The sequence below is a fragment of the Erpetoichthys calabaricus genome, chromosome 5, assembly GCF_900747795.2.
Source record: "Erpetoichthys calabaricus chromosome 5, fErpCal1.3, whole genome shotgun sequence".
In the NCBI taxonomy this organism is placed as follows: Eukaryota; Metazoa; Chordata; class Cladistia; order Polypteriformes; family Polypteridae; genus Erpetoichthys; species Erpetoichthys calabaricus.
The window spans coordinates 23,282,297-23,412,296 of NC_041398.2; the positions used below are offsets into that span (position 1 = coordinate 23,282,297).

Here is a 130,000-nt window from a genome sequence, read left to right on the forward strand (position 1 = left end):
CGGGGCGATCACGCCTGAAATTACCAAGCGTTACTGTTTATGGCTGTGTATTGGAACATCCAAATCCTGCTTCCTCCTCCTGCTGCTGTGCTTTCTGCTGCTTGCTATCGCCGCTCACCTACGCTACCACACGCGCCTGTCCTACCTGCTGCGTTGTGCTGTGCTGCTTTTACACTGCTATCAGCTAAGTATCACTCACTATTTTAGCACTTTGAGTACTGAGAAAAGCGCTATATAAATGAAATGAATTATTATTATTTATTATTATACACTAAAGTACAAAAACGAAGTAAAAAGTAACACTAAACCGCAACACCGCCGGCACACCGCGTCTACTAAACTCTAAAGCAGGGGTAGGCAACGTCGGTCCTGGAGTGCCACAGTATGTGCAGGTTTTTGTTCCAACCCAGTTCCTTAACGAGAACTCAATTATTGCTGATGAAGCACATATTGCTTAAGTGACATTTTAATGCTTCATTTTAGTGGTCTCGCTTGTTAAGGTTCTCCAACCTTAATTGCTTATTTCAATCTTAAACTGCTGCATTCAGTGTTTTAATTGCTCCTTATTAGCAATAAGATGTAAAACAGGGGTAGGCAATGTCGGTCCTGGTGAGCCGCAGTGGCTACAGGTTTTCATTCAACCCAATTGCTTAATTAGAAACCAATCATTGCCAATCTCAGACCTTATTTAATTTTATGGCTTGTTAGTCTGTGAAATGTAAGGCTTTTATATCGTAGATTTTTTTCCTTTCCAAGGATATCATCCAAATGATTTGAAGCCTAAAACAGATCATTTTCAGTCTGTCACATTTTTCTATTAAGTGTTTTATTAAATCAAACCATGCATGATGAACACACACAGATGTAATTGGAAAAAAGCTAGCTGGAGAACTGCTGGCTGCTTTGTCTTTTACATCTTATTGCTAATAAGGAGCAATTAAAACACTGAATGCAGCAGTTTAAGATTGAAATAAGCAATTAAGGTTGGAGAACTTTAACAAGCAAGACCACTAAAATGAATCATTAAAATGTCACTTAAGCAATATGTGCTTCATCAGCAATAATTGAGTTCTCGTTAAGGAACTGGGTTGGAACAAAAACCTGCACATACTGTGGCACTCCAGGACCGACGTTGCCTACCTCTGCTCTAAAGGAACAAATACTAATCAGTAAGTACCGCGTCTACTAAACAGTAAATCAGTAAAGGAGAAAGAACTAACCGCGTCAACTGCGAAGCTCAGCTCGGAGCGAAATGAAGTGAATGAAATCAGGTGAATGGGAGGGGAGATGATCACGTGACTCCCCCACCTACCTTAACTCTCCGTCCCTCCACAAACATAGTCTCTCGGATCCCAACTCTCCTTTCGCACACCGCGTCTACGAAACACTAAAGGAAAAAATACTATTCGGTAAGCACCGTGTCTACTAAACAGTAAATCAGAAAAGGAGAAAGGACGGCAAGACGGCGTCAGCTGCGGAGCTCAGCTCGAAGCAAAATGAAGTGAATGAAATGAGGTGAATGGGAGGGGAGATGATCACGTGACTCTAACACCCACCTTAACTCTCCACAAACACAGCCACACAGATCCCAACTCTCCTTTATATGTATAGATAAATAATGAAGGAATATTTTAAAGAATACTTAAAACTTTATATATGATCTATGTAAGGTTCATTTCAATTGTTCGTTCATGTTCTAGCATATTAGTAGGTAAAAATAATACCAGACATCATATCATTCTTGTTATAAATCATTCTCAATTTAAAGCTTGCTCTATGTTGTTGTTTTCATTAAAAGGAGAATGTTTGAGTTATATTAGAACATAATGTGAAAGATATTTAATTTTTTTTTTCCATTAGTGAAAAATGCCATCTCCATGTTTAGAGTTCTGCCATCCATGTTTCCTTCACTTTCTCTACCCCCAAAAAAGCTGGGAAACAAAACATGAGGCATTAGTTCATGGCCTTAAGGTAAAACTTTGCATTTTTACATTGCTTAAAGGAAAAATAAAGACAGTTACTGCAATTCTATCCATCTGTGACTGGCAATTTTCAGGGTTGTTTTTAATGTTAGCTACAGGAACGACATTATACATTAAACGGTTTGATTAAAAGGGCTCAACAGAATATAACAATCTTCAATTTTTAGTGATTTTTTTTGCTATTTCAATTACAAGCTGTGTATAACTGCTTCTGTTAAAATTAGCACATTAATTCAGTATTATAAATAAGTAAATGTATAATAAATCTGTATAGGACTACAGAGGATAAAATAAATTCAGTCTATTTTCTTTGTTGGTTTTTGTTTGTCTTGAAGACCTCTGAGAATCCTAATACCTTTCTACAGCAAAGACTGACCACTGACTAGCGATGCCCTTATTGTGGACCAAGATAACTGCATGCTAGCTAGCTATTGGAAGTGAGTCTGTGACAACTTTACCTCAGGAAATGTTGCAGGAAAGTATCATGTACCTTATGGCATACTATTATGCACTACTGTACATCTAACATATCCTAAGTGCATTGCTGCTGTCCTCCCTGCAATTCAAACTGAAATATTACTGGACACAATTTGAAGGGAAAATACAAATATGCTAGAAGAAAAATTGTGTGAGCCAAATGTAGAACAGGAAATGCATGTCTATGATGTACCGTATGTAAATTACCATAATATTTGAAAATTAATTAGATAAATTGTAAATAATTTGATATTTTGTGGATTTTAACGTTAGGTTGTATTTTCTTTGTCCTGTTTTTTGGCCACTGTTTTTACCACTGTTAAAATTTTGTTTATGTAATTATGTTTGTTATGCATTTCTGACTGTGACAAGATGAGACAGTCCTGAACTACAATGTACAATAATGATATGGATATGACATTTGTGTTATATACAAGGTAATCTTCCTGTGTCAAATAATTTTCATGTGCTTAAGTTTTTCTGTTTCTGCATTGTAAACACAGCAGTAGTGTGTAATGTATGTAATACTTAAATAAAGAGCAATGCTAATGATTGTCTTTATTGTAAGTTATTTTATCTATTCAGGAAGCCAATATATATCTGGAAATTATATATTAATTATGTGTCTTGAATGTAGGTATGAATTCCAAATTCAAACCTCTGCTAAAATATTTGGTTTCAATTTGAAATGAAGACCATCCTAAAATGAGAGCACTGTGCTACTTTTACCTTATTCTTTTGTAGGTGGACTGAAATTTGTTGTATATATCATGCAAATATAGCTTAGTATGTGTTGAAAATTAACTACTTTCAGGATTTTTTAAAAATCCAAGTCAATATATCTCACCCCATTTGCATATAATTTTGCTTATTTCAAGCATTTATTTCTTAATAATCGTATATTTTTTTCTTATTCTGTGATTTTTGTAAAATAATTTTCCTGTTTTAAGATATATGCTCTGAGATTAAATAAAAATTGGACTACCTATTTCAAGATGAGCTACCTTGTTTCAAGTAACAAGACTTTCTTTCTCCAATGGTATTAAGAATTTTCCACTTATACTAGTGATTTATTCTCTTGTTCCTTGGCCTTCATTTTTCAGTGTGCTAAAATTAGGAATGCAAAACAGCTGAATTAAAAATTATTTTCTAATATTCAGTGTATTTCCACCATAGAAAGTCTAATCTCAAGTAATTTGTTCTAAAAAACAGCATTTTCTACTTATTTCAAACCTTTGAACACCTATCAGAGCTTTCTTATTTCTAGACTGGAACTAACTTATTTTAAGATTTCTTGGCAAGTAAAATTATCTTGCTGCATGGACAGATAATTTCATTAATATTAAGTCATTTTCTCCTGAAATTCAGTGTTTTTATCTTATTTCTAGGCTAAGTTTTTTTGCAGTGTGAGTGGTCTGTTTTCTAAAGTGAAGCGTTTTTTATTGCTACGGATCTGATTACCGTGAACCAGTAACTCTTAAGGACGAGCTTCATGAGACGTCACAAAATTCTGAACTAGATTGTTTAGTGTTTTGAGGTTTACAATTTTACTGGTTTCGTGTTTCATGGTAATGCCTTTTACTTTCATACATGTTTTGCCTTGTGCTGTTTTATACCTGTACGTCTTTGGACCATCTGATGCAAATTCTGTAATATAAACACCAGGATTTAACTCACTGGTGAGCTCTCCTTAATAGTCACCCAGAGGTGGATTGTACTGACCAGGTTGAGAAGTAATAATAACCAAGTCAGTGTTGTGGTACAACATCCTTACTCCCGGACTGTCCAGTAAATTGTACAACTCTAACCGGGCATAGGCAGTTGTGAAAGCAGCAATAACGACATTAACGCTACCAGGTAGGGTGTACTTTACATCGGTGTACTTCCACTGTATTTGAGCAATTTCATCGCCGAAAAATTCAAAATAAGAAACATGATACTGTTTGGAGAAAATATATTGCAAGAATTCATCGACGTCCTTGACTAAGCTAGTAGTGAGATGGAGAGGCTTCTGCCCAAATTTTCCCCAAAGAGAATTTAAAAACAACTTTGAAATCTGTCTTTTAGCCGGATTTTTGGTGATGTTATTGCGATCCATTTGTACATCTTCCTTCTAAAACAGGGGTGGGCAGATTCAGTCCTGGAGGGCCGCAGTGGCTGCAGGTTTTTGCTCCAACCCAATTGCTTAATAAGAAGCCCCTATTGCTCAAGTAACACTTCAGCTTCACTTTAGTTGTCTCGCTTGTTAAGATTTTGAACCCTTATTGCTTATTTTAGTCTTAAACAGCTGTAGTCTTGGTTTTTAATTGCTCCTAATTAGCAATACCATGCAAATGACAAAAGAGATCAGCATTTCTCCATTTAGCTTGTTTTCATTTACACCTGTGTGTATTTATCATGCACTATTTGGTTTAATTAAATATTTGGAAGGAAAGTGAAGAGAAAAAAGTGAAGCACTGAGAATTACTCATCTGTTTTAGACTTCAAATCATTTGGATGATATCCTTAGAAAGGAAAATAAATGTAGGATATGAGAATGACCTGACATGGCAGAGTTAAAGCACTAGCAAACCATGCAATTAAATAATTGACAAGGATTGGTTTTTAATTAAGCAACTGGGTTGGAACAAAAACCTGCAACCACTGCAGCCCTCCAGGACTGAAACTGCCCACCCCTGTTCTAAAATATACTGGTCTCGAGAAGCCTCATCCGTACACCAGGTATGTTAAACCGATGTCCCCCTGCTTGCCTCTTAGATGAAGCTTGATATAGTCCGAGAATAGTTCAGAAGTACGTTCAGGGTAATGGCGGTCAGAATACCTTTAACTCTGGCATTGCCGTCAAGAAAAAAGGAACCCTTCTTTACTTCCAAGGTTTAGAGCATGCCGAATGTTCACATTTTTTGTTTCACAGAGATACAATAACCATTGAATAGATGCAATCGAATTGTTTTTCTGACTACTAATGTAATGGTCAGAAGGAATTATACCGATAGATTTTGGAGGCATACAGTTTTGCCTGTACATGGCCATACATAGAGAGGGTCATGTATTGAAATGGGTCAATATTGCCAATTTTGATGACCTTGTCCCTAAATTTGATGCATGCGGTTCTAAGAATTTCAATGTCATTTTTAGTACTAGGGTGTTGTACCGTGTTAGCTTTTCTCTACATTCATAAAGGCTAAGCAAAATGACACCTTTCATTGGCTAACTAAAAAGATTACAATATGCAAGCTTTCGAGGCAACTCAGGCCCCTTCTTCAGGCAAGATGTAATGATTACATCTTACCTGAAGAAGGGGCCTGAGTTGCCTCGAAAGCTTGCATATTGTAATCTTTTTAGTTAGCCAATAAAAGGTGTCATTTTGCTAGGCTTTTCTGTAATGTCATTTTTACAATAAAAAGCCATCTCCTCTTTAAAATTAAAAATGCCATGTTTGACACTCTCATACCAGGTAAAAAATTCTTCATTTTCTTTTGTCACCATGCTCTGGACGCTGTAGCATTCAGGCTCAGGATATGGTCCGATATAATCCTGGTTTTCAGCCTTATTGAACAAATGGGGGAAATACCCTTTTTCGTCTTCAAACCCCATGGCTGTAGGCATGACACTCAATTTCATTGTTACATTTTATAGTTTCTTTAAATTTTTAATTCATAACCCTCATCTGTGAAACACATCAACTTATTTCCTTGAGTAGTAACCCGAGGGTTCACTCCGTTTTCAATTAAATACTTCATTAAAAAGTACCCGTCGTAACCTTTTGAATTGTGAGCTATGAAGGTATAGCCTTGATACTTGGGACGACGGTATCTAGCAAAGAACTGGTATACACTATCTTTACCCGCCCAGAACCAGGATTTTCCCCGCAAGGATCTACAGTATACATAATTCGGAATGTGCACACCCGTTTCTTGCCAACTTTCAAAATCATAAAACACATTTCTCACACAGCTCCCCAGAATTCAAGGCTTCTATAAAGCATTGATGGTTTTCTGCATCATTTTCAATTTTTGATTTACAAGCATGGAATTCCTTGGGGCGACATTTATGGGTTTTTGAGGCAGCATTGACTGTGTAAGTTTTGTAACACAGGGAACACATTTTTGCAGTGTCGCAGGCTGCTTCAATGTCATTGGTCTTGTCATTAAATTTACACTCTAAAAAGAGAAAAAGGGCTCTTTTTGATTTAAGGTAATTTTAGTAGTTGTAATGAACTATATTAATATGTTTGTTCACCTACTGTAATTTTTTGCCTTACTTCAAATTGAAAAACCTTGCTGTCACTTAATGTAACTTCTTCTATTTAGTCTAAAGCAAAAAATCACTTTGGAGACCTTGCTGGCTCCGACCCCAGTGATGTCACGTCCGGGCTTGCACCAATGGCAGAAGACCTACATGAGCCCGACCCCTTTCACTTCACTTCCTGTCTCCCCCTTTAAAAGCCTCCATCTTTTCCCTATTCCCTCAGTTCTGTTTAGACTCGGTTTTGTGCACATCAGTGCTGTATTATTTTGAAAAGCAACTTTGCAGCCAGGAAACCAAATTATACGGGTGGCAGTCCCAAACCTTTATATGACTCTGTCTCGAGTTTGTGACTATATATATACATTTTATGTATACTATATAATGTTATGTAATGTTCAAAATATAAGGTGTATTTAATATATGTTTATATAATTATTTCAGGGCGGCACGGTGGCGCAGTGGGTAGCGCTGCTGCCTCGCAGTTGGGAGATCTGGGGACCTGGGTTCGATTCCCGGGTCCTCCCTGCGTGGAGTTTGCATGTTCTCCCCGTGTCTGTGTGGGTTTCCTCCGGGCGCTCCGGTTTCCTCCCACAGTCCAAAGACATGCAGGTTAGGTGGATTGGCGATTCTAAATTGGCCCTAGTGTGTGCTTGGTGTGTTGGTGTGTTTGTGTGTGTCCTGTGGTGGGTTGGCACCCTGCCCGGGATTGTTTCCTGCCCTGTGTTGGCTGGGATTGGCTCCAGCAGACCCCCGTGACCCTGTGTTCGGATTCAGCGGGTTGGAAAATGGATGGATGGATAATTATTTCAAATAGATATTTTATGTATAATTTATAAACATTTTTTGTGAAAAGCTTATAAATTATTGTGTATTTAATATGTATATATATGTATTGGGCGGCACGGTGGCACAGTGGGTAGCGCTGCTGCCTCGCAGTTGGGAGACCTGGGGATCTGGGTTCACTTCCCGGGTCCTCACTGCGTGGAGTTTGCATGTTCTCCCCGTGTCTGCATGGGTTTCCTCCGGGCACTCCGGTTTCCTCCCACAGTCCAAAGACATGCAGGTTAAGTGGATTGGCGATTCTGAATTGGCCCTAGTGTGTGCTTGGTGTGTGGGTGTGTTTGTGTGTGTCCTGCGGTGGGTTGGCGCCCTGCCCAGGATTGTTTCCTGCCTTGTGCCCTGTGTTGGCTGGGATTGGCTCCAGCAGACCCCCCGTGACCCTGTGTTTGGAGTCAGCGGGTTGGATAATGGATGGATATATATGTATTTTTTGTGAAATGTTTGCTCTGAATATTTACAGAAAAAACATGTTCAAGGAATGACCAAAAAATTGATTTTTGTGTTGCAAATATTCAGTAATAAATCTAAAAGAGTTTTGCTATAGCTGGTTCAGTAACATTCACCACCATTAGATCAGTTTAAAAACATGTTTCATGTTTGAAGGCACTGTACAAAATGTAGCACTAATTTTAAAATAAATTTGCTTCCATTGTTTAAAGCAAAGCATTGTTGTGGTTTGTTTTATTAAAAACAATTTCACCCTAACAAACAGTGAATTCAACACCATATAAAGAAAATATTTAGTTGAGTCCAATTAAGAATTTAAGTTGGCATTACAGTGAATACAATAATGGACAGAATTTTAATTTGAGTTCATCCATCCATTATCCAACCCGCTATATCCTAACTACAGGGTGACGGGGTCTGCTGGAGCCAATCCCAGCCAACACAGGGCACAAGGCAGGAAACAAACCCCAGGCAGGGCGCCAGCCCACTACAGTTGATTTGAGTTTTTAAAGAAATTTGGTTTGAGCTAAATACATTTTTTTGCTTTTATTCAAGTTTTTGAAAAGGTTAAAACAAACTCAAACGAATTAAGTTTACTTAAATACTTTTTAAAATTTGAAAGAAATCAATTAAATTGCTTGTTACCTTGTGAAGTAATTTATTTAGGTCGATCCAACAAAACATTTTTTACAGTGTAGGAATCGTATGCTGAATTAAACAAAATTGGGACTGGCAGTAATGATTGCAATCAACACACTTGATAAGTTCTTCATTGATCGGCCTGCAATCGGGGGATAAACAGACGTTGCAGGGGCCTTCACAGCAATGGCTAAGGATTGAGTGGTAGCTTGTGTAACAGTAGTTACACAAGTATTTCACACCCAGAAAACCCTTTAAATTCCAAATGCCATAGTAATGGTTGTCATGCAAATATATAAAATATGTTTTAGGGTTTCTACCGTGGGACCTTTCAAATTTAAAAAAATTTTAATTTCTTGGGCATCTGTACCAGACAAGAATTTTAATATCCAGCAAGTTTTCAAATTTATGAACGTCTGCAAAGGACACTTTTTCATGCTCAGATAGTCCAGCCCTGCTCTGAAGGTTTTATACTTCACGAATACATAACTGCAGATTTTTGTCTGTACTAGTCTTCCATTAGGGTAAGCAGACAAAAGGCAAAACAGAGCTGATTCCCATAATTATAAGAAATAATTAAATGCCTCACTTTCTTTCTGACTGTTTCATGATTGAGTAAAGCGGACCCCTTGCGAGCGCCGTTAGCACCCCCGCTAGGTGACCGAACAATCTGTATGACTACCATCAGAGACTCATCTGCTAATACACTCGCGTGACTCTGAAGAAGATTCTTTATCTGCTGAGGAAAATTGTCTACATTAACATTAGTTCCAGTCATCTGTATAAAAACACTAATAGGTAAGGAATCAGCACGCAATTCTAACTGTACAACATCTTGTGGATTTAAAGTACCCGAAAAACTATCCAGAATCCTTTGCAGCATCTCTTAAACACATCCTCGTTAGACTCTAGTTTATAGGCATCAGTGAAATTTCAGGGGTGTCTTAGTTCTGTATTATTAAATGCAAGTCTGTCGATCTGATGAAAAATGCTCTGATTGTCAGCACTAAAGACAGCAGAGGGACCGGCCATAACTGTTATGCCTGAAGTAGAAGTGGATGAGGGTTTAGACACAACAGAACCACATAACAGGCAAAACTGAGGAGTTTGAAGGGATAGCTACAAGTGGCGGTAGAACAGGGGCTGAGGAAACAGTGACTGAAACAGAGGGCTTAGCTACAGCAGAGAGGCCCATTGGGCATACTGAAACAGGGGGTAAGACTGAAACAGAGGGGTTAGCTACAAATGGACATACTGGATCAGAGGTGTTAGCTACAGGGACTGAAGCATTAGATACAACATAAGGAATAGAGGGGTTAGCTACAGATGGGGACACTGAAACAGATGTGTTAGCTACAGGGACTGAAGCAGAGGGGGCTGAGGAGACAGTGACTGAAGATACAGTGAATGGAGCAGTGGGGCTAGCTGCAAATGGCGTGACCAGAGCAGAGGATGTAGTGACTGAGACAGAAGTAGAGGATACAAAAGGTTTAACTGAAACGGATGTAACCAAGGGGACAGCGGAGACTGGTGTAACCATACTCTGAGAGACAACAGCGTTCCGGGTGGTTGGAACAAAAAGCTGAGCATTTGCAGAACCCATGGTGTTTGTTAAACCATGACCCGTTTGAGCATTCATGTTTTCGGTCAAAGACCTCTGAACCCTTTCTAACAAATTATTTAATGTCAGCATTTTATCATGGGTGGCTACTGGACGCAAGGTTTCTACAAGGCAGTCAAGCTGGTCAAATGGGAATGGTAACAGGTGAAGGAACTCTCATGGTAGCTATTATATTATTCATTTGGGTCATGTTTTGATTTTGCCAATTAATATATTCCAATTCATTAAAATATCAGGGAGGAGGAGGAGTAGGCATTTTTGGGGGTCAAATAGAGTAACTAAGTTCATACACCATATTATGCAATAACCCAACATTTTGAGAACCGCTCCAAGCGTCGACGTCCTCACTTGCACGCCTCTTCCTGCTTTTACCTTCGCAACTCATATTGCTTGTCATTATTTGGGGAACAAGTTTTCTAAAATAGAGTACAATAAAATAGCCTTATCACGCAAATCTGGAGAAAGGGGTATAAGGTCCGGTAAGGCACTTTGAAAATCCAACAGAACTCGGTCGATTTCAGCCTTCAGCTCGGCAGCCTTAGCCCTGGCATCAATTCTTTCGGATTCGTGGACTATTTGGGTGAGAAATCTGGGTGATGATACAAACTGCGGTGAATACCTAAGTATCTGATTCAGTAATCCTGGCGACAAAAATAAAAAACAAACATTTGCAGCACGCTCGGACGCGGCGTGAAAGAGATGTTCAATAATAGACTGTCCAAGGGCCTTTGCGCCAACTTCAGAGGATGACTGGAACCTTCGGAAGAATAACCACTCTTCGGAAGAGTTGAGGGTTCTGTTAAAAATTATATATTCAACTTCCAATGCCTTATTTTTCATACACCGGAATCCTCAGGTGAAAGTAGTACTTACGAGGTTCTGGGGACGCTTTATCTTTCTTATCCGAGACAGAATTTTTTGTCTCAAAATAACAATCTGTGGTAGATATTAACTCTTCCAATTGCGTGCTTGTTAGATGTAAAGAAGAATACAGGTCGGCCTCCGATTCTTCTACAAATAAAATATAAAGTATTAAGTTTGTACGCACTTAAAGACATTTCCATTAAAAAGTAATCAGTCTGAAAGTGCTTATAAAGTAATGTTGGTACATTTCCATTAAAAGTAATCAGTCTGAACGTACTTTTAAATTAAAAAGTTTGTGCATTTCCATTAAAAAGTAATAAGTCTGTATGTACTTTTAAAATATTAAATCTGTATGGTCTTACAAACAACATTTCAATTTAAAAGTATACTTTTAGAGCAGCCAACGGGGCAGAAACTGCAGCCTTCTTAAATAAGAAAGATACCTCATTTGTAAAATCTGAACATTACAAATACTTAGTTTTTTTTATTTAAAAATCAGAAAACCTACCTCCTGGTGAGAAGTTCTTGGAGATTGCTCTTCGTCACTGGAACTGTCTGATTTATAAAAGACAATCACTTCATCAGTTTGAAGAGAGACGAGCATTAACAGCACATATTTCGATAATCTACACTTACCAACAATCACAAAAGTATTTTTTCAATTGTCTGCCATTGTGGAAGAAAAAGCGAAATTGCCTACCTTTTGGAAAGTTCACCGAAGCACTTGTATGCTGAAAAAAGTTAGCGTGTCGATAGACAGCGAAGCAGAGCTCATTATGTTGCCCGTCATGCTTTGTCCCGCCTTGGAAGGGCGGAGCGACACGCCCTGTACATTTGGGAGAAAGCTACTAGGTGAAAAGCTGCTGCTGTAACGCTTCCTCAAGGTGGAGGAACTTTTGGCAGCAAAAAAACCTCATTAAAGCGCTCATGTATGTAAATGTAACATCTACACAATAGGAAAAAGCTCCCCGTTATTTTTTATTTTGATTCTCTCTGCTTGAAAATTAGTTTAACTTGTTTTACCGAGAGATCGTTGTGCTAAACGCAGACGTTTTAATAACTTTTCTTACAATCTTTTAAAGTTGATTGTGTATTTTGGTATATAGGAGAGATTCGTTAGTAGGAAATAGTTAATCTAATAACTTTGTTTTCAAACCATCTGAATGTGAATCAAAGTCTATTTTGACATTTACCCGATTAACGAGGCTAAAATTCAGCATCGGTAAGTAGGGGGTTTGTATTCCGAATATAAACAGCTTTTTATCACGTACCATAAAGAACTGGGGGTTCGTTCGGAATGTAAACAGAGACAGCGAGCATCCGTTGATCGTTGTGCTGAACGCTGAAGTTTTTAAAGTTGATATAAACGGGGGATACGTTCAAAGGAATGTAAAAAAGTCTTTTAACATTTAATTGATTATCGCTTTTAAAAAACAGTCTTGTGATTAAGTTCGCAGAGAGCCAGGGAACTAATTCGAACGGGTGCTGAAAAATGTGTTATGGATTTTTTTTAGTAAAAAACAGATTTAAGACTTGTCTTCAGAAGGAGTGAATATTTTCTTAATTGCTTTGAATTGCGGTGCGAATAACATTTACGTTAAAACTTTATGATATAAAAAATAGAACACATTGAAATTAGATTAAGTACGCCGGGGGCTCATTAAGACTTTTCTTAATTGTTTAGGTTAATGACATGAAAACAAGCGTTTATTATCATGAAAACAGAAAGGCGCTGACTTCTACGCTCCGTCTTGTTACGGCAAGGTAATTAAATTAAAGTGTAACGAGACATGGTCTGAACGATCATATAGTTAAAACAATTGGACACATTCGCCATGGCGAATTCCTGTTGGGGATGTAATTAAAATTGCTGCAATGTCTGTGAATCTTATTGCTAAGGCTTAAAACAGCAAGTATGCATTTTTAGAGTATTTTCTTAATTGTTTTGAATCTGTAAAATATAAAAAGATGCACACAGGCATGAGAAGTGATTATTTTATATCGTTTTTTAGAAAGATACACACATGCCTGGATTTGTAAGATAAGGGTATATTTCACCTGCGTGGAGTTTGCATGTTCTCCCCGTGTCTGCGTGGGTTTCCTCCGGGCACTCCGGTTTCCTCCCACATTCCAAAGACATGCAGGTTAGGTGGATTGGCGATTCTAAATTGGCCCTAGTGTGTGCTTGGTATGTGGGTGTGTTTGTGTGTGTCCTGCGGTGGGTTGGCACCCTGCCCGGGATCGGTCCCTGCCTTGTGCCCTGTGTTGGCTGGGATTGGCTCCAGCAGACCCCCGTGACCCTGTGTTCGGATTCAGCGGGTTGGAAAATGGATGGCTGGATGGATGGTATATTTCACTTAATTTTAATTTCTTAATCTAGTGTTTATTAAATGAAGCCATGTCTCATAAATTTCATAATTTAGAGCAGGGAAGTGAATATTTTATATCGTTTTTAGAAAGACATACATGCAAGATAAGGGTATATTTCACTTAATCTGGTGTTTATAAAATGAAGCCATGTGTCATAAGTTTCTTCATTTATAAATCATATTTTCATAAATTATATTAATATTTTCATAAATCATATTTTGGGGCGGGGCTTAAGGTCATCAATCGTTAATATCATCCCCTGTGACAGTTCCTTGCTGATAGTACTATTCTGTTTTACAGAGTGAAATGGAAAGTTGGCAAGTGAGTGTCTGATGTAAGGCGCCGTGGCTTAGCTGGTTCAAGCGCCTGTCTAGTAAACAGGAGATCCTGAGTTCGAGTCTCAGCGGTGCCTGCTCTTTGTTAAACTCCTTTGATTGGGTTTTCATGTTGGCTCTCGGATGTGTCTGAGAACGTTGCGAGGAACAAGTTAGCTTTGTCCGTTTCAGTGCCAAAGACGGTGATGGAGCAGAGATCTCAGCTTTAATTCTCAATGCTTTGGCCAGTGAACGAAAGAGAGGAAAGCGAAAGCCTGCCTACTTGCCTGACGTGTAACAGATTGTCTGTAGCAAGGCAGCAATGAGAGAGAACAATTGATCACGACATAAGTGCAGATGAAGTGTGCGTGTTTAAACATAGATCTTAGCATTAAGCCTTACCAGATCTGTTAATTTGAATATAGCAGGAATGGACAGAAGGAAAGATGCATTTTTCATGTGACAAAGTGGCCGAGTGGTTAAGAGGATGGACTGCTAATCCATTGTGCCCTGCACGCGTGAGTTTGAGTCCCACCCTTGTCGAAACCTTAAGAGTCTATTATCGTTTCTGCAGCTATCAGTGCCAGCAGTTCAGTTTCAAGAAGAAAATATTTCGACGCTGCTTTCTGCAAATGATCCCACCTGCCTCTGAACACAAAGAGTGCCTCTTATGGGAGTTTCTCAATCCGAGCAACACCTGATGCTCACCTGCAGTTTCTTTGTCCATAGCTCACAATCGAAGTATTCTACCCTAAGCATTCTGTTTAACAGTGTGAAATGGAAATTTGGCAAGTAAGGTTCCCCAGTGGGGCGCCGTGGCTTAGCTGGTTAAAGCGCCTGTCTTGTAAACCGGAGATCCTGAGTTCAAATCTCAGAGGTACCTTCCTCACTATACTTCCTTCAATTTCTTTTCTACAGTACACGCACAGCTGAATCCTTGGCAAAATGAACTTGAAATCAGACTGCGTTCAAACCTTGCCGCATACTTTCCCGGAAAAACTAATAGGTTTTTACGTTTTTTATTGTATTTTTTATTGTATTTTTTATTGTATTTTTTTTAAGTTGACAAAAGAGAATGGAAAACCTAGATGAAGAAATGACATTAAGGTGCCTTTGAAGATGAAGACTGCTTTTCTCAGTTACGTGAGTCTGTTGTGTTTTTCAGATGACCTCTTGACCGTCCTCATCACGGATTATGCGAACGTTTTCTCTTAATCGAGCGCTTCCTTTGAACATTGGATTCAAACAACATAAGGCAAATTTTCCTCTTTCCAAAAGCGACTGATTATGGAACTGCTCTTGCTGAAAGTGCGTTCTCCTTTCAAATGCTTTTATTACAAAGAGGTGGACATTTGCTGCATGTTAACTGACTATTAGAGCTACGAGGTCACAATGCTAGGATCTCATTGAGACATCAGGCGCCGTGGCTTAGTTGGTTAAAGCGCCTGTCTAGTAAACAGGAGATCCTGAGTTCGAGTCTCAGCGGTGCCTGCTCTTTGTCATATTCCTTGGAGCGGATTTTCTTCTTGCCGCTCGGATGTGCCTGGAAACTTTGCAAGGAATATGTGAGTTTTGTCCGTTTTAGTGCAGAAGTCGGAGGTGGAGCGGAGTTCTCAGCTTTAATTCTCTTTGCTTTGGCCAGTGAACAACAGAGAGAAAAGCGAAAGCCTGTCTGCTTGCCTGCCGTTGTGATGTGTAACAGATTGCTCTGTAGCAAGGCAGCAATGAAAGAAAACAATTGATCACTATTTGAGTGTAGATGAAATGTCCGTGCTTAAACGTAGAGCGTGGCATGATCCTTTATCAGATCAGTGAATTTGAATTTAGGAGGAATGGCCAGAAGGAAAGGTGATTCGCTCACGTGACAAGTTGGCCGAGTGGTTAAGGTGATGGACTGCTAATCCATTGTGCTCTGCACGCGTGGGTTCGAATCCCACACTTGTCGTGACTTTAAATCTTATAGTCTATTGTCCTTTATTCAGCTATCTGTGCCAGCAACTCCAATTCAAAAAGAAAATATCCCCACGCTGCTTTCCGCAAATGAAAGAGAACAATTGATCACGATATGAGTGTAGATGAAGTGTCCGCGCTTAAACATAGAGTGTGGCATGATGCTTTACCAGTTCAGTGAATTTGAATTTAGCAGGAAAGGCCAGAATGTCCTACACGTGACAAAGTGGCCGAGTGGTTAAAGTGATGAACCACTAATCCATTGGGTTATCCCTATGCAAATTTGAATCCTGCCGACTACCTTTTTTTTTTTTTTGATAGTGTCTTCAAAATCAACTTAAGTAGTCTGATTTGCTATTGTCAGTAGGCTATAAGGTAGGGAGTGAATCCCTTTATTTGTCTCAGAATACTGGACTCATCATGACACACGGTTGTTTTCCTTGATTTTCTTCACTGTGGATTATGTCGCAAGAACATGTCTCCTGTTATTTGCAACGACAGGACTTTTGTGTGATTAGAAAAAAATAAATATTCAATCATTTTACAAAATAAGACCAAAATTTCAACAGTACTTTTTTTTTTCATGTCCAACGTCTGCCAGAACGGGTTAAAAAAGTTAGTATTTATGCTTCCTATACATGTCAGGCCAAGTAAAGGAAAATCCCTTCGTGATGGCTTTGTTAACTTTAAAAATATTTTGTTTTCTTTTCTTCTTCATTTTCCTCTAAAGTTAGGCTTTAATTCACTTAAGCAAAAATTTGTTGAGACCTATGGAAGAATCTAAAGGTTGCTGAACGGCTGCCTTGTACTGAGTAACTGCAGAATAAGAAAACACTCGATCACTGGCTAATCGCCTGAGAACCAAAATGTGAGCCGATCTTCGTGGTGGTGGGAACAAAAGCCTGCATTCGCAGGACTGACTTTGGAAACCGCTGGTCTGAACACACAGTTTACTAATACAGTTATTCCTCCGAGTAGGGAGGTGGCAGTAGGGTGCCTACTGAAGTGCCCAGTTGCCCGCCTTCACCGTCAACAGGAAGATGCCGCTGTGAGTTGTAACATGTCCTCTACTTCCGTGTTTATGAAGCTGTCAGAGTGAGCTACCGAAGCAACAGAGGTACGTCATCATAAGAAAAAGAAATGGGATATGAAGATTAAGTATCTAGAAGGTTTAGCGCGAGTGTCGGGGAGTGGAGCGGAGCGGCGCGGCCTGCAAGCCCAGGGACGCAGAAGAAGGCAGCGCGGACGGGTGAAAGAGCTCGTTGGAGGCCCGATAAAGGAGAGGTGGGCAGTGCGGACGGGGGAATTAGATGCATAGAATTAGCGAAAGACAGCAAAAGGAAAGCGTGACAGAGGGTCGCCGCGAGCAGCAGTGCCCCCCATCCTCCCCGAAACAGTTTCCCTTTCAGTCGTAAAAGCAAGTCGGTGTCCTAAACCAAAGTTCTTGAAAATCAATGTAGCACTCATGGTCGTGTACTCCTAACCTCTAAAGACTGCTGTTCGGTCGGTCAGTTTCTTATCCAAGCCGTTTTACCCCGTGTGTTATCCAGCTGTGGTTAACTTTGAATTCGAGGAGGCTGTCTTTGTCATTTTGTCGAAAACCTTCCGTTTCTGATCGAATTGGTTTGTTATTACGGGTTACACGGAGTGAGTATCCGACACAAACTGCATTGGTTCTTGTGTTTACTTTAAATAAGTGATTGGCATGGTGTTCACGAATAATGTCTGGTGGGTCCTTCGGCTGGCTGTTGTCCGTGTTGAGTCTGCGTGGTCTCTTCGTGTTTACACTCCGTTTTCTTTTAAATGAGGGCTGCAGTGACCTCATGTATTCATTCCAGTCACGTTCTTCATTAGAAACCAATTACAATTACATCCTGTTTTTAATTGACTTGCTTTTTAAAGAAATACTACATCACAAAATTGATATTTTTTAATCTGCCCTTTACTCTATGTTGCTTGTAGTTATGGCTGGGGGGGAAATGTTAATGTCATGTTTTATGGAGATAACTAAACTCGTGATCAAAAAATGTTAATGAAAATTGATGGTGAACAACAGCAAACAATATGAAGACATCAAGAAAAAAAAATCGGTGATTATTTATGTCACATAATCCATATATGATGCATGACAATAAATGGCTTCTGATAATGCCACCTCCACTGGGCATCCATTTTCAATCGAGACTCTTTATGTGCAGCCAATCACTGGCGGAACGAGTTGCTTCCACATTCATTAGAACTGCTGACTCCCTCAATATGTTTCAGGGCATTATCTTACTCCTTGTGTGTTTTGGTTTGTTTTGAATCAGGAGATGATTATTTACTTTGTTTCAGTCACCAGTTAGTTTGTGTTTCACACAGCAAACAGTCAAGTGAGCCAGAAGTAACAATAATCATGCTGCAGGCATGTTGTGGGCATCTTTCATTGGGTAGAAACAAATTTTTTCTGGGAAAATTTACTATGAAGAGCTAGCAAGCCGCCACATTTGCAGTAACTATGTTTTGTTTATTATGTGTTTACTATGCATTACTTTGCATGCCACAGAAAGAATACAGTACGTTTTATGCCGGTTGAGGGCAAACAGTGTTGTGGTTCACTTTTCTTCAGACAGTGAGCTTGTGAGGTGCTTGGAATTTCAATGTATGGTGTTGCATATTTACTCTCCACCCACTATATGAATGTCACCTCGTTTTAGTTTATCTTGGGTCACATGTCTTCTGCTTTTAGGCCTGTAAATTTTAAATATTCAGTTTGGGATGTTTTTAACATTTACTACATAGTAGCAAAGTCAGTGCGACTCTGGTGCCCACATCATGTCCGAAGTGCAATCATATTGGAAAAAAACCACCCATGCACACCACTCATTTTAGTGCCGGTTAGTTGGGGGGGGTGGGTTTAACCATTAAGGTGCCTCTGTTTCTCTCACCAGCTCGGTATGTGACTTGATCACAAGTGTATATATATATATATTTTTTTTACATGGTCAACTGCTGTACAATTGTGAGAAAGATAATGAGGCTAAATCAGGTGTTTATACTGATCAGTTACCAGCTAAAATGTATCCTATAATGGCCAGTATTTCCCGAGATAAGATTTGTCCGGTGTCACACCACATTCATACCTCTTTTGAACTGCTCCAGGGTTCACTCTGTACTGCACCGAGATCACGGTTTCTAAAGGGTCTAGATTCAGTTGCTTTGGTCCACACTAGAGTATGATTGTCATGTCAGCATCTAACTAAGCAAACTGGACTATGAGTTTGAAAAAATACTTCAAACAAACAAATTGTAAATTCATCCTTAGAAAGCATCTGAAGACTTTCATCTTCTATGAATACCTTCCAAATTGCCCCATGTGTTTTATTACAGATGGATCATAAGGGATGATCCTATTCTCCTAATTGCTTAAACAGTGTGAAACCAAAGCATTACTTTTTCATACAGTATTTATACTCCCTTGCCTAGATACCAGTTTGAAGCCATCTGCATGTATCAGCTTACTCACACTCTAACCACCTCAGGGTTGACTACACTGATGTTATTTATTTATTTAACCCTCTAGTAAAGCAGGGAGCAGGTCTAAATTTTTATTTCACGCATTATTGGTACTAATGACAGGAAATTTTCACTGGATATCGATAACAACCCAATTAGTCCACACATTCAAAGAAATCATAACAAATAAGTCCATAAGTTATGTGTAATAAAGTGGAATGACACAGAGAGTAAGTATGGAACACGCTTACTAAAATTTATTTAATACTTAGTAGAAAAGCCTTTGTTGGTAATGACAGCTTCAAGATGCCTCCTGCATGGAGAAACCAGTCACGTGCATTGCTCAGGTGTGATTTGGGCCCATTATTCCACACAAATTGTTTTCAAATCTCGAAGGTTCTGGGGGCCTCTTCTATAAACTCTAATCTTCAGTTCTTTCTATAGATTTTCAATTACATTCAAGTGAGGCGAGTGACTGAGCCATTCTAGCAGCTTTATTTTCTTTCTCTGAAACCAATTGAGAGTTTCCTTGGCTGTGTGTTTAGGATAATAATAATAATTCATTACATTTATCTAGCGCTTGTCTGGCTGCAATGTCCACCCTCATTTCATCTTCAGCATCCTGGTGGATGGCAGCAGATTCTTATCAAGAATGTCCCGGTACATTTCTCCATTCATCCGTCCTTCAATTACTCACTGTTGGTATGGTGTTTTTGCGGTGTTGTGCAGTGCCATTTCTCCTCCAAACATGTTGAGATAGATAGATAGGTAGGTAGATAGATAGATACAGTAGATAGGTAGATACTTTATTAATCATAATGGGAAATTCACATACTCCAGCAGCAGCATACTGATAAAAAAAAACCCAATATTAAATTAAAGAGTGATAAAAATGCAGGTGTAACAGACAGTAACTTTGTTTAATGTTAAAATTTACCCCCCCCCCCAGACCCCGGTGGAATTGAAGAGTTGCATAGTGTGAGGGAGGAACGATCTCCTCAGTCTGTCAGTGGAGCAGGACAGTGACAGCAGTCTGTCGCTGAAGCCGCTCTTCTGTCTGGAGATGACAAAGATGGCTGTGACAGCAGCACAACCTGGATGGATAGCCGTTTCTGGACACTGAAGGTGCCCCAGGTATCAGACTTCCATTTCACTTCTGAGCTGATGGAAGGTCAGAGATTGGCAACTGCTGTCATGCTTCCATATTTAAGCCAGCTTTGCTTTTCCATATTATACTCCTTGGACGAATGGGGCATTGTAGTTTAGGGTTTAACACCATTCTTGTGCTCTCTTCATGTGCCTCAGATACAGTCCTGGCCAGGCACAACCTATAGCCTTAAACCTTCTACCAGTCAGCGTTTCACACATTTCTGTATTTTAGGGTAAAACGTGTGTCTACTTCGCAGCCCCAAAACTGTTTAATGTGTTATTTTAGATGACTCCAAGTTCCTCTTTCCACTGGTTTTGACTTGCTATGCATTGAACAAAAAGATAGATATGTAACCATTACTTGCCTGCTCAATTATATATAAAAAAAAAAAGATTTTTTCAAGTCCTGTGAGTCGAGACTTTGGCCATGAGATTTTTTCAATTCCCGCCCTCCTCTCAACCATAGAAAACAACTCACACAGTACTCTCCCCTCTCATTCGTGTAAATGCTTTTGTCAGACACACTTCCTGCGCACTCCGCTGTTTATAAATTTTAATGTTTTCCTCACTTTAAGTTCCCAATTAAGGAAAACATATAATTTCCAAATCCTATTGAAGAATTTCATCACAAAGGGTTATCAACAGTAAAAATGAGTACACGGGCAATCCTAGCACTGAGAAATGATGAAGTCAAACAAATTAATGCCAAAAATCGTGATCGGTTAAATGGCAAATTGGTTAATTGTGTATCAATAGACTCTGCTGAAACAGTTGGCGGTGATGATGCGGAAGATGAAAACATCAACTTACAATATCCCAAAGAATATCTACAACCGTTAACACAATCTGGTCTTCCTCTGCACGAATTACTGTAGAAAGAAGGATGTATCCAAGAAAGGTAAAGTAGTACATCTTCAGGGGATAATATTAGACAACAAAGGAGATCTTGATATGCCATTCATATTAAAACATTAACAGTTTCCCAATAGAATAGCTTTTGGAAAGACAATTTGCAAATCTCAGAGCCAAATATCTGAAAAAGTCATTTTATTTAATAGAGAGAAAGAAACGAAATTCAGTCACGGGCAGTTATACGTTGCATTGTCACGATGAAAGTCCAAACACAGAATCACAATTCAGTGTGATATTGATGAAAATTTAATTCAAAAAATTGTTTTAACTGAAGTTTTACAGTAAAAGTATAAGTTTAAAAAGTTTTTGCATGTTAATTTCAAAGCCAAACAGAACAAAATCATATTGCGCCACGAATAACTAATGCGACACGAAGCATAATTTCCTTTCAAATTAGATAGATAGATAGATACTTTATTAATCCCAATGGGAAATTCACATTCTTCAGCAGCAGCATACACGGAGCTGCTGAAAAGGCTGCCACAATTATTACGTTTTACTATTTTTTAATATGTTTAATTACTCGCTGTAATGTAAAATAGTTAGTAAATTGTACATTTGCATCCCCATACGCGAGCGGCAGAACCGCAAAGAGCCTAGCATGTAGAGCAAGCACGGGGATTGTTGAGCAAAGTGAGTAGTTAACTAATAAGTTACAGTGCAAAGTCTTCTTTTTATAATGTACAGTTTTTCTAACTTATGCCTAATCGCTTATATAATATTACAGTAAAATAGCGTATTATCAAAGATAAATGTAAATATATCAATCATATGGTCCATCTCCATATCATTATGGTTTCAATGAAAGATTCTTTATGTAGTTAAGTTTAATTTGTCTTGAGCTTTAATCGATATGATGGTTTATCATCTTTTTTGGTCAATGTTTGCAGCCTAGCATTGTAACACTTGTTTCAAAACTGACCCTTAACTGACATTGTCTTGACTATGTTGACTTCATTTGTAAGTCACTTTGGATGAAAGAATCTACTAATTAAACAAAACATAGAAAAGTTTTCATTATTGTGTTAAGATTAAAGTATGTGACACACTGTATATATTTGAATCCAAAAGGTGACTCATTATGTTTTCTGTTTATTTTATGCATTCTTCTTTTGCTCAGTTTTTTGAAGGCAGTCAGTAATTTGTGAGCTGACTGTATTCTTATCCTAGCCTCACATCCACTCATTCTGAACTAACCAAGTCTGTTGTATTTTCTTTCTCCACAGAGGATTAAAGGGACACTGAGTTTCTTCCATAAGGTTTACCACCATGATACACCTGTCAGCCTCAGGACTAGTGTTACAGTAGTGCAGAGGGCTCTCGGGACCTCTTATTGCAGTGGTAAAGCTTAAGCATGTACTTCCATGAAGCAGATGTGATGGTGCAAAAGATGGGACACATCAAAGAAGAGGACTCTGAGTGGGACACCATTAGACACACACCTTCCCTTTTGCTTGTGAAGCAAGAAGACCATGACTTGGAGAGTGTTGTGATTAAACAGGAGCCATTTGAGCAGGGCATCAAAATTAATGTGACAAATTTAAATCACAAGTCCATCAGTCTTAAAATGCAAAATGATAAACCTATTGATATTTGTGAGGAAGGTGGATCAACAGAGAATGAATCCAATTTTAACATATGTCCAGCAGTAAAGCAAGAGGTGTCTTGTCCACCTTTGAAAAATTCTCTTCCTGTGAAGTATAACTTGCTGGATTCGGAGGACAACGTGATCGAGGAGATGTACTACAAGAAAGATGAGCAGGAAGAACCATCCATCAAAAAGCATGAAAAGTGTAAGTGATATAGTTTTTGCCAAATAATATTTTTAGCACAGGCCTGGATTTGGTTGTGTGACATTAAGATCTTATTTAATTTGTTGCAACGTGAGAAGAACTTTAGTTAATAATTCATATAGTCAAGTCATGATAATTGTCATATGTACTCAAATGCAAAGTACACATAGCATGCAATATGTATAATCAAGTTCTATTCTTATAATTGACTGCTCAGGAACATACCAGTCTTGTGGGCGAAAACTGTCACTGAATCTACCAGTATGAGGGCCAATGGAGAGGAGTGAGAAAAGGACCATGCAAGATGGCTGAGCTCTTTAATCATTCCGTTTGTCTTATTACTACAGCAGGTGTGGTATATGTCCTAAACAGCTTGGTGCTAGTCTTATTCTGTGCCACCCTCACACCCCTTTACCCTCTGGATGTGATAAGACCAGTGAGGGTGGTCTCCACTGTCCACCTGTAGAAGCTTGTAAGAACAGATGGAGAAATGTGAGATGATCTCAGATATATAGAAAAGTAGTGGCGCTGGTGAGCCGTCTTGACCAGACACAAAATGTATTGTGCCCATTGTAGTTTATAAGCAGTAGTCACTCCAAGTAATTTAAAGTTACTCCCTTTCTCCGTGGTCTCTGCTCCGGAGTAGATGTTAATTTGATCTACCTTTTGAAGTTTATGACCAGATTATTTGTTTTACTGGCATTAAGAGTGAGACTGTTGTTCCACTGAGTCAGTATTTGTTAGTGGTCAGATCTGTGATGCTGGTGTTATCTGCAAAATTATTGCAGTGAGAGTTCTGCCTGGAGAAGGGAGAGGTACAGAATTGGGCTCGGCACTCTACCTTTTTACGCTTTAATGTTATGTTACAGTCTTGTGCTAAAATCACTTAAGTAAATTTTCCCTTGCATCAAACAAAAAATTCAATACACCAGAGTAAAAACACAATAAAAATGTGCATGTGCAATCAATTGAATTGCCAACAGATGGACTGTGAACGTGAAGCATCTGAGCAAGATATCAAGTGTCACAGCAAAGTGGCTGGATATTTTTGTCAACGGAATATTTCAGGTTTTATTTTATTTATTTTTTAAAGAAACTGAATTCCTTTAATGTGTGTGATGACATCCTTTACATGTTCTAGAACTGCCAGTAACATCACTTAACACTAGAATTACCAGAGCTTACGAAAAAACTCGTATATCCGGCCCACCTTAAATCGCTTCTTAAATCCGTTCACACCTCTCCGCCAGCATCCTTTGTCCTCTAAATGTGCTGATAAAAGACAAGCTGCCAGCAGCCGGCTATTCCATCCCCCCACCGACTTAGAACGTGAGCGAACTTTTCCCAGCTCACAACTTGATTGTTTACCTGGGAGTGAAGTGGAGTTTTACAGTGGAAATGATAGATCGTTATTTGGAAGACACGCATGAAATGTGTGTTCCGTTTCTAAAGTAATCTGTGTAAACACATTGTTAAAACAGAAACTTTTTCATATTTTAGTAATAAATGTTACAAAATGTAGTAGGCATAAACTATAGAATATGTAAAGCCCGAGTTCCAAAGATCAAATAAACACTTTCACAAAAGCTTCATGAATGATTTAACAGCTTCTGTGGTGTAGCGCGCTAAGATTTGTCTCTTAGCGCAGAGCAGCTTTTCCTTGCCTCACAGACCTGAGTTCGATTCCCCGCTGGGGATGAAGTGTTGCTTTTTTTCTTTTCTTTTACACCTCAAACGGACATAAAATTTATACATTGGTATGCACTGTCAGTTACTGAGATCGTTATATTTTCATGTGGGATGCTCCTTTTAAAATATCTGACTCTCTAAGTAAGATCGGGGGAGGGGTGATGTTACAGCGCCTGCGCTTATTCAGTACAGCAGGGACAACGCACATGTTGTTCTTTTTTTCTTTCAGTACACGTGGCTTCCCTGTTTATTTATATATCTAGTGACTTCTCTGCCTGTCTGTCTCTCTATTACGCAGTGCTCTGTCTGTCTGTGTGTGTGTGTTATGGATCTTAAAAATAAGTTATAAGGACAGTTGTTCCTGTTAATTGCAGTCTCAATTGTTAAAAAAATATTTTAAAAGGAGCATCCCACATGAAAATATAACGATCTCAGTAACTAACAGTGCATACCAATGTATAAATTTTATGTCCGTTTGAGGTGTAAAAGAAAAGAAAAAAAAGCAACACTTCATCCCCAGCGGGGAATCGCACTCAGGTCTGTGATGCAAGGAAAAGCTGCTCTGCGCTAAGAGGCAAACCTTAGCGCACTACACCACAGAAGCTGTTGATTCATTCTTGAAGCTTTTGTGAAAGTGTTTATTTGATCTTTGGAACTCGGGCTTTATATATTCTATAGTTTATGCCTACTACATTTTGTAACATTTATTACTAAAATATGAAAAAGTTTCTGTTTTAACAATGTGTTTACACAGATTACTTTAGAAACGGAAGTCTTCCAAATAACGATCTATCATTTCCACTGTAAAAACTGCACTTCACTCCCAGGTAAACAATCAAGGCGTGAGCTGGGAAAAGTTCGCTCACGTTCTAACTCGGTGGGGGGATGGAATAGCCGGCTGCTGGCAGCTTGTCTTTTATCAGCACATTTAGAGGACAAAGGATGCTGGCGGAGAGGTGTGAACGGATTTAAGAAGTGATTTAAGGTGGGCCGGATATACAAGTTTTTCCGTAGGCTCTGGTAATTCTAGTGTTAAACACAGGATCAACAAGCTGTTTAAGAAGGCAGGCTTGGTTCTTTGACATACTCTGCACCTGCTAGAATTAATAATGGAGGTGATATTGAAGACAAAAGTGATGGCAATTATGAGCAACGCTGTACATCCTGTCACTGACACACTAAGGACTTTTAGACAAAAAATTATTCAACAGAAATGTGTGAAGAAATTCTACTGGGGCACCTTTATACCAATGGCAGTCTTCTTCTTCTTTTCTTCCTTCGGCTGTCCCCATTATGTGTTGTCACAGCGGATCATCTTTTCATCTCTTCCTGTCCTCTGCATCTTGGTCTGTCTCACCCATCACCTGCATGTCCTCTTTCACCACATCCATAAACCTTCTCTTAGGCCTTCCTCTGTTCCTCTTGCCAGGCAGCTCTATCCTTAGCATCCTTTTTCCAATAGACCCAACATGTCTCCTCTGCACATGTCCAAATGGCAAAAGAGCTTTATAATGCCTCACTGGGACTAACGTCTTATCAAGTCACATGTTTTCCTTCGTTTTTTGGTAATCCCTGTATGTGCTTGAGGAAGAGAAGGTGCACCAACAAAAGGGTGTGGTGACAAATGTGTGGAGCTAGTAAATGGTCACAGTACTAATTACAGGAACAAAACTTGCAAAATGAAATATGTAATGTGAGAAGAAACAGAATACACAAGTGGATCTGCAACACAAAACCGTTTAAATTAAAGAGTAACCATACTGTGCGATTTATAGCACCTGTTTATGTAATCTTCCCTCGCAGAAGGTATAAAAAGGCAAATGATGTTGCAGTGTTGTTTCGATTTTTTGCCCACACAAACAAAAATGAACTTAATCTTGCAAGGACAGTTAACAAATTGTATAACCTTAAAACAAATAGTTTGCTCAAATGGACAGAATGAGTTTAACACTTTAACATCAAAGCATATTCTCTTCCCAAATTGTACCTCACTTTTCAAACAGTTGTTCAAACAAAAAATAGAAGACCAGGATGATATCTCAGGCTGTCCTGATTACTTTATAACCTGCAAACAGATGGGCACCTGCAACTAAAATTGCCAAATTGGTTTACAGCTTGGGAAAGGAAGGGAAATTGATATACTTGAACCGATTTGAAGAGTGTGAACAAGGACATCCATCATATTCACAGCCAGCCAATGAAAAGTGTGTAGCTTCAAGCATATTTTCTATCATTTCTTTTTCTGTTTGGTATTATTATTCATTTAATAAATACCACATTTCTTTTAAATGTCTATACTTTGTATCTAGAGTGATTGAAGTAATAGATTGAAGATTAAGACAATGTATGGGAGGCAGCCACATTACCTGCCCATAGGGTTTGTGAAGGCTTAGATGTCGCTCCTTGAAAGAAGAAACTTCTGCAGTAAAAGCAGGGCATATTGTTTGGTTGATAAGTGGCATAAACAAAAGAATTGTGCTTTCAATTGTGTCGTGATGACACCCGTATGTTTGTCAGTGCTGGTGATAAGTAAGTTCTTACGTAGAGACTGTTACAGAATATTATGAGATATATTATGGCTCCATTGTGTAATTAAGGAAATTTGTCCAAGACTGCTGTAGAATATTGTGGGACATGTTTTCCATTGTCTATTTAAGGATATTTATGTGTGAATGTGAGAGACTCCTATAGAATATTATGGGATATTTTATGGCTCCATTGTCTCATTAAAGATATATATGGGTAATTCCAAGTAAGATCATCACACCTTTGGACCTCATTGTCACAGATTTTAGTGAAATATGGCATGCTGATTTGGTCATATGAGTAACCCATGGAACTGAAATTGCACGTATCTTGGATTAATATTAATGATGATTTAAGCTAACAAAGTTTTAACTTATGGGAAGGGTAATTATGACTTTGACTGGCTATATCTCCCTTAATACAAGTTGCAGAGTACTGATTCTTTTATCGTTTTAAAGATCTTTTCCAGCTGTATATTTTGCCTACATATTATTCCATGCCCAAAATAAAAAATTACCATGTTATGGGTGATTATAATATTAAAAATTGAACAGAAAAAAAAACTATTTTAAAATTGGTATTTTTTTTTTTTTTTTAACTCTCCGGAAAATTTGGTCTTTGGTTTTTGAGTCATTGCTGAGATATCATTACTTATCTGAAGCGTGCATCAAAACCAAAATTCCTTACAATGCTCTTAAATAACAGTTAGTGATCAGTAAATGGTACAAGGTTATGGAAATAAAGACTCCCGTAGAATATTGTGAGAAATATTCTCCATTTTCTATTTAAGGGTATCTGTGTGTGAATATAGATAGATAGATAGATACTTTATTAATCCCAAGGGGAAATTCACATACATAAAATTTGTGAGAGAGTCCTATAGAATATTGTGATTTATATTACAGCTCCATTGCCTAATTAAGGATATTTATGTAATTAAAGACTCCTGCAGAATATTGTAGGGGGTTCTAAGTGGAATTTTGCAGGGTGACCGACAATTAGGCTTTCACCTGAGACGTGTGTGTGTATCTGTATGTGTGATAATCTTATGGTGCAAGAGTAGACCAACCTAGTAATGGACTTGGCAAGTCCTATAAAACCCACAATAATACATTCAGTTGATTTTATCTCTTGCATGGTGGAAGTCGAAAGGTGTCTTTACTTATCTATAGACTTGACTTGTCTTTACTCTTGGATTGTATCCCTGAAATTTTGTGTTGGCTTTGAGAATTTTTTACTTTTCTATTGCTTGTGTTGCTACACACAGGCTGTGATTTTTTTTTTCCACCAAGATTACTAATTTTAGACTGAACTGGGAATTGTCCATTAGATATGCTGCTTTCAGTATTTTTGGTGCTGTCCCACCAAGGCTCTGGTAATTTTTGACATAAACAGTCTCACTTGCATATTCAGACACACACACCAGATGTAAATACTTGAGAATGAAGAAGGAAGAAATGAAGACTCTATAGTGGGAATCAGTAACGCTAATGTGATTCAATCCAGTCCATTCTGGTTTTTCAGTGGAATCAATTCTCGGATCTCAATCTCTTATTAACACAGAAAGGCCTCATTCTGTAATCTTACGTAGCACACCGATAACTTTCTTAAAGTAGTTTGAGAGATTGGATATGGTTAAAGTGATTTTAATGTATGCTGTGGTTTACTGGGAGTCTAAACCAATGTTGGGATTACAGAACTGCTGTGCTGTGTCATCTTTAGTCCATGCACAGGCTGCAGTGCAAAAATATTTTTAGTCATAATGTCCATGTGTCTGATTAAAATAGTAGTGATTGTATAAAAGTGATATGTTAGGAGGTGAAAATAGTCAATTAAATTTGCTGTCAAGTTCTTCATTATTTAAATTGCTGATTATATTTTCTATCTTAACGCAGGTCTGTCGGAGAAAAGCTGCATTCCCCCATCTTCATCTTCATGTGATGAGATTTCAACTCACAATGGAAGTCAAGGGGAGCAGAATGATGGAAATATGGAGAAATCGGTATTGGGATTAGAAACTTTGAAACAGGATTCTTTTCAATGCTGTTTTCTTCCAGTTGTGAGAATGTCAAGGGACAACTCCACTGATCCTGAACAACCGACTCAAAAAACAGATTGTCAACCTTTGTATGCATGCCAAAACTGTGGGAAAATATTTCAGCCTAAGTTTGATTCTAAGCAACAGAGAGAAGAGGAACCACATGATAACATGGAATGTGGTAAAGAGTTTTCATTCAAATGCAGTCTTCAAAAATATACAGAAATTAAGCCACTTTTGTGTAGTAAGTGTGGCAAGCAGATCTTGGCCAACATTCTTCTGGACAGGGAATCAAAAACAGACATTGTGGAGGATGCATACTGCTGTACAGAATGTGGCAAACAAAATGCAGACAACCAGCTTGAGAGACGCACAAAAACCCGTGCTGGAGATAAGCCACATTGTTGTACTGAATGCGGCAAGCGATTCTCAAGGATTGCCCATCTTAATACACATGCAAGAATTCACACAGGAGAGAAGCCTCATTGTTGTCCTGAGTGTGGCAAACGATTCTCCCAAAGCAGTGTTCTTAATAGACATGTAAGAATTCATACTGGAGAGAAGCCACACTGCTGTTCCGAATGTGGCAAGCAGTTTTCACAAGTATGCCATCTTCAAGCACACATTCGAATTCATACTGGGGAGAAGCCTTACAGCTGTTCTGCATGTGGCAAACAATTTGCAGACAGAGGACATTTTCAGAGACACACTCAGATTCATACTGGGGAGAAGCCATATAGTTGCACTGTTTGTGGGAAACGATTCTTAAGAATTTCTCATCTTAATGCACATGCAAGAATTCACACTGGAGTGAAGCCATATGTCTGCATTGAATGTGGCAAACGATTCTCAACCAAAGGTCATCTCCAGACACACACACGGATTCACACTGGGGAGAAACCATATGGTTGTTCAGAATGTGGTAAACTATTCTCACAAGTCAGTGATCTTAAAAGGCATGCAAGAGTTCATACTCGAGTTAAGCCGTACTCTTGTTCTGAATGTGGAGAACTGTTCTCAGCCAAAGGCCACCTACAAGAACACTCAAAATGTCATACAGACAGCCCTGCAAATCTGTACGCATTTTGTGTCGAACGCATGCATTTAGAAGGTAAATTGTGTGGGTATGACTGACTAGTTAAGAATGTGCAAAATCAAAAACGTGAAAGTACTTACTCACTACAGGAGATTTCTCAAACATTTTATTTTGGACATGGATGTATACTTCACACTTCCTCTTCATGACATGACAAATTTTTATGTTATTTATTTTTTCTTTTTTTTTTTTGATATGCAGCAAAATGTAATCTTTCTCTCGCCTTGCTGTAAGTCTGTCTTTATTATTTCCACCCAACAGGAAAGATTGTGCCTTTCACCTGAGCAAAGCAGAAACGGTTCCAAGTATTGAGGTATTTCCAGATATTAATATATTATAAAGGCAAAATCTTGAAAAAGAACCAGCAATAAGCATCATAAGATACCCTTCATTAAAAAAATAGTTGTTTATTAATTAAGGATATATTCATCTTTTTTTTTGTGAGTACACTTTCCAAGTACAGGTCTACTGTATATGACAGAAATCAGTCCTGGACACCCTTAGTCACACCGAGCCATTAGGAAAGGAGGAGTAAACTGTTAAATCATGGGGAGAACATGGACATTTCATGCAGAATCAATGTGGGTCTCGGGGATCAGGAGGCACCAGTGCTATTCAGAATAAAACCCTGTGAAATACAGAGATTCTTTGAAAAAGTATTGTTGACAACATTACATAAAGAAATCTTCTCTGTTAACATTGCTACTTTCAGCATAATCGGAGATAGAATTTTAAAATATGTTCAAGGTTTGTAGATAGACCTATATGAGCTTAATGGATATGTCATGGGCATTAATATGAGGTTTCCAACTCCCAAAACACTGTAGGGCTCTAATAACAGCGTCCACTCTTTTTACCACAAGATTTTGGAGTGTGTCTGTGAGAATATTTGCCAACACAGCCCAAAGAACATTTGTGAGATCAGGTAGTGATCCTGGACAAGAAGACCTGGCTTACAATTGGCGTTAAATTTCATTTCAAAGGTGTTCAGCAGGGCTTTGTGTAAGCCACTTTATGTCACATTAAGCCACATAACTTTGTCATTATGGACCTGGCTTTGTGCACAAGGGAACACAAAAGGGCTTTCAGCAACCTGTTGCCACAAAGTTTCAATCACATAATTGTCTAATGTGTCTTTGTATGATGTAGCATTAACCATAGTCTACACTGGAACCAAGGAACGTAGCCCAAACCCTCACATTATCCCTCCACCAAACATTACAGTAAGGCACAATGTAGTCCAGAAGGTACAGTTCTCCTGGCATGCAGCAAAATCCAAATTTGTCCATCAGACTTCCAGATCGTAAAGCCTCCTCCATCACTCCAGAGAACATGTTTCTACTGTTCCAAATTCCAAATGCAGCGTGCTTTACATCACCTCAGCTGACACTTGGCATTGTGTATAGTGACTTAGACTTGGCCATAAATTTACTGATGTACAGTTTGGGTGGTGATGTTGCTTCCAAAGGCAGTTTGGAACTCTGTCCTGAGTGATGTATCAGATGATAGACCATTTATATACACTTTGTGCTTCAGCACTTGGTGGTCCTACGCTGTTAGTTTGCATGGTCTATGACTTAATGGCTGAGCTGTTGTTCTTTGATGCCTCTCCTTCAGACTAATAGCACAGCTAGAAATGTACATACTGACTTGTAGCAAAGGTGAAATCCTATGGCAGTGCTGCATTTAAAGTCACTGAGCAATTCAGTTAAATTCCAGTTCTACTGCTAATGGAAATTGCATGGATATGTGCTTCATTTCAGTAATGAAACACTCCAATTCAGTCATTTGGAAGGTTGTCCACATAATGTTGGCCATATACTGTACAGATCATGTTCTGTAGATTGTTTCCTGTGTTGCACATATGTTATATACAGTGGTGTGAAAAACTATTTGCCCCCTTCCTGATTTCTTATTCTTTTGCATGTTTGTCACACAAAATGTTTCTGATCATCAAACACATTTAACCATTAGTCAAATATAACACAAGTAAACACAAAATGCAGTTTGTAAATGGTGGTTTTTATTATTTAGGGAGAAAAAAAAATCCAAACCTACATGGCACTGTGTGAAAAAGTAATTGCCCCCTGAACCTAATAACTGGTTGGGCCACCCTTAGCAGCAATAACTGCAATCAAGCGTTTGCGATAACTTGCAATGAGTCTTTTACAGCGCTCTGGAGGAATTTTGGCCCACTCATCTTTGCAAAATTGTTGTAATTCAGCTTTATTTGAGGGTTTTCTAGCATGAACCGCCTTTTTAAGGTCATGCCATAGCATCTCAATTGGATTCAGGTCAGGACTTTGACTAGGCCACTCCAAAGTCTTCATTTTGTTTTTCTTCAGCCATTCAGAGGTGGATTTGCTGGTGTGTTTTGGGTCATTGTCCTGTTGCAGCACCCAAGATCGCTTCAGCTTGAGTTGACGAACAGATGGCCGGACATTCTCCTTCAGGATTTTTTGGTAGACAGTAGAATTCATGGTTCCATCTATCACAGCAAGCCTTCCAGGTCCTGAAGCAGCAAAACAACCCCAGACCATCACACTACCACCACCATATTTTACTGTTGGTATGATGTTCTTTTTCTGAAATGCTGTGTTCCTTTTACGCCAGATGTAACGGGACATTTGCCTTCCAAAAAGTTCAACTTTTGACTCATCAGTCCACAAGGTGTTTTCCCAAAAGTCTTGGCAATCATTGAGATGTTTCTTAGCAAAATTGAGACGAGCCCTAATGTTCTTTTTGCTTAACAGTGGTTTGCGTCTTGGAAATCTGCCATGCAGGCCGTTTTTGCCCAGTCTCTTTCTTATGGTGGAGTCGTGAACACTGACCTTAATTGAGGCAAGTGAGGCCTGCAGTTCTTTAGACGTTGTCCTGGGGTCTTTTGTGACCACTCGGATGAGTCGTCTCTGCGCTCTTGGGGTAATTTTGGTCGGCCCGCCACTCCTGGGAAGGTTCACCACTGTTCCATGTTTTTGCCATTTGTGGATAATGGCTCTCACTGTGGTTCGCTGGAGTCCCAAAGCTTTAGAAATGGCTTTATAACCTTTACCAGACTGATAGATCTCAGTTACTTCTGTTCTCATTTGTTCCTGAATTTCTTTGGATCTTGGCATGATGTCTAGCTTTTGAGGTGCTTTTGGTCTACTTCTCTGTGTCAGGCAGCTCCTATTTAAGTGATTTCTTGATTGAAACAGGTGTGGCAGTAATCAGGCCTGGGGGTGGCTATGGAAATTGAACTCAGGTGTGATACACCACAGTTAGGTTATTTTTTAACAAGGGGGCAATTACTTTTTCACACAGGGCCATGTAGGTTTGGATTTTTTTTCTCCCTAAATAATAAACACCATCATTTAAAAACTGCATTTTGTGTTTACTTGTGTTATATTTGACTAATGGTTAAATGTGTTTGATGATCAGAAACATTTTGTGTGACAAACATGCAAAAGAATAAGAAATCAGGAAGGGGGCAAATAGTTTTTCACACCACTGTAGGTAACCCTATTCAGCAGTTTTCTTGGGTTTTACTAAAATTAAGTGCAGGAAACATGCTAAATGAAACAAAACTGCAGATTTGACAGGATCGCATTAGTACAGGTATGAGACTCCTGCCCTTAAAAGGGAACTGTTACATTTTTCTGTCATCTAATGAAAAGTACTTTGTTTTTCCCATAACACGATGTGCCCGTTCATATGAGCTCTCTGACTTAGAAATTGCCAGAGAAAAGCGGAACGGTGACGTCACTGATTTAGTATTGCGCTCGTGGAAGAACTCAAAATGCTAAAAGTCAATGTGGATTTTCCCAACTAGTTTAGTGACGTCATCGTCATTCCGAATAGAATCATTGCCTTTGTTAAATCACGTGAGCCCATCACCCTGTTGCAGTGCGGCGCAAGTATCCTTGTGTTTGATTTTTTGAAAGCAAGACAAGGCCACATTTACACGGCAGATCAGTTACATTTCTTCACCCCCATTTGACACGCATGGTATTTTTAGAGAAGTGTGATCAAAAGTGTCCTGGAAGCACAGATTTTTATTAGGATTTGTGCTACTTTTGTAGCCCCGGTTTTGAATGTAAACGTTTCCTCTCTCGCCGCCGCTCTGCAGGTTTCTACGCAGTAAGAACTTCGCTCACAACGAAAGTCGTGCTTTTTCATTTTCATCCATCCCTTGCGGTAGCCAGAACCTGTTTATTATGTCACTTCTTTCTGACAAAATCATTTTTATTCAATGTGCATATCCGGATAAAACTCGGGTTAGACATCTGTATACACGCTAATCAGCTGTGGAGTATTCATAAAATGAATGAGAAGAATAAAAAAAACTAACAAAAAAAACACGGAATAGTCACTTTTAGCTGCAGTACGAACGTATTCTTAAAATCTCGCGCTCGTTTAATATTGGAAACTGAGAGGTCCACTGCATGATTTCAAATTAAGTTGCTGCAACAGTAAGTTTGCTAGTTAACAATGTTTTGCGTTTAAATGAATCCTAAAACTGACCTCATATTTTTAAATCATACGATTTTCTGAAGTGTTTGAATGTAGAACATGAGGACATATAAACTTCTCACTCTCTCTCTGTATATATATTTATATTTTTTCTTTCCTTTTACTCATTCTAATGTGTACTGTATGTCACGCACTCATTAGTCCAGAAAAACAATAATAACAGAAACCCTGACACATTGCTCATATATGTGTACAGTATATATAATATATTCTGTATATATATCAATAGAATAGATAAAAAGATTCCTGATATGTTTCTGTAGAATGACCATTTTGGAAATTTTCTTCCTTTCTAGTCATTCCAGTGTGTGTGTGTGTATTAACTAAGTTACTTAGTTACTTATTTCCTTATTTATTTGCCTATTTATGTATTATCTATTTAGAGAGCTTCTCTAAAAATACAAATGTCACCCCTGTGGACAAATAGATAGATAGATAGATAGATAGATCTTTATTTATCTATCTATCTATCTATCTATCTATCTATCTATCTATCTATCTATCTATCTATCTATCTATCTATCTATCTTTACAGGATTGAGTGGTACGCAAAAAACAATTGTGAATGGGAAACCTGTCTTTCACAGATTATACAAACACAACTATCATGGCCTGGAAAAATGGCACCTGGCCCTGGTTGTTTTTAGCCTGATATTAGTGATGATATGGCACAATGTTTCCTCACAGTAGACCAGGGTCAGTTTTCTGGTTCTCCCAGTGTGAAGTTTGTATGTTCTCCCTGTATCACTGTGGGTTTCCTCTGGGTGCTCTGGTTCCCTCCCAAAGACATGCAGGTTAGGTGAACTGGCAACACCCTCGTGTGTGTTTGGTGTGTGTCTTCACCCTGCAATGGACTAGCACCCTTCCTTGTTCCTGTCTTGTGCCCTATTCTAGCTGGGATACGCTCCAACACTGACCGCTGCCCTGGTCTGGATTAAGCAGGTTAGAAAAACCTTCATTTGTCCAGATCATAAATCCTGATTCATCACTCCAGAGAATGTTTTCACTGCTCCAGACTCCAAACGCAATGTGCTTTACACCACCCCAGCTGACGTGGTATGACCTTTTTTTGAAGAATCAAAATGAGAAATCTAAAAGTGGTGTAAAGCACTGATAAACTCTTAAGAAACAAGCCTTTGTAAACTCAATCCATTTCATCAAACTGAAAGAGAAACGTAGCTCTTTAGTGTCACATGCAGCATTCCTCCACACCCGGTAGGTTAAAGAGACAAAATAAATTACATGAAATGTTAGTGGGCAGTTCCAGATTTGAAACGAGAGTTCCTGAGTGCATACAACACATCCCTAAAAAGGCTAAATTGAGGTTCAGCTTTACCATCATGGTCTGCATAGCGTAATTAAATTCTTGTAGCAATTTAAAAATAAAAAGCAATATAGTAACATTTTGAGTTGAGGGTTGTTCTTGTCCTGGTGGAGCTTGGATTCGTTTACAGTGACATCAACTCTGCAGAAGAAGGTTGCATACTGCCGTGTAAACTTTTAATTCATAGTCTTACAAAACATACACTATTACACAGACATTTCACTTTCCGAACTCCACGAAAATGATGGCTTCTGGTTACCGATGCCACTGGGGGAATGTTAAAGCACTGGGGCCAGGCAGAGACTGTCGTATCTACACAAGATAAAATACAAATAAAAAATGTACAAAATATATTGGAAATTGGTTTAAATATTAAACCAGAAAGACAGCATGGAATTTAGTTATTATAAGGAATTTACTTTTAAAATGAAGTACAGCATTATACTGTTAGAAGAAGGGCACATCAATGGGTACTCTGCAAAAGTTATTTACAGGGTCATGCATCCTACTTCATTGTCTTATTGTACATGAAAAGAAGAGATTTAATTTACCCCAGAATGACAAAGAAAAAAAACATGATTTAAAGAATGTTTCCACATTTATTAAAAATAAGAAAAAAATGAAATATCCCATTGGCGCAAGAATTCAGACTCATTGCTTCGGGACTTGAAATTTAGCTCAGGTACATCCCATTCTATTGATGAGTATTTGGAGTCCATCTGTGATCAGTTCATGTCATATTTATATTCATGTTGTGTTGTCATTTTCTTTTAAAGTATTATTTCCTCATGAATGTTTTGTGTAAACTCTAACAGTATTTACACACTGCAGCTGAGGGACCACCACCCACGACCATTTACAGTAGACTGACTGGGTGCTAATCCTCACTGTAGAATTAATGAAAGCTCCTGTTTTGCTGTTCTATCTTGATTTTGTGTATTTTGACATTCTTCTTTTTGATCTTCTAAAGCTGACAGGTGTCTCATGCTTCCTTTGCAATGTGTCCTTTTAGACTGCAGATCATATTTTGAACCTATTCATAACCTTTCCCAGTTAGCGTGGAGACAATGCCAAGGGGAGGTGCTTTTGTGGTGCAAAAGAGAATTCAATTACTTTCACTGATAATATACAGTGCATCCGGAAAGTATTCACAGCGCATCACTTTTTCCACATTTTGTTATGTTACAGCCTTATTTCAAAATGGATTAAATTCTTTTTTTTCCTCAGAATTCTACACACAACACCCCATAATGACAACGTGAAAAAAGTTTACTTGAGATTTTTGCAAATTTATTAAAAATAAAACAATTGAGAAAGCACATGTACATAAGTGTTCACAGCCTTTGCCATGAAGCTCAAAACTGAGCTCAGGTGCATCCTGTTTCCCCTGATCATCCTTGAGATGTTTCTGCAGCTTACTTGGAGTCCACCTGTGGTAAATTCAGTTGGTTGGACATGATTTGGAAAGGCACACACCTGTCTATATAAGGTCCCACAGTTGACAGTTCATGTCAGAGCACAAACCAAGCATGAAGTCAAAAGAATTGTCTGTAGACCTCCAAGATAGGATTGTCTCGAGGCACAAATCTGGGGAAGGTTACAGAAACATTTCTGCTGCTTTGAAGGTCTCAATGAGCACAGTGGCCTCCATCATCCGTAAGTGGAACAAGTTCGAAACCACCAGGACTCTTCCTAGAGCTGGTCGGCCATCTAAACTGAGCGATCGGGGGAGAAGGGCCTTAGTCAGGGAGGTGACCAAGAACCCGATGGTCACTCTGTCAGAGCTCCTCCAGAGGTCCTCTGTGGAGAGAGGAGAACCTTCCAGAAGGACAACCATCTCTGCAGCAATCCACCAATCAGACCTGTATGGTAGAGTGGCCAGACGGAAGCCACTCCTTAGTAAAAGGCAAATGGCAGCCCGCATGGAGTTTGCCAAAAGGCACCTGAAGGACTCTCAGACCACGAGAAAGAAAATTCTCTGGTCTGATGAGACAAAGATTGAACTCTTTGGTGTGAATGCCAGGCGTCACGTTTGGAGGAAACCAGGCACCACTCATCACCAGGCCAATACCATCCCTACAGTGAAGCATGGTGGTGGCAGCATCATGCTGTGGGGATGTTTTTCAGCAGCAGGGACTGGGAGACTAGTCAGGATAAAGGGAAAGATGACTGCAGCAATGTACAGAGACATCCTGGATGAAAACCTGCTCCAGAGCGCTCTTGACCTCAGACTGGGGCGACGGTTCATCTTTCAGCAGGACAACGACCCTAAGCACACAGCCAAGATATCAAAGGAGTGGCTTCAGGACAACTCTGTGAATGTCCTTGAGTGGCCCAGCCAGAGCCCAGACTTGAATCCGATTGAACATCTCTGGAGTGATCTTAAAATGGCTGTGCACCGACGCTTCCCATCCAACTTGATGGAGCTTGAGAGGTGCTGCAAAGAGGAATGGGCCAAACTGGCCAAGGATAGGTGTGCCAAGCTTGTGGCATCATATTCAACAAGACTTGAGGCTGGAATTGCTGCCAAAGGTGCATTGAGCAAAGGCTGTGAATACTTATGGACATGTGCTTTGTCAATTTTTTTATTTTTAATAAATCTGCAAAAACATCAAGTAAACCTTTTTCACGTTGTCATTATGGGGTGTCGTGTGTAGAATTCTGAGGAAAAAAATGAATTCACAATTTATAATTTCGTTTCGTTATCAATCCGAATGTGTTCTTGCTCTGCGCAGAAAACATCCCCACCTATCACTTGTACACTACACTGATTGTGGTTTTCTCAGCGTAATTTTATTAAACTAATAATTAGAACACGGCTTATCAGTATATTATGTTACTTTTTTAAAATACATGTTGTGTATTCTCGGTGACACTAGAGAACGCGTGCCATATGCTGAACTGGTTCCTACTTGAATCCTATGCTGTTGGAGAGTTCTCTGAGCGCCCCTAAGATTTCGGAAAAGGGGCTGGATTCAAGCTTAAAAATTTATAGAAGTGCGAGATCGCGAGAGCAGCTATTCATCTGAGTCGCTAGGTGGCAGTGTGATATTTTGATTCGTTCAATCGGTTAGTAACGCTAACAGGAAGAAGCGGTTTGGTCCTAGGTTCGTCTTCCATATAAGCGTGCCTTTGAAGCGTAGTGGCCAAAAGTTTACCAGCACAAAATGGTAGTCGTTTGGCGACAATGAAGACATGACGTGTAGGAAGCAGGAGAGGAGCGCAGTGCACTGCTGACGGGCGCCCCATTGGCAGTGAGAGACTGAACAGATCGGTGTCCCTGAGAGGCTGTAACAGGATGACAGCGCGTAGGCTTCAGACTTCCAGCAAAGAGTCGAACGACATATCTGGTCAGGTGTGAGATGGGAGAAGAGCACGGGCGGTCATCTCGGGGACGGTGAAAGAGGAGAGTCAAGCGGGTGTCACTTGGAATGGTGAAAGACGAGAGGTAAGTGGATGGCTGGCCCTGAGAGACAGAAAAAGCAATACCTTCGCACCTAATGGCGTCCCGCTGCACTGGAGCCCCTAAAAGTCCCGATAAATGTTTATCTTGTGGGAGCAAGGTCTCAATTAATGTGCAAACAAAATATTGTTCTGTTGGCGCGAGTTATTAACTTTTGGGAGCAAGATCGGTATGTTGTGAATTGAAGTTATTAACGAGAGTACACAAGATAATGAAGACATAATTCGGCAGGTGCGGCGTTAACAGCAGCGAAGAGTAAGTAAGACATTCTATTCAAGACAGGTGAACATTATTTATTCAACACATTCTATTCCAGAAAGGTGAACATAATTTATCTTATTTATTAAACAGTGGTCAACACGATCTATAGCTAATGCTGCACCTGCTGAATTATTTGGTGTGGTAAACTTTATTAATCCCCAAGGTAGTACTAGGGTGTTGTACTGTGTTAGCCATTATGGATGTGGTGAGAAGTCAAACAAAATGACACCTTTTATTGACTTGCCTGATTGCCTGAGGAAGAGGCCTGAGTTGCATGGAAAGCATGAATAATGTGATTGTTTTAGTGAACCAGTAAAAGTTTTCATTTTGCTTGACTTATCACTTAATCCCCAAGGTGAAATTGTCTTTTTGCCTGACCTGTCCTCATGATCACTTTAATAACTTCATTTCACAACATACGGATCTTGTTCCATAATATGAGAACTTGTTACCACAAAATGAAGAAGAAAAAAACAGATACGACATTTGGGGGTTATGGTGCTCCATAGTAGAACTAACATGATGCCTCGTAAGGGCACAAGAAGAAAGTCCTGGTGAGAAAGTCTGAGAAGACTGCACTGATGGTTGGCTAGGGCTGTCTATGGAGTGAGGTTGCTGTCAAAAAAAACAACTTGGAATAATTTAAGTCAAATTTACATTTCACACATGTCTATTATGCTTTCACTTCTGAAAATTATGTTTGCTTCTAAAAAATGTGCTTGCGCCTCCAAAAGTTATGCTTGCTTCTGAAAGTTACAAGTACAATTCTCAAGTGTGAACAAACTGTCAAAAATACATCATTGGATGTACGAGGCATTCACTGTCGAGGAAGAAACAATCGATTTTTCTTACTGTGCATGTGTCATAAAGGTAGAAAGATGGAGTTATTTTTGACAGCGATTGTACTTCATTCTTAGCCCCCTTGCAGTGGCTTCAAAGGGCAAAACGCAAAAAACAAAATTAAACCGACACACTGAAATCCATTAAACAATGACAACATGCAATTAGCATTAAAAGGCGAGAATGTGAAATTAACAAAAAGTGAGAGCATCAAAGTAACAAATTAACACTGCCCTCCGGGCGATGCATTTTAAACTTTACATAATGTCTTAGCCGAGTGTCCAGATGTTTGTTATACATGTATAGAAGAGCGAGATGTTGCTCCCACCCTTTGGGTTTCAGCACTCTTGGTCATAGATTCGGGGTTGGGATGGGAGGCACAGAATTATGAGTTCCCCCAGAGAATATGAATATATACAAAACTACAAAATAAATGTTAAAGATCGGGGGCTTTGCACAAACTTCTGAAGCAGCCCCCTCGTGACAGCACTGGTTTGCTGTGGAAGCACTGAATTAGATTAATAACTGAGTTTGGAGACACCGTTATAATAGAGAAATATTTAGGATAAAAATACATAATCTAAATAAATCGAAGAATTGTGAAATATGACAATAAATATATAATAACATTAAATATCGGAGTCTTCATGTCCTCCCCATCTCTGTAGACATGTTGGTTAGGTGGCCCGTGTGTGTGTTTGTGTTCGCCCCGCGATGGACTGGCGCCCTATGCTGTCTGGGATAGCGGACCCCAGTGACCGTGTCCGGGACTAAGCGGGTTTGAAAATGACTGATCAACATAAAGGAATAAGGAACAAAAGGCATATTTTGTGACCCATTTAATTATTTATACTTGCATTTCATGTTGTTATTATTTCTTTAGTGTCACATTTCACAATACTTTTATCTATTTTCATTCATCCTTCCAATTTCTAAACCCGCTTTATCCTGAGCAGAGGGAAGCTGGAGCCTATCCTAGGAAGCATAAAGCTGTTTTCTTTTCACAGTGTGGTTTAAATATAAAACAAATCCAATTCATCAGATTACAGTGTGCCAACTTTGCCAGTCAGTATGACCCATGTAACCATGTTGGGCCAAGAAAAACTGGAAAAAGTATTCATCTTGTCACAAAGTTATTAAAATTGGAGTGGTCCAGTGCCACTTAGTCCTTTACAATGGCAACGGAGCATCACAGTGAAATCTATTCGGATATGCAAAGTTGGCTAACCAGTTTGACCCATGGATTCACATTGTGCCAGGCAAATCTCAACTGCAACATAAGAAGGGAATCAGTCTTGTCACAAAGCTATGAAACTATGGGTGGCAAAATGCTGCAAAACCCTCTACAGTGCCCCTTAAACATCAAATTTCTAATAGTTAATGCTAGCTATTAGAAATGGGAATGTGACAACTTTGCCAGTCAATCTGAGCCAGGCACTCACATTGATCTGTGCAAAACTCAACTGCAACTTAACAAAGGCGTCTGCATTTTCTCAAAACTGTGACAGCGAGAGTGGTCCAACTCCATTTAACCTTTTACTGTGCCCGTTAAACATCACGGTTAATTTCCTTCATTGCCACGTTTGCCAGCCAGTCCGACCAGCTGCACTGCGACAGCAAAACTCAACTGCAATTTAACAAAGTTATTCACATTTCCATGAAAATCTGGGTGGGTCAACAGCATACAACCCTATATGATGCCAGTTGAATATCACATTGAAATCTGTTCATTAGATACATGGGAATATGACAGATTTGCCAGTACATTTGACCCATGTACCCACATTGGGTTGGGCCAAGTTCAACTGCAGCTTACCAAAAGGTATCTGCCTTTTCTCAAAACTAGTGTAGCCCAATGCCATCTAACCTTCTACAGTGCACATTAAACATCTAATTCCATTCACTAGAATGAATGGGAATGTGCCAACTTTACCTCTCAATTTGACCTGCGTACCCAGCTCATATATAATAAAGGCATCTTTCTTGTTGCAAAGCCGTGAAAATTAGGGCTGCCCATCATCCCCTAATGCTGTTCTGTGCCCATTAAACACCAGCATTGGTCCTACTTGATGTAACTCCTTTTTTTCCCTCAAAGAAAAGACCTATTTTAGTGATGCCCGTTAATATTTTTTTTATGCTGCAGAATATTTGGACTTGCTCTTAACGTTGAATAAATAACTTCTTTGTACAAGTTGTGTGGATAAGGAACTGGCTGGATGCAAATTACTTCAGGCTTGCGTGAAACTGTCATGTTCTCCCTATATCTCTGTGGGCTTTATGCCAGACCTCCCAAAGTAGGTAGAGGGTCCAATGGCGCTCACCCATGATGGATTAGCATCACAGCCTGGGCTGACTGCCCATGAACATTCACTAAGTGCTGCTAGGGAAAACTCAGATCCCCAAGACCTCCAGTTAGTTCACAAGCACGCAACACCGAGCGTCAATTGAACCAACGACCAAAGCTGTAGCCTGTATATATGGAGTTGGATCGCTATCAAAAATAACTCCATCTTTTCACCTTTGTGGCACATGCGTAGTAACAGAAATCGGTTGTTTCTTCTTCGACAACGAATGCTTTGTGTGTCCAATAATGTATTTTTGATTCACTCTTGAGAATTGAAATCCATTTTCATAAGCAAGCGTAATTTTCAGAAGCGTAACTTTAAGAAGTGCAAGCATCTTTTTCAGAAGCAATCGTAATTTTCCAAAGCGCAAGCCTAATTGACACTTGTGAAATGTAAATTTGACTTAGAGAGGTGGGAGGCGTTTGGCACATTGTTAACGTGCTGGTGACAGTGAGAAAAAGGATTGCAGCACATCCATTTCAATATGGTCGAGCTGTAGAGAATTTCCCCCTGGGATTAATAAAGTATCTATCTATCTATCTATCTATCTATCTATCTATCTATCTATCTATCTATCTATCTATCTATCTATCTATAGCAAGCCTAGTGAGGGTCTGGGAGGGGACATCTGGTGACAGAAGAAAGCAACTTAGATTGTTGTTGTAAGAATGAAAAAGGTGGGTGGGCTCTGCTGTGAAAGCCAGAGGTATCTCTGCATCCTTACTAAGGTTCAGCTAAAGAGAGTTGACTGGGTTGTCTGGTGAGGGTGTGAGACGGGCATGCAGGTGAGAGAGAAAAAAAGTAGCTAATTATGGTGATGATGAACATGGAAGTATAGTTAGTTACATCGTGTGATTCTGATTCACAGCTGTAGCAAAACAGTTTAATGTAGGGGACTCAAGCTATGATCTTGTAGGGTCACAGTGACAGCTAGTTTAGTTTCTATCTTCATTCTTACATAGTAGCCAATTATTGCTGCAAACATAAGATCCTCTTTGTCCCCAAATTATAGCAGTCACTTACTAGAGAGGCATCCCGAATGACAGGAGTCCCTAATCACCCCATGTCCACTAATGTCTGACAGTCAAAGAGGACTAGCCAAGAAAAACATACCGTGTATTATCTCACCCAGTAATGTGGAACGTGCTTCTAGTCTACTTCCTTCTGTGTCCTGTCTTTCCTAGGTTGTGACAATAATGCTGTATATTTGCCAATTACACAAATTTTAACCAAGCGCATTATATAATCATATTTAAAATATGCTTGTGAATTCTTATCACACAATACTCTTACAAGACGTTCTGGGTTCCTAGATGCTGGGGGTGTTCATAATCTGCCCCTTAACCACAGTCAGATCCTTTTTTAACACTACACTTAGTGCAAGGCAGAAAGGCTCTTTCTCCAGTTTTCATTTTTTACCTAAAAGAATAGGAGAGCAAATTTGACTGGATCAAGCCAATCAGTCCAACTTAGCTGGTTAATCTCTGTTCACCTAAATCTTGCAGAACAGCAAGTTGAAAAGGTTTCCCTAAAGATCTTCAGATACATGATGACCCCCTAGCCTGGAGGACGTATCTAGAATGTGTCAGTTACTTGAGTGATTTACTGTTGGAGGCTTATTAGGCAATTGCTTGTCATATGACTGAATACTTATTCAAGTAGAAGAACTTTTTGTTAACATAAAACAATGTTGCATATTAAAAAAACTAAGATTCAGTGTTTAAAAATGTAAATGTCACAAAGAGAATGAGTTTAATATAGGATTTCTTATTTAGTAATTTTAGAGAACTGATCAGGGGCATGAATTCTTCTGATACTGGATAACATTGACATATATCAGAGGTAACAGACAGTAAAATGGCTAATATTTCACTAACCCTGCTATATAGGAAAAATGAAAATTGTGGCTATTTGCTCATGTACTTTTTGTCAAAGCCAGTAGAACCTAGCTATGTGATTTTCACATTTCTGCTAAATTTTGTTGCTTTTTTATACGATACCAGATCAGAGTTACTAAAATGATTTGCAGCATGCATATACTGTATTTTGTGTAATGGTAAATTTTCTGGGGCGGCACGGTGGCGCAGTGGGTAGCGCTGCTGCCTCGCAGTTGGGTGATCTGGGGACCTGGGTCCGCTTCCTGGGTCCTCCCTGCGTGGAGTTTGCATGTTCTCCCCGTGTCTGCGTGGGTTTCCTCCGGGCGGTCCGGTTTCCTCCCACAGTCTAAAGACATGCAGGTTAGGTGGATTGGCGATTCTAAATTGGCCCTAGTGTGTGCTTGGTGTGTGGGTGTGTTTGTGTCTGTCCTGCGGTGGGTTGGCACCCTGCCCGGGATTGGTTCCTGCCTTGTGCCCTGTGTTGGCTGGGATTAGCTCCAGCAGACCCCCGTGACCCTGTGTTCGGATTCAGCGGGTTGGAAAATGGATGGATGGATGGATGGTAAATTTTCTATAATTAATAAAATGCATATTGACAAGTCACATCTAAACACAAAAGAGCAAACCAGCACTAAGACCCAGTGTGATATGCCATTTTATCTGGGGAAATCTTATTTAAATACTCATATGTTTTCCACACCTGATAATTTTGATATTTTAATTGTATTTTAATCATTTTTCCCCAGACAAAAGAGGGAAGCTCCATTTTAAATCAAAATAGTTCCACCATGAGTCATGTGGTAGCCTCAAGACCAAAATTATAAATGTGAAGAGGAAACCTTGGAGGATCTGCCTGGTAAAGGATTCAAACATGAACTTTCTTGAAGCAGATCTTATGGAGCAAAGGCCAGCCTCTGTCAAAGAAGAGGATTGTGAGTGGGACACATTGTACCATGCACAGGAGTCGCTGAGCCTGAAACTGGAAGAAGTGGTGATGAACCAGGAGGAGTGTGAGCTGGGGTCAACAAGCTTCAAAGTGGAGATTCCTGAGCGTGAATGCTTCGAACTTAAAATGCAAAACCATGAAATTCTGAATGTTTTAAAGCAAGACGTGTTTCACAAAAATGACTCCAGTTTAAGTCCATGTCTAGCATTTAAAGACGAGATACTGTTGTCATCGTTGAAGTCATCTGTCGTCAATAATAACTCAACAGAGCTTGATGACGTGATACTGAAGGAGATGCGTTACAAGACAGATGAGCAAAAACAGATCTGTGCTAGAAAAGCTGGGAAATGTAAGTGGGGGAAATTTTAACATTTTTATTGCAGAAAAAAATGGTTTGGATCTTGTTGTTTTTATATATATTGTAATATGGAGAGCTTTATTAATTCTGTCTGGTTACTTTAAATGATAAACTAAGATAACTTAAAAAGCTCACGATATTAAATCCATAACAAAAATGTTAATAATTATTGCTGTATTTCTCATTGCTGCATCATAGGACAAGTTTTGAGATTTCTTTTATCCATATATAGATAAGGCAATCTTTTGTAGCTGTGGGCATGCAAAAGCAACACATTTTATTTGGTTATTTTACATAACTAACCGCAGTTGTTAGCACTTCCCCAGAGATTCCTATACCAGATAACACTAAACGTTTTGTCCACATTTAACAGGAACATTTGGTTTCCTGCTTGTGTTAAATGCTGCTGCTTTGGGTGATCATTTTGGCTATTAGCACATCTGTCAATTTCTCTCTCACTCTTTCTCATTCTATTTTGTAGACCGTGCACTCTTTGTATTTCATGTTATGGTTGGGTTTCACATAATGAAACAAGTTGCTTGTTAGCCAAAACAGGTGGCAGGCTAAAAAAGAAAAACTCACTAAAACTTTATACATGGAGAGGGAAACCATGAATAACCCCTAGCCCGAGCAACAAAAACAATTTAAAGATTCTTTTTGGAAAAATGTCAAAATAGACAAATAAATGAACAAAAATAGAAACCTCAGAGCTAACCAAACCAATCTGAGATTCAGAACTCAAAAACCAAAGATGAATGCCAAATGTCAAAATCATAAAGTCAAAAGAACACTGAATGAACACTGACTGAATGACAGCTCTTTTCACTAATGTCACAGGGAGGGGCTCAAGTCACTCAGCTCATTGTAACAGATGTAGGTGCTCACTCTTTTTTCCTTAAATTGTTTATGCTTAATAGTAGAGCCCTCTGCAACAGAGTAATAAAAGAAAGGGTTAAAATAAGCAAAAGAACCTAGACATTGGATATTGATTTTTTTCGGTGATTCCAAACTTTTGAATGCTGGTGTGTTTGTATAACATACTGCAAATAAACTGGAAGGAAAAGAATGTGGGCTCCAGAGAAAGGATTATGTAGAATAAAACGATAAGTGTCACGTCTGACGTATGTTGGGTTGCTACAGCCGTAGAGTAACTTCTGGGAGTGTGGAGTTCCACCCTTTTCAGAAGCTTAGTCCATAGTGATTGGCTGCTTCATGTCAGGTGACCATTTAAGTGCAAGTGGAAACAGAAGGGCTGGGGCTAAAGATGTACAAAGCAGAAGTGATGTCAGAAGTCTCCTGGATTGCACTCTTCCATTCTAAAGGGGAAAGAAATGGTGTCAGCAGAAGTATCACAACAAAACCCTTCCCCATGTTATTACTCAAAGCAATATCCGTGAGACATTCCGATGCTCATGATTGTAACAATATATATGTATGTTTGTGTGTACATACAGTGCCTTCAGAATTTATTCATACCTCATGACTGCTTTCACATTTTGCTATGTTGCAGTCTCGTGCTAAAATTGTTTAATTTTTTCCCTCAATACCCTAGAATGACAAAGAGAAAACAGGATTTTAGTAATTTTTGGAAATTTATTTAAAAAAAATATTCAGACCTTTTTGCTTTGAAACTTGAAATTTGCAACAGGTGCATCCCATTCTGTTGATCACCATTAAGATATTTCTGTATCTTGTTTGGAGTCCTCCTTTGGTCAGTTCAAGTCCTGATTGGACATGACTACAATTGGCACACACCTGTCTAGAGAAGGTTCCACAGTTAAGCAGACACCAAGCCATGAGGTCAAAGGAATTGCTTTCATTGCTTAAACACAGGATTGTATCAAGTTGCATACGCAGTGAAGGCTAAAAAAAAACAAACTTTTCTGCAGCATGGAAGGATCCCAAGAGCATTGTGTCCTCTGTAATTCTTAATAGACGGAGTTTGGAACATCCACAACTCTTCCTAAAAACCAGGAACCTGATGTTCACTCTGGGCCGAGCTACAAAGAACCTGTCTCTAGATGGTAGAAACTTCCAGAATTACAATCATCACTGTGACACTCCATTAATCTGGGCTTTATGGCAGAAAGGCCAAAAGACACTTAAAATCCAGTGTGGACTTTGTGAAAAAGCACCTAAAGGATTCTCAGGAATTATGAGACTTGATTGATGTTGTTGGTTTCAATTCTAATTGTTATGACTGGAGAAAACCAGGCATCATTCATCACCTGTGCAATACTATTGCATCAGAGAAGCATAGTGGTGGCAGAATTATACTGTGCTTTTCTTCAGTGGCAGGGAAAAGGAGACTAGACAGGGTCAAGGGAAAGCTAAACAGAGCAAAGTATAGAGATACCTGTAATACAAGTCTCCTCCAAAGTGCTCTGGATCTCCAACTTTGGTGAAGGTTCCCCTTCCAACTGGACACAAAGCAAAGATAACACAGGAGAGGTTTTGGGTCAACTCTCTGAATATCCTTGAGTGGCCAAGCAGTGCCCAGACCTGAACCCAGTGAAACGTGTCTGGTGAGACTTAAAAATAGCTGACCATCAACAATATTCAACCAACCTGACAGAGCTTGAGAGGATCTGCTGAGAAGATTGGCAGAAAGTCCACACCTTGTTGTTTCATATCAAGGAAGATTCCAGGCTGGAATCACTGCTGGAGGGCCTTCAGCTACTTATTGAATAAAGGTCTTGAATGGTTGTGTCAATAGGAGATATCAGATATTTATTTATTTACTTACTTACTTACTAGGGGGCTTTGCCCCCTTCTTGCTTCGTTTGCCAACCGCCCCAGCCTGCACTATGCACCAGTCAATTCGCGTCTCTGCTGCTAGTATATGTGGATTTCACTTTCACCAAACAACAAATCTTTTAATTCTCGTGGGTATGCCTCTTCATTGGGAAGAAACACTACTTTTCCCTGATGGTAACACAAATTAGACGATCTACAAGTCTCCAACTTTAAAATTAGTTTAAATCTGAACAATATATTCAATCTCTTTTCACTGTTCCATTATTTCACCAAGTTATAATTTCCATTTGTTTGCGCTAATGCGATCTTTACTATCATTTTTTTTTAGACTTTAGAATTTTAGTATTTCATTATCTCTAATCTGCTCTGCATGTGAGTCGCACCAACGTTTTTGAATGTTCTATTTCCAGCCCCAGGCATGGTTAAATCTCTTTGTATAAAGTCTTATCTTGCGGGCCGTGAAAGTGTCTCTCTGAAAAAGTCACGTCTCGTCCCAGGCTGAAAAGTCTCATCTCGTCCCAGGATTTTTTTTATTATAATAGAGAGATTTATTTATTTGTTTGTTTATTTATAATCTGCAAAATTTCCTATAATTATTTCTTTACATTGTCAACCCAAACTGCATAATTGCTATTATATTAAAAGATTGCTACCCATAAAATGCTTTGAGATAAAGACATATCAATCAGGTATAGTTGATATATATTTCTGATTGATGCAAGATTTCAATTGTACACTCTTGTAACTCATTTTTTCCTGAACATTTATACAGTATCATTGGTCACTTAGACATAGGCTGTTCTGTTCAACTAATGGATTTCTTTGTCATTGTTTCCGTTTAGTTGGAGTATTCTGTTGAAAGTAAAGACTAAGAGCTTGAGACTATAATTTTTTATCAGTCTATTAATGCCTGTTGACTTGTTATTTTCAAAACCTTTATTAATCCCACAGTGTTTTTTTTAAACAAATCTATTCCATTTTAAACTTTTCTAATATGCCTTTTTTTTAACAGCAGACCTAACAGAGAAGTATTGTGGCTCACTGGCAGCTTCCAAATATGGTCACATATCTGGGAAACTTGAAATTCAGTGGAAAAAAACTGATGAAGCTTTGAAAACTTCGACTATCTCTACACCTGTCGATCCTGAATCTTTGCTGTGCTGCTCTCTTCTTCTTGTGAAGATGCCAATGGGAGATGTTGTCAGTCTTCACCAGCACCAACAGTGTACACCTTTGTATGTGTGTCAAGTTTGTGGGAAAGTTTTTAACCAGGAGTTTGCTTCTAAAAGTCAGGTTGTTCCTGCTGGAGTTAAACCATATGGCTGTAGTGAATGTGGGAAACGGTTTTCTTTCAAGGGCAGTCTTCAAAAGCACAGACGAATTCATACAGGAGAGAAGCCATATTGCTGTACTGAATGTGGTAAAAAATTTTCACGCAGTGGTGTTCTTAGCAGGCATATAAGAATTCACACTGGAGAGAAGCCATATACCTGCACTGACTGTGGCAAACGATTCTCAGACAGAGGCCATTTTCAGAGACACAAGAAAATTCACACTGGAGAGAAGCCACACTGTTGTACTGAATGTGGTAAACGATTCTCAAGAATTGCTCATCTTAATACACATTCAAGAACTCACACTGGAGAGAAGCCATATAGCTGCTCTGAATGTGGTAAACGATTCTCGCAAATAAGCAACCTTCAGGTACACACAAACTCCCATGCTGGAGAGAAGCCACACTGCTGTTCTGAATGTGGCAAGCAATTCTCACTAGTGAGCAGTCTTGAGAAACACATGAGACTTCACACCGGAGAGAAACCATATTGCTGTTCTGAATGTGGGAAACAATTCTCCTCCAAAAGCCATCTACAAACACACCTAAAATTTCACTCTGGAGAAAAACCCTACCCCTGTTCTGAATGTGGCAAGCCATTCTCACAAATCAGTGCTCTTAATAGACATGTGCGAATTCACACTGGTGAGAAGCCACATTCCTGTTCTCAATGTGGAAAGCTCTTCTCACAGATTAGTGACCTTAATAGACATGCAAGAATTCATATGAAAGAAAAGCTGTATGCCTGTAGTGAATGTGGTGAACTGTTCTCCACCAAAAGCCATCTTCAGGAACACACAAAATTGCACACTGACAGCCCTGCCAGCTTGTATGCATTTTGTGTTGAACGCACACATTTTGAAGTCAACATATGTGGGTATGATTAATTAATCAAGAGCATTCAAAATGGCAGAAGTTTTTAAGTGTCAATTTGTAACAAAGAGCCCTTTAAAAATTAATTTGGATGTTGGCACACACTAGGCTGTTCTTCTTATTTCAAGTTAGCGTCAGTCAGTCTGCTACCGCGATGCTCTCGCACCTTGTCCAGGACTACTTACTACTTTGTGCTGGTGGGGTCAGGAGAGGCTCAACCTCCCCTGGCCTGAGTTGCATTATTGTGGGTTTGAGTATGTTATGTTTTCAATCAGTCTTTGTTTCATGAATTGATGGTTATGGTATACACTAGTAAAGAGAATTTGAATGAACAAACAAGGCGGCCTTAATAATTTACTACTACTACTTTGATGACTAGGTCTAAGTGTGTTTTTCATTACAATGAATTCATTTACAGTAAAAGCTTGGATTGTGAGTAACTTAGTCTGCAAGTGTTTTGCAAGACGAGCTAAAATTTTTAATAAATGTTAACTTGACAAATGAGTGAGGTCTTGCAATACGAGTAGTATGTATACGAGTTTGTCTGCCAAGTGTCACATGATCACAACTGAGCCAGTGGTGGTTCGGGATTATGGGTAATCATCTCCCATGCTCGATCTCAGTCGGTGTGCCTCACTCATATAGTCAACATCCGTACGAGTGTATACAGTTTACTATAGCATTGTGACCACATGTGTGTGCTGTAACGTTTGAGTCCCTGTCTTGCACCCCAAAATACAAAGCTGAGTCTCAGTACTTTAGCAAAACCAGCTTTTATTCAGCTTGAAATGGGAACAGCACGGTTATTTATTGTAGTGGGATCTACCACTCTGCTATACACAGACAGCAATCAGGCAGGGTCTCGGCCAGGTTAATTGCCAAGTAGTACTGTTCCCTTGTATTTATAATGTTCCTTGCATCACCCATCGACGGCAGGTGCTTATAGCATGACTGTGATCTTTTCGGATTCGCTTTTGCGGAGAACTGCAACATCGCTGGGAGCCTGCGGCTCCTTCGGGATGCTCTTCTGTGTGTTGTCCTGTTGGGGGGAATCCCAAAAGAGTTTAGAAACCTTACAGTGCGTAAAGCATTTTTTTAATTTTGTGTCCAAGTGTAGTGACTCTTCAGACAAAAGCAACTGTCACTGGATAGGTTCCTTGTTAAAGTCACCAAAAAAAGAAAAAGATTCCAGTGAGCCAACAGATAGCAGTGTTTCCGTTAGTTAGAGTGAAAGTTGTCCTACATAATAACCCTCCTCCTCCTCCTCTCTCTCTCATTTCCCTCACACCAGCCACAATTCTTTTCAAAGGTAAACTGCAGGTTAATTTGTTTTATGTATTTTTACTTTATATTTTTTATAGTAATCATTTTTTATATGAATATTTTTGGGTTGTAGAACGAATCATCTGAGTTTCCATTATTTGTTATGGGGAAATTCGCTTTGATATACGAGTGCTTTGGATTACAAGCATGTTTCCGGAACGAATTATGCTCGCAAACCGAGGCACCACTGTATTTAGATTCTATGCAATAGATATAAATTATTAAATAAGCCAATTATTCAGTTCAATTTTATCAATAAAAAACAAAAAATGGTTGCACTGATGGACACCATCAAATGCTAGAAAGTTTATCTGATGGTTTTTAGAATCAAAATAAGCTACAATATATCAGGTGTATCAAACTCAGATCCTGGATGGCCATTGCGGTCTGGTGGTTTTTGTTCCAGCCACTTTTTTCATTAATAGTGAATTACTGCTGCAGATAGAACAGACTTCTTTTGCTTTACACTGTGCAAAGAAAGGAGAGAAAACGATAAAAGGTTTTGGGTACAGCAGGTTACGCATTCAATTTCTGGCGGTAGAAAATCCAAAGCAAATGGTAGAATGTATGAATGCATCACTAGAGACATTTTGATGTCTTCTTCCAACCTATAAATGACTTTCTTCTGGGTGGAGTTCCTTTCTGGTCAGAAGCCAGGTCCAGAATGATATTGGACTTCCTGTAGTGATGGGCTATGCAGCAGAGTAACCAGATGAGGAGAAGATGACGGGGTCCAGACTGTAAACCATGGCTGTAGTCCTGAGGCTAGATCTCCTCCATTTCAGAGTAAATGGATATTGTGTTAAAGGTAACGTCACACCCAAATTATTCCCCATATTTTTGGTTGAAATCAAAACTGTGAAACCCACTAGACACAACTTGAGGATTCTCTTTGGATGTTTTCCCATTTTATTGTTACACAACATTGAATCATAGTAGATTTAATTTGGCTTTTTGACACTGAGCAACAGAAAAAGACATCAAATGTCAAAGTGAAAACAGATCTCTGCAAAGTGCTGCAAGTCAATTAAGAAATATAAACAATACAACATAATCGATCATTTTAGCACTTACTTCCTTTAATATAAAACATTGCTGGTGAAGCTTGTTCATTTTAGAAGTCACTGGTGGACCCCTTTGGTTTTAGAAGTCAAATGATTAGTTCAATGGAGCTTACCTGTCTGGGGTTCTAGTTGATTGTAGTATAAATACACCTGACTGTATGTGGAAGAGCCAGCATGTGTGAAGTCATTATGATGGTCTTACCTACACAATGGAGACAAAAGAACACACCAAGCAACTCCGTGAAAAGCACAAGTCAAGGGATGGAGACAGGTGGATATCCAAGTCACAGAATATCCAGTTAAATGAATCAATAAGACATAGAAAGAGTATGGGAGAGCTGAAAATCTGCTTAGGGCAGGTCGGTCACATAAACTGAGTGATTGTGCAATTAGTAAACAACATAATGTAACATGAATACAAAGAAAAAAAAAACCAACAACAAAATGCATAAAATATTCAAAATGTCGGCGAATATATTAAAACTTTACTTGACACGGAAAAAGCATGGCTAAGCCAAACAGTAACTCGAATTACATCATTTTACACCAAGTTAAGTAGAAAGGAGTAGTCTGTCTCACACCCCATGAAATGTTTTCTTTTTTCTTTTTTAATATACTGTATGTGAAGATAAGTTTTCTTTTCAGTGAATAAATTAATGCAATGTCAAATTTTCTCTTCCCCTAGTCACATCACCTTTATCTAACGATGCTGTTAAAATGAAGATCAAATCTTGATATGTCCCTTCTTCTTCTTCTTTTGGCTACTTCCGTTAGGGGTTGCCACAGCGGATCATCTTCTTCCATATCTTTCTCTCCTCTGCATCTTGCTCTGTCACACCCATCACCTGCATGTCCTCTCTCGCCACATCCATAAACCTTCACTTAGGCCTTCCTCTTTTCCTCTTCCCTGGTAGCTCTATCCTTAGCATCCTTCTCTCAATATACTCAGCATCTCTCCCCTTGCACATGCCCAAACCAACACAATCTCACCTCTCTGACTTTGTCTCCCAACCGTCCAACTTGAGCTGACCCTCTAATGTCCTCATTTCTAATCCTATCCATCTTCGTCACATCCAGTGCAAATCTTAGCATCTTTAACTCTGCTACCTCCAGCTCTGTCTCCTGCTTTCTGGTCAGTGCCACCGTCTCCAACCCATATAACATAGCTGGTCTCACTACCATCCTGTAGACCTTCCCTTTCACTCTTGCTGATACCCGTCTGTCACAAATTACTCCTGACACTCTTCTCCACCCATTCCACCCTGCCTACGCTCTCTTTTTCAACTCTCTTCCACAATCCCTGTTACTCTGTACTATTGATCCCAAGTATTTAAACTCCTCCACCTTTGCCAGCTCTACTCCCTACATCCTCATCATTCCACTGACCTCCCTCTCATTTACACACATGTATTCTGCCTTGTTCCTACTGACTTTCATTCCTCTCCTCTTTAGAGCATATCTCCACCTATCTAGGGTCTCCTCAACCTGCTCTCTACTCTCACTACAGATCATAATGTCATCAGCAAACATCATAGTCCACGGGGACTCCTGTCTGATCTCGTCTTTAAAGCTGTCCATCACCATTGCAAATAAGAAAGGGCTCAGCACCGATCCCTGATGTAATCCCACCTCCACCTTGAATGCATTCATCACTCCTACCGCAGACCTCACCACTGTCACACTTCCCTCATACATCCATCCATCCATCCATTTTCTAACCCGCTGAATCCGAACACAGGGTCATGGGGGTCTGCTGGAGCCAATCCCGGAGGAAACCCACGCAGACACGGGGAGAACATGCAAACTCCACGCAGGGAGGACCCGGGAAGCGAACCCGGGTCCCCAGGTCTCCCAACTGCGAGGCAGCAGCGCTACCCACTACGCCACCATGCCGCCTCCCTCATACATATCCTGTACAACTCTTACGTACTTCTCTGCCACTCCCGACTTCCTCATACAATACCACAGCTCCTCTCGAGGCACCCTGTCATATGCTTTCTCCAGGTCCACAAAGACACAATGCATCTCCTTCTGGCCTTCTCTATACTTCTCCATCAACATCCTCAGAGCAAACATCGTATCTGTGGTGCTCCTTCTTGGCATGAAACTATACTGCTGCTCACTAATCATCACCTCACTTCTTAACCTTGCTTCCACCATTTCCTATAACTTCATGTTGTGGCTCATCAGTTTTATCCCCCTGTAGTTACTGCAATCCTGCACATCCCCCTTATTCTTAAATATCGGCACCAGTACACTTCTTCTCCACTCCTCAGGCATCCTCTCACTTTCCAAGATTCCAATAAACAATCTGATTAAAAACTCCACTGCCATCTCTCCTAAACACCTCCATGCTTCCACAGTTATGTCACCTGGTCAGCTGTCCTTACTACCACCTTGCTAATCCGTTGCACTTCCTGATTCACTATCTCCAAATAATCCAACCTCTTCTCTCTCTCATTCTCTTCATTCTTAAGCCTCTCAAAGTACTCTTTCCATCTGCTCAGCACACTCTCCTCGCTTGTGCGTGCGTTTCCATCTTTATCCTTTATCACCCTAACCTGCTGCACATCTTTCCCAGCTAGGTCCCTCTGTCTAGCCAATCGGTACAGGTCCTTTTCTCCCTCCTTAGTGTCCAGCCTCTCATACAACTCATCATATGCCTTTTCTTTAGCCTTCTCCACCTCTCTCTTCACCTTGTGCCTTATCTCCTTGTACTCTTGTCTACTTTCTGCATCTTTCTGACTATCCCACTTCTTCTCAATCCTCTTCCTCTGTATATTCTCCTGTACTTCCCCATTCCACCACCAGGTTTCCTTTTTCTCCTTCCTCTGTCCAGATGTCATGCCAAGCAACCTTCTTGATGTCACCCTTACTACATCTGCTGTAGTTTTCCAGCTGTCTGGTAACTCTTCAATACCACCCAGTGCCTGTCTCACCTCCAACCTAAACTCAACCTTGCAGTCTTCTTTTTTCATATTCCACCATTTGATCCTTGGCTCTGCCCTCACTCTCTTCCTCTTCTTGATCTCCAATGTCATCCTACAGACCACCATCCTATGCTGTCTAACTACACTTTCCCCTGCCACCATTTTGCAGTCTTCAATCTCTTTCAGATTGACTCTTCTGCATAGGATGTAATCTACCGGTGTGCATCTTCCTCCACTCTTGTATGTCACCCTATGTTCGTCCCTCTTCTTAAAATACATATTTCACCACAGCCATGTCCATCCTTTTGGCAAAATCCACTATCATCCGACCGTCTTCATTCCTCTCCTTGACACCATACCACCCCATCACCTCCTCATCTCCTCTGTTCCCTTCACCAACATGCCCATTGAAATCTGCTCCAATCACCACTTTCTGTCCCTTGGGTACACTGTCCATCACTTCATCCAACTCACTCCAAAAATCCTTTTTCTCATCCATCGCACACCCAATTTGCGGGGCATATGCACTAACAACATTCATTATCACATCTCCAAATTCCTGCTTCATAATCATTAATCTGTCTGACACTATTTTCACCTCCAAAACACTCTTGACATACTGTTCCTTCAGAATAACCCCTACCCCATTTCTCCTCCCATCCACACCATGATAGAACAATTTGAATCCACCTCCGATTCACCTGGCCTTACTCCCCTTCCATTTAGTCTCTTGCACGCACAATATATCAACCTTCCTTCTCTCCATCATATCTGCTAAATCTCTTCCCTTACCAGTCATACTGCCAACATTCAAAGTTCCTACCCTCAATTCCACTCTCTTTACCTTCCTCCTCTCCTCCTGCTTCCAGACACATCTCCCCCCCCCCCTTCTTCTCCTTCCCCTTCTTCTTCAGCCAACAGTAGCCCAATTTCTCCCTGCACCATGTTGGCTAACAGTACTTGTGGCGGTCATTGTTAACCCGGGGCTCAACAGATCCGGTATGAAAATTTGTATTGTCCTCCTATTGACTTGGCAAAATTTTACACTGGATGCCCTTCTTGACAAAGGCCAAACACTTACTTACACTTAAGCTTTATGCTACTGAAGTCACCAGGCATGTGGCGGTTTGGTCATACAGTGCCATGTGCATCAGTTTCACTATCTGTGTCAAAGTCTGGTAACCAATCACTATCACTTCAACTAATTGTTCAATTTCATTTGATTCTAACACAGGCTTTACAGTTTCTCATTTACACGCCATTGGTTTTGGTTGAATGCTCCGCCCCACTCATGAATATTGATGAGTTACCTTAGAGTGGCAAAACTCAGAAACATGCAAGATTATTTTTACAGCATGCTGTTTCTACATCCACTAAATGGCAACAGAAAAGTTATTAGGGTGTTAGACTAAAAGCAGACCATTTAAGGTCACCATGAATCTGACTTGGATTTAACTGTATTAAAATAGAATCACAAATAGATAGATAGATAGATAGATAGATAGATAGATAGATACTTTATTAATCCCAATGGGAAATTCACATTTTTCAGCAGCAGCATACTGATACAATAAATAATATTAAATTAAAGAATGATAATAATACAGGTGAAAAAAAACAGACAATAACTTTGTATAATGTTAAATGTTAACGTTTACCCCCCCTGGTGGAATTAAAGAGTCGCATAGTTTGGGGGAGGAACGATCTCCTCAGTCTGTCAGTGGAGCAGGACAGTGACAGCAGTCTGTCGCTGAAGCTGCTCTTCTGTCTGGAGATGACATTATTTAGTGGATGCAGTGGATTCTCCATAATTGATAGGAGCCTGCTGAGCGCCCTTCGCTCTGCCACAGATGTTAAACTGTCCAGCTCCATGCCAACAATAGAGCCTGCCTTCCTCACCAGTTTGTCCAGGCGTGAGGCGTCTTTCCTCTTAATGCTGCCTCCCCAGCACACCACTGCGTAGAAGAGGGCGCTCGCCACAACTGTTTGATAGAACATCTGCAGCATCTTATTGCAGATGTTGAAGGAAGCCAGCCTTCTAAGGAAGTATAACCGGCTCTGTCCTTTCTTGCACAGCGCATCAGTATTGGCAGTCCAGTCTAATTTATCATCCAGCTGCACTCCCAGATATTTATAGGTCTGCACCATCTGCACACAGTCACCTTTGATGATCACTGGGTCTATGAGGGGTCTGGGCCTCCTAAAATCCACCACCAGCTCCTTGGTTTTGCTGGTGTTCAGGTGTAGGTGGTTTGAGTCGGACCATTTAACAAAGTCATTGATTAGGTCCCTATACTCCTCCTCCAGCCCATTCCTGATACAGCCCACGATAGCAGTGTCATCAGCGAACTTTTGCACATGGCAGGACTCCGAGTTGTATTGGAAGTCCGATGTATATAGGCTGAACAGGACCGGAGAAAGTACAGTCCCTTGTGGCGCTCCTGTGTTGCTGACCACAATGTCAGACGTGCAGTTCCCAAGACGCACATACTGAGGTCTGTCTTTAAGATAGTCCACGATCCATGCCACTAGGTATGAATCTAATCCCATCTCTGTCAGCTTGTCCCTAAGGAGCAGAGGTTGGATTGTGTTGAAGGCGCTAGAGAAGTCTAGAAACATAATTCTTACAGCACCACTGCCTCTGTCCAAATGGGAGAGGGATCGGTGTAGCATATAGATGATGGCATCTTCCGCTCCCACCTTCTCCTGATATGCAAACTGCAGAGGGTCAAGGGCGTGTTGAACCTGTGGCCTCAGGTGGTGAAGCAGCAGCCTCTCCATGGTCTTCATCACATGTGATGTCAGAGCAACAGGCCGAAAGTCATTCAGCTCACTAGGACGTGATACCTTTGGGACTGGGGTGATACAAGATGATTTCCAAAGCCTCGGGACTCTCCCCTGTTCCAGGCTCAGGTTGAAGATGCGCTGTAGAGGACCCCCCAGCTCTGATGCACAGACCTTCAGCAGTCGTGGCGATACTCCATCTGGACCCGCTGCTTTGCTGGCACGAAGTCTCCTCAGCTCTCTGCTCACTTGCGCTGTTGTTATTATGGGTGGGGATGTTTTTCCTATGCTGGTATCAGCAGAAGGATGTGTGGAGGGTGCAGTACTCCGAGGTGAGAGTGAGAGTGGGTTAGGGTGGTCAAACCTGTTAAAAAAGTTGTTCATTTGGTTTGCTCTCTTCACGTCTCTCTCAATGGTGGTACCCCGCTTCGAGCTGCAGCCAGTGATGATCTTCATCCCATCCCACACTTCCTTCATGCTGTTATTCTGCAACTTCTGCTCCAGCTTTCTCCTGTACTGCTCCTTCGCCGCCCTGAGTTGGACTCGGAGTTCCTTCTGCACGCGCTTGAGCTCATGCTGATCACCGTCTTTAAAAGCCCTTTTCTTCTGATTCAAAAGGCCCTTGATGTCACTTGTAATCCATGGCTTGTTGTTAGCATAGCAGTGTACTGTTCTTACTGGAACTACAATATCCATACAGAAGTTGATGTAGTCAGTAGTGCAGTCAACAACTTCCTCAATGTTCTCATTATGAGATCCCTGCAGGATATCCCAGTCTGTAGTTCCAAAAAGTTCTCTCAGAGTATTCTCAGCCTCCGGGGTCCACTTCCTGAATGATCGTGTGGTTGTAGGTAGGACTCTAACTTTTGGTTTATAGTTTTATAGTTTTAGTTTATAGATTATAATATAAGTCAAGCTCGAGGGTAATGCTAAGGAGGTTGAATGCCAGATTCTTATGATGAAAAAAAATGAAACTAACATTGATCATGTCAGAACTCAAACCCCCATTAGTGTGAAAATGCAACCTATATAAAGAAGGTTTTAACAAAAAACTGTGAGGTGGGAAAAAAAGGTTACAAAAATCTGACTGCATAAGTGTGCACACCCTGTTACCATCAAGGATGTGGTTGTGCTCAGTCTTGTGTCAAGTAGTAATTTCAACTAAAGTGACTCTGATTGCCTGCAAATAAAGTTTAGGTGTTACTGTCTGAGTATCCTGACATCTTCTTGGTTGCACCCTACTGCTAACGATATGGACCACAAAGAGCATTCAAAACAGGAGTGGGACCTTGTTGTTGAAAGAAGAAGGGTTTAAAGAGAATATTCAAGATCTTAGATAACACCCTGCAGCACAGGGAAGGCAATCATCCACAAGTTTAGAAAAATGTGGCACAACACTGACACTACAAACAACAGGATGTTTCTCTGAAACTGATAAGACAAGCAGAAAACTGGTCAGGGAGGCTGCCCAGTGGTCTATGGCAATATTAAAGAAGCTGCAAGATGTTATGGCAAGAGCTGCTTGCTTTCTACATTGTGACTATAATCTCTGATACTAGGGGGCTCCGCCCCCTGCTCGCTTCGCTCGCCAACCCCTGGTGTTGGGAATGACAAAGAGCGTGATGTATGAATGAGATATAGAATAGTGTGAAGGTGTAGATGATGCAAATAGAAAGCAAACAATAAAGTGTGTGGCACAGTGTAAAGGTTTATCGGAAAATGTCTTTGTACATGCCGTTTAAGTGTAAAAGGTAATTCCAGGACAGAACTTGTAATGTGAATGAAGATGTTTATTGTTGTGATCAGAGTCAAGTTTGTCAGAGCTTAGAAAGAGTTGTGTCTCTCCAGGAAGTAATGGAATGACTTGGGTATTTATGTTTTCCACATTAATATTTTTTGGACATAATATAGTGCGTTGTGTTAAAAGGGGCATTTGGTCTAATGAGATTGCTGTTCCAAATCTGTCTGTAACTAAGTCGTCGCAGATAAAGGCTTGAGGAATTGTAATAATATCTGGGTGAAGTCCATCTGTATTGGTGAGTGTACCATCTCCCAGTTGTAATAAGCAATTGTTATGATCTGGTTCTGGACATCGTATGTTTTGTACCAACTGTATGTTTTGAAAGCAATGCCAATTGTCTGCGTATTTTAAGGTGGACTGAACAATAGCTGAGCGCATGGCATGTGGAAGAATAGCTAAGCACTGTCTAAAATCTCCTCCTCATAAAAGTACCTTTCCACCAAAGGGAATATTATTATTCATAAACGTTTGTAGAAGTTTATGAATGGTGTTGAGTAAGTGACTGGATGCCATTGTACATTCATCAATAATTAACAGTTTTGCAAGACGGATGTCACGTGCAGTGCCACTGTTAATGTTCATAGTGGATACCGATTTGTAGGATCTAATGCAGTTGATAAAGATTTCACTTTCAGGCACATCGTTAGTTAGAAGCTTCTGTAGATATTCAGGATATGAATGTAAAGAAGGCAGTCTAATTTGACCCTTTTGACAACAACGTGTAAATGTATTACTTGTATTGCCAGTTGTTTCTTCAGGGACGTGAACTGAATGACAATGATTGCAAATGACATTCATTAATCCGAATGAATTTTCCTGGTGTATGTTTTGCTTGTGCCGTTTGAGAGGCGCGTTGTTGTATGTGTAGTATTTGGGACGTGTTGTTTTGGAGCTGTAATCGATTTGCCTGTGCTGTGTGAGAAGCCCGTTGTAGTCTACTGCGTGCATTGTTTGTATTGAGCCTTGCTCGTTTTTGTATGTCGGTCAGTTGAGCTTTCTCTTTTTGGAGCCTTGCCTACTTGTTTTTCGGCCTTCCAGATGTGCAGTGTAGAGGTCTGCGTTTATTAATTTTGTCCCTTCGCTGCCGTTAACGTATGTCTGAGACGGGAGGTGTTTCGTTTTTAATCCGTGCCTGTTGCGATGCAGCACTTTGATTGATAGATTGCGTCATGTGGATCTAGGATGTAGATTTGTGCATATTTGCGTTGTTGATTTGTTTCAGGGTGCACTGTTCCAATGCGATGCAGTATTTGTGCACATATGCGAAAGCAGTATGGGCCATTGCCTTTTGGTGGCCTGATATTTACTCCGGTAGATGCAAAAGTAAATGAACTATTGTAGGATCTAATGCAGTTCATAAAGTTTTTACTTTCAGGTACATCGTTAGTTAGAAGCTTCTGTGGATATTCAGGATATGAATGTAAAGGAGTCAGTCTAATTTGACCCATTTGAGAACAACGTGTAAATTCATTACTTGTGTTGCTAGTTGTTTCTTTAGGGAAGTTAAGTGAATGATAATGATTGCAAATGACATTCATTAATCCCAATGAATTTTCCTGAATAGTGGACTCATTATTGAACGCGTTGTCAGCTAACGCAAGCGTTTAGCAGGTGTCTGGCGTTGATGTCCGTGACGTGTATGTTTTGCTTGTGCCATTTGAGAGGCGCGTCGTTGTATGTCCAGTATTTGGGACGTGTTGTTTTGGCGCTGTAATCGATTTGCTTGTGCTGTGTGAGAACCCCGTTGTAGTTTACGGCATGCATTGTTTGTATTGAGCCTTGCCCGTTTTTGTATGTCGGTCAGTTGAGCTTTCTGTTTTTGGAGCCTTGCCTGCTTGTTTTCCAGCATTTGAGATGCGCGGTGTAGACATCTGCGTTTATTTATTTTGTCCCCTCGCTGCCGTTTTTGTATGTCTGAGACGCGAGGTCTTTCGTTTTGAAGCCGTGCCTGTTTCGATGCAGCACTGTGAGACGCGCCCTGCATGCATCTACGTTCAGTGTGTCTGTCCATTTGGGTTCGTTTCTGTAACTGTGTTAGTTGAGCTTTGCGTTTTTGGAGCCGAGACATTTTTTCTTCTAGAAATATGGATAAGTAATAAGGACGATCGCACTCACTGTTAATATGGAGCCTTTTCTGCGGTTGAACGGTTAATAGTGCCTCATTGTAATGAGATCCACCTATGCTGCATAGTGTGAATTGTGTTTGGTCCCGTTATCCGAGCGGTATCGTTTTGTACCCGTGATCGTGAATTCATGACTTGTTTGTTCTTGAGCGTGAGAAATATGGATAAGTAATAAGGAGGATCGCACTCACTGTTAATATGGAGCCTTTTCTGCGGTTGAACGGTTAATAGTGCCTCATTGTAATGAGATCCACCTATGCTGCATAGTGTGAATTGTGTTTGGTCCCGTTATCCGAGCGGTATCGTTTTGTACCCGTGATCGTGAATTCGTGACTTGTTTGTTCTCGAGCGTGAGAAATATGGATAAGTAATAAGGAGGATCGCACTCACTGTTAATATGGAGCCTTTTCTGCGGTTGAACGGTTAATAGTGCCTCATTGTAATGAGATCTACCTATGCTGCATATTGGGAACGTGTTGAGATGACGTATGTTTAATACGGACGGTTCATTTAGAAATGGGGCTTTGTGTGTCATTTGTTATTTATGTTACTGTGGACGTGGGTCTGAATCGTCGTTTTTGTGTACGTTTCGTGTGCTCTGTCCGTAGTCTGTCCCGTTTCGTGTCCAATGGGCTTTGTGTGGTGCTCGCGGCTTCTTTTTTTTTTGTGTGCTAGGGGCTTGTTGAATCCTCCTCTTTGTGTGTGTGGGGGGGGGGTGGGGGTATGTGTGCGTGCGGTGCTGTGTGCGTCGCCTGCGTTTGACTCCTTTTTTTCTGTGGTCGCGGCGCCTCATTTCTTTGACTCCTTTTTTCTGTGCTCACTCCTTTTTTCTGTGGTCGCGGCTTTTCTGTGGTCGTGGCCGCCTCTCGCGACGCCTCATTTCTTGGGGCGCCTGCGCAGTACGTCTTTTTGCGGCTACGGCCCATGGCCGGATGTCCCTGCGTCCATCCGGTTTAGCATTCTCGGTTAGTAATGTGGATTCTTTATAGGTCTGGTCTATGAAGTAGTGTAGTAAGACAGAAGTCTTGTCTTATGAAGAAAAACATCAAGCCCGGCTAGGTTTTGCCAAAAAATACATCCAGTCTCCTGTAAAGCATAAAAACAAATCTGCACATCACCAAAAGAGCACCATGGTGAGGCATGGTGGTTGCAGTATCATGTTTTGTGTCTGGTTTTCTTCAGCCAGTACTGGGGCTTTAGTTAAGGTGGAGGAAGTCATAAATAGATCGAAATACAAGTTGATTGTGGCACAAAACTTTCATGCGTCTGCTAGGAAACTCAAGATGATGTGGACTTTCACTTTTCAGCATGACAATGACACAAAACATACATCTACATCAACAAAGGAATGACTTCACCAAAAGAAGATCATCATTCTGGAATGTCACGGCCTGAGCCCAGACCTCAAAATCTGTGGGGTGACCTAAAGACGGCTGTGTATGGAAGATGCCCTCACGATTTGATTAATCAAGAACATTTGTGCAAGGAAGAGTGGAGAAAGCATGACCAAGTTGAGGTGGGCCAAGCTGACAGACTCTTATGTAAATAGACCGAGTGCTGTAATCAGATCAAACGGGACTTAAGTAAAAGGGGTGTGCATACTTACGTATTGCTGGTTTTTGTACTTGTGTCAGGTCCTAAAAATGCCTCATAGCGGCACCGCCATAATAAAACACAAGTGCTGCCACTGAATACAATTGTTCAAGGGTAAACATTTCACAATCAAATCTAGCTTATGGTGTTCATACAAGAACTCACTTTGACACCGCCATTTTCAAAAGGCTATTAAGAACCCCTCTTAGATCACTGACAATTGGATAGAAACTAAAAGAACAGCATGCTGACATGATGTATTTGAAATAAACTTTCAGTAATACAATAATTATCATTATTAGCTAATTATTACTAGCTAGCTTATCTAATAATAGCATAACATGTTACAGCTCCAGTGAAGCATTATTCCAGTGCATTGCCATTGGTGTAAAGAAGGACCAGCAGTGTTTCTTGACACTCCTCTGTTGATAAATACATTAGCTGAGGTCCTCAATACTCATATGTCAGAGAGAGGATGTACAGCTTTGTTCATAATGGCACTCAGTTTTGTCTTCATTCTCTCCTTCACTTTCTGAGTATGTCCCATAACTGAGTCTCCCTTTTTAATCGGCTTGTTGATTCAGTGAGCCCCTGTTCATGATGATGTTACTACCCCACATTAAATGAGCACAGTCTCATAAGAATAAAAAAGCTGTTCTGCCTTATCTTTTTAAGTTCCTCTATGTTATGAGTCCAGCCCAGCCTGTCAATGATGTCGACACCAAGTACTTGCAGAAGAACATCACTTCCACATCCCCTACCTGAATAGTGACGGGACATAGAGGCTCTTTAGCAGTTTCTTTTTAGATTTTTAGATTATTTATTTATAAAAGCACATTTGAAACAACAGAGGTTGCGCCAAAGTGCTTTTCAAAAAAAGCATTAAAATAAACACAATACAAATAATAATGCAAAAGCAGATTAATAAAATAACCAATTGTAACACTCACCAAAATCCCATCATATACAATGAAAGACAGAAGAAAACAAATAGGTCTTAAGATGACTTTTAAAAACCTCGGTCGAGGATGAAGACCTGATGTGCAGAGGCAAGTCATTCCAAAGCCCAGGAGCAACAACTGAAAAAGCTCCGTCTCCCCTCGACTTCAGCCGAGATCCTGGCACTACAAGGAGCAGTCGTCCAGATGACCTCAGTGCTGTTGGTAGCACATATGGGTGAAGAAGGTCACAGATATATTTTGGAGCGAGACCATCCAAGGCTTTAAAAACAAACAAAATTTTAAAATCAATGCGACACCTCACCGGTAGCCAGTGGAGATAGGGGCTAAAATGGGGGAGATGTGATCCCGTTTTCTCGACCCAATCAAAAATCTAGCTGCCGTTTTCTGAACCAGCTAAAGGCGCGACAGAGCAGATTTTGGCAGACCCACATACAGTATAAGGAATAACAATAATCTAGTCGAGATGTAATAAAGGCATGAATGACTATTTCCAAGTCCTTCTGTGATAGAAAGCATTTTAGTTTAGAAATTTGCCTCAGTTGGTATAAACTGGACTTTACTACCGCGGAGCTTTGTTTTTCAAAACTTAGTGATGACTCAAAGATGATGCCTAGGTTTCTGACATCATTATGAATCATTGTTGCCAAAGGTTTTGCTGATGTTAAGTTGTAGTTATTGCATAATCATCTAAGTATTTATATTAAGAAGTGTACAGGGTGAACAGAAAAGGTGACAGAACTAAAGTTAAATAGTGTATTTTTCCTATTTAAATTTGCCTATTTTAAAAGACACCGCACTGTAAACTATCACTAAACGGCCTCATACTTCCGCTCCGCTAGATGGCAGTCGCGGAAGGTGTAACTGCCGCAGCTTCACCCTCCTTGAATAAAAACGAAAAGGCAGTAGGCGGGGATTCGATAAACCGGAAAAAAAGATTCCCAAAAAAAGAGACAAAAGTGCTTTTTTGCGACACAGAAGTTCAAGTGGTCGTGTTCTGAAGAGGCTTCCCACCTAACGTGAGTAAAGTATAAGCAGGAAGAACCTGTGATGAAGCGCATATCTCAGAGTTACGGGTAGTGCACAACTCAAGCGGGTGGGAGCCTGGGGAAAGAGGGGAGCAGTGGGCTCGGAGTCCCTGTGACAAATGGAGGTGAATGTTTGCGACTGATGGGTGAGGAATCATCATGTTAAGAGGAGCGGGTGAGGAGGTCTTCCTGTCAGAAAATAGAAAGATAGCCAGCAATGATCGGGCCTCTTCGATGAGGGAAGCGCTGGTGATCGTGGAGGGCAGGTGAAGTTCACATTTAAGCGTGTCATTCGTCCTGATTTCAGAACCCGTTGAACCCTATGCAGGATCGTCGGAAAAGGCAAAAAAAAAAAAACCCGGACTTCTGATATGTGAGAAAGAGCAGCAGTGGACGGAAACAAGAACGGGAGAGAATGACGAGAGAACGGCTGAGTGTGACAGAACACTCGTGAATGGACGTCCTGGTGATCGCGGCTAGTAACAAAGTGATCGTGGCGTCCAGCCATCTGTCTCATCTTGCATTTACTGAGCTCAGTTAATACACGGCTTAAAGTAGAACATACTCGCGGAGAATAAAAATGTACAAACCAACCAAACCACTAATTCAGTCATTTCCCGAACTCGCTTGGTCGAGGATACGGGAAGACGCAGCCAATGCTGGCATTTACAGTGCGTATAGAAAACAGTCATTCACACCCACCTAAAATATTCGCATTTTATTGCTTTGCAGCCTGAAATGACACACACAGAATATTTTTTTCAAGCTGTATTTTCGCAAAGCAACTTATAACAGCCAAGTGAAAGATATAATAGCAACAGTTTAGAAAAATAATAAAAAAATAAAAGAGAATCACTGAGCTGGTTAAAGGATCAGCCCCTGTGTCAGTAATTTGTGGAACCACCTTTTGCTTTGATTACTGCCTTCAGTCTGTTGCCCACCAACTTTGCACATTTAGACTGTTCAATATCTTAGAATTTTTCAAGCTCAGTCACATTGAATGGTGACAGTTGGTGAACTGCAAACTTCAAGTTGTTCCACAGATTTTCAATATGGATTAAGTCTGGGCTCTGACTAGGCCACACAAGAACATTCACCCTTTTCTCCTTCAGTCGCTGTGTGCTTTGGGTCATTGTCATGTTTGCAAGATGAACCTTCTTGCCATTGACAGCTTTCTGCAAGGAGGCAGCTAGTTTTCCTCAAGAATATGACAGTATTTTACCCCATCCATTTTTCCTTCTATCTTGACTAGTCCTCCAGTCCCTACTGCAGAGAAACACCCCCAGAACAGCATATTTTTATGGTTGAGGCCAAATAATTCGAATTTGGTCTTATAATAATAATAATACTTTGCATTTTCACCACTCAAAGCGCTTAGCAATTGTAGGTTAAGGGCCTTGCTCAAGGGCCCAACAGAGCAGAGTCCCTATTGGCATTTACGGGATTCGAACCGGCAACCTTCCGATCATCTGACCATAACACCTTTCTTCATTTGGCCTCAGAATCTTCAAGGTGCAATTTGGCAAAGCTCAATGGAGACTTGACTTGGCTTTTTTCCTTGTAACCCTCCCATACAAGCCACATTTGTGGAGCATTTGTGATATTGTTGTCACATGCACACAATGACCACTCTTTACCAAAAATTCCTTTAACTACTTCAATGTTGCCATCAGCCTCTTGATAGCCTCTATGACCTCTCCTCGCCCTTCCATCCAGTTTGGAGAAACAGCCTGATTCAGAAAGGGTCCTTATAATACCAAACGCTTTCCACTTCTTCATTATCATTGGATGACAGATAATTTTTTACAACTCAATCCTGATCAAACAAATCTTATTAGTTGGTACCAAATCTGTCCTCTCTACCCTTCATGGGCTAAAAATTGACGTAGATGGGATCTTGGTTGAACCCTTAGCATCAGTCTGTAATTTGGGTGGCATCTTTGATCAGCTCCTCACTTTTCAACCACACATTAGCTCAATTGTACAGCTAGCTTTTTTCATCTTCGTAATATTGCTCATCTGCATTCTTTCCTTGGTGTGAAGGATACTGAAACACTCATTCACACTTTCATCACTACCTGTCTGGACTATTACAATGCTTTGTTTTATGGCCTCCCGACTAAATATATCAATAGTTTACAATATGTTCAGAATTCTACTGCTCGTCTACTTATACACACTTTAAAAAATCTTCTCACGTCACTCCTGTCCTTTATGATTTGCATTGCTCACCAGTCTTTTCAAGAATCAAATATAAAATTATTCTTCTTACCTTTAAAGCCCTTCATGAGTTAGTCCCTCATTATCTGTCTGAGCTGCTGCTTTCTTACACTCCTGCTCGTGCATTGCAATCATCGGACGCTAACTTACTCACTGCACCTAAATACAGGTTAGTAACTGTGGGTGGGAGAGTTTTCAGTGTGATGGCCTCTAAAATTTGGAATGCTCTTCCTCTCAGTCTTCGCGAGGAAAAATCTATTATTAATTTCAAAATCCTGTTAAAAATAATCTCTTCAATCAGTATTACTCATCTTATTGTATGTAATTTATATTGTCTTGTTACAAATGTGTTTACTGGATTGTAAAGTGTCCTTGAGTGTTTTAAAGGCGCAACATAAATAAAACATTATTATTATTATTATTATTACTACTATCGATTGATAAAGCCTTCGAAATGTTTTTGTACTATGGAAAATAAAAAGTCATGTATTAGCACAGGGATGTCCAACTCCAGTCCTCGCGGGCTGCAGTGGCTGCAGGTTTTCATTCTCATCCTTTTCCTAATCAGTGCCCAGTTTTCACTGCTAATTAACTCCTTTACCCTTCATCTTAATAGCCCTGTTTTTAACACTAGAATTACCAGAGCCTACGAAAAAACTCGTAAATTCGTCCCACCTTAAATCGCGTCTTAAAGCCGTTTGCACATCTCCGCCAGAGTCTTTTGTCATCTAAATGTGCTGATAAACAAAAGCTACTAGCAGCCAGCTATTCCATTCACCCACCGACTTAGAATGAACTCCTAGCTCAAGCCTTGCCTTGATTTCATTATTTGGGATTGAAGTGGAGTTTTACAGTGGAAATAATTCGAGCGTTATTTGGAATACACGCATTTCATGTGTGTTCCGTTTCTACAGTATAGTAGTAGTCTGTGCAAACACATTTTTAAAACAGAAACGTTTTTCATATTCTAATAGTAAATGACAAAATGTAGGCATAAACTATATAACGTATGAAGCCTGAAGTCCATATATCAAAGAAACACTTTCACAAAAGGTACAAATAAGAGAACACGTGCGCTGTTATTCAAAAATATAACTGCACAAAAAAAAAAGCCGCGTTAGCATGCCACATTGACATTCTTACTACAACTGCCACGGTGGCGTAATGGTATCAGCTTCTGACTGCGAATCAGAGGGTGGCGAGTTCGATCCCGCATGGCTCCACTTCGAGAAGTGAACTGCTCTTATTCTTACAATTTTAGAATAACAACATAAGTTTGATTTCAGTCTGTAACAGCCGGTGTAACTTATGATACTGGTAAAGGTTAGCTTTTTTTTTTTTTTTTTTTTAATTCACTTTTCATTCTTGCAGTCGATGCATACTAACGCCCCCCCCCCCCCCATAAACGCTGGCGAAGCTGCCTTCCTTCGTATCTCACCGTCACTTGATTTTCTTTTTATTCAGTGTTATTGAGTGTTCCTGCCAGTCCCCACATGTTGCTGTATGCTGTTTCTTTTGTACTCCAGGACATGCAGAGGAGAGAATGATTTCACATTATTTATGCTGTTTTCACATAAAGACTGCAGTATACTCGTGACTGCATTCTCGTACCAATGCACTTTTTCCATCACCTTTTCCTGTAAGAAGCAATGTACTCACTTCTCTCTATGCTGTGGTTTCTATTACACACCTGAAAGAGACGATATATGTGAAAACTTCATCGCACTAATGCAATATTATTTGAAAACGAACAGCGTCAGATCAGGTGTGAAAATTTTATGTGAGATACGAAGGAAGGCAGCTTCGCCAGCGTTTATGTGTCAGAACCCTTTTGGGGGGGGGGGGGGGCGTTAGTATGCATCGACTGCGAGAATGAAAAGTGAATTAAAAAAAAAAAAAAAAAAAAGCTAACCTTTACCAGTATCATAAGTTACACCGGCTGTTACAGACTGAAATCAAATTTATGTTGTTATTCTAAAATTGTAAGAATAAGAGCAGTTCACTTCTCGAAGTGGAGCCGTGCGGGATCGAACTCGCCACCCTCTGATCCCCAGTCAGGAGCTGATACCATTACACCACCGCGGCAGTTGTAGTAAGTGTGTCAATGTGGCATGCTAACGCGGCTTTTTTTTTTGTGCAGTTATACTTTTGAAGAAAAGCGCACGTGTTCTCTTGTTTGTACCTTTTGTGAAAGTGTTTCTTTGATATATGGACTTTAGGCTTCATACGTTATATAGTTTATGCCTACATTTTGTCATTTACTATTAGAATATGAAAAACGTTTCTGTTTTAAAAATGTGTTTGCACAGCCAACTATAGAAATGGAACACACATGAAATGCGTGTATTCCAAATAACGCTCGAATTATTTCCACTGTAAAACTCCACTTCAATCCCAAATAATGAAATCAAGGCAAGGCTTGAGCTAGGAGTTCATTCTAAGTCGGTGGGGGGATGGAATAGCTGGCTGCTAGTAGCTTTTGTTTATCAGCACATTTAGATGACAAAAGACTCTGGCGGAGATGTGCAAACGGCTTTAAGACGCGATTTAAGGTGGGACGGATTTACGAGTTTTTTCGTAGGCTCTGGTAATTCTAGTGTTAAGGATGCAGTCCTCCGAATTGATTTGTTTTTTCATTAATTGGCAGCCAAACAGAAATGAGACGTGAAACGAGCCAACAGATGACCAGCTAAACTGGAACGTCAAACTCCAGCCAATTTCACTCCAACCAGTTCCTTAATGAGAAGCTAATTCTTGCTGTTAATTAAAGCCGTTATTGAATATCAGGACTTGTTTCTGCTCTCATTCTGCCACAGCAGACTGTTGATTTTCTGTTTTTTCTAAGACCAACATCAAGATGTTTTGGTGACCTGAGCTGACCAACATGGCCGAGACCTTCATCTTTCTTTATTTTCAGGTTAACAGGTTGTGTGGCAGCTCACTTTGTGACTCATTATTGTTTGGCACCTCATTAAGGAAAAAGAAACCAACTAAGGGGTCTGAGTCACGTCAATTAAAACTAAGGCTGAACCAAGTTAATCTGCAGCAAAAACAGCTCACTAATTAAGAAGATGGTTAGAATGAAAACCTGCAGCCACTGCAGCCAACCAGGACCGGGGTTGGACACCCCTGTATTAGCATACATAGACATAAAACTAATTAAGAGCTTCTGTAAGTATTAAAACTTAGTATGAATTATATATGTGAAGCAAATAGTTAAATAAAGGCATTTGCCATATTTCTTTTTTAGTTGAGCTCAGAGCTCAACCACCAATATTGAGTCAGACAGACAGAGAAGGAAGACAATGATGAACAGAAACTGCCCGATGACAGAGAAGGGGGAACAGGGGGAACATCTGTTGTTTGAAGGCCAGTTTGGAAATAATGGAAGCAAGGAATAATACTGAATGATGAGATACAGAAAATATTGGTGGCCAAGAAAGAGCCCGTGAGAAGCCAACTGGAGTAGTGAGTCAGAATAGACAGAAAATGCTAAGATTTGCACTGAGTGTGATGAGGATGGACTGGATTAGAAATGAGTACATTAGAGGGTCAGCTCAAGTTGAACAGTTGGGAGACAAAGTCAGAGAGGTGAGATTGTGTTGGTTTGGACATGTGCAGAGGAGAGGTGCTGGGTATATTGGGAGAAGGGTGCTAAGGATAGAGCTTCTAGGGAAGAGGAAAAGAGGAAGGCCTAAGAGAAGGTTTATGGATGTGGTGAGAGAGGACATGCAGGTGATGGGTGTAACAGAACAAGATGGAGAGGACAGAAAGATATGGAAGAAGATGATCCACTGTGGCTACCCCTAATGGGAGCAGCCGAAAGAAGAAGAAGATTCATGATGATGCTTTATGCTGAGACTGCAGTAGGACAGTGAGTGCCCTCCAGAATTGTAAGAGCCGTTACTAGATAATGCATCCTTCTGAGATGAAGATTAACTTCAATTTTAGAAATAAGAAAGAGTGACCCGCTTTTAAGGGCTCGTTGTGTCTGAGGAGAAGCCTGTGCTTCTGCCCAGGTTTGTAGGTGCCGAGTTTATAACGGAAGAGTTAAATGTGGACCTTGCGTGCCTCAAAACCTTTATTAAATCCCGAAACATCGTTGTTGATTTTTAAAAGGGAACCCGGTTTCAACCAGTTCCATTCACTAATAACATTTTTTGGTACTTGTGTACTAAACAGACGGCTAGTACCCTTTTCTATTATCATGATGCAAATTGGATTTTCGTTTTTAACATTAGGGTCACATTAGGGACCTATACGCAACTATGCTCCACCCCCACTAACTTTAAGGTTAATATTTGTGGTTGGGGTATGTCAGTCTAATGATTTAAACTCCAAAAATGTGGCAACCGGGGCGCCTCCCCCATGGAGCCCAACACTAGAATGGGTAGAAACTACCGTCAGTACCCATTTTTCTACAGGAAAGACTGTTAATACTGGTTAAATACCTGTATAATTTCATCGGTTAAATGATTCACAGTAAATACATCACGTACAATTAGAACTGCGTATATAAAAGAATGACCATGCAGCCAAATGTTTGCTCACCTGTCACTATGTTGAGAATGCTGTGGTTTCGGCTATCTGTGGTTTCATCAACTACAACATATATTTTCTTGCCATGAATATTTCGAAGAACGGTGTCCATATGTTGTTCAAACACACGGGGCAAATGAATCTGACAAAGACTGCCTTCATTTTCTGGCAGCGCACCTCCTTGTTCCCAATGCTTAATAAAAAAAGGACACATCTTTGTCTTTTTATTCAAGCGGTATGTCCGACTCGCACAAACTGGCGTCTTGCATCTGACGATTTTGTTGTTTCTTCTGTTTGGGGTACACTTTTTGACCTTAATTTCTCCGTATTCTTGAAATGGCTTTTAGATTTGACGTGGTCATTGCAAGTATCTTTTCGTATCCAGTCTATGGTATGCTGGCAAGACTTGCATAAAAGTTGTCTAGATTCGAAAAAGTCGCCAGGATATTCATGCATATACCCTCAATTTTGCAGTTAATCTCGTGATTCTTTGATGTAATTAGGTTATATGATCCTACTCGCTTCAACATTTCTGTCTTGTTCGGCTAGCTAAATTGCGTGCCTTTAACGAGAAAACATACAGGAAACGTGCACACAAACAGACAGAGGGCACAACTGGATTTCTATGAAGAATTGCGTTTGCTTCAAAAACAACTAACTGGGAAATAGTATCGGAACGACAGAACTACAGATTATTCAATTGTTTAATTTATTGGGAAGTTTTGTAACAGTCACCCCCTTCAGTCTCTAAATTCCGCACATTTCCATTTTTAAATCTAAAATCTATTTTTAAGCATTAATTCCGTGATTCCGTCCCGTGTTTTCCGCATCACAGAAACCGTAGGGCTCTAGTTATCTGATCCTTGGTTTTACAGGCTTTAATCTTAAATCCTACATTTTACTGTTCTTTCTTTTTGACAGAATCAATCTAACCAGAAATGAAAGAATAGAAATGTAAAAAATGGCAAAGTATACAGTGATCAAGAAGTGAATAATACTAACTTTTTATCCTAGATGTTTATCCTTTTTTATTTCTTTTTTTTTTTTTTTGCATGAAGTTTTTTGCAAGGAGTTCTTTCTTAATGAACAAATGCATCACTGCCTTGTTCTCTTTCCATTGATCACATTAGAAGTCATGCGGAGCATTTACTGTCCATATGTATGGGACTGTCAGCTGCTTTGGCAATGGCAGGGAACTGACTGTAACTCACGACCACAAAACATTTGGGACACAGATTCCCTACCTATTTTCAAATCTCGTCTTAAGACTTGTCTATTTAGATTAGCTTACACTACATGACCTTACGTTGTATTCTTACTGCTGTATTTTCAGCTCCATAGATATACGGCAGATATATATGTATATGTGTATGTGTACATGCATGTTTTTGTTGGTTTTATGATTTTATTATGTGTATGGTGTCCTTGGGTGTTTAGAAAGACGTTTTGAAATAAAGTATTATTATTTATTATTAATATTCCAGTATTGCAGTGGATTTTCCTTCATTGGAGTCGGTGCCACTCAGAAGCTGCCATTCTATCTGCATTTCTTGTATTTCTGTTCACAGTCGGCCCCTCTTATTGGAGGCATCTTGCAGTATTTAGATTCAGGACTCTTGGAAGTGGATGGTTAATGTTCTTTTAAGAAAAACTACTCACTGATCACATTTTGGGTGCAAGGGTTGGTAGTGGTCCTTGAAAAGCTGTGTGGCATTTGCTTCTGACAAGCAGATTGCTCTTTATACAGTACATGTACCCATTTTGATGATCTCTTGTGACTCGCATAAACTTGGAATGCATAATTAAAGGAAAAACAGGATAAAATTGCACCTTCTCTGTAGTTTGAGTAATCAACTATGAACTGTAGGCAATTTGTGCAATGTAAAAGGCCAGTAAGCCATTGCACATAACAGTACAAAGTCCTTCCTTTTTCATTTTCTATCTTGCTTATGCAATTCAGCATTGCAGGGAGCCAGCGTCTACCTTGGCAGTATATGGGCACAAGGCAGAAACCAGTTTTGAAGAGAGAGAGAGAGGTTAGGAGCACACACTGATGCAGCGCATTGTCACACCCACCATATCACAAACCAACTCAGGATCAGTTCTGCCACCAACCCCCAGGTTTTTCTCTGCAGGTTAGAGGGCCTACATGCAGATTAACGTCATACCCAGGACGAGTTTTAAAGAATTGTTATTAATTAATATAATACCATTTACATCATTAACAGCAGGGTAGAATAATGTCTACTTTGTTTGGTTATTTAGTATGTTGGATGTCATGAGATTTGAAAGAATGAAATTAAAAACTCCAGAAGTTTACTTTCCGGGTGAGCCATTGACTTGCACATTTGCCCTGGAGAAGAGCTTAATTTGTTGATAAATCAGTCTACTTTGTGTCATCTTCTTTCAATTCTTAGGGCCAAAGAAAATAAAAATTGATTAAACCATATGTCGTGAAGTGTGTCACCTTTGTACTTTACCTACTTTTCTCATGCAGAATGTCGATGGCCATACACAAATTTTACAGGAACAGTTGATGTTATGTTATTTGATTTAATGGCCTGAGGACATTGTCAGTGAATTTATTTTTAAAAACTACTGACAAGCGCATTATTAATGTTCACATAAGCAAATCTGAGCATCAGAGAAGGCAGCACTTTGAATATGAAGGCATGTGGGGCGGGATATCACTTCTTAGTTAAGCTTTAATGTCATGAAATTCACCATCATTTAGGGATCAATAAATCTCTATCTGTCCTTAAAATATTATCTTTTTATTATATAGAATGTACTATGTAGTGCTTCTCAATCTGTGATATACAGTGATCCCTCGCTATATAGCGCTTCGCCTTTCGCGGCTTCACTCTATCGCGGATTTTATATGTCAGCATATTTAAATATATATCGCGGATTTTTCGCTGCTTCGCGGGTTTCTGCGGACAATGGGTCTTTTAATTTCTGGTACATGCTTCCTCAGTTGGTTTGCCCAGTTGATTTCATACAAGGGACGCTATTGGCAGATGGCTGAGAAGCTACCCAACTTACTTTCTCTCTCTTGCGCTGACTTTCTCTGATCCTGACGTATGGAGATTGAGCAGGGGGTCTGTTCGCACACCTAGACAATACGGACACTCGTCTAAAAATGCTGAAAGATTATCTTCACGTTGCTACCTTCTGTGTGCAGCTGCTTCCTGAAGCGACATGCTGCACGGTGCTTCGCATACTTAAAAGCTCAAAGGGCACGTATTGATTTTTGACTTTGTTTTTCTCTGTCTCTCTCTCTCTCTCTCTTCCTGCTCCTGACGGAGGGGGTGTGAGCTGCCGCCTTCAACAGCTTTGTACTGGCGGTGCTTCGCATACTTAAAAGCCAAACAGCCCTATTGATTTGTTTGCTTTACTCTGTCTTTCTGACAGACTCTGCTCCTGACGCGCACTCCTTTGAAGAGGAAGATATGTTTGCATTCTTTTAATTGTGAGACAGAACTGTCATCTCTGTCTTGTCATGGAGCACAGTTTAAACTTTTGAAAAAGAGACAAATGTTTGTTTGCAGTGTTTGAATAACGTTCCTGTCTCTCTACAACCTCCTGTGTTTCTGCGCAAATCTGTGACCCAAGCATGACAATATAAAAATAACCATATAAACATATGGTTTCTACTTCGCGGATTTTCTTATTTCGCGGGTGGCTCTGGAACGCAACCCCCGCGATGGAGGAGGGATTACTGTACTGTTTACTTTAAGCTATTTTTTATTTTATAGCACACCTATTTAGTGTCCATGCTTCTATGATATAAAATTTATCTGTTTTACAGTATCGTTCACATTTATCAATGATGTCCATGTCTCAATGACATACTATATATTTATTTATCACATTTTCCTTTCACAATTATTTTATGATATTGTGTCTATCTGTAGTGTTATTATTTAGCATTAATGTTTTGTACTGCTCCATCCATCCATTCATTTTCCAAACCCCAGATATCCCGAGCAGAAGCACAGAAGGCAGGAATAACTCCAGGACAGGCTGATAGTCCATGACAGGCTGTAAACACACACTCGGGCCTATTTGGTATTGTCAATCCATCTGACCTGCATGTCTTTGGACTGTGGCAGGAAACCTACACGAACACGGAAAGAACATGCAAACTGCCCATGAGGAGCACCTGGAGCGTGAACTTCAGACTCCTTGTTGGGAGTCAGCAGTGCTGCCACCGTGCCTCCCTTGGTATACTGCCTTGTACATCAATCGATGATTTAGTGTCTATATTTTTGATAAAGTATGAACATATTAATTACATTTATATAGCATCTTCTTTATAGTATAGTTTTCTTCATATTTATGATATAGTGTTTATCCAAATTTTCTGATGCAGCATATATTTGTGTTATTTAGTGCCTTTCATATCTGCCTATAATATATTTTGTTGATATCGGTTTTGTTTTAAATAGCACCTTCCATACACGTCGATTTATAATATAGTATCTATCTTTTTTGATGAAGTTTCTGTTTTTATCTATGCTATAAAATCCTAAGCCTAAAAGTGCAACGGTGATGTTTTATGTCACATTTTTTGTCACGCTTTAAATCGGGCTAATTTTAAAAGTATTTTCGGTATACATGTTTGGTATCATTCTTCTCAGAGTTTATCGAACTTTAATGTGATATTGTTAGATTTTCGGATTCTTATTCCGTTTTTAACTTATAAACTCTAAAATATATCAAGAACTAATGTCCAGCAAGATGAGACTTTGTGCCAAAAGATTTAACCACTACCGGGGCCAGAAATAAAACACAAACAGTAGGACAGCTGCTGCACAGGCTTTTAAATGTTCGAGCGCCGTGCAAGATGCAGATCACGAGGCAAGGCAGCAGCTGATCGAGCAAAGAGGAGGAAAGAAAAAAAAAACTATTTGTTTTCCATTGTATCACCGTATAAGAGGAGGTTTCGGAGGAGCGACTGCATCTCCTTGGGGTGCGTTCAGCCCCACTCTTTACAACACGAGTGGGAGAGAGTGTAGTATTATATATAGCTTTTACATCACTCTGATTTAGTGTCTATATTTTTGATAAAGTATCTGTGTATTAATTACATTTATATAGCATCATTTTATTGTATAGTCCCTTTCATATTTATTTATGATATGGTGTCTGTTCAATAGCATAGCATACATTTATGTGTTACATAGTGCCTTTTCATATCTATCTTTCTATCTTCATATATAGATATGAGCTACATTTTTTGTATGAAAATGTGCTATATAAATAAATGTTGTTGATATTTGTTTTGTATTATATAGCAATTTTCTGATACATCAATTTAAAATTCAGTGTCTATCTTTTTATGATGAAATATTTGATTTTATATTATATATGGCTTTTCACATCTATCTACCTATCTGTCTGTCTATCTATCTATTATAAAACAAAAGATCATATGGGCTGGGGTCTCATGGTGTGCCCTATTTAATGTCCACATGAAAAAAGAAAGGAAATGGTGAAAAAAGTATAGCAGAAATGATGAACGTGACTTTTCCTCCCAAGAAATGACCTGCTGTCTAGAAGTCCAGCCTCATGGGTAGCTGGTTCTAAAGTGAGTGTCAACTTCTATTCAGTGAGGTTTTTAAATAAGTCAGTTCTCCAGAAGTGACATTTGATCTCTTCCTGTGGGAGTTCCTCCACTCTAGGTCTGAAAATGGAACTGGGGTTACTACTGGTGTCACTTTAACAATCTTCCCCCTTTGTGTACAGTAATTGTGACCCATCATACTCTCCCTAAGCTCACATGTGTGACTCTGTCTGTCTTTCTGATATAGTGCCTTTAATTATACCTGTCTAGATCAATTGATGACTATATAGGCATATCGTTATGAGACTACATTAGTAAAGTGCCCTCAAATAGCCTTTAGTATTAGACAATAGTAGTAATAGTTTTGTCACTGGAAATAAAATAACCATTGACAACATTAGCATCTTGTGCTTCCTTTCCTGCTTTAGCACAACTGTAGATCATGTTAAGATAATAATGAGTATGGAAAGGATCATTCTAACAACTGGAAACATTCTGGAAAAGGGACAAGTATAGCTTCATAAAGAAATGCTAATAATGAAGCAGCAATCTTCTTGGAGCTAGATTGACCCATTCTCATTTCAAATGCATCATTAATAGAATAGTTGTGTTTGGGACAGTTGTAAAGTAATTCTGTTCTGCATTTTCCCTACAGAGAAAAAAGCTGACATGTAATTTCCAGTATGAGGGGTGACAACTCCAAGACCAAAACTGTTGTATATATGAAGAGGAAATCCTGAGAGTCTTTGTTCATGTTCAATCATTTTCCTTGTCACTTTTTTTTTTAAAGACGGTCTCATGGAACAACCAAAGAACTTAATCAAGGAGGAGGATTGTGAGTGGGAGACATTGCCTTCGGCAAAGAAGCCTTTGTGTATGAAGCCTGAAGATTTTGAAATGGGAACAGTTGAAATTAAACAGGAACAGTCTGAGAAAGAGTCTGTTAGGATGAAACTTGAGAGTTGTGAAGACATAGCCATCAATCTTAATATGCCAAACCCTGACATGAGGAACATCTTTAACCAAGACAAGTCTTTAGAACATGACTTCAGTTTAAGCACATACCCACCATTCAAAAAAGAGATGTCTTGTCCTTCTCAGAAGCATTTCATGCTTGCTGAGCCCAGTTTGCTGAAGCTTGAAGACAAAACTACTGAGGAGATCATTCACAGAGGAGAGAAGTGTGAATTTCAAGCAGTTGCAAAAAAGCCAGAAAAATGTAAGTGATGTGATTTAATAATACAAACAAAATGTTGCCATATCAGGATTTGGAGTTAAACATTTTTTAAGTTTTATAATTGTCTTTCTCTTTTTGGGAAGCATTGCATGTTTGATTTACAAGTAGAAAATATCATTTAAATTGATCAAAGTTCCATACTGTCATTTATGGGAAAAACTGAATACTTTTTCCAGGCACTGTAGTGACTTCTAAAATATACTGTTTACTTGTCTTTTCAACAGATGCACCAGAGTATGTCAAAGGATCCCTGTCTTCATTTGATCAAACATCTCTTCAGAGTGTAATTCAATGGGAACAGCTTGATGAAGATAAGAGGAAACTGCTGACTGCCTCTCATATTGCAAAACATAAATCTGACTCTAAAGATCATAGACTTCAAACTGGAGAGAAGCTGTATGGCTGCAATGCATGTGGAAAACAATTTTCATTCAAATGTAGTCTTCAGAAACACAGACTGATTCATACTGGAGAGAAGCCTTACTGTTGTACTGAATGTGGCAAACGATTCTCACAGAGCAGTGTTCTTAGTAGACATATAAGAATACACACTGGAGAAAAGCCATATGGCTGTATGGAATGTGGCAAACAATTTGCAGACAGAGGTCATTTCCAGAGACACAAAAGAATTCACACTGGAGAAAAGCCATATGGTTGTAATGAATGCGGCAAAAAATTTTCAAGAATTACCCACCTTAATATTCATGCAAGAATTCATACTGGGGAGAAACCGCATTGCTGTACTGAGTGTGGTAAACGATTCTCACAAGTATGTCATCTTCAGGCACACATAAGAATTCACTCTGGTGAGAAACCCTATTGCTGTACTGAATGTGGCAAACAGTTCTCACAGTTATGGCATCTTCAAGCACATACACGAATTCACACTGGAGAGAAGCCTTATTTTTGTTCTGAATGTGGCAAGCAATTTTCTTCCAAAGGCCATCTTCAGACGCACATGAGAGTTCACTCTGGAGAAAAACCATATAGCTGTTTTGAATGTGGTAAGCGATTCTCACAAGTCAGTGATCTTAATAGGCATACAAGAATTCATACCGGTGAGAAGCCACATTCCTGTTCTCAGTGTGGTAAACTTTTCTCACAAATAAGTGATCTTAATAGACACACAAAAATTCACACCAGAGTCAAGCCATATTCCTGCCCTGAATGTGGAGAACTGTTCTCAGCCAAAGGCCATCTTCATGAACATTCAAAATTGCACGCTGACAGCCCTGCCAACCTCTATACATTCTGCGTTGAACGTATGCATTTTAAAGTTAAATTATGTGAGTATGACTAATTGTTCACAATTGTCAATTCAGCAGTTTAATTGCAACAGAGTTTCAGTTCCATTAAAAAAATTTTGCCCCCTTTATGACTTCCTAAATTATTACAAATGTTTTGATTCTGAACGTTTCAGGTCATCAGTCAAAATCTAATATTAGATCAAGCAGTGAACAGTAGTACTTTTATAGGATATGTTATTTAATGAATGGAGAAAGATGTCAAAAAGAACTGACATTGTATGTAAAAGTAATCGCTTCCTTACAATAAATAATGTTTTGTATCACCTTTAACTAAAATTATTGTAATTAAGACATTCCCTACCTTTCAATAACAGTGTTTGGCATCACTGTGAAAAAGTTTAGCCCACTTTTTGTTAATGAATCGCTCTAACTCAGAAATAGCGGTAGGTTTTCATGTATGAACTAACTGTTTCATGTCCTAGCACAACATCAATGTGGACTTAGATCAGGCTAGCCCAAAATTCATTAATTTCATTTTACTTTAATTTTACTTCTTTTCATCCCTTCCGATTTGTTTTATGTTCCATCCTATTCACCTGGACAATCTAAGTGAATAGAAGTTACAAGCTTGTTGGGCTGAATGGTCTGTTCTCATCATAATATTTTTAATGTTTTGCATAATTGTGTCGCTTTATAACTCAACTACACTTCAACTTCAGCTCCCAGATAAATATCTTGACACTCTTCTCAAGTATTTTCTAATCCAAAACATGGATTAGATTCGAAGTCCATGCTTCCTTAATATGTGATTAGTCATCCTAATACCGAGACAGGAACTCATCCCCATACTATCATGCCACTACCACCATGTTTAACTACTGGTCTGATGTTCTTACTATAGAATGCTAGTTTTGATGTATGACAGACAAAATGAGATCCTTGTCACCCAAAAGTTGTTTTTTTGCCTAATTTGTCTTCAGAATACCATTTGTGCCTTGATTAGCTTTAGTTTCTGCTTTACTACTCTCCAATAGAGTTATTTGTTCCTGTTTGTTTTGGATTTTTTGATATTGATCAACAGAAAACAAAACCCTAATGTTTATGTGAAAACTGATCTCTTCAAAGTGGTCTAAATTAACTACAAATACAAAACACAACATAATTGATGACATAAGTATTCAGCACCTTCAAGTCAGTAGTTAGCAGATATCAGCTTTGACTATGTGCTCACAGGTCTCTCTCAGTATCAGCTCTGCCATTTTTCCCCATTTTTCTTTACAAACTGCTCGATCTGTGTCAGGTGGATTGTGAATGAACGACCTTCATCAGGCCCAGCCTCAAATTCTGAATTGGATTAAGAGTATGAATTGGTCACTCCAGGCCACGAACAGTGTTGGTTTTTAGAACCTTTGTTTCTGTGTAGCTTTCACTTTATGGTAGAGCTCGTTTTCTTGGCCTTCTCCCAAGGCACAGGTTATTTGCAGACATTATCAGGTTTTCCTCCAGGATTTCTGTGTATTTTATTTATCTGCATTCATTTTACCTTCACAAGGCTTTCAGGGCCTGCTGCATACTGTAGAAGCATCCCCATAGCCTGATTAGCCTGACACTGGCACCACAATTCCTAGTAATAATGATACATTTGTAATAATGTGCAGTGTAACATGGAATTTAGTCTGTTGGTAAAAGTGCTTTGGCCTCACCAGCCCACAGAGCCTTCTTCAAGTTGACGTCGGAGTCTCCCATGTGCCTTCTGGCTGAGATTTCCTGTGCATTTTACCTCTTTGCCACTCTCTGTAAAGCTGTGAATGGTGAAGCACCTAGGTGACAGTTGTTGTCTGCACAGCCTCTCCAAATTATCCACTGTAGGGTCTCGTTTTTCTGGACACCTACTCTAGCAGATTACATCTGTCCCATACTCTTCCCCAATTTTAGTGATTGATTTAACTAGTTTTTTGGTAACTTGGATGTTTTCTTGTCTGCCTCCTCTGACTTGTTCTTTTCAAGCACCTTTTACAGAATTGGTTGGAATGTTGTTTTTTCTTGATTAGGCCACCATCCTGACTCCCAATCAGTTGGACCTTCCACATACAGTCAGGTGCACTTAGACTACAAGCAACTGAAACTCCAGACAAACGATCTCCATTGAACTTTTTTTTAACATTGTATTAATTTTGTTAAAATCAGATAACATTCCATACATGAAAGTCATCCATCCATTATGCAACCCGCTATATCCTAACTACAAGGTCACAGGGGTCTGCTGGAGCCAATCCCAGCCAACACAGGGTGCAAGGCAGGAAGCAAACCCCGGGCAGGGCGCCAACCCACCGCAGGGCACACACACACCAAGCACAATTTAGAATCGCCAATGCACCTAACCTGTATGTCTTTGGACTGTGGGAGGGAACCCACGCAGACAACATGCAAACTCCACGCAGATAGGACCCGGGAAGCGAACCCAGATCCCCAGGTCTCCCAACTGCGAGGCAGCAGTACTACCCACTGCGCCATCACATGAAAGTCAAGTTTAACAAAATTAGGTTTGAAACAAATTGACCCCCACCCATGAAAAAGAGAGCTAGGCCAACAGAGTAAAACTATGTAAGTAAATAAATAGAATAAAAAAAGAGGGGAGAGAAACAACTTCCTCGATTTAAATGCTTATTTTAAAATGTTATTAATTAGATCCTGCCAAGTTTTGAAAAAGTTTTGTACAGATCCTCTAAGTGAGAATTAGATTTTTCCAATTTTAGATAATACGAGGGTTGTCTGGGTTCCACGCGGAATTTTATCGGTTGTCGAGTGTCAGCCTGTCGAAACCTGTTCTGCTGTGTAGAGGGATTATTCAAGTGGTTGCATGTTTTTGTTCAGATGTTTTGCTCCCTCTCTTCCTTCAGAATGAACACGAGAAGCAAATGAACTGAGAGTGCACAGCCGGCGCTAGCGGCGAAGCTCCCGACTCTGTGCGTGCGTGACTTTCGAGTGATGATTTTTTACGACTTTTCTGATGGTTTAAGCTGCTCAGTGGAACGCACCATGTTTGCCATCTTTTTCAACATCGATGGCATTGTCGCGTCAATTCCGCTGATGAAGGGGACAACTGTCACCTCTGAGTGGTACACCACTCGGTGCCTGCCTGACGTTTTTTTCTGCGATGGCTAGAGGCCGGTCCAAGAACTTGCAAAGGCACTTTTTGCATCATGACAATGCGCCAGCCCACACGGCTAATGCGACAAAGCATTTCATTGAAGACAGTGGTGTCAACGTTTTGAACCCGCCACCCTACTCGCCTGATCTTGCACCATGTGACTTTTGGCTGTTCCCGAAGGTGACAGAACCCCTGCGAGGCCACAACTTCGAAACTCGAGAGGAACTGATTGCAGCTGTCAAAGAACAGCTGGACAACCTCCCAAAGACAGCCTTTCGCGAGTGTTTTGCGGCGTGGGTCAGAAGAGCCCAAAAGTGCATTGATGTTGACCGTGAATACTTGGAAAAAGTTTAAAAAATATCGAAGTACATTAGAAAAATAGAAAAAAAAATCCTTGGCTACTTATTTCGAGTGACTCCGCACGGAACCCAGACAACCCTCGTATATACCATCAGTTATCCACTGACTTAAACTGTAATTGCTTTTACTTCACTTTTAGCACGTAGACTTATCTTGCTTAACTGGAAAAATGCTAACCACTTTTGTTTGTCCTTCTCCACCTTAAGCCCATCTGGAAGCCCACCAAACACAGCTCTTAATGGGTTAGGAGAGATTGTGACACCAAGGCTGTCTGAAAGGCATTTAAAGATTTGGGTCCAGAATTATGTTAATGTGGTGCACAGTAATGTAGTCTGTGATGCAATGACCGTGTCCCTCAGTATCATCCCTAAATGATTCTCGAATCCTTTCCCGATATGTCATTTGGAAGCAGTCTTTCAGAGGCATTTCAGCCTCCAGGCTCCACTTCCTAACTACCTGGAAGTAGCAGGTTGCCATCTAATAACCGGCTTATAGCTGGGAACTTGGTGAATCGGGTTATGGCCAAATAGCAGAGTCAGAATGATAGGACTTCTAAACTCTGTTGGCAGAACCAGCAGGGTTCATGTTACAGGGGGTGAATTCTTGTGCCATCAATTATTTTGTGTTTTGTATTTGGTGTTAATTTAGACCAGTTTGCCAAGATCTGTTTTCACTTTGACAAGATCCCTTTCCTGTTGATCTTTGTCACAAAAAGTCAAATTAAATCCTCCGTGAGTCAATGTTGTGCAGCAATAAAATCGGCAAGCGTCCAAGGAGTGAATGCTTTACTGTATTTACAGCAGGTACAATAACTGAGGTTTATATTGATCTGTAACCCAGCCTTACTGTGCTCAAGCAACTGAATGTAATGATCTCTTTAAATTGGGTTAATTTAAAATTAATAAATCATGCCCTTTATCTAGTTTTTGATTTGAGGTAAGGTCCAAAAACATTCAAATCTGCATTAACAGATGCAGTCAAAATGGAGGCAAAAAGTTTTGCACAGTACTGTGCTTTATTCTTGATATCTCTGAATAATGGTTGAAGCTGAAACTTCTTTTTTTGAAGAGCACTTAAACAACTCTTAAGCTATTCTTGCGCCATAGCCCAGTTAGTCTGGCGTATGGCATTTGCACATTATCCCTGTGGTTTCCTCAAACATCCCAAGGGTGGACTTGTTAAGTAGCCATTCTGATTCAGCACATTATGTGAGTGGGAGTGAGAATGTCCTAAATGGCCTTAATGACTGGCTTCTGTAAGACACTTTGTCATTAATAACACTAAACTATTCATGTCAGATCGCGGCAGTGATGTATAGGAGTCTACAACTTTTTTTAAAGTTTTGATAAGCAAATTCAGAAATTTGTGAGGTTAGTTCTTTATACAATGTATACAAACTGCAGAAAACCTTGAATATTGCGACTACTGAATTTCTTACCCCAGTTTGCCCTCAACCCAGTTTCTACTTGTACTTCACCCTGACTTCCATGTTAACCAAAACAAGTGTTTCCAAGTCAAGCTACAGTGAAACGCTTATGTATTCAAAGCTAAGCTTTATATCACGTTTTTGAATAATGAAAGAAACAATGGTGATGTTTGTGGCCTTGTTTTTTGTTCCAGTTTTTCAACCATTTTTATTCTGCATCAAGTGTTTCTTTGTGAATTGCATCTGTCTGAGAAATAGTAGCAGTCGCAGATGTTTTATGTGCTGCTCAGACAGTCCTGCACTCTTGCAAACGCGTGAGCTCTGCTGACACCATAAAGGACTGGGCCATTCTGAGAAGTGTAAATGAAAAAATTGTAATTAATAGTTTGGATTTTCTGGGCTATTCCTCTTTATGGCAAAGACTCGCTGATTGAAAAATTGAGAAATCTGAAAAAATCTTTTCAACTCATAGTGAACATAATTCATAGTGCCAGAAAGACCTGGTGAGATTGGTCTTCAGAAATACTGACATGTTAGCAAATGTTTTTCTATGTGTAGTTATAGGTCAGAAGTGAACCGGCGGAAAAGAGTTTCCTTAATAAAATGTTCACAAAGTAAATAGAGTGGTGCAGGAAACTATTCCATGAGAGGACCACACTGTTGTAGATGGAGCCCAAAGGTTCTTAGTTCAGCAAGACTTGTTCACTAACTACATACACTGCATAAATTCAGACCCTTCTAGAAGATTACTGTTTTATTACTGTGACAAAATGATCAACTTTGGGGATTGAATGTGGCTACTAAATTCTTAAGTACAACACGGACAGCAATGGTGAAACAAGTGACTTGATGTTCAGTTAATTCTTGAATGCAAGGGATTTCCACAGACACCATTGTGGTTAGTCGTTAGTCTTCTGTTTCTCATTCTGCTCTCCTGTATTGACACTTCACATCATTTCAGGTTTGCCCAAGTTAACCAGCAGAACTGGATGGGACATGTTGGCATTTTCCATGCTTGATTGTGAGATTAGACCGGAGTCCACCAATATAAAGTAGCCAGTCAGTCTGTTGGCCTAGCTTTCCTAATGGCTGTCATAGATTTATGTTTTCTGGAATCTGTAGACAGGATTCTTTTTTCCTCCCCATGCTATCTATCTATCTATCTGTCTATCTATGACATAATAGAAAGGAGTACTCAGTTAATTTACATAAACATTTTAACATGATTTTACATGTGAATGGTTCTTTCAGATTTTTAGTTTTCATTTTCTAAATAGTTTTACTTTTAAAATTTAATTTCCACTTTAAACAAGTAAATATTTGGAATTGACTTCATCTCTTTCATCATATAGATAAGGTATTTCCCCTTAATAAAATTATTTTTATTATTATTATTATTATTATTATACTGTATGTATAATAATTACTTCTGGTAGGTATCATGTCAGAGATGATCAATGGCTGGACATCAGCATGTTTTCTGCTATTCTTTACATGGTGTGGCAGTTGGTGCCTGACCACTTATACTGCTCACCACCAAAGGCTAGTGACTGTTATCTATGTCAGCCATCTTGTGTTTGACTTGAAGTGGAGCAGCTCACAAAACAAGAGGTACATTCTGTTAATTTCTAGTAAGGAGACAATCTGCCATAGAGGAATAAAAATAGGCAAATGATGTGAGAGCCAGCATCCCAGAGTGGGAAGAATGCTGAAGAAGCCTACATATGTGTTTGGGTGAGAAAAGGAGACAGGCAGGCAGCCTCAAGATGTGTGGTAACGTAGGACATACCCAAATCAGGTTTTTTGAAAAGCAGATCAATACATAACAACATTCAGTTAGTTCTGGATGTGCTTGAATACAGGGATAATATAAATATATAAAACAGGGCAATATTTGGGTGAGCATATTACCAAGGATACCAAATTAAATGAAATCCTGAATATATGGAATAAACTTAAGGAATGTAAATCCAAATAAGAACAAGTTATACACACCATGTAACATTCAGATAAGTTCGAGGACTGTGCAGACATTGTAGCCCTCAAAGGACTCAGTTCAGTAGGTCTGTTCCAGAACTTTCTTAATCCATTTTAGGGTTGTGGAGGCCAGAGGTCCATCACATGGACCACACTTACACACACATACAGACCATATTCACACACTGTAACAATTTACAAATGGCAATTAACATAACATTTATTTATTTAACTCTTTTGTATTTTCTCTTTTGTTTAACTCTTTGAGGGCTGAATATAGTTTCAAAAAAGCAATGGTTTTATTCAGAAATCAACATAAAACATCTGTTGCTGCATGCTGTGGCATGAATGTGCGGCAGGCTTGCTGCCAGGCTGTCTTTGCATGGCTGGGACAGCAGCAGCGGTCACGGTCGCAGTGCATTATAATCTGGTTTCTACCTTTTATCATTGTTAAGTGGTAGTCCTCCCTGGCGAACACTGTCAGTACCATGATTAGCTGGGCACTGATCAGCTGAAGCTGGAACCTCACATTTGTTTTCGATCACTTGTATCAAAAACTGAGTCCGACAAGTCATAGTCCAATTCAGAGATAATGGGCAAAGCGTCATCCACGGAGTATTTTGCTTTATGCCAGCATTTCTCAACCTTTAAGTATTTGCGACCCGAGTTTTCATAACAGTTTTAATCGCACCCCGCTAACGTTTTTTTGAAACCCTAATAAAATTTATTCCTATATTTTTTGCTGCCGATACACCACTACAAGTTTAAAATTTCCCTACGAATAGCTAAATTACGCCACATATGGCAACATTCGTGCCCCCTTTTTTGTTACCCGCAGGTTGAGAACCGCTGCTTTACGCATTCGCTTTGACCTCTTGCCAGATGTCAGTGCCATTTTTTGCCGTTGTGTGCGCCTTGCTACTCACGAGAGCGCAGGGAATCTCAGTCAAACCAATGAATCTAACTTTCCTTCTAGCAACGAGAGTCCAACTAAAATGTAACAGTTGGTTTTGTCACAGTTTACAGTTGATTACCATCGTCAACTCCTCCTTTTGACAAAAGTCGACATCAGCCCTGAAAGTGTTAAGTATGTCTGGAAGTAGTAATTTTCATAAAATGGGACTTGCAAAGCTGTTCAGTCATGACAAATGTTCTGGAATAACTGAAGTGAAAGGCAAACTTTATTATACAGACTGACCATAATGGATGCCAGAGGAATGTGGCACTTTGATGGTAAAGTGTAAGGTGACCAGATTTTTATATTCCCAAATCGTGACTCTTGTGTAGCATTTAAGCCCACATATAAAGCCTATCCTCATTTGTTTAATGGCTGCTTTATCTCATCATTCAGTTATTTATTAGGACACATAGCCTGAAATTGGGACTGTTGCTGTCACCGGAACATCTGACCATCAAAGTAAGTTACAGGGTGAGTAAAACAGTAAATGATTATAAACTGTAGATAATGGAACTGTGAGGTTGGTTTATTGTAAGGTAAATACTAAGCAAATGTATATTCCCACTGTGCACCACGGCTTACACACCACAGGGTACTTACATTCCTATTTACTCAAACATTTGTTTTCCATGCTTGCATTTTTGTACTTTTACAGTTAGGAAAGTCATTTTACTTACCTGTTACAACCTAAAGCATCTCATTTACATGCCATTGTGTTTTGGTTGAGGGGTCCATCCCACTCATGAATATTAATGAGTTACCTTATAGTGGTAAATCTCTTAGAAATATGCAGCTTATTCATTAGTCATGATTATTTTTACAGCTTGATGTTTTTACATCCACTAGATATCAGCAAAATACTGTCCCGGGAGTTATTTGGGCTTACAACTGTAAAAACAGACCAAGTCACCTTGAATGTGCCTCAGATATAATTGTAATAAAATAAAATTACAAATACCTGTCTAAGTCACACTCAAGGTTAATTCTAAGGAGGTTATAATGCCAGACTCGTTTGAAGTAAAAAAAAAAAAAAAGAAGCCAACATCAATCATGGCAGAACGTTATCCACCTTTATTGTGAAAATGCAACCTACACAATGAAGGTTTTAACAAATTAGAAACTGTTTCGCAAATAAATAAATAAAATTTGCAAAAAACTGGTTGCATAAGTGTGCACACCCTTTTATCATTAAGGATGTGGTTGTGCTCAGTCTCGTGTTAAGTAGTAATTTTAGTCTCTACCTGAAAATGATTAAAATGAATCTGATTGCCTCCAAATAAAGTTTAGCTGTTACTGTTAAAGATCATCCTGACATTTTCTTGACATGGTCCACAAAGAGCTTTCAAAATATGAGTAGGATCTTTTCTTATGAAAAAAACATCCAACTCTGGCTAGATTTTGCAAAAAGATACACCCAGTCTCCCAGACATCTATGGAAAAACGTGATATGGTTTGATGAGACTAAGTTTGAACTTTATGGCCATGATTCCAAAAGGTATGTTTGGTATTAAAAGAAAAAACAAAAAACACAGCCATCACCAAAAGAACAACAAACATACCCACATGAGGCACCGTGGTCACAGTATCATGCTTCAGGGCTCCTTCAGCTTTGGTCAAGGTGGAGGAAATTATGAATAGTTCCAAATACCAGTTGATTATGTTGTAAAATACTCAGGCATCTGCTAGGACACTGGAGATGAAGTGGACTTTCATCTTTCAGGATAACAATCATTCATCTAAATCAGGAGTCCTCAATCACAGTCCTGAAGGGTCACCATTGGTATACAGGTAGTGCCTTGTACATCTATCTATGATTTAGTGCATGGGTGTCAAGCTCCGGCCCCGGAGGGCCGCAGTGGCTGCAGGTTTTTGCTCCAACCCAATTGCTTAATAAGAAGCACTTATTGTTCAAATAACAGTTCTGTTTCACTTTAGTGGTCTTGCTTATTAAGATTTTGAACCCTTATTGCTTATTTTAGTCTTAAACAGCTGTATTCTTGGTTTTTAATTGCTCCTAATTAGCTATAACATGCAAATGACAAAAGAGACCAGCATTTCTCCATTTAACTTGTTACCACTTACACCTGTGTGTATTTATCATGCATTATTGGGTTTAATTAAATACTTGGAAGGAAAGTGAAGGACTGAGAATTACTCATCCATTTGAGCCTTCAAATCATTTGGATGATATCCTTAGAAAGGGGAAGATAATCTAGGATATGAGAATTACCTGACATAGCAGTGTTAAAGCACTAACAAGCTATGAAATTAAATTATTGGCAAGAATTGCTTTCTAATTAAACAACCGGGTTAGAACAAAAACCTGCAGCCACTGCGGCCCTCCAGGACTGTGATTGAGGACCCCTGATCTAAATTAACAAAAGAATGGATTCACCAAAAGAAGGTAAACATTCTGTAATGGCACAGCCTGGGCTCAGACCTGAAAATCTGTGGGGTGACCTGAAGAGGGCTGTGTATAGAAGATGCCCTCATGATTTCCTGGATGAGTGGGGAAAACATGACCAAGTTGAGGTGGGCCAAGCTGACAGAGTCTTATCTAAATAGACTGAGTGCTGTAATCAGATCAAACGGGACTTCACCATATTTATGCAACCAAGTTTTTGCACCTGTACCAGGTCTTAACAATGCATTGTAGGGGCACTGCCACAATAAAATGGAGGAGCAGCCACTGAATAAAGTTCCTCAAGTAGAACAATTTCACAATGAAACCTGGTTTATGGTGTTCAAAAGAACCCTTCTTAGACCACTGACAACTGGATAGAAACTGTCACAGTAAAATGCTGACATTATGATTTATTTGAAATAAACCTCCAGTAATATAATAATAATGAAGTATTATTATTATTAGCTAGCTTGGCTAATGATAGCAGAACATGTTGCAGTCCCAGTGAAGCCTTCTGCTAGTGTACTGGTGGTGGTATAAAGTCCCAGTCGCATCTCTTAACACACTTCTACTGAATGATTCATTGGCTGAAAGTCCTCAGTGTTATTAGAGTGTAACAGAGAGAGAATGTACAGCTCTGTTCATAATGGCACTCAGTTTGGTCTTCATTCTCTCCTTCACTCCACGAGTATGCCCTATAACAGGGGTAGGCGACGTCAGTCCTGGAGAGCCGCAGTGGTTGCAGGTTTTTGTTCCTACCCAGTTTCTTAATGAGCAATCAATTATTGCTGATGAAACACTTATTGCTTAAGTGATAGTTTGATGCTTCATTTTAGTGGTCTCGCTTGTTAAGTCTCCCCGCCCTTAATTGCTTATTTCAATCTTAAACAGCTGCATTCAGTGTGTTAATGGCTCCTTATTTAGTAATAAGATGTAAAAGACAAAGCAGCCAGCTAGCTGCTAGATGGAGAACTTCTGGCTGCTTTGTCTTTTACATCTTATTACTAAATAAGGAGCCATTAACACACTGAATGCAGCTGTTTAAGATTGAAATAAGCAATTAAGGGCGGGGAGACTTAACAAGCAAGACCACTAAAATGAAGCATCAAACTATCACTTAAGCAATAAGTGTTTCTTCAGCAATAATTGATTGCTCATTAAGAAACTGGGTAGGAACAAAAACCTGCAACCACTGCGGCTCTCCAGGACTGACGTTGCCTACCCCTGCCCTATAATGAAATCTACCTTTGTAGTCAGCTTGTTGATTCGGTGAGCCTCTCTTGACTAGGCTGGCCATCACAGAATTACAGAACATGTAACGGATGTCACTACCCACATTAAAGAAGCACAGTCTCTTAAGAAAAACAAAGATTCTGCTCTGCCATGTCTTCTGTAGTTCTTCTCCATGTTATGAGACCAGTCCAGCCTGTCAATGGTATTATGGACCCTCATGTACTTGCATCAGAACACCACTTCCACATCCTCTCCCCCTTAATAGTGATGAGACATAGAGGCTTTTTAGCAGTTCCTTGGTTTTGCTGATATTAAGTTGTAAACAGTTCCCGAACTTATCCCCCTGAATCCTTTCCTCTATGTCATCATTTTATCAATGTGCTTCATTATTGCATAATGTGTATTTTTCCAAGTGACATAACCTGGCGTTATTTTTTTATAGTATGAGGTGTACAGGGGGAATAGGAAAGATGACAGGAATATAGTTAAATATGCGTTTTCCTCTGTCAATTTTTCCTTCTGGAGCAAATCTCGTACAAGACACCGCACTGGCAACCATCCATCACTAAACGGCCTCATACTTCCGCCTCGCTAGATGGCAGTCTCGGAAAATGTAACTGCCGCAGCTTTACCCTCCTTGGATACAAACGAAAAGGCAGTAGGCGGGGATTCAAAAGACCGGAAGGAAGATTACAAAAAAGGAGAGGAAGAAGTATTTGCGCCACAGAAGAAGTTAGTGTTCGTGTTTTGAAGAGTCTGCCAACCTAATGTGAGTAAAGTATAAGCAGGGAAGGCCTATGATGAAGCGCATAGCTCAGAGTTACGGGTGGTGCACAACTCAGGAAAGGAGGGCGATGCGGCTGGGACCCTGTGGGAAGAGGGGTTTGGTGAGCGCGGAGTTCCCACGAGAAATCGAGGCGACTGTTCACGAGCAGTTCTTCCTGTCAGGAAATAGAAAGACGGCCAGCAACGAACGGGCCTCTCAATAAGTTCTGAGAGAAGCGCTGATGATCAGGAAGTTTCCGTTTAAGCGTGTTATTCGTTCTGATTTCCGAACCCGCGGAACCCCATGCAGGATCGTAGGAAAAGGAAAAAGACGAGACTACTGATAAGAGAGAAAGAGAGAGACGCAGCGAATGGACTCGAGACCGGGTGAGTGCGACAGAACACTCGAGAAAGAGAATGTTGGTGTTTGAGGCTAATAGCAGAGGCGTCCATCCACCCATCACAACATGCATTTACTGAGCCCAATTAATACATTTTAAAGACCGAGTGCGACGGCTTTAAGTAGAACACATTCGCGGAGTCTTTACAAGCTGACCAAATCTCTAATTTAGTCATTTCATGAACTTGCTTCATTTTAGTCGAGGACGCGGGGAAACGCAGCCAGTCCTGGCATTTTTAACTATTAAAATACATGATAGCTGAAGAGCCACATTTACTTGGTTATCCGATCCTTATTTTTACAGGCTACATTATTAAATGCTACATTTAAATGTTCTTTCTTTTTGATTAAGTAACTCGAACCAGAACAGAGTGACAGTAAAAAGTTCTGGATAAAAAACTCTTGATAGTTTAGGAGGTCTGCTATTTGTAAGACAGAAATTTATAGTAGGTGAGGGTCTGCAGAGTTTCCCAGCTAACAGTTCAAAGGATGGGTTCGCTGGAAGAGGTACCAGTGATAACTTTAGGCCTTTGCGGTGAATTATTGTGAAACTGGCTCCCCTCCCCGAAGAATGGGATTTAGAGATGCAGACAAACCCCGGAGGGAGCATTTGATTTAGATGAAAATAATCACCCAGTTGCTGCCAAGTCTCTGTAAGACATAAACAGTCCATCTTAGTGTCTATAATAAAATCACCAATCGGCAGAGCTTTGTTAGAGATATATCGAGTACTAAATAATCCAAACTTCAAAGTGTCTGTGGACGCATATTCCAGTGATTTTAGCAGAGGAATCCGCACATTATGATCAACACATCGCTCAAAAATACGTGGACAAGAGCGTCCTTCGGACCAAAGTGAAGAAATAGACCCGCTGTTACTCCTGCTGAGACAAAAACGATGACGAGACCCCCGGTGAATGTACTTTGGTTGTCGGAGAATGCCGCTGTGCAGCAGGAGATCAGCAGGCAATTCATTCTTTGTTCGGTGAGTGTTTTAGTTTTGTAGATGTGACTGCATTGGGTAGCAGAGTAGACATAGTAAACCATGACATCCAATTGAGGTTTATCATAGTAGATTTCCAAAAGTCACCCAAGCAAATTCCAGATTGGCAGCAAAGCAATGTACCCCTTGTGTACCTACTTGGCCCAATTAAAGTAACATGTTGGCCAGTATACTGTCACCACTGGGATTTTCACAAGTACTCAGCAATTGACAAGGGGCAGTTTCTATCACCTATTCATCAAAGCTAGATACTTGAGCAGAGAATCAGTGAGAAAGTTTCCAATTACCCACACAGATTGCAGCCAACAGAGAACAGTTCTATGAGGGCTGATGTGAAGGCCGAAAGAACTACGGGATAGGAATGCGTGGTGCCAGTTTTTAATCCAATGCAAAGGCAGATCCGATGCAAAAGGCAAAAAACCAGTAAAGGACAAACAGAGCTCCAGCTACAGTGGCAGACAGAAACACCAGCGTTTACTTCCGGTTCTGGAAAGGCGCTTTGATGTTTGCCAACATCCATTCAGTGAGTTCGTTAATTAAAACAGCAGGCTAAGGGGTCATTTCTCCAGAAGTGACATTTAATCTCATATTGTTATAAGACTACATCTGTAATGTGCCCTCAGGCAGCCTTTAGTATCAGACAGTAGTAGTAATAGTTTTGTCGCTGGAAATAAAATAACCATTAATAACATTAGCATCTTGTGCTAAAGCTGGAAAGGAAACACAACTGCAGATCATGTTAAGATAATAATTTGTATGGAATGGATCATTCTAACAACTGGAAACGTTCTGGAAAAGGAACAAGTATAGCTTCATAAAGAAATGCTAATAATGAAGCAGCAATCTTCTTGGAGCTAGATTGACCCATTCTCTTTTCAAATGCATCATTAATAGAATAGTTATGTTTGTGACAGTTGTAAACTAATTCTGTTCTGTGTTTTCCCTACAGAGAAAAGAGCTGACCTGTAATTTCCAGTATGAGGGGTGACAACTCCAAGACCAAAACTGTTGTATATATGAAGAGGAAATCCTGAGAGTCTTTGTTCATGTTCAGTCATTTTCCCTTTGCAGTTTTGAAATACGGTCTCATGGAACAAACAAAGAACTTAATCAAGGAGGAGGGTTGTGAGTGGAAGATAATGCATTCTGTGAAGAATCCTTTGTGTATAAACATGGAACATTTTGAAATGGGGACAGTTCAAATTAAACAGGAACAGTCTGAGAAAGAGTCTGTTAGGATGAAACTTGAGAGTTGTGAAGACATAGCCATCAATATTAACATGCCAAATCCCGAAATGATGAACTTCTTTGAGCAAGACAAGTCTTTAGAACATGACTTCAGTTTAAGCCCATACCCAGCATTCAAAAAAGAGATGCCTTGTCATTCTCAGAAGCATTTCATGCTTGCTGAACCCAGCTTGCTGAACCTCGAAGACAAAACTACTGAGGAGATCATTCACAGAGGAGAGAAGTGTGAATTTCAGGCAATTGCAGAAAAGCCTGACAAATGTAAGTGATGTGATTTAATAATACAGTGGAACCTCGGTTCACAAACGTCTCGGTACACGTACAAATCGGTTTATGACCAAAAAAGTTCACCAAACCTTTGCATCTGTTCATGATCACACACTCTGTATACGAACAAGCCAGGTTCCCTTTCGGTTTGTACATGTTCAGTCTCTCCCTGTGCATTTCCTGTGCAGCGAGCAAGAGAGAGAGCGAGAGCGCGCCACACACACACACACGAGAGAGACAGACGCACACACACAGGCAGTGCGAGCAAGAGACTGGGCTGGACTCATAAGATAGAGAAGGCAGTTAAAGAATGCACTGGGTTTGATTTTGTTTTCAGTTCTGTTTACAGCGATCGGTTTGTAGCGTGCATTGTTGCAATGTTACTTTTCTTGGTGGTTTATTAAATTACAGATTTTTTTCAAATGTTCATTTTTTTCCCTGTGCTTAAAACTCATTAAAAAAAAAAAAAAAAAAAAAAAAGTGTCTTTAGCCAGCGGTTGGTAGTGCTACTGTTAGTATTCTCTGTTGTTCAAGGTTTTCTCAGTGTTATTCAATGTTTTTACATTTAGTTTACTATTACGCTGTGCATTCTATGGTTTAATTATATTTGTACTTAAAAATGTAAAAAAAAAATCTATATTTACATACAGTTCGTACGATCTGGAACGGACTCATTGTATTTACATACAGTCATATGGGGGAAGTTGCTTCGGTTCACGACCAAATCGGTTTACGACCAGAGTTTTGGAACGAATTCTGGTCGTCAACCAAGGTTCCACTGTACATACAAAATGCCGACATTTCAGGATTTGGAATTTAATTTTTAAGGCTTATAGTTGTCTTTGTGTTTTTGGGAAGCACTGCTTATTTGATTTACAAATAAAAAAAAAATCATTTAAGTTGATCAAAGTCCCATACTGACATTTATGGGAAAAAATGAATACTTTTTAAGGCACTGTAGTAACTTCTAAAATAAATTGTTTACTTGTCTTTTCAACAGATCCACCAGAGCATGTCAGTGGCTCCCCATCTTCATTCGATCAGACATCTCTTCAGAATGAAATTCAATGGGAACAGCTTGATGAAGATAAGAAATTGATGGCTGCTTTTCATGTTGCAAAGCATAAATCTGGCTCTAAAAATCAGAGACTTCAAACTGAAGAGAAGCGGCATAGCTGCAGTGAATGTGGAAAACGCTTTTCATTCAAATGCGATCTTCAAAAACACAGACGAGTTCATACTGGAGAGAAGCCTTACTCCTGTACTGAATGTGGAAAACGATTCTCGCTGAGCAGTGTTCTTAGTAGACATAGAAGAATACACACTGGAGAGAAGCCATATAACTGTAATGAATGTGGAAAACAATTTGGATACAGAGGTCATTTCCAGACACACAATAGAAGATTTCACACTGGAGAAATTTCTATCCGAGAAAAGCCATATGGCTGTAATGAATGTGGCAAAAAATTTTCAGTTATTGCTCATCTTAATATACATGCAAGAATTCATACTGGGGAGAAACCGCATTGCTGTACTGAGTGTGGTAAACGATTCTCACAAGTGTGTCATCTTCAGGTACACCTAAGAAATCACTCTGGTGAGAAGCCCTATTCCTGTACTGAATGTGGCAAACAATTCTCACAGTCTTGGCATCTTCAAGCACACACGCGGATTCACACTGGAGAGAAGCCTTATTGTTGTTCTGAATGTGGCAAGCAATTTTCTTCCAAAAGCCATCTTCATTGGCACATGAGAGTTCACTCTGGAGAAAGACCATATAGCTGTTTTGAATGTGGTAAGCGATTCTCTACAGTCAGTGGTCTTAAAAGGCATACAAGAATTCATACCGGTGAGAAGCCGTATTCTTGTTCTCAGTGTGGTAAACTCTTCTCACAAAAAAGTGGCCTTGATAGACATACAAGGATTCATACCGGTGAGAAGCCACATTCCTGTTCACAGTGTGGTAAACTCTTCTCACAAAAACGTAGTCTTATTAGACACACAAGAATTCACACCAGAGTCAAGCCATAGACCTATTCTGAATGTGAACAGCTGTTCCTAGCCAAAGGCCATCTTCATGAACATTCAAAATTGCACACTTGACAGCCTTGCCAACCTGTTTACGTTTTGCATTTGCATTTTAGTGTTAAATTATGTGAGAATGACTAATTGTTCACACTTTTCAATTCAGCAGTTTAACTGCATCAGAGTTTCAGTTCCATGAAAGTTTTTTTACCCCTTTTTTGACTTCCTTTACTATTCCAGAAGTTGTAACTCTGAAGGTTTCAGGTCATCAGTAAAAATGTAATATTAGATTAGGAAGTGAACAATAACACATGTATAGCATTTGTTATTTAATAAATGAAGAAGGATATCTGATAAGAACTGCCTCCGTATGTAAAAGTCATTGCTTCCTTACAATTAATAATGGCTTGTATCACCTTTAACTGCAATTATTGCAACAAGGCACTTTCTACCTTTCAATAAAAGTATTTTGCATAACTCTGAAGGAATTTTAGCTCATTCTTCTTTAATGAATTGCTCTTGTTCAGAACAGTGGTAGGCCTTCAGGCATGGTGTTGTGGAATAAGACCAGGCAAGCCCAACATTGATTAATTTCATTTTACCTCTTTTCATCCATTCTATTACAGACTTGCTTTTATGTTTTATGTTCCATCCTATTCACCTGGACAATCTAAGTGAATAGAATGGAAAAGCTTGTTGGACTGAATGGTCTGTTCTTGTCAAAATATTTTTAATATTTTGCATAATTCTGTTGCTTTTTTTTTTTTTTTTTGAGAAGCTTGTTGGCCTGAATCATATTTTTCTTATGAGAATATCTCTAATGATTTGTTTTATTATTTTGCATTATGACTCAACTATACTTCAACTTCAGTTTGCATATAGACAACTCAATCCATTTTCCAACCCGCTGAATCTGAACACAGGGTCACGGGGGTCTGCTGGAGCCAATCCCAGCCAACACAGGGCACAAGGCAGGAACCAATCCCGGGCAGGGTGCCAACCCACCGCAGGACACACACAAACCAAGTACACACTAGGGCCAATTTAGAATCGCCAATCCACCTAACCTGCATGTCTTTGGACTGTGGGAGGAAACCCACACAGACACAGGGAGAACATGCAAACTCCACGCAGGGAGGACCCGGGAAACGAACCCAGGTCCCCAGGTCTCCCAGCTGCGAGGCAGCAGTGCTACCCACTGCGCCACCGTGCCGCCCAGACAACTCAATACTCTGCTTAATTATTTTTCTAATACAAAGTAGAATCCATGCTTCCTTCATGTGTGTCTAGTTGTCAAGATGCCGAAACAGCAAAGCATCCCCATACTATCACACCACCACCATATTTGACTGTTGGTTTCATTTTCTTAGTGTAGAATGCGAATTTTGATCTTTACCAGACAAAATTAGACCCTTGTCTCCTAAAACGGTCTGCTTTTACCTCATTTTTCCTCAGAATACTCGCCCAAGAGGTTTGAGGATAATCCATGTGCGGATGACAGGTGACCATTTATGTCTTGGTTCGCTTTACTTTCTCTCTTGTTCCCCTCCAATAAAGCTATTTGTTCCTGTTTGTTGAGCCCTGAAATTGCTAAGGCTAAAGAATCCTGCAAATTATTTTATATCTTAGTTATGGAGTAATTTGGCAGTACCCCTGGAAATGTGGTCTAAATTAACTACACACATAATGTCATCAATTACTTTGTGTTTTAAGTATTCATCCTCTTCAACTGAGTATTTAGTAGACATGACAGCCTTGAGTCTGTGCTCACAAGGCTCCTCTATATCAGCTCTGCCATTTTTCTTCCTAACAAACTGCTCCAGCTCTGTCAGGTATCATGAGGATTGTCAATGAACAGCCTTCATCAACTCCAGCCTCAAATTCTCAGTTGGATCGAGATGTGGATATTGAATTGGTCAAGAGGCCAGGCCTGTTAAAGCCCATTGCGGCACTTCTTCTGTGATTTTGGGCTATACAAAAATAAATTGTATTGTCATTCTGTGCTATGCACATTGTTGTTTTTTAGAACTTTTTTATTATTTCTCTGTAGCTTTGGCTTTATGGTAGGACTTGTCTTGATGGTCTTCTTCCAAGGCACAGGTTATGTTTAGACACTTATCAGGTTTTCCTCCAGGATTTCCCTGTATTTTATTTATAAACATTCATTTGAACTTCACAAGCCTTTCAGGGTTTGCTGCGCAGGAGCATCTCCATAGCCCGCTGCTGCCACCACTGCATTTTAAAGTAGGGATGGTAGGTTTGTGATAATGTGCAGTTTAACATGGCGTTTAGTCTGATGGTAAAAATTCTTAAATTTTGTTCTCATCGGGCCACAGAGCCTTCTTCCAGTTGACGTCAGAGTCTTCCATGTGCCTTCTGGCCGAGATATCCTGTGCATGTGAATGGTGAAGCACCTAGGTGACAGTTGATGTCTGCATAGCCTCTCCAAACTTCTCACTGTAGCTTGTGACTCCTTTAGAGTTCTCAAAGGTCTCTTGGTGGCCTTCCTTACTCGACTTCTCAGTTTTTGTGGATGGCCTGCTCTAGCAGATTCACAACTTTTCATTTCTTTAATGATTGATTTAACTGGATATGCAGTGACTTGGATGTTTTCTTCTCTGTGTCCTCTGACCCGTTCATTTCAATTCCCTTTTCACAGAATTGCTTGGAATGTTCTTTTTTTTTCCTTGATTGGGTGGGTTAGGCCACCATCCTGACACCCCATCAGTTGGACCTTCCACATACAGTCAGGTGCAGGTATTTAAACTACAAGCAACTGAAACTCCAGACAAATGATCTCCATTGAACTAATGATGGGACTTCTAAAACCAACTGGCTGAGCCCCGGGATATGGGGGATTTGGGGTTTGCGGTTTCAGTGTAAATACTGGTGCCATCAGTTATTTAGTGTTTTGGATTTGTTGTTAATTTAGACCACTTTGCCAAGATCTGTTTTCACTTTGACACAAAAGAGTCCTTTCCTGATGATCTTTGTCAAAAAAGCCGAATTAACTCTTTCAGGGCTGATGTCGACTCTCGACAAAATTCAGAGGTAGAGGACAGTAATCGGCTGTAAACTGCGACAAAACTCCCCCTTACGTTTACGTTTGACTCTCATTGCTAGAAGGAAAGTTAAGTAGCTTTGTCAATTTAACCTCAATTCCCTGCATGAGTAGCGAAGAGCAAAGAACCTCTAAAATGGCATCGACATCTGGCGAGAGACAAAATACTCCGTGGATGTAAGCCATAATCGGCAAAATGAAGAGAAATAAACACTTCAAATATATCACTCTGTGTGTAATGAATCTATATAATATAGGAGTTTCACTTTTTGAATTGAATTTCTGGAATAAATTAACTTTTTGATGATATTCTAATTTATTGAGATGCACCTGTATATATACACAAATCAAGCATCCAATCTAAAATGTTCTTTAATGGATTTGACATCCAGTTCCACTCTCTGGTATGTATCATGTCAGAGGACATCCGCATGTTTATGGCCAGAGTGGGAAGAAGCCTGCGTCTGTGTTTGGGTGAGAAGTGGAGACAGGCAGGCAGCCTCAATATGACATACCCATACCGGGTTTTATGGAGGGCACATCAATATATAACATTCAGGTAGTTCAGGTTATGCTTGAATACAAGGATAATATACTGTAAATAAAGAATATGAGAGCAGATTTGATTTGACTTTGAACAAGCCACTCAGATCAATATGACCCATCCATCTTTATTTGCCTAAATCTTACAAAATAATAGCACAGTACTTATAGCTTAGTATCTTCAGTAGATGGTACTTCAGCCATTTTTAACATTAATAGGCGAATAAAACAGGGATGCCCAGCTTCTTAAAATTATAGTAGAAATGCTTGCTATTCTTATTAAAATCTCACGGTCATCAATTAGTTTGCAGATTTTTGAAAAATTGTACATCAAGTCCCTAATGCTTTACAGATCATATAGTTAATTTTTCAAGCCTCTGGCCTATATGTGAACTCTTAGCAATACATAATTACCTTTTTAAAATAGCAAATGATATTCCTGTTGAAACCTTTGCCAAAATTTGGATGAGCATGTTACCACGATTACCTTTAAGGGAAATCTTGAATATATGGAATAAACTTGAGGAATGTAAATCCAAATAAGAACAAGTGATAAAAGGTACACAACGTGTAACGTTCAGGTGCGTTTGAGGGCTACACAGGCACCATAGCCATCAATGGACTGAGCTCAGCAGGTCTGTTCCAGAACTTTCTCAGTCCACTTCAGGGTTGTCCCACCGGACACACCTTCTTCAAACACAGTGACAATTTGCAAGGGCCATTTAGCATAACCTTAATTAATTCATTAAATTCTTTTGTATTTCCTCCTGTGCCTGAGCATGTCTGATCTTAATAATTTTCATGAAATAGGACTTGCAAAGCTGTTTAGTTATGTTACTGAATAGCAGAAGTGAAAGGCAAGCTTTATTACAGGGACAGTCCATTATGGATGTCAAATGAATGTGGCAATTATTGGGTGAGCAGATTTTCAAATTCTCATACCAGAACACGTGTGTAGCATGTAACCCGCACATAAGGCCCATCCTCGTGTGTTTAATGGCTGCTTTATCTCAACATCATAAGAGTGTGATGAGGGCATGAAAATAACACACTTTCATAAATGAACGCAAAGGAGCCCACTCAGAACTTGAAGTGTTAACATGTCAATGGCGGCGCTGTCTGTTTTTGTCTGCTTCTTAGTCGTCCTCGTGATGCTTTTTGAGTTCTTAACCCTTAACTACTCGCACCATTTCTCATCGCATATGTACTCGCGCGGTGTACTTTATGCACCAGTGGTAGGGTTGCTAGATTAGAAAATTAGAAATACGGGACACTCTTAAAATCTCTCTCTATATTACTATATATATACATTTATACATGCCCCCTACACACCCAGACCAATATATTAAATAAAAGTAGAGACATAAGTTAAAAACATAGAGCAAGGATTTTAATGGGTTCTGAGGAAAACAAAAGTAAAATCATTTGAAAATTATTTAATACAAGCTATAAAAAATTCTGAAAAAGTGAAATCATTTGAAAATATTTATTTAATACAGACAACAGAGAAATATTATTATTATTTAATACAGGCAGTTAGAAAAAAATGGGCCGTGGCGAGTAGTAACACCCTTTGTTGACAGTCGCTGTATGTTGCAATGCCGATAGAGAACTGCACAGCAGCGCGGCAGGAAAGCAGATGGTAAGAGTGTCGCTGTCCTCAGCCAACCATAGCAACTGAACAAGTTGCAAACAGGCAGCAAACACTCGTTTCCTCGTTACATTTGGGTTATTTTCATCAAGAGAATCTGAGAAAAAAGTATAATTACTTATAAAGTTACAACTAAGTATCGTAAGAAGGTAGTAAAAATAAATTTTTATTACGAAATTTGAAAATGAACTAAATATGGGACATTTGGGTGTCCCTGAAAGGTCAGTACGGGTCAGGGGACAAAATTATCAAATATGGGACATGTCCCGTATATAAGGAACGTCTGGCAACCCTAACCAGTGTTACAATGGCTATTTATGCGCACACTGTGAGGTTGTAATGTAAAATATTGCAATAATTTAAAACTGTATGTTGTTAATATAATTTAATTACTGAATAGTATGACACAGTCTTGGGACTCTCTGGAAATAAACCTGATCCACTTCTCCAGTGCTCATTCGTCACCAGTCACACTTTTGCACATGCATCACGTTTCACTTCAGTTGTTGAGTGTTCTTTGCAGACAACGTCATTGCAAGAAGAACATCTCATCGTTGTCGTACATATGTAAGTACCTGTGCGGTGTACCAGATACACCATATGGATCTTGGGACTGCGCATGCACTCCTAAAACTGGCAGGGGGCACACTGGAGGGAAACCATTGCAACACTTTACTTGTAGAGAATCAAGCTGAGGGGAGATGGCGGATGCTGCCAGTAGATAATAATAATAATAATAATAATAATACATTTTATTTATATAGCACCTTTCCCATGCTCAAGATTCAAGTAAAAAGGACATTGGACAAAAATAACTGAGATTGGTGTACAAAAGACAACAGCGCAAGTAGTTCAGTTTTAATGAACCCTTCCCCATCTGAGCTTTGATTGCATTATTACAATATTGGTATATTAATTTGGGGTGGGGCTGAGGGAGGGGGTTTTGGAGTTTCGTAAATATTTCTAAACCAGTAATGGTGTACTGTGCAGTGAATCCACTTGACTTATAGTTGTCCTCCTCTTTCTCTGTACGTTTATCATTCGTTTGGTCAGAGGTTGATGCGCTTGTTGTTTCCTGAGCAGCTCTTGCTTTCTCCACTCTAGCGGCCCGCTTCTTGTCTTCTTCCGTCAGCATCTTTTTGCGTTAAAACTGATTAAGTCAGTGTTTGTGTTGTAATTACTTTGTACATTTTCCTTAATTTTTCACTTAAGCTGACACTTAAGTCTTCAATCTGCCTCAAGAATGGTTTAAGATATGAAGAGGCAGAGGAAGTGACGGCAAAGGTGGTAGGGATGAGAATTACACCTGTACGCATGCGCCATATGGCCACCCTGCCGTCCGCTGCTGAGAGTTAATTCTACAATAAAATAAAATATAAATAAAAAGAGGAATAACCTTGGAGGTCAATCACCACCCTGAAAGCAGATAGTAGACGTCATGTAGTATATGTGTACCAAATTTCAGATCAATTGGTGAAACGGTTTGCGAGCTACAGGAGATTTAAAATCCTGGACAGACAAATGGACATCCATGGTAGCGTATTATATAAGAAGATATATCGTGAGGACCTTTGTTATCAGCAGAGCAATGTTTTCTTAGATGGGCAGCCTATTAAAACCAGACATTTTGATATTCTTCAGGTACTTATTAGAATGCATAGCCTAAAATCTGGACTGTCGCTATCACCAGGACATCTGATCATCATAGTAAATTACAGGGTGAGTAAAATAGTGAATGATTATAAACTGTAGATAATGGAACTGTGAGGTTGGTTTAGTGTAAGGTAAGTACTAAGCAAATGTATATTCCCACTGTGCACCACGGCTTACATGTCACACAGTACTTACATATTCCTATTTACTCAAACATTTGTTTTCCATGCTTGCATTTTTGTACTTTTACAGTTAGGGAAGTCATTTTCTTACCTGTTACAAGCATCAAGTGAAATGAAATGCTGGTGTGCTGCTTCACTTCTGTTTGCGATCAGCCACTGGATAAAGCAGAGATGACTTGCTGATGTAAATGTTTCCCCACACGTGGACATCTCGACATGCCATGAAGGACTGCATTCCGTGCGCACACAATCAACCAGTGACAGCGACTTGCTACCCGCGCACGGAGTCTCCAGCTATCGGACAGCTATGCACAGCAGCATCTTGTGGTGATTAACCCAGGCCTCAACCGATCTGTTATGGACATTCTTTTTCTCATCCACATGGTTGATTTGGCACAGTTTTTAATGTGGATGACACAACCCTCCCCAGTTTAGCCAGGCTTGGGACCAGCACTAAGACCACACTGGTGGAGTCTGCAGCTGTCGGACTTGAGAAAGAGGAGAATATACAAAATATACAAGCTGATGTAAGTGCTTTGAAGGTAAAATTGAAACAGTAAATGAATTCAGAGTTGAAGAGGCGCAGAATGTTTCCCTGTTTTAAGACAGATGAGCTCACATATCGCCAATGCTTTTCAATGGCTGATTACTTTGAGATAAGTCAATGAATACTGAACTGCCTTGAAAACTTTCCTTGAAGAATAACTGTTTCATATTTTAACAAAATTGGTCCACTTGGGAGGGCTGAGTTATTCCATGTGGACAGACAGAGAGAGAGAGAGAGACAGACCTGGGCTATCACAATAGGTGCTTCATGCATTATATGTGGATGCACCTAAACATGGTTATATGGGGATTCTTCCCTTCTGGGTCACATTTATGTCACCAAATTAGAGGGGATCTCAACATTTATTTTGCCAGCTTATTCCATGTCCATCTCCATCTCAAACAGGGCTTCACAGACAACCAATAGACTGAATTTTGATTTTATTTGGAAAACAAAGACTTACAGTTTGAAGAAAATAGCCTTACTGAAGGATTATCAGGATGGTGGTCTACAGGCCATTGACTTTGATTAACGTGAGTTAACGTTCGTTATTGTGATGTTTAAAATAGCACTGCTTGACACAAATACAGCCCCTTTCCTTCTACATTTACTCAAGGAGGATCAGATTTTTTTAAACGAGATTTTGCCAATTAATCTCATTTGTGATCTTTACAGAAATAAATGCTATCTGATGCAATTTGTTACAAACTCACTTTTTTCACTTTTCTGCCCACAGTTAGAGAGCTGGCTGATGTCTTAAATGAGGGAAATTGCTCAATTACATGGTTTTCCATCATCTCTGATTCTGGACCTCAGTTTGTATCTCAATTTTGGTGTTTTGTTGTAATAAATTAGCTTTGTGCTATCCACGTAACTTGTGGTTATCATCCTAAACATAATGGATTGACTGCATGGGTTAACTAGGATCTGGAAAAAATTCTTAATTGCTCAGTTAATGCTAATCAGTCCAATTGGAAAGATGTATTGCCAATAATGAAATTTGCACATAAAGTGCTTTATCACTCTACCATACAAATGACCTCTTTTGAATGTCTGTATTGATTTAAGCTGCCTATATTCGGGATTTCTTTCACTTCTTGTGCAGTCTCTAGTGTATCTGAGTATCTCACTAGATTTAAATCAGTATGGCAATTGGTTAGGGAGAATTTGAAGAAGATGGAGTTCTTTAGTTTATGGACTAGAAGCATAATCCTACTGTAGTAGGCATCATAAATGAGATTTGTATGTACACACCTTTACAGAATATGTTCTGTGTAATTAAAAATAAATTTATATCAGCTCTTTATGTCATATCTCTCTATTATATTAAAAAATCCTGCGATGAGGCAAGACTTTTTTGAAGAGATTTTTTCTAGTCCAGTTAGACGAAACTTTATCCATGAGATTTTTTCCAAGTCCCGCCCTCCTCTCAACCATATTCAACCACGCAAATGGTCCTCTCACCTCTCATCCGTGTGAATGCTTTTGACAGACACAGTTCTTGCTCTCTCAGCTCTTATAAATTTTAATGTTTTCCTCACTTTAAGTTCCCAATTAAAGAAGACGTATTATGTCCACTGTTCCCTCTAAGCTGTGCGCGTGTGCGCGCGCACACGACTTTCCGAACCCGCGCACACAAATTAAAATAGCGCGCACAAAAATTAAATTTTTGCCTAAAATGATTTTTGGCATTAAAGTGAAATGTTGCAGAAGGCCAACTGTTCCGATTTCCCATTTATCCCATTTATCGAAGCGCTACGACCAATCAGAGTTGACTGACCTAGATTCCTGCGTAGCAGGCTACGGTCGGCGCTATGCGGTATCTTGCTGCCTGCGGCAGCCTATAACATCTTTGTACGAAACGCGCTAACTTTTGATTCCTTGACTTCCGTTGTATTGTTTATTTCGTGGAATCTTGGTGTTCAGCCTGGTACTTTGTAGCTAGATATAATTTTTTAAATGGCGAAACCGCAAGCGATGAAAGGTGCAAAACGCAAGAGAGCTGAAATAGCTTTTAAGTCTGAATGGCTTGAAGAAGTTGTTGAAACGGAGACACCGGAATCTCGAAATATAATGCGTGTTCAACTGCGTGAAATATTTACATATGACGAAGACGACGGAGTTGTTTGCTGTTATTGTCGAGATGCCAAAGCAACTGGTGATTTCTCTACGGGAAAAGTGTGGAATGATGTCTGGAAACTGGACTTTCTGAAACGCCATCTATCAAGCAAGTCACATACCGACAGTATTAGGAAACTCAGAAGTAAAAATCCAACTTTAAGAGGAGGACTGGTTCACATGTTGCTTGAAAGCCCAACCAAAAAAGAAAACAGGCAAATTAGTAATGAACGGAAGCGTTCCAGTCCTGATGAAATTAAGGTTCTTATCGACAGTGTTCTGCTGGCCATTAAGATGAATATGTCATTGCTCTCTGTTCAAGATATCAATGAGCACATGGCAAAGTATGTTAGTATACCACATAGCTGGAGGAGCAAAAACTATGCGTTTGAATTTCTTGGAATTATAAATGGTATCGTGCAAGAGGATCTTATGGCTGACATTAAATTAGCAATGTATCATACGTTAACTGTTGATGAAAGTACAGACATTTCTGTCAACAAGTACTTAATACTCTACTTTAAGTATCGGCCAGTTAATTCAAAGGAGTATAGAACATCATTTGGTGGGATGCTACAGTTGGAAGCATGCGATGCTACATCAATAGTAACAGCAGTCAGGGAATTCTATAGGAAACATAAACTTGACCTGAATAAAATGGTTATGTTCACTTCCGATGGTGCCTCTGTTATGCTGGGCAAAATAAATGGTGTTGCAGCCCAGCTGAGAAAAGATGTTCCTCATTTAGTGCAACAACATTGTGTTGCACATCGGGAAGATTTGGGACTTTCTGATTCATGGAAAGAAGTGAAATTAATGAAAGAAGTAGAAACTTTAATGAGAACTGTGTACACCGTGTTCTGTCGATCTTCTACTAAAAGATACAAATTTCAGGAAATAGCAGATGCTTCTGAATGTGAATCAATTGCTTTCAGACCTCTGAATGAAGTGCGCTGGTTATCCAGACACTTTGCACTTCAAGCAATTATTCGAAATTATGATCCCCTATTAAAATATTTTGAAGAATCCAAAGATAATGATCCTATATCAAAGTACTGCTATAAGAAGCTGAAGAGTGAACAATTTCATATAACATTGGAAATTTTGAATGATGTCTTATCAGAAATGGCTTCTTTAACTATGGCATTTCAAAAACATGGTTTGACGCCATTGGAAGCTTATCATCTTGCACAGGGTAAACTGAACAAACTTCGAATGCAGTACCTTGGTGAGAAGGTTAAATGGAGTGATAAAGTTAACAGTCTTCTTGACAAGGTGTCTGGAAAAGAAGTTTCAGTGGATACTAATTCCATATTAACCTTCATCAACATCCTATGTTTGCATCTGGGTGAAAGATTTCCTGAAAATGAAATTGAGGAATGGTCTGCTTTTGACTGTACAGCAATAGCACAATGCGACTTTGACTTTGGAATTGAACATATCCGATCTCTTTGTTTAAAGTACAAACAATTTCTTCAGGAGGAAAGTGTCATTATTCAACAATACAATGACTTTAAATTCCTTCTTGCAGAAAAAATCAAAAGCAATCTGATAAACAGCTTTCCAGAGATGACGAAATTTGCATTTCAGAATGATCAATTTGCAGAATTAACAAAATTGATGGACATTGGTGCCACATTCTTAGCTTCGAGTGCAGATTGTGAGCGCGGTTTTAGTTTAATGAACAATCTGAAAACGAAGCAAAGGAACCGTTTACAGTTAGAACATTTGGAAATGCTGATGCGTATTAAGAGTAACCTTCAAGATGGAGGCACGATAGATCTTGACAGAATTTATTCAGACTGGATAAATATGAAAGATCGCAGAGAAAAACTTTGAAAACTAAATTACTCTTATTTTCGAAATGCTACCTATAAAATATATAATTACACATTATTAATAGGTATAGCATTTAGCAATGAAACTTGTTTGATATTGATAACTGAAATAACATCGTGTTTTTGTAACTTGATTTAGACAAACTGAAAGAGCTGCCCAAAAATGCCCATAACTGAACTCCAACAAACATTCTGTAGCGCACAAAAATTTAGTCTTGCTTTAAAATGCGCACGGATGATATTTTTTGCGCACATAGCCTATAAAAAATTAGAGGGAACATTGATTATGTCCAAATCTTATTGAAAAATTTCATCATGAAGGGTTCTCAACAAAAGAAAAGAGTACACGAGCAATCCTAGCACTGAGAAATGATGAAGTCAAATGAATTAACACCAAAAATGTTGATCGTTTACATGGCAAATTGGTTAAATGTGTATCAATAGACTCTGCTTAAACAGTTGGTGGTGATGGTGCAGAAGATAAAAACATCAGCTTACAATATCACATAGAATACCTACAACCGTTAACACCGTTCGGCCTTCCACCGCATGAAATACTGTAGAAAGAAGGATGTATCCAAGAAAGGTAATGTAGTACATCTTCAGGGGATAACATCAGACACCAAAAGAGATCTTGATTTGCCATTCGTATTAAAACTTTAACAGTTTCCCGTTAGAATAGATTTTCCAAAGACAATTAACAAATCTCATAGCCAAACATTCAAAAATGTCAGTTTATTTATTAGAGAGACAGAAACAAAATCCAGTCATGGGCAGTTATACGTTGCGTTGTCACGATGAAAGTCCAAACATAGAATCAAAATTCAATGCGATATTGACAAAAGATTAATGTAAAAAATTGTTTTTACTGACCTTTTACAGTAAAACTGTAAGTTCAAAAAGATTTTGCATGCTAATTTCAAAGTTAAACAGAACAAAATCGTATTACACAACGAATTCTCTAACGCAACATGAAACATAATTTACTTTCAAATTATTACATTTTACTATTTTTTAATATGATTAATTACTCGCTGTAATGCAAAATAGTTAGTTCTATTATGCATATGTAACAAATTCCATGAAAATAACAATCTGTTTAAATTGTACATCCGCGTGCATCTGAACCGTAAAGAGGCTAGCGTGTAGTGCAGGTCCAGGGGTTGGGGAGCAAAGCAAGCAGGGAGCTAAGCCCCCCAGTATTAAATATAAAACAGCGAAACTGGACCCTAGGTAATTCTATATGTATTTACCAGTCATATTACTTACATCTTGCAGTGTCCCTTGAAAATTACTTTTCTTGCTCATTCTTCTTGCAATTTATTTCCCCAGCCATTTTCTCATCAGACCTAACTGTCTCTTGTTTTACAGGAGTAGAATGTTTCAGCAGAGAACAACAAATGTCTTCTTTTAAAGTCTGACATGTGCTTAAATTAAACTAGACTTCTGTTCAGATATCCCATCTTGTTTAAAACCATGTCTTCAGTCCTAAACACTCCTTCAGTAAACACCGAAGACAGTGATTATGTTCGTGCATTTAATTAAAGTGGTGCGAAAAGATTATGCCTTTCCAAAGGCAAATTAACAGCGGCTGTAAATAGATGTCTGCCACCTGATTCTCCATGAGCTGCTTGCTTCAAAATGGAGTCTTTGATAAAGATATACAGTATTATATATATATATATATATATACCTGTATATATATACCGGAGAATATAACTTGACGCGGATCTCAAAAGCGAGTCCCCTTAGGCGCGGGGCCTGGGGCGGTCGCCCCACTTGCTACCCCCAAACGCAGTTCTTGCTGGCGAGTACCTTTTATGTCAAGCCACAAAGCGAGAAGGGTTCATTCCATTTCTGTATGTTATCTATACAGGCAAGGGGCCACTCGCCCTGAAAGAAACTTCAGGACTTAGGCATCATTGGGCTAGACACAGGTTAAGATTGTGCCGACATGTGACGTGGTGCGAATCGGCAAGACCTACAGAATTGACTTGACTGGTGTCTGACATCTGTTGAAATCGTTTTGTTTTAATGTCCGTTTCAACTGCTGAATATCTTTGCAAGCATGCATTAATTGCATGCATTAATAATTTATAAAGTCTGTAATTTTCTTTTGCCTCTGCGATTTGAGGCTGCACTAAGTGAAGAGCTCTATACAAAGATAACCTGAATTGTGAGCGAAATCGTTTCTTCTTTTGACAGCTGAAGATGTACTGCATTACTCATCCCAACCGGTAGATGTCAGTAGTTAAAAAAGGTTGCTAAAAGGTTCAGAGTGTCGCTACTTGTAACAACAGTGCCGTGGTCGGCATGGATTCGACTGGCCTGTACTAAAAGTGAAAAGTTGCGTTCTGTTGGGCTACTGAGTATCCGCTGATTCCTGCGGAGTTCTTATATGGACTGAAGAAGGGCGCCATGGGAGGCCGAGGCTTTGCGAAGACAAGGACCCGATGACGGGCTGAGAGCGACGTGAAAGACTGGCAGACAGACGTCAGCCTACCGAAAAGATAGGACCGCAACGTGAACAGATGTCCCGGTAAGAGTGCTAATAATCAGAAGGGAAAGAGCCGATATCCCGGAGAGGGAAGTTAGCGGTGTGCTTTCGGGGCGTGGGGCGGAGGTGGGAGGGATCGAGCGAACGAGCAGGTGCGAATCCAGGTAAAAAGGGGAAGTGGGCAGCCCTTTTGTGAGAGTCCCCGTGACAACGATAATGAACGGCATCGTTCAGAACGGAGAAAAGAACCTGACTGGGACTCCCGATGATAAGGATAAAGTGGGCGGCAATCACAGAGATAGACGAGAATAAGCTTGCTAACAGTCCACTCCTAGAGAAAGCGGTGAGCAGCGCAGGGCGGTAGGTTTTCATGACAAAGAAGGGCATAACAGCGCCCGTGACAGCTCTCCCTCTTATTACTAACTGGGAGCGTTGTTAACTTTAGGTATATGGAAAACTTAACGATCTGTTCTGCGCGGAATCAACCTTGCACATGACGCAAGGCTATTACAGAACGCACTGACGCACACGCTCCAGTCCGCAAACCTGGCCACGCAGACAAGGCAGAAAGAATGCTAACTTGGTACAGATGGTACTGGAATAGAAAATTAACCCCGGTCTGTCTAAGATTCAAAGTGCCGTGATGTTGTCATAAGGGTGAACTCAGATCCTTCTAAGCTTGCCACCATGCTGCTGCAATGTTGAAAAACAAAGTAACATTCAGTGCAAACTTCCGAGATGTACTGTACATCTGATAGACACATATATACAGCACTGTACCAATTAATATTTTCAGCTTAGAAGATAAAGACCAAACATAATGGCGAAAAAAAAACCAGAAGCATCATGTAACATTTACAAAGCTGTCAGTACTTTTACTGAAGGGCGAGCCAAAAATGAATGCTGAATGTGGTCAGTGTGCCGACTGCGACCGACCTCCAGAGCTCCTCGAGTAGAGTAGAGCGTTAAGTCGAATTTGATTGACAGTTATCTCGCCCCTAGATCCGCCCACAATGTCTCTGGTCCTCAGTAACCCCTTCTTGAGCTCTGCCTCGCAGCACAAGACCATCTGGCTATACAAATCAATCGCACTGGCCTTTCTTCAAGAGCTCCTCAAGCGCGATTTTCGGGGAAAGGATTTGCTGTTTTTCTTAACGAAAAATTACCTTATTGTTATGAATTTTGCAGGTAAAATGGACTTTGCTATAATGAGCTTTGTTTTAACTTTAGTTCTGTAGGAAATTGGTTGGAACAAAAAAAAAATCGTTAAAATCGTTCGACAGAACTTGACCTGTAAAAAATCAGAAATTCTAGTCACACATTTAAGGCAGTTGCCAAGCCCCATTGCCAGAATACAGGCGTGTGTTGAGTCCAGTGGAATCCTATGAATTGCAGACAGTGGGTCCATCATTGGTGATACCACATGTACATTGAGTTCTTTAGTGATCTGTCTTAATAAAAAATAAATACATAATGTGATGTAGCTTGGAAATATTATATAATACAATTAAAACATTTTAAATGAAATATAAATGAAAGTTTTCCTTCTAGTTTGGTTGTTGCCCCTTTTAACTGCAAAGAGTATGCAACATTTTTTTAATATACATTTTATGAAGAAATTGTTTTTTCTTTTTCTCATAGGGCAAAATGTCTCACCATGAGGAAATTCTGGTGAATTTAAGCCAAAAGTAAAACAGGTTAACATGAACTTCGTTGAAACTGATGCCATGGAAGAAAGAGCAGGCTTCATCAAAGAAGAGGATTGTGAGTGGGACGTGGTGCAACATGAACAGGAACCTGTGCACCCAAAGTTAGAAGGCCACGAGTTTGGTTTTGCTGTAATGAAGCATGAGCATTTTGAACAAGAGAGCATTAGAATCAAAGTGGAGGATTATGATCAAATGCCTGTTTTCAAGCAAGATGCCCCTTTAAAAAATGAGTCAAGTTTAAGCATGTGCTCAACATTTAAAAAAGAAATGCACTGTTCACCTACAACTCACTCTTTCCCAATGGATCACAGCTCACTGGCTCGTGAGATCAACATGGCTGAGGAGCTGGGTGACAGTGCAGGTGAACAAGAAGAACAAAGTGCAAGAGAACATGGAAAATGTAAGTGATGCAATTAAAAAATACAGAAACAAATGATTTCATTTTACCTCACAATTGTATATTGTAGCATAGAGAAACAAACTAAATCTTTAGTAGTTTAATATCTAAAATATTTTAGACAATAATTGGGAAAAGAAGCAATTTGATTTTACTCAAAGGGACAACACATTCAAGACGAGGATGACAGTAAGAGTCAAACTAGGCAGGCAAACAGCTGGACAATATATTGGCAGAAAAGTAAAACTGAGTAGGCAGTTCAAGGTAAGAATTCTGAATTTCTCCTTGGGATTAATAAAGTATCCTATCTATCTATCTATCTATCTATCTATCTATCTATCTATCTATCTATCTATCTATCTATCTATCTATCTATCTATCTATCTATCTATCTATCTATCTATTAAAAGATACATAAAGAGACGTCATTTGGCTGACCATAATGTTACTTTAACAGTTATCTACCATGAATGGTTCATCAAATTTGCTATAATTATTGGTTTAAGTTTGAAAACAGGGCTCATTGTGCCGCTCAGACAGTTTATAGAGATGGGCAAAGAATTAATTTGGATTCAGGAAAAGCCAAGAAGTAGGGAAAAACAACAAGGATTTATTGTGAGATATGACTGGGGTTTGATAAGGAGCTCTTAACTTGATTTGTAGTCAGTGGCGTAGCTAGGAGTGGGCGGAGGGATGGGTCCGCCCCAGGTGGCACATTTTTGGGGGCAGCATTATTGGCCAAAATGCTCAGTACAATTCATGTGTAAGTAGCAGGGTTCGGAAAAAATATCACTCATGAATGAAAAAAGTAAAATTCTCTGATTTTTATCTACAAATGCTTAAAAAATCATTTTCAGACTGTCCTTCTGTGATGGCATCAGACACAGCAGTTGAAATTTATGAGGCACTAACAAATAACAGATAATAATTTCTAGGAAGATAAACAACAAATTTACAATTTATAATTTTGTTTTGTTATCAATCCGAATGCATTCTTGCTCTGCACAGAAAACATCCCCACCTATAACTTGTACACTACACTGGTTCTGGTTTTCGCAGCATAATTATATTAAACTAACAATTAGAACATGCTTATCAGTGCGTCTATACTATATTCTTGTGTAGTTGATGCTTATAAATAATTATATGTGAAAAATTATTGCTGTTTCTCGATATATGAATAAATCTATGCAAAATGTATGTTCATTTTTCTCTATAAGTAATTTTAATTTTCTATTTAAATAGGTTAACATATTCAGATAAGTTTGAGGGCGGCAAATTGAAGCAGCGGCACAAACTCGAGCTACACCACTGTTTGTAGATTTTGTAAAAGCCATCAGGGTGGAAAACCACAGCTGTGTTTATTTGTATAATGTACTTTCCTACAAAAAGTGTAATTGTAGCTGCTTTATAAGTAGTAAAAGAGATACAGTAGCACTAAATTTCATCTGCCACAAACCTAATATAATACACATTTTCTCATTAGGTTTGTCTGTTAAAAACAAACATGTTCTGGGACTTTTCAGGTATGGAAGATAGAAGGTTTGAGGTCATGCAGTTCTCGTCACTAGTCATGGTGTCAAAGAGTGCCAGTGTGTAGCATGTGGATTTGCACGTGCAAGTCAGAATTTCACTGTACTCTGTACACATGACAATAAGGACCCAAGCCAGTTTTCTGGCCAAGTCCCTCTGTAATAATTACAACTGATTATATGACATTATCCACCTAGTTTGACATTATCTGCAATCTTTATTTATTTATATTATTCTCTTATTGTTTCTGTAAATTAAATGTTTTTTAATCTAATGTAATACATTTTGTACTGTTTTTCTAGTAAATTTTTCCACAATATCTATCTGTCAACCTGGGCTTGGTTTCACTTTCGCTTAGAGTTTCTATTTTGTTTCATGCTGATTAAATACATCTCTATTATTATAAAATAATCCTGGGATGAGACGTTACTTTTTCAGAGAGACACTTTCACATCCCGCGAGACGAGACTTTGTGCCAAGAGTGCCAAGAGATTTAACCACGCCTGGAGCCAGAAATAAAAGACAAAGAGTAGGAGACAAAGTAGAACGTCGTAAAGAACTCAGAAACATTGGCGCGATACACAACCAGAACATCCATCCATCCATTTTCCAACCCGCTGAATCCGAACACAGGGTCACGGGGATCTGCTGGAGCCAATCCCAGCCAACACAGGGCACAAGGCAGGGAACCAATCCCGGGCAGGGTGCCAGCCCACCGCAGGACACACACAAACACACCAAGCACACACTAGGGCCAATTTAGAATCGCCAATCCACCTAACCTGCATGTCTTTGGACTGTGGGAGGAAACCGGAGTGCCCGGAGGAAACAAACGCAGACACGGGGAGAACATGCATACTCCACGCAGGGTGGACCCGGGAAGTGAACCCGGGTCTCCTAACTGCAAGGCAGCAGTGCTACCACCGTGCCGCCCACAACCAGAACAGGTTAGAGATAATGAAAGTACTAAAATTTGAAAGTCTCAAAAAAAATTGTAGTAAAGATCGCATTAGCGCAAACAAATGTAAATTATTACTCGGTGAAATAACAGAACAGCGAAAAGACATTGAACATATTGTTCGGATTTAAACTAAGTTGGAGACTTGTAGATCATCTAATTCGTGTTGCCATCAGGGAAAAATAGAGTTTCTTCCCAATGAAGAGGTATATCCACGAGAATTAAAAGATTTGTTGTTTGGTGAAAGTGAAATCTACATACGCGAGCAGCAGAGACATGAAGTGACTGGCGCGTAGCACAGGCCCTGGAGTTGTCAAGCGAAGTGAGCAGGGGGGCATAGCCTCCTAGTTTAATCATAATTTTAGTATTCTATGAGGGACGTTGAAAAGGTTTCTGCACTTTTTTTTAACTCTGTTTATTAAGAATTCCAAAAACAAATGACATAACTTTTCTACACAGTCCCCTTCCTTTGCGATGCAATTTTCCAAGCGTTGTACCAACTTTTTATGCCCAATTACTATTCCTCCCAGCTTCACCATTTCCAATGAAAATATAAAAGTGTAGAAACTTTTTGAACGTCCCTCCTATATTGCTATTTTTAATTTTTTTTTTTTTTTAAACGGGTGCCACCAATTTCTGAAATGTTTTTTAGGATGCTGGTTGCCGCTGCTGTCTTAGCGTCTTCTTGAAGTTGGTCATCATGACATCACTAGCACTATTTACGCTGTTTAATTCAGTGCTGTGCTACAAACATTTCCAAAACTGAAGGCTCTGTTAAGACTTATAGTGGGGGATTAGTTAAGAATTTATTAGGGCTGTGATTCGTCTGCTGTAAATCTCAACTTAGCATTATGATTTAGCAAATGCTGAAAGTATTTTGTTACTGAAATACATTATTTTTCTGCATTAGAGTTATTATTTTTTTGTAGGTTTTGGATATCAGATAATAAGAATGTATTCATATTTAAAGGCAACTGACTTTATTGTCGCACAATCCATACACAGTATTGCAGCATTAAGTGACACAAAATAGTATTCCTCAGGACCATGGTGCAGCATAAACATAAACACAGGACAAGTGCAAGACAAGTCAAGAACAGCTGTTTACTGTGCCATACTGCAATAGAGAAATAGATACATAAATACAGCAAATAGCAGGTAATGAAAATATATATATAATATAACAAACCAGTAATGGCGTACTGCACGATAACGTGAAGTGAATACATTTGACGTATAGTTTTCATCCTCTTTCTCTGTACGTTTAGCATTCATTTGCTCAGGGGTTGATGTGCTTACTCCTTCCTGAGCAGCTGCTCTTTTCTCCACCCTAGCAGCTCACTTCTTCTCTTCTTCCGTTGTCATCTTTTCACGTTAAAACTGATGAAGTTAGTGTTTGTGCTGCAATTACTTAGTACGTTTTTCTTAAGTTTTTCACTTAAGCTGGCACTTAAGTCTTCAATCTGCCTCAAGAATGATTTAAGATATGAAGAGGTAGGAGAAGTGATGGAGAAGGTGGTAGGGAATGAGAACGGTGCCTGTATGCATGTGCCGTATGGCCACCCTGCTGCCCATTGCCAAGAGTTGATTCTACAATAAAATAAAAATAAAAAGAGTAATAAAAATCATCACCCCGAAAGCGGACAGTAGAGGTCATGTAGTGTATGTGTACCAAATTCCAGGTCAACAGGTCAAATGGCTTGTGAGCTACAGGTGATTTAAAATCCTGGACAGACAAACAGACAGCCATGGTAGCGTATTATATAAGAAGATACACATTATATATATATATATATATATATATATATATATATATATATATAAATGTATGAAATAGTTTACTGTCAAATAAATGCAAAGAGTACACGACACGTGTTTCGCCCTCATTCTGGGCTCATCAGGTGTACACACTCCACTGCACTCCCTCTCGGAAATCGAACCTCGGACGTCAGCGTCAGAGGCGATGCCCCTAATGTTGCGCCACGGCGTGTGGTTCGTTTATTTGACAGCATGTAGATCGGGGTAATTACATTCACGGCATTCGTAGTCTGTGTCACAATCTATATATATATATATATATATATATAATGTATATGTGTGTGTGTGTGTGTATATGTGTCTATATATATATAATATGTATATGTAATTAATACCAAAAATGAATAATAAAATCAACAGTAGCTACAAGGCTACTGCATATAAATAAGCTACCAGGAGCAGATCTGAGGGCAGGGGGGCAGCACAGAGTTTAAAGTCCAGACAGCTAAGTGGCAGAAGCTTTTACAGAATCTGGCATAACTAATTCAGATGCTATAGTACATCAGAAGAAAGTAGAACATAGAGACTCTGGAAGGAGTGGAAGCAGTCATCCACAGTGGTGTAGATTTTGTAGATGCAACACTTAATAAAGATGTCTTTAGTGGAGGGCAGAGAGGTTCCAATGATATTTTCTGCTGTGTGCACTGTGCATTGTAGAACCTTACATTCAGAGACACTGAGTTTCCCTAACCAGATGGTAATGCAACTGGTTTGAGTGCTCTTCATACTGTCTGAGTAGAATCCATATTACTAACCGAGAATGCTAAACCGGATGGACGCAGGGACATCCGGCCATGGGCAGTAGCCGCAAAAAGATGTACTGCGCAGGCGCCCCAAGAAATGAGGCGCCGCGAGAGGCGGACAAGACCACAGAAAAAAGGAGTGAGCAGAGAAAAAAGGAGTCAAACGCAGGCGACGCACACAGCGCCGCACGAGCAAAACACCCCCCCCCCCCCCCCCCCACACACACACACAAGCAACGGACGGGATACACACAAAGAGGACGATTCAACAAGCCCCTGGCACACAAAAAAAAAGAGCCCGCAAACCCCCCCCCACACACACACACACAAGCAACGGACGGGACAGACACAAAGAGGAGGATTTAATCCCATTGCACACGAAACTGGACGCACACAAAGAGGAGGATTCAACAAGCCAGAAGCACACAAAAAAAAAGAAGCCAAGAGCACCATACAAAGCCCATTGGACACGAAACGGGACAGACTATGGACATAGCACACGAAACGTACACAAAAACAACGATTCAGACCCACGACCACATTAACATAAATAACAAATGACACACAAAGCCCCATTTCTAAATGAACCGTCCGTATTAAACATACGTCATCTCAACACGTTCACAATATGCAGCATAGGTAGATCTCATTACAATGAGGCACTATTAACCGTTCAACCGCAGAAAAGGCTCCATATTAACAGTGAGTGCGATCCTCCTTATTACTTATCCATATTTCTCACGCTCAAGAACAAACAAGTCATGAATTCACGATCACGGGTACAAAACGATACCGCTCGGGTAACGGGACCAAACACAATTCACACTATGCAGCATAGGTGGATCTCATTACAATAAGGCACTATTAACCGTTCAACTGCAGAAAAGGCTCCATATTAACAGTGAGTGCAATACTCCTTATTACTTATCCATATTTCTAGAAGAAAAAATGTCTCGGCTCCAAAAACGCAAAGCTCAACTAAAGCTTCTAACTAACGATGTACCTAAAAGTAAAAACTTTATGAACTGCATTAGATCCTACAATAGTTCATTTGCTTTTGCATCTACCGGAGTAAATATCAGGCCACCAAAAGGCAATGGCCCATACTGCTTTCGCATATGTGCACAAATACTGCATCGCATTGGAACAGTGCACCCTGAAACAAATCAACAACGCAAATATGCACAAATCTACATCCTAGATCCACATGACGCAATCTATCAATCAAAGTGCTGCATCGCAACAGGCACGGATTCAAAACGAAACATCTCCCGTCTCAGACATACGTTAAAGGCAGCGAAGGTTAGAACGGGATTCTCACACAGCACAGGCAAATCGATTACAGCTCCAAAACAACACGTCCCAAATACTACACATGCAACAACGCGCCTCTCAAACGGCACAAGCAAAACATACAGCAGGAAAATTCATTCGGATTAATGAATGTCATTTGCAATCATTGTCATTCAGTTCACTTCCCTGAAGAAACAACTGGCAATACAAGTAATACATTTACACGTTGTTGTCAAAAGGGTCAAATTAGACTGCCTCCTTTACATTCATATCCTGAATATCTACAGAAGCTTCTAACTAACGATGTACCTGAAAGTGAAATCTTTATCAACTGCATTAGATCCTACAAATCGGTATCCACTATGAACATTAACGGTGGCACTGCACGTGACATCCGTCTTGCAAAAATGTTAATTATTGATGAATGTACAATTGCATCCAGTCACTTACTCAACACCATTCATAAACCTCTACAAACATTTATGAATAATAATATTCCTTTTGGAGGAAAGGTACTTTTATTAGGAGGAGATTTTAGACAGTGCTTAGCTATTCTTACACATGCCATGCGCTCAGCTATTGTTCAGTGCACCTTAAAATACGCAGACAATTGGCATCGCTTTCAAAAGATACAGTAAGTAAAAAACATGCGATGTCCAGAACCAGATCATAACAATTGCTTATTACAACTGGGAGATGGTACATTCACCAATACAGATGGACTTCACCCACATATTATTACAATTCCTCTAGCCTTTATCTGCGACGATTTAGTTACAGAGAGATTTGGAACAGCAATCTCATTAGACCAAATGCCCCTTTTAACACAACGCACTATATTATGTCCAAAAAATATTAATGTGGAAAACATAAATACCCAAGTCATTCCATTACTTCCTGGAGAGACACAACTCTTTCGAAGCTCTGACAAACTTGACTCTGATCACAACAATGACCATCTTCATTGACATTACAAGTTCTGACCTAGAATTACCTTTTACACTTAAACGGCGTGTACAAAGAAATTTTCCAATAAACCTTTACACTGTGCCACACACTTTATTGTTTGCTTTATATTTGCATCATCTACACCTTCACACTATTCTATATCTCATTCATACATCACGCTCTTTGTCATTCCCAACACCAGGGGTTGGCGAGCGAAGCGAGCAGGGGGCGGAGCCCCCTAGTGTGATAAGAATGGAGGGAGGTAGGCTTGCCTTTATCAGTCAATGAAGGAAGCCAACATGCTGCTGAGCCTTCTTGGGTATGAAGGTGGTGTTTCTTGACCAAGTAAGGTCAGATGCGAGGTTCACACCAAAGAATTTGATACTCTTGACCACATTCACATAGAGCCCTTGGGATGTGGACAGCATGGGACTTTCTGAAGTCAGCAATCATCTATTTCATCTTGTCCACACTAAGAGGCAGATTATTGCACTTATTCCAATGCCCCAATTCTTGCCTACTTATTGTGTAAAGTGGCTCATCTCCATTTTGTTTAAAGTGTGTGTTTTATTGTGGTAGGATCCTGGGGTGGCCCTGTTCTCCTATTGCAACTGTTTACTACATCAAACTTAACAGAATGCCCCAAATCTCACCCATAGCTCTGATATTTTTACCCTTACCAGCCTGCTCTCTGTCAGGGTTCACTGGGCAATTAGACAAAGTACCAGAACCGACACAAGAAAAAGTTGCACATTTTATTCACATATACAGTCATATGATATATGATATAAATATATGATGACTCAGGAGCCGCCGCGAGTGGCAGCTATTCCAGCAGTTCTGTGTATGACTTTATTTTTCTACCTTTTTCTCTATTTCACTGTTAACTCCTACCACTTTCTTTTATGTGGACTCGTTCCCTGGACACTTTTTACTACTTGGACATGGATTTTTACACACCGAGACTCATCTATTCAGGTAGTCAACTTCAAGCGCTGAGAAGAAATGCCTATTTTTATCTATCTATCTATCTATCTATCTATCTATCTATCTATCTATCTATCTATCTATCTATCTATCTATCTATCTATCTATCTATCTATCTATCTATCTATCTATCTATCTATCTATCATATAAAAAAGTTTGTGAACCCCTCTCAGCCTGCATAATAATTTACTCTCCTTTCAACAAAAAAGATAACAGTGGTATGTCTTTCATTTCCTAGGAACATCTGAGTACTGGGGTGTTTTCTGAACAAAGATTTTTAGTGACGCAGTATTTAGTTGTATGAAATTAAATCAAATGTGAAAAACTGGCTGTGTAATAATTTGGGTCCCCTTGTAATTCTGCTGATTTGAATGCCTGTCACTGCTCAATGCTGATTACTTGCCACACTATATTGGTTGGATTAGCGCGAGCTTCATAGACAGGTGTGTCCAATCATGAGATATAAAGGTATTTAAGGTGGTCAGTTGCAAGTTGTGTTTCCCTTTGACTCTCCTCTGAAGAGCAACAGCATGGGATCATCAAAGCAACTCTCAAAAGATCTGAAAACAAAGATTGCTCAGTCTCCTGGTTTAGGGGAAGGCTACAAAAAGCGATCTCAGAGGTTTAAACTGTCAGTTTCAACTGTAAGGAATGGAATCAGGAAATGGAAGGCCACAGGCACAGTTGCTGTTAAACCCAGCAGGTCTGGCAGAAAAATACAGGAGCAGCATATGCGCAGGATTGTGAGAATGGTTACAGACAACCCACAACCCACAGATCACCTCCAAAGACCTGTAAGAACATCTCGCTGCAGATGGTGTATCTGTACATCGTTCTACAATTCAGCGCAATTTGCACAAATAACATCTGTATGGCAGGGTGATGAGAAAGAAGCCCTTTCTGCACTCACGCCACAAACAGAGTTGCTTATTGTATGCAAATGCTCATTTAGACAAGTCAGATTCATTTTGGAACAAAGTGCTTTGGACTGATTAGAGAAAAATTGAGTTATTTGGTCATAACAAAAAGCGCTTTGCATGGCGGAAGAAGACCACTGCATTCCAAGAAAAACACCTGCTACCTACTGTCAAATTTGGTGGAGGTTCCATCATGCTGTGGGGCTGTGTGGCTAGTTCAGGGACTGGGGCCCTTGTTAAAGTCGAGGGTCGGATGAATTCAACCCAATATCAACAAATTCTTCAGTATAATGTTCAAGCATCGGTCACAAAGCTGAAGTTACGCAGGGTTTGGATATTCCAACAAGACAATGACCCAAAACACAGTTCAAAATCTACAAAGGCATTTATGCAGAGGGAGAAGTACAATGTTCTGGAATGGCCGTCACAGTCCTCTGACTTGAACATAATTGAAAATCTATGGGATGATTTGAAGCAGGCTGTCCATGCTTGGCAGCCATCAAATTTAACTGAACTGGAGAGATTTTGTATGGAAGAATGGTCAAAAATACCTCCAGACACTCATCAAAGGCTATAGGAGGACAGCGTCTAGAGGCTGTTATATTTGCAAAAGGAGGCTCAACTAAGTATGGATGTAATATCTCTGTTGGGGTGCCCAAATGTATCCATATGTTAATCCAATAAACTTAATGTGACTGCTGAAATACTACTGTTTCCATAAGGCATGTCAGGAAGTTGCTACTTTGAAAGCTCAGCCAATGATAAACAAAAATCCAAAGAATTAAGAGGGGTTCCCAAACTTTTTCATATGACTGTATATATTAACTTAAGATATCTAGCTGTGTCCAAAATTAAAGCAGAATGAAAATGAGTGTGCCAGTAACATCGGCACAACCTGATCAATAAACAGTTTATCTTGTGTGTTTAGGCTACCATGCAGCTGTCTGTGTTAATATGTTGACTGATCTCTGGTCTAATGTGGCCCCTGGATTGAGGAGTAAAGATACAGCATTTCCTCTGCATGGATGAGATAGTAAAGATTCTGTAAGGCTTTCTGTATGAAACGAGCAGCAGAGACACTACCATGACTGCAAACATTGATTTATCCAGTCCTGGACACACCTCTTGCATGAATGGGACTCCCAGTGATTCAGCTCTTTATCAAGACTTTTTATGAGCACTTTTGACTATAATTGAGTCTGAGGGCTCAATCCCACTACTGATGTTTTGTGACCCCTTTGGGAGTGTAATCAATTGTATCTCAAGTGTTTGTAAGTCCCCTTGGTTAAAGGTTTCTGCCAAATAATAATCATCATCATCATCTTGGCCCCCCTGTATTCTCCAGGCTGTATTCCTTGAAGAGAAGGGGGAGCTTGTATTTCTAAAATGTGTTCTTCTTCCAAAGACAAATATCAATACAGATTCTTCAACCCCCTACTACAAATTTCATACCCCAGAGCAGTACATAACAAAATTTCTCATACGATCCAGTAGGGTCATAAATATGCAACTTATACGCTTGATATTACTCCCCATTAAACTGGGTAGTGCCATTTTGTGGTGTAGTTGCTATGACATGATGTGATGTGTTTCCAGGAAGTCACGCACATTGATATCATACATGCAATACTTTATAAGCTGGTGCTACTGTATATGAAAGACAGTATCTAATATAGTGGATAATTTCTCAGAATGGCCTCTGTCATAACAGCTTCCAGTATCTAAAAAAACAGAATTCATCTTCATAAGAACAGTAAATTAAATGACATGAGAAATGTGTGCAGAGGGTCCAAAATGAAACAAAATGGCTTGTGGAACTGCCAAATAAGGATTTGTCACACCCACAACACTGAATCTGACTTAAATTTCCCATTGGGATTAATAAAGTATCTATCTATCTATCTATCTATCTATCTATCTATCTATCTATCTATCTATCTATCTATCTATCTATCTATCTATCTATCTATCTTAAAAGCAAAGAAAATGGATAAATGGAAATCGGCTGTTTATTAAGAGAGTAAGAAAGTATAGTCTTATAGTGTCATCACTGTCCCGTGTACGGAGTACAGTGAAAGTCTTACTTGCATATGTTAAACAAACATGCAACACATCACTATGATAATTTTTTAAAAGCTTTTTTATTTTTGTTATCCAGGTTTTACTTATGCAAGTAAAACTTGCAGGTAATATAGTGTGATACTGGCACACTGGAATCAAAACTGTTATGCTCTTTTTTTTTGTAATCACTCACAAAATATAACTGATGAGTTCATAATTATTATTTTTTTATTTTTAGACTTTTGGAGTTTTAATTTGCTTTTCCAATGTCTAAATTATTGCAATTTTGTTATCTTATAGCATTTTTGCCAGAGGAAGGCAGTGGCCTCCTGTGTTCTTCAACATCTGACGAATCTTCTGCTCATTGTGGAATTCAGTGGGACCAGCACAGTGAAAACATGAAGAACTGGATGTCTGAGCCAGAAATACTGAAAATGGACTCTTTGCAATGTTGCTCTCTCCCTCTTGTCAAGCTGACAGTGATAGACGCCATCAAGCTTCACCAGCAGATGCACAACACAAACCATGCCTCTTTGTATGTCTGCCAAGAGTGTGGGAAACTTTTTAAACATAACCTTGATTCTAAGAATCAAGTCATTCAACCTGAGGAGAAACCTTATGGCTGTTCTGAATGTGGAAAACTCTTTGCATTTAAATGCAGTCTTCAAAAACATAGGCAGATCCACACGGGTGAAAAGCCACATTGTTGTACTGAATGTGGCAAACGATTCTCCCAAACTGGTAATCTGAAAAGACATTCAAGAATTCACACTGGAGAGAAACCATATTCTTGCTCTGAATGTGGTAGACATTTCTCACAAATCAGCAACCTTCAGACACACACACGAATTCACACTGGGGAGAAACCATATTGCTGTACAGAGTGTGGGAAACGTTTCAAACATATCAGTGACCTGAATAGACATGCAAGGATTCATACAAGAGTGAAGCCATACTCCTGTTCTGAATGTGGCAGACAGTTCTCACAAATAAGTAATCTTCAGACACACAAACGATTTCATACAGGTGAGAAGCCATATTGCTGTACTGAATGTGGCAAGCGATTTTCGCAAATCAACAACCTTAGTCGGCATTCAAGAGTTCATACTGGAGAGAAGCCTTATTCCTGTAATGAATGTGGGAAACTATTCTCACAAATTAGTGATCTTAATCGACATTTAAGAATTCATACAGGAGAAAAACCATATTACTGTTCTGTGTGTAACAAACAATTTTCAAACAGTGGTGATTTAAAGAGGCACATCAGAATTCATACAGGGGAGAAGCCTAGGAGACAGAAACAGGAGGGAGATGTGAGAACCTGTGTAAATCTCTGGCAGCATTAAACCTTAATAAAATGAGTTCTGGACTCCGGGTGAATAAGTCTGTATAGTAGGCATTGTTTAAAGAAATTTCTATAAAAATGACTACTTAAATGGCCTGTAAAATACGAACAGGCCAAGATCCATACTATGAATAAAGTAACTACCATACTATGAATAAAGACTCATAAGCACACAATCCTCAAGCACTTGTGAAGGGAAGTTGTTAGTAATAGTGACAGTGTCAAATCTGAATGTGATAAAACAGTCCAGGAATGTGGAATCAGTCTTGGGAGACTGTTCTAGGGCTCCACTGCTATGTAAAAAGCACAATTATGTAGTCTACCACTTGGCAGAAAATTAACAGCAGATACAGGCTGGTGGTCAACTGAAAATAAGGATGAGAGCATATACTGGTATGTTTATGTGATATTCCCTGAACTTTTCATTAAACACAACACAACGATTTGTTTTAAAAATTAATCAAGAGAAGAAACCCCACCTAGCAAACAAAGGAAAACAAATACACATCTTTAATACCGAAATCACAAAAAGAAACCACATGAAAAATCCAAAATGAAACAAGAAGAAACAGCTGGAAAATAAGACACGCTGAACTAGAAATGATCTGGTGTAAAAAAGAAGCTTGCACTGTGTTGTGAAAAAGCATTTCCCCCTTCTTGATAATTGTCTAGTTTTGTATATTTTTCACATCGAATGGCTTCAGATTTTTAGACAAAATGTAATATAATAGAAAGGAAACTCAAGTGAACATATCATAACACAATTTCTAAATTTTCTTAATATAATTAATATTAATAAAAATACCCAAGAACATTGTACAATGAAATAAACAAAATACCAGCATAACGACAGGAGAGGTAATACATAAGAAAACATGGCCTGCACAGCCCACCACTCCTGCAGTGCTTCTTGCAGGGTCTCACTAGCTTAGACTAGAGCAGACCACACAGGTGTCCACAAGACAAAGCAGGCTGCTGCATCATTTCACATATTGTCCCTTACCACTTGTGCATTACTCCTTGTCTATTCTCACAGAGGCAGACAAATAAAAACATAATATCAGTCAGCCTGGAGTGAATTTGACTTAGAACTGGGTGGGAGCAAGTAAACATTTCACTTATCTTGTAATTTCTAAATAATCCAACTCTTTATGAAGGCATGGGTCACAGTAGAGGCAGAAATTGAAACAAACAGTAATGGTGTTCTTGCCAACGTTGTCCGACTGATAACAAGCCTTTGGTCAAGATGGATAAAGCTTCAATGGCTGAGAAAACTCCTGAAAAAGACCTCTTTTAAATATATACATGGGTATTGTAAGTGCAGACAATACATTACTTGTGTAAAAAGAAGAAGCTAGATTTTACTTTGGAGTTAAAAGACATCACTGGGTCAGTGGGCAAAGTGAATGATGCTGCATATTGTGTCTGTCACTCTCAGAAACAATGATACTGCCACAGTCAATGTGAGGCTGAAAGAAATGGCAGCGATACCAGCAAAAAGATGAATTGTAAAATATGTATTTGAATGAAATGGTCTGTCTGGTGCCATGTTCAGATGTGGTTTCTGCTTTGCACCCAGTGATTGCTGGGATAGGCTCTGAGACCCTGCTCTAGAAAGATTAGAAAAGAAAAGAAAAGAAATATATTTGTCCCCAGGGGAAATTTGAGTTTTTACAGATGCTCTTTAGATAAACAAACAGATAGATAGATAGATAGATAGATAGATAGATAGATAGATAGATAGATAGATAGATAGATAGATAGATAGATAGATAGATAGACATAGTGTCAAAGATGAGACCATAGAGTTGTGCAAAGGTTTGGGGCAGCCACCCATATAATTTTTTCTGGCTCTGGAAGACTTAAATTGGGAGTACATTGTGTAGAGATATGAGTCCAAAACAGAACTGACTTAAGGTGGCAGAGATGGCAGTTTTAAGGGAGAGCAGAGGGAGCGAGGTGATCATGGTCGGAAACGGAAGTGACGTAATTGGAGGAACCATTCAGAATTTCCAGTAGTCGGTCTGCAGTGGAAAGAGAGAAGGGTCAATACACTCCGTCAACCGCTGGTCTGTCATGGAATTACTCTCATTCAGGCCCTTTAGCTTCCTCCTATGCGTATGTATCTGACAAAAGATAGATAGATAGATAAGGCACTGTATGATAGATAGATAGATACATAGATAAGGTACTGTATGATAGATAGATAGATAGATAGATAGAT

The 130,000-nt window shown here is 39.6% G+C and overlaps 4 protein-coding genes, 1 long non-coding RNA gene and 3 other non-coding genes across 9 annotated transcripts; 7 read left to right on the forward strand and 1 right to left on the reverse strand.

Moving 5' to 3' along the window:
- Positions 1–13,829: 13,829 nt before the first annotated feature.
- On the forward strand, positions 13,830–13,903 carry trnat-agu (transfer RNA threonine (anticodon AGU)). The gene has a single exon. It is a non-coding gene; the product is annotated as a tRNA-Thr (tRNA).
- Positions 13,904–15,222: 1,319 nt separating this feature from the next.
- trnat-agu (transfer RNA threonine (anticodon AGU)) lies at positions 15,223–15,296 on the forward strand. The gene has a single exon. It is a non-coding gene; the product is annotated as a tRNA-Thr (tRNA).
- A 372-nt stretch (positions 15,297–15,668) lies between these two features.
- Positions 15,669–15,750, forward strand: trnas-gcu (transfer RNA serine (anticodon GCU)). The gene has a single exon. It is a non-coding gene; the product is annotated as a tRNA-Ser (tRNA).
- A 983-nt stretch (positions 15,751–16,733) lies between these two features.
- On the forward strand, positions 16,734–30,867 carry LOC114643587 (gastrula zinc finger protein XlCGF57.1-like). 2 transcript variants are annotated; one of them, XM_051927460.1, is made up of 3 exons: positions 16,734–17,039; positions 22,538–23,104; positions 29,215–30,867. In XM_051927460.1, exons 2-3 carry the CDS (start codon positions 22,666–22,668, stop codon positions 30,489–30,491), a joined length of 1,716 nt encoding a protein of 571 aa, XP_051783420.1. In that variant the 5' UTR covers positions 16,734–17,039; positions 22,538–22,665; the 3' UTR covers positions 30,492–30,867. The 2 variants fall into 2 exon arrangements, with proteins under 2 accessions (XP_051783420.1, XP_028647988.1); XM_028792155.2 differs by having other exon boundaries at positions 16,734–16,872.
- LOC127527797 (uncharacterized) lies at positions 24,174–26,027 on the reverse strand. The gene is made up of 2 exons (XR_007934923.1): positions 25,832–26,027; positions 24,174–24,269 (listed from the first exon to the last, which is right to left on the reverse strand). It is a non-coding gene; the product is annotated as an uncharacterized LOC127527797 (long non-coding RNA).
- Positions 30,868–39,341: 8,474 nt separating the features above from the next.
- LOC114643573 (zinc finger protein OZF-like) lies at positions 39,342–51,681 on the forward strand. Its single transcript, XM_028792137.2, has 3 exons — positions 39,342–39,737; positions 45,822–46,370; positions 50,149–51,681. The coding sequence occupies exons 2-3, from the start codon at positions 45,947–45,949 to the stop codon at positions 51,354–51,356; spliced, it is 1,632 nt and encodes a 543-aa protein (XP_028647970.2). The 5' UTR covers positions 39,342–39,737; positions 45,822–45,946; the 3' UTR covers positions 51,357–51,681.
- Positions 51,682–66,798: 15,117 nt separating this feature from the next.
- On the forward strand, positions 66,799–99,460 carry LOC114643574 (zinc finger protein 420-like). The gene is made up of 5 exons (XM_051927823.1): positions 66,799–66,938; positions 79,931–80,494; positions 80,737–81,806; positions 96,474–96,945; positions 97,952–99,460. Exons 2-5 carry the CDS (start codon positions 80,074–80,076, stop codon positions 98,980–98,982), a joined length of 2,994 nt encoding a protein of 997 aa, XP_051783783.1. The 5' UTR covers positions 66,799–66,938; positions 79,931–80,073; the 3' UTR covers positions 98,983–99,460.
- A 15,251-nt stretch (positions 99,461–114,711) lies between these two features.
- Positions 114,712–128,713, forward strand: LOC114643595 (zinc finger protein 501-like). The gene is made up of 2 exons (XM_028792165.2): positions 114,712–115,175; positions 126,732–128,713. Exons 1-2 carry the CDS (start codon positions 114,770–114,772, stop codon positions 127,775–127,777), a joined length of 1,452 nt encoding a protein of 483 aa, XP_028647998.1. The 5' UTR covers positions 114,712–114,769; the 3' UTR covers positions 127,778–128,713.
- The last annotated feature ends 1,287 nt before the right edge of the window (positions 128,714–130,000 follow it).

Bases quoted from the DNA above. Each gene is read 5' to 3' on its own strand.
- LOC114643587 (XM_051927460.1), top strand. From the start codon at position 22,666: ATGTACTTCCATGAAGCAGATGTGATGGTGCAAAAGATGGGACACATC. The intron at 23,105-29,214 runs GTAAGTGATATA...ATCTTAACGCAG, and splicing joins CATCAAAAAGCATGAAAAGT to GTCTGTCGGAGAAAAGCTGC.
- LOC114643573 (XM_028792137.2), top strand. From the start codon at position 45,947: ATGAACTTTCTTGAAGCAGATCTTATGGAGCAAAGGCCAGCCTCTGTC. The intron at 46,371-50,148 runs GTAAGTGGGGGA...TTTTTTTAACAG, and splicing joins TGCTAGAAAAGCTGGGAAAT to CAGACCTAACAGAGAAGTAT.
- LOC114643574 (XM_051927823.1), top strand. From the start codon at position 80,074: ATGGAACAACCAAAGAACTTAATCAAGGAGGAGGATTGTGAGTGGGAG. The intron at 80,495-80,736 runs GTAAGTGATGTG...TCTTTTCAACAG, and splicing joins TGCAAAAAAGCCAGAAAAAT to ATGCACCAGAGTATGTCAAA. The intron at 96,946-97,951 runs GTAAGTGATGTG...TCTTTTCAACAG, and splicing joins TGCAGAAAAGCCTGACAAAT to ATCCACCAGAGCATGTCAGT.
- LOC114643595 (XM_028792165.2), top strand. From the start codon at position 114,770: ATGAACTTCGTTGAAACTGATGCCATGGAAGAAAGAGCAGGCTTCATC. The intron at 115,176-126,731 runs GTAAGTGATGCA...GTTATCTTATAG, and splicing joins TGCAAGAGAACATGGAAAAT to CATTTTTGCCAGAGGAAGGC.